General features: G+C 43.9%; 1 protein-coding gene and 1 long non-coding RNA gene across 2 annotated transcripts; one reads left to right on the forward strand and one right to left on the reverse strand.

Annotated features, from left to right (window-relative positions):
• Nucleotides 1–7,796: 7,796 nt before the first annotated feature.
• On the reverse strand, nucleotides 7,797–97,446 carry LOC142743373 (4-hydroxyphenylpyruvate dioxygenase). The gene is made up of 14 exons (XM_075854096.1): nucleotides 97,367–97,446; nucleotides 75,557–75,583; nucleotides 70,075–70,137; nucleotides 68,814–68,918; nucleotides 66,443–66,485; nucleotides 56,932–57,014; nucleotides 33,199–33,288; nucleotides 32,781–32,887; nucleotides 30,960–31,037; nucleotides 25,910–26,072; nucleotides 23,145–23,216; nucleotides 21,550–21,672; nucleotides 17,404–17,520; nucleotides 7,797–8,849 (listed from the first exon to the last, which is right to left on the reverse strand). The coding sequence occupies exons 1-14, from the start codon at nucleotides 97,367–97,369 to the stop codon at nucleotides 8,736–8,738; spliced, it is 1,188 nt and encodes a 395-aa protein (XP_075710211.1). The 5' UTR covers nucleotides 97,370–97,446; the 3' UTR covers nucleotides 7,797–8,735.
• On the forward strand, nucleotides 17,438–33,307 carry LOC142743374 (uncharacterized). Its single transcript, XR_012881551.1, has 3 exons — nucleotides 17,438–18,393; nucleotides 31,159–31,247; nucleotides 32,750–33,307. It is a non-coding gene; the product is annotated as an uncharacterized LOC142743374 (long non-coding RNA).
• Nucleotides 97,447–144,179: the final 46,733 nt, after the last annotated feature.

The raw sequence follows: 144,179 nt of genomic DNA on the forward strand, positions 1-144,179 counted from the left end.
CAAGGCAACGGCCGGGAAGTTCTCGGTAAGTAGGAACTTTATCTTTTTTTTTACATGTTTTTCGCTGTTGTGTTCGGCATTCACTGTCGAGGGTGCTGAAAGATTTAGCTCTTTCAGCACCTTGGACAGTGACGGGCATCGACAAGCCTCATCTCTATGATGCCGGCTGCGCGAAAATCACGCAGCCGCGCATCAGACACGCATGACACACGCAGCTGTCAAATGGTTTTTGCGCTCGCAAAACGCCGCGTTGTTTGCGTGCGCAAAAACGCAACGTTCGTGTGAATCTGCCCTAAGCCTGAATCACCGCTACTGCCTACATTGCCTCAGGTACACATTCTGGACTATAGACATTGTATTATACCTGCTTGGCCAGCTGCCTATCCGCTATGCGGTACGGCCCAGTGGGTCCACACCCCGCACCGTGACACCTATTAGTTGGTTAATTTTTGGTGACGGTGTCATATTTTTAAGCCAACCCCCTTTCTACTAGACCACAAACCCTTTCCCAATAAGCCACACCACCTTCTCGACCATAATAAAAAAGTGACTAAAACCGTTAACAAATGCGGCGCACAGCATATACACCAGAATTCTGGCTCAATTTAAATGGCAAATCTGCCCCACTATGTCCAATGGTGGTTAGTATTCCAGTTATAATGTGTTGTGTGAACCCCCTCTTTGATCCCACATAGGTTAACCTTATTGGGATGTTCAGTCTGTGACAGATTTATTAGGATCGGTGTTTCATATACCAGTCTAAAAAGAAAGTGCGTTGGATTAAACGCCTCGAAATACGCCTGAAAAAACGGTAGCTAAACACCTACAAACATCTGCCCATTGAATTCAATGGGAAAAGCGCAGTTTCGTTCAGATGGGGCGTTTTTTATGCCACCGTTTTAAAAAAAATGACGCATAAAAAACGGCGCATAAAAGGAGCATATCATTGCTTGAGCCGTTTTTGGAGCTGTTTTTCATAGTGTCAATAGAAAAACAGATCCAAAAACGTCTAGAAAAACGCCTCTAAAAAAGTTTTCCATTTAAAAAACGGCTGAAAATCAGAGGCTGTTTTTTTTTTTTTTTAAAACAGTTCCGTAATTTTCAGCAAACATTCACCTGCCCTTTGCTCTTGATTGACAGCTCTGCTTGTCTTCATTGTCACACAAGCAGAGCCGTCAATCAACTGCAGAGGGGAGTGTCTCCGCCAGACACTTCTGGTTTGGCTGCCACAAAACCTAATTTGCTTACCCTAAATCTTTCACACTGGTAGGTCCCTCTTCCTTTAACCCTATCGCTAATCAGCGGTGTCAACCTTTTTTTAGCCTCAAATATTATGACAGACTCCTTTTAATGTACTGCATTGTTGTGGTTTTTGTATCAGGGGTTTTGTATGTGCTATAATATTTGATTGGTCATCCCTGTGCATTTATTAGGGGAACCTGTGGATTGTAGGTGTAAAGGAAAGCATTGGTAGTAGTATGGGGCGTACTGAAGAGCTCAGTGACTTTAAATGAAGCACTGTACTAGATCACTACCTATTCCGGAAGTCAGTTTGTGAAATTTTTGATCTGTCCAAGTCTGCAAGTGCTAGTATTGGGACGTGAAAGCGTCTAGTAATTATAAAAAATATATGCAATGGGGCTGCACGCTGTAAAGTCCGGATAAAAATGCAACAAATTAAGGCCAGATTCAGACGAACGTGAGCTTTTTGCACATTCAAAAACCGCGGCGTTTTGCGTGCGCAAAAGGCACTTGACAGCTCCGTGGGTCCTGTTCATATGGATGCGCGGCTGCGTGATTTTCGCACAGCCGGCATCTTTATGACACTCCGTTTGGATGTTTGTAAACAGAAAAGCATGTGGTGCTTTTCTGTTTACATTCATTCTTTTACTGTTATTGCGCGAATAACGCTTGTCCCACGGAAGTGTTTCCGTGGGGCATGCGTAATTTTCACACACCCATTGACTTCCATGGGTGCGTGTCGCGAGTTTTACGCAGCGGACTAACGCTGCGCAAAACTCACGGACTGTCTGCACTGCCCCATAGACTTGTATTGGTCCGCGCAAGCCGCGTGAAAACCACGCGGGCTGCACGGACGCAAATCACGGTCGTCTGAATCTGGCCTAACTCCAGGAACAGTTCCTCACCATCCCGAACATCAAGGAGGTTAGATGTGGTAGATGTGATATTGGGGATGGTGAGAAACTCTTCCTGTGGTCAGTGTGTTGAATTTTTATCCGGACTATTCAGTGTGTGGCCCCATTGCATATCATTTTTATATATGTATTTCTGAGTGCATTGCTGGATTTTATTTTAACTTCACAAAATGGGTTTCCATGGTCGAGCAGCTGCACACAACTCTAAGATCACCATGTACAATGCCAAGCATCAGCTGGAGTAGCGTAATGCAAGCCTTACATCAGCAAAAAGCAAAATGTAGAATAGAGTGGTGTAAAGCAAGCCACCACTGGACTCCAGAGCCGTGCATACATGTTTTCTGGAATGATGAACCATGTTTCACTTTCTGGCAGTCCAATGGAGGAATCTGAGTTAAGTGGATGCCAGAAGAACGCTACTTACCAGAGTGCAGAGTGCCTACTGTAAAATTTGGTGGAAGAGGAATAATGGCTATTTTTCTGGGTTTTGTCTAGGCCCCTTATTCCCAGCAAAAGGGTACTTTTGCTGGAAGACGCAGCTCTATTGGGTCTTAAAAGGGTTTTCCCATCTTAGACTTTTATGGCATATCCTGTGGATATGCCATAATTGTCCAATAGATGCGGGTCGAACCTCTGGGACCCGCACCTATCTCTAGAACTGTACCCCCTAAACCTAGCTTACTCGGCTCTTGCTGCCTCCAGACCACTTCCTGGTCCAGTGGTTGGGAGTTACGGAAACAGACGAGCTCACTGAGCTCACACTCCCATCACCATTTTCACGGCCGTTTCCCACGGATCCGTGTCCGTTATGGTATCCATGTGGTTTCCGTGTGTACTTTGTGTCCGTTCCGTGTTTCTGTTTCCAACAGACGTTGTGCTTCCGTTTGGCTTCCGTGTTTCCATTAAAAAAACGGAAGGTATTGAACTTTATTTGAACTTGTCACGTGTCCCAGTCTGTGAACTTTGGCACGCCCTGCGTTGCTAGGGCAACGGATCCGTCAAAAACGAACGGCTCACGGAAGCCGTCTGTGGGCCATTCGTTTTTTTGATGGGCCCATTGACTTCCATGGGCCCCACGGTCACGGAATCACTGACCAAAGTAGGACATTCTCTACTTTTGATGGAACGAAACAACGGATCCGTCAAAATAACGGAAGTGTGCATGGGCCCATTGAAATGAATGGGTTCAGGGTGCTATCAGTGACAAAAACGGATAGCACCCTGAAGGAAAAAACTGAAGTGGGCATGAGGCCTAACTCCCATAGAAGTGAATGGGAGTTACGGACAAAGCGTAGCATTACCGTGCGTGTATCTTTTAAGTACGCAGGTTTTTTTTGGTTTTTTTCATCACTGCGTTCCGAGGGCCTTAACTTATTAATTTTTCTGTCCATGTAGCCGTATGAATGCTTGTTTTTTGTGGGACGAGTTGTATTTTTGAATGGAACCATTGTGGGTTACATATTAACTAGTTTTTTTTGAGGGGGGGGCATGGAAGAAAATTTTTATGGCGTTTACTGTACGGTAAAATTACATGTTAACTTTACTCTGCCGTTACAATTACAGCGATACCAAATTTATATATTTTTTTAAGGTATAGCTAAACGTTTGACAAGCTTCTGACATGTCATAGTGACATGTCAGAAGTTTGGATTGGTGGGGGTCTGAGCACTGAGACCCCCACCAATCGCTATAACGAAGCAGCTGAAGCGCTCGGGTGATCGCTCAGCCGCTTTGTGTCTGGTCGGTTTTTTCCAGAAATAAATTTATATCGGTGTACGGACTCAATAGAAAGTCTATGAGTCCGTACTCTGATACATCGGCTTTCCGGAAAAATCCGATCAGACACGAAGCGGCTGAGCGCTTACCTGAGCGCTTCAGCTGCTTCGTTATAGCAATTGGTGGGGGTCTCAGTGTTCGGACCCCCACCAATCCAAACTTCTGACATGTCACTATGAAATGTCAGAAGTTTGTCAAATGTTTAGCTACCCTTTAAGGGTATGTTCACAGACAGCGTCCGTAACGGCTGAAATTACGGGGATGTTTTCAGGAGAAAACATCCCCGTAATCTCAGCCGTAACGGCATGTGCAGGCGCTTGAACGCCGCATCCATTACGGACGTAATTGGCGCTGCTTTTCATTGAAGTCCATGAATAACGTCTCCAATTACGCCCCAAGAAGTGACAGGTCACTTCTTTGACGCGGGCGTCTATTTACGCGCCTTCATTTGACAGCAGCGCGTAAATATACGCCTCGTGTGAACAGACAAACGTCAGCCCATTGCTTTCAATGGGCAGATGTTTGTCAACGCTTTCAAGCCGCATTTTTCGGACGTAATTCGGGGCAAAAACGCCCGAATTACGTCCGTAATTAGTGTGTGTGAACATACCCTAAGTGTTACTACTTTTTGCACATTAAAAACCCTTTTAAAAAAAAAATATATATAAATTGTGAGGGCTATAACTTTTTCTTTTTATTACCCTCAATGGAGCCTGTTTTTTGCTGAATGAGTTGCATTTTGAAATGGCACCATTACACTAACATATAACAATAAAACAGCAATTCAACCATAGTTTTTTGCTTCTTAAATTTACGCCATTAACTATGCGGCATAAATAACATGTTACCTTTATACTATGAGTCAGTACGATTATGGCAATACCAAATATGTATATATATTTTTTTTATGTTTTACTACATTTCATGGAAACAAAATTGTTTTTATGTTGCCGCATTCCAAGTATATAGTCCTTCTTTTTTTCTGGTATAAGCACTCCAACCATTTGGCCCAGGTGTTTTTAAATAGCAGGAAACTGCATAAGGTTTTCTACCTATTTGTTCTCAATTTGGCTACTGAGACTACAAGGAAAGGCGAGCTTTTTCCATCTGTTCACTTTTTTGTGGTGTTGTGATCTTTCTTGCTGTGGTTCTGTCTCTGTGGGGGGACGTGGCCCAGAGCCAAGGTAGATTAGACTGGCAGCATGGGTGTTGTTAGTCTCCTGGGTTGCTCCCTCTGCAGGTGCTGTGTTGCAGCAGCACTGGTTGCCATGCGATACTGCACTTGATAGTGTAGGGACCTGCTTAAATGAGTTTGCCGTGAAGTGGCAGGTGGGCTTATACAATTTGATCAAAATGCAAACTAAGAACCTCATGTTTGTACATTTTTACATTTTGCGGAGCTGCAATAGGTCAAGTATAGCAAAGTGAATGTGCAGGTCCAGGTTTTCTTCTCTCCGTTGTGCAAATTGTAATGACAAGTGTAAATTGCATGACCGTTAAATATTTAGTAGTGAGACTAGAGATCAGTGAATTTCCTGAAATTGGTTTCGGGTCTGATTTGGTCAAACCGGCCGTCAGATATGATTCGGTCCAAATAAATTTGTTGTGAATCGAAAGTGCCCTGATTGCCCTGAAAAGTTGTATATGACACTCTGAGGTCTTCTAGGACTGTATCCAAACTCTTTAAAGCTCTTCAGCGCCAAAACAGCATTAGTAATGACAAAGTGACAACAACATATATGGCTATGGGTTTAAAGGATGGTAGCCTGTTAAAAACACTGCACTGTTGGATTTTGAATGTTTTTTTTTTAAAATTTAAACACATTTCTTGGATACAAACTGATGTATAACAGTGTTGTATAAATGCTTGATGCAGAACAATACGCCAATTTTTGGTGGCACTACTAGATATATAAAAAACGGCAGTGACATCTATATCAGCAGGTAGCAGCATGCTATCAGCACTAGGATTCAAATTAAAATCTTATTTATCTAAAAACTTATTTGGAAAAATATTGTCACTTGGACACAGACTGAAGTACAATACTTCAATTTTTGGTGGTACTATTAGATATATGAGGGAGATCACAACTGATGTCCGTTTCAAAAGGCAGCGGCACGGTATCAACATCAGGATATTATAAGAATGTTATTGAAGATTTGTGAATGATGTGATGAAGATTGATGATTTACAAATCAATGTAAGACTTGTATAGCTGCAGCAGCACTCACTCACAGCAACGGCTGCCTGTCCAACCAATAAACAAACAATGACTGACTCCTGTATCTCAAAAATCTGTCTATATAAATTATTGTAAGGCCTCATGCACATGACGTATTTTTGTCCTCCCGTAAATACTGCTGTAAATACGGGTCCTTGATCACACGTATTCGACCCGTATTCCACCCGTATTTACGGTCACGTTTTTGCTGCAAAATTACACTGCAGCCCTTCTCTCTATCAGTGCAGGATAGAGAGAAGGGACAGCCCTTTCCGCAGAAAAAGTAAAAGAAATTCATACTCACCCGGCCGTTGTCTTGGTGACGCGTCCCTCTCTTGACATCTAGTCCGACCTCCCTGGATGACGTGACAGTCCATGTGACTGCTGTAGCCTGTGATTGGCCTGTGATTGGCTGCAGCGATCACATGGGCTGAAACGTCTTCCCAGGAGGCCGGACTGGAGGAAGAAGCAGGAAGTTCTCGGCAAGTATGAACGTCCTTTTTTTTTTTTTTTTTTACAGCTTTATCTATATTGTGATCGGAAGTCACTGTCCAGGGTGCTGAAACAGTTACTACCGATCGTTTAATTCTTTCAGCACCCTGGACAGTGACTATACACGGACGTCGCCTAGCAACGCTCCCGTAATGACGGGTGCACACACGTAATCACCCGTAATTACAGGAGCCCCATAGACTTCTATGGGCCTGCCCGTTCCGTAATTACGGCCTGAAATAGGACATGTTCTATATTTTTCAACAGCACGGGCACCTTCACATAAGCATACGGGGAGCTACCCGTGGCCAATAGAAGTCCATGGGCCCGTAAAAACGTGCGATGATTACGGCCCGTAATTACGGGCGTTTTTACGTTCGTGTGCATGGGGCCCAAATCTAACTATTCTCTTCTCAATATGAAACCTACTCACTGACACTAATCCACTATATCTGCAGCAGCATTTTCTGGTTGGGCTGTTTATAGTGGCTATGACTCATGTGACTCACACCTATACCTCTTATGATTGGCTGTACTAGAGGGAGGTCATGTGATCCTTCTCTGTCTTCTAAGTCCTCATGCACACGTCAGTATTCTGGTCAGTATTTTGCTTGAGTATTTGGAAGCCAAAATCAGAAGTGGGTCCAAAACACGGAAGAGGTGCAAATCTTTCCATTATAGATTTTCTCTGTTTATGTTCTACTACTGGTTTTGGCTTCCAAATATTGAAGCAAAATACTGACCTGAATACTGGGTGCATGAGTGCATGAGGCATTACTTCTGATCTGTAAAATGGCAGCCACCAGTTTGAGCGATTCGTGCAGGACGAATCCTAAAAGTTTCGGATTTGCGACATGAAAAAGTGTGACAGACACATTAGACAGAAATCAATAGAAAAGTCGATCTATGTTTTCAGTGGTTGCCGGGTTGCTGGCATCCTTGGAAAGTTACATGCTCAAATAGATTCTCTCATTTTTATTAAAAGCTAAATTATTTAATATCATTTAATTAGTTACTGTTTTAGCACATATATGACTTTGCTTGTTGTGAATACTTCAATATTTAGGAAATGTACGGCACTCCGATGAAAGGTGGTGCTCAGGTAGGGTTCCACTCCTTAGTAATGTAATGCAAGAACTTGGCACTCAGGTTTACCGTGAAGTAAATATATTTTATTATGCAATCCACTCATATTATGAAGGTTTCAGCCACATTAGGCCTTCATCAGATAATTTGGATTGCTTCAAACCATCAAAAGGAGACTGCACATAATATACTTCTAGATTTTATATGGTACTTTATTGTGAACTGATTGTTATAATGCATTATGTTTATGTCATACAGTAAATTGGTTAATTATATATCAAATGTCACTAAGAAACTAAAATGTTTACAGATACCATGGATCACATCATTTAAAATTAATAAAAAATAAAAAAAAATCTAATTTTTCAAACTATTTAGTCAGGTAAGTAACTCACATGCTAATAGACACTTTAGAACATTGTTTTTATTTAGTATACCTATAATCTTGAGCAACTTTTCTACTCATTTTGAGTTACATCCAGAGCTGTATTCATACTTGTGTTAGTTTCCTGTTAGATATCCAGTTACAGAAATGCACGTCTCATTGTAGCCCTCTGTTGGTAAAGTGTCCGCACAGATCATGCTGTAGTTTAGTGCCTTGTGGGAGATGTGAATCGGGAAAACACGACATGATGAATCTCAAAGTCAATACAAGATTAAAAGGGAACTACCAGAACTACAAGCCTGCCAATAGAAACACTTCTTTGCCTATGTCCCCATGATAATGCTTCCTCTTTTTTTGTGCTTCGTGTTGTCATAAGGTAGCAATTTATCACATAACAACCAATCCGAACAAAGTTTTAGTTTTTTTCTGTGCATAAGATTTTGTTTGTTACTATTGGACCTACTATCTCTGATAACAATGAGCTGCCAGAGTCCAGGATTACAAAGTGATGTCATGGGGACATTGGCATAGAAGGCCACTACAATCTCTGATAACTAAGGTGTAACATTTAAAAAAAAAAATTTGCTTTATTTTTATCTATTTTATTCATTGTTTCTTTCAATAAAACACCTGAGCATCTCCATTTTCAGTATAGATTGTGAGATTTCCCCTGGCATCTTGATCCTCTTCTATTGCTTCAAACAAAGACTTGAAGTTACCAGCTCCAAAGCCCTGCAAAACAAATAGATTGATCACTACTGCTGACTTTATGTATTTAAATGATCTAATGTTTGTGCTTGGAAGGTCTATCTATCTATCTATCTATCTATCTATCTATCTATCTATCTATCTATCTATCTATCTATCTATCTATCTATCTATCTAGTGCTGTCGTTTTAGGCAGTTGTGGAAAAATGCTGCAAAGTTAGAATGCTTTAATAATAGAAGTGTTAATAGTTTTTTTGTTTTTTTTTATCAATTAACAAAATGCAAAGTGAATGAACAGAAAATACATCTAAATCAAAATTTGGTATGACCACCTTTTGCCTTCAAAACAGCCTCAATTACTCTAGGTACACTTTCATACAGTTTTTGAAGGAACTCGGCGGGGAGGTTGTTCCAAACATCTTGGAGAACTAACTACAGATCTTCTGTCTCTTCATGTAATCTCAGACAGACTTGATGATGTTGAGATCAGAGTTCTGTGGGGCCATATTATCACTTCCAGGGACCCTTCTTATTTACGTTGAAGATGGTTCTTAATGCGACATTGGCTGTATGTTTGCGGTTGTTGTCCTGCTACAGAATACCTTTGTAGCCAATCAGACATCTCCCTGATGGTATTGCATGATGGAAAAGTATCTGCCTGTATTTCTCAGCATTAAGAACATCATTAATCCTGACCAAATCCACAACTCCATTTGCTGAAATGCAGCCCCAAACTTGCAAGGAACTTCCAGCATGGTTCACTGTTGTCTGCAGACACTCATTATTGTATCGCTCTCCAGCCCTTCAGCGAACAAACTGCCTTCTGTTACAGCCAAATATTTCAAATTTTGACTCATCAGTCCAGAGCACCTACTGCTATTTTTTTGCACCCCATTTCTTATGTTTTTCTGCATAGTTGAGTCGCCTGGCCTTGTTTCCACCTCAAAGGTATGGCTTTTTGGGCGCAACTTTTTCATGAAGACCACTTCTTGCAAGACTTCCCAGAACAGTAGATGGGTTTACTTGGGTCCCACTGGTTTCTGCCAGGTCTGAGTTGATGGCACTGCTGGACATCTTCCGATTTCAAAGGGAAGTAATCATGATTTGCCTATGATTTGCGGCACTGTTCTTGGACTACCACTGCATTTACGGTTCTCCACGGTCCCCGTTTCTTTGTGCTACTTCAAAAGAGCTTGAACAGCACTTCTTGAATGAAACCCCAGTCTGCTTTGAAGTATTTGCCTGAGAGAGACCTTGCTGATGCAGTATATCTACCTTGTGTCTTGTTGCTGTGCTCAGTAATGCCATGGAGGACCTGTGACATGGAACGTTCTTCCAAAACCTCACCTTTGTAGCAGAGGTGTGCTGTTCCTCACCCAGTTTTAAGCCTCCTACGCAGCTGCTTTTGTTACAGTTAAAGGTGCTTTCCCATCGGGGACATTTATGACATATCCACAGGATATGTCTTAAATGTCAGATAGATGCGGGTCCCATCTCTGGGACCCGCACCTATATCAAGAATGGTGCTCCCTAAACACCATTCTACCGCTCTGTGTTCCCACTTACACGTTTAATTCCCGAACATGTAAGAAGAAAACAGCGTTTCCGAAACTCCCATAGTAGTGAATGGCAGTTATGGAAACGGCATAGCATGCGAGCTACGCCTTTTCCGTAACTGCCATTCACTTCTATGGGACTTACGGAAACCGCGTAGCTCAGCGAGCTACACTGTTTTCATCTTACATGGTTGGAAATCACACGCGTCAGCTGGAACACAGCAGTAGAATGGAGTTTAGGAGGCCCTGTTCTAGAGATAGGTGCGGGTCCCAGAAGTTGGACCCGCATCTATCTGAAATTTATGAAATATTCTGTGGATATGTCATAAATGTTCCTGATAGTAAAACCCCTTTAATGACTGTATTTCAACCTACGTATGAAAATTATGATCATTATCACCTGTTTGGTATAATTGGTTAATCATACATCTGACTATAAAGGGGGCTTTACACTGGCCGATTATTGTCCAGCTTAGCGTTCGTTCGATTATCTTCTGATCGTATCGTTTTAAAAAAGTGAAATATTATCATTGTCAGCAGCGCGTTTCCCTGTGTAAACACTGAGATGCGCTGCCGACATGATGATAATGTATGGGGACGAGTGATTGGAGTAACGACCGCTCGTCCCCATCCATAGCTACTTGTGACAGGAGCAAACGAGCGCCCATCTACGATGTTTCGCTGATCGGCGTTCGCTGCATCGGCCGATTGTCGGCCGGTGTAAAAGGCCCTTAATCCTACAAAATCCATGACTTTGTGCATGTGTACCTAGAAGAATTGAAGCTGCTTTGAAGGCAACGGGTGGTCACACCAAATATTGATTTGATTTTGATTTCTCTTCTGTTTATTCACTTTTTTATTTTGTTAATTGATTAAGAAAAACTATTAACACTTCTGTTTTTTAAAGCATTCTTACTTTGCGCTTACATTTGAATTTTCAGTTTTCTAGAATAAGCAGGAAAATTAAATCTGGGACCTGATTAGTTGCTGTTGGCAACCCTGGCATTTCATGTTAAAATGCTTTGTATGCATGAATTCTAGTGTGTCTTCCTAAGGGATATTGCATTCATAATATCAATGGTGCTCCCAAGAAGCACTGTTGTCTCGGAAATACTGAGTTACCGGAATCGGCTTTGAACAGCCTTAGGGCTTGTGCACACGTAACAGAATTCCTACAGAAAATTTCTGCAGCTATTACGCAGAAACTAGCAGAATTTCCGCTTTGGAAAAAACGCACCATTTCTTGCTTTTTTTTACTGCAGAAAATGGTGCATATTTTGCTGCATTTTTTTCTATGCTGGGAGATGGTGACATCTGAAAAACGCAGCAATTCTGTCCACTTTCCACACCAGGAATTGACATGCTGCGGTACGAAAAATACGCACGGCAGGTGACTTTTTGCACGGAAATTTTACGCAGCGGGTGGATGAGATTTGTTAAATCTCACCCACTTTTCTGCTACTGTATTCTGCTGTGTATTCTCCGTCCGCAGTTTCCGGACAGAATATACACAGCAATATACACAGCAATTCCGCTACGTGTGGACAAGCCCGTAAAGCATTGCGGTGCCCAACCTGTCAGGGAGGGTACCAGCTCATAGACCTCACATATGTTGTCTTCTGACATATCTCAACTAAAAGTGGGGTCCCCTTTTAAACCACTTAAAAGGGGTTGTCACGCAAAGACAACCCATATTCATGCAATTGCACATTTTCGTATAGGTGATAGCAACTTTAGTCACAGCGGCTTCAATCTGAAAAGGAGTGCAAACATACAGAAGTCTCATGTGAATTCTTGTTACCCCTAATCCATAATGAGCCTAAAACTGTCAATACCGTAATAATTCAGCCCCTCAGCGGAGATCTCATCTCCGCTGTGGGCACCTGCGTAATAAAATAGAAACTCCAGTAACTTTTTTTACATACTCAAAATTTCTTCATGAATATCTTTGAAGCCGTATTGTAGATTGGCCATCTAAGGCTCTGTTCACACTGAGTTTTTTGCTGCGGCAAAAAAAACGGCCAGAATTGCCTCATCGATTTGAAGGCGTTTTTTTTCCCACAAGCAAAAAAAAAGCGCTTGCGGGAAAAAGAAGCGGCATGCCCTATCTTGAGGCGTTTTCCGCCTCAAAAACTCATTGAAATCAATGGGAGATGGAAATAAACGCTTTTTTTTGCCGCGATTTTTAAAGCGTTTTTTGACGCGCTTTTAATTAAAAAACGCTCGCTGTTTTGATTGTTGAAGAAATAGGAAAAAAAATGCAGCAAATCGCGTGTGATGCAAAACCACTTCAAAGAAACCGGAACTGATTTTTCCAGGCAGTACTGCCTGCAAAAAACTCTGTGTGAACATACCCTTATCCAGACAAGAGTATTTTATCTCAATATGAGAAGAATACAGAAATTAAAGTACATGATTATTATGGTAGTGGAGAACGAGCATATATAGGCATATTTTCACATGCCAACAGTAATTTCAAATATGCAACATGCCCTATCGGATGCCATATTACAGACATTTGTTCCAAAAGAAGTCAATGAAAAATATACAGGTGATTATTCACATCTGTATGTGTTCTACATGGGAACCGTATTTTCCATTTAAGTAGGATTTAGAGCAGGAAGTTGGTTTACAGCCAGACCCCAATAAAATATGGAACAAATGTCATTCTGTATTTTAAGTCTTTAATTGTATTTTTATTATTACTGCTGTTTGAAGGAGAGGGGATAGGCAAGGACATTTTTCAGTTCCCGTCTGAGTTTTTTGTTATTAATAAGTATATTAACATATTTTTAGTTCCAAAACAGAATTGTAGTTTTTGTGTAATCCTCTTTTAAAATAACATTTCCGTACACACTTGTATGACATCAGCAAATCCCCTGAAAATATAAGGTGTAGTCCAGTGCAATATTGAACGAGGGTATGCCTTCCCAGTTTACTGTTCTGACAACGACTGCGTAAAATCTGTTAACAAATATCTATTTTGTTAGTTTTAATTTTAATTCCTAAAACGTCATGGAACGTTGTCAAGACAAGCAAACAATATAAAATAAAGCTACTTCTCAGGTGACTTTTTAGAATAAACGGTCATATGTGTATACAGGAGGAATAACACTATTTCTGCCCATTATATGACTTGTATTCTGATTTTTTTTTAAGCAGTTTTCCCCTCTGCAGGCTCTCTCTATTTCTCAGTTTTCCCTGAGCTGATCTAATGGGTGGAGCCTAACTGCCATCATGTCTTCTATACACTGCACACATAGAGCAGAGAACATCTTGACCCACTTTCTCCCTGTACTTCACCCTTAGAAGCAGAAGCAGCATGGACGACATCGTACAGAAGTACTGAGCAGTGTAGCTGAGAATCCTACTCTTGTCTTTGTCTCTCCCTCTCTGCTGCTTCCACCCCCACCTGTCTCCAAAGACTTTTATGGGCAGGCTGGGGAGACACTGGAGTGTGCATTGGCAAAGACTCCCCTACTTCCTGCAGTCCGCCTCCTGTTCTCTGTAACTAGAGATGGATTTTGCTTGACAAGAGGGGGTGGACAGCAGATTACAGGAAGGGAGACACCTAGTGGCAGTAACTTCACACAGAATTTGTTGTCCATTTAACAAAACAATCTCTTATATGTACTGACTATAAGAATTACTCCATTTACTAGTAGAAATGGTCTCATAATAGAACAATACAGCAAGTTAAATTCCCTAACATTGCCTGACAAATCCATCATCAGAATGAGGTGGCCTGCATAGTGTTAGGAAACGTCCGTCACTTTTAGGTTGTCATGACTACTAGCCAAGCTTCTGGGTGGCCCTGGTTTGAGATGCAGAGCCAATCTTATTTCTCTATCTGCAACCTATCAGGGCCAAGGGTGGAGTATTTGAGTCTGTTCAGTTTTTTGATTGTTGCTTGTGATTTTCTTGTGAATGCATGTGTCTGTTCAAGCTCCTGGTTACACCCTGAATTACCTAGAATACTTGGACTCTTTGAACTGGACTTCGGTTGTGTCTTTGTAGTTACCATCTGCTCACTGATTTGGATATTCTGCTCACAGCTGGTTTCGACCTCTGCAACTCCTGGTATTCTTCTGTTTTGCAATTGGGACTTTTAGTCTCTCCTGGTTTGAACTCTGCTTGTTGATCACCCCTCTGGCTTTTTGGTTATTTGTTCTGGTATTGCCTGCAAGTGCACCTCCTGTCCAACACCTTATTCTGTAAAAGCAACCTGGGTTCTATGCGGTTAAAACCAACCTGCCTTGCGGCGGGCTCTGGTGAAGACCCTAGAGAAGCCTTAGGCCGTATTCACATGAGCATGTTTGGTCCGTGATATACGGCCCGTATGGCAGCCGCATTTCCCGGACCGAACACACTGCAGGGAGCCGGGCTCCTAGCATCATCGTTATCTATGACGCTAGGTGTTACTGCCTCTCCGTTGAACTACTGTCCCGTACTGAAAACATGATTACAGTACGGGGCCGTTGTCTCGCAGCGAGGCAGTGACACCTAGCGTCATAGATAACTATGATGCTAGGAGCCAGGCTCCCTGCAGTGTGTTCAGTCCGGGAAATGCGGCCGACATACGGACCGTATATCACGGACCAAACACTCTCGTGTGTGGGAGGCCTTAGACTCTGCTAACCATAGTGGTGACGGACTTGAGCTAGCTGATTAACTTGTATGCTTGATCCAGACAGTGTCGGCTGCTTTTGGGAAATTGCTCGTATAGCAATTCCATAAGCTTTCACTCTGGGGAATTATTCAAGTAGTGATTCCTTGACACAGTTTCCTTGTTATATTATTGTAGTTCTCTTGATTGTAAAGTAATCAATTCTGATATTACAAGAATATTAGGAAATTACTGTATAGGCAATTTCAAGTATATACGTAAACTTTTATATTTAAAGCGCAACTGTCAGGGCAATCATGTGAGAACAGCATTTAATAGATAGAGAACGGCTTAGAAGATTAATATGTAAATATATTTTAAGCTATGTATTATAAACATGTGATTGCTTATATAAATCCTTGCTACCGGACTTGCTTATCTCTATCGAGTCTAGTGAGCAGCCTCCCGTGCCCACCACAATGATTGAAAGCTCCTCTGTTTGCACATTCAGGGCCGGCTCCAGGTTTATTTGGGCCCTTGGGCAACACAGACTTAGTGGGACCCTTTGCGGGGGAACTCACTTAAAGCTGCAGTAAAACTGCAGTTTGTGCCCCATATAGAAGTTAGGCCTCAGTTTGTGCACACATATAAAAGTTGGGCCCGCAGTTTGTGCCTCAATATATACAGTATAGATAATGGCACACCCCCTTGTAGATAATGGCACACACCCCTGTAGATAATGGCACCCCCCCTGTAGATAATGGCACACACACCCCCTGTACATAATGGCACCCCCCTTTAGATAATGGCACACACACCCCCTGTACATAATGGCACACACAGCCCCCTGTGGACAATGGCACACACATCTCCTGTAGATAATGGCACACAGCCCCCTGTGTTTAATGCCACACACAGCCCCATGTAGATGTTACCACATACTGCCCCCTGTAGATAGTGCCACCCCCCTCTGTTGCCAAACGCTCTGGCCGGAGATTTCGGTCCCAGAGGAGCACATGATGTCACAGTCCATATATGGGCAGTTATGTCAGGGGCTCCTCCAGGAGCGGAATCCCCAGCCAAAGCATAAGGAATCACCCGGCGGCCAAGTGATCCCACCCAAAGGGCAGCGGGTGCTGATGCTGGCCCTGGGTCTGAGCATCTGACTAAGGGCTCTATGAGGAAGAAGAATACTGCAAGTGTGACTCTGCAAGTCAGACCCTGACCGCTGAGGGTACTGAGCAGTCATAGATGCTCAGACACCCCCCTTGCAGATAATGCCCACTTCATAGAGCTCTTTGCAATCAGTCGAGATGCTTAGACCCGCCCCTTTCAACAGCCAAAATCCCCCCTTTGCAAACAGCCAAAATCCCCCCTTTGCAAACAGCCAAATTCCCCCCTTTGCAAACACCCAAAATCCCCCCCTATTCCCTCGTGTCGGCCGGCGATGACTTTTTAAAGTTAATAAGGGGCAGGAGGCTGGGTGCAGTGAGCGGCGCTCCGTTGTTTTAAGACTGTGCTTACCTCAGTCTCAGCCCGGCTGCCTCTCCTCGGTGTCTTCTCTCTGGCGCTCATGCACTACTCTGGCAGTGCGGGCAGCATCAGGGAAGAGGAGGGGCATGTTCTAGCAGACGTGCCTATCGCCACAGATAAGGGATATTAAAGGAATAGCGTGGCCGCGGCGGGGGGAGAACGGCCCTAAGAAATTTACTGGGGGAGCGGCCCTGCACTCCCCAGGAAAGCCAGGATGGCAGCCATGGGGAGAGCCATGACTGCAGCGTCAGCGGGCGAGTGGGCCCCGGCACTTGCCCGGGTTCGCCGGGTGCTGACGCCGGCACTGTGCACATTTATACAGGGAAAGCTGTCAGTCACTGCATGGAAACATGGGGGCCCATCTTCTGGACTTGATAGAGCTGAGAAGTGAGGCCCCTAACTTTATACTGTATAGTTTTCAATATATAACATATCTATATTCTCAATGCTTCTTATCACATGTTGCTCCTAGATATAGCAGTATGATTGACTATGGCAGGTCCATGTTAAAGTTTGGTCATATATACAGTTTTAAACATATTAATCTAGTTGAAGGTTACTAATCAGCTGTCATATTTTTATCTGCAATGCCTGAGATTTAAAGCCATTCCCTGACTGGTTTCTATGGTTCTTTTTGGTCATATTTATACCTTTTGAGCAGTGTTAGTAAATAATTTTCATGTTGATTAGAAACATTCTTCAAAAGGTGCAATTATGCACTAAAACCATAGTAGTCAATTACCCTTTAGCTTTCATCTACTTTATGCAGCTTAGGCAATGAATGCAAATGCTTTACTACTTGCTGAGGTTAGAATTGGTGTAGAATTGCATCCTTCTACATTGTTGTAAATACATCCTGATCTCATTTTGTAAAGTGACTCACATAATGGTTATATCTCTGTATAACTTCTAGGAACAGGGTCGGTCTGTCCTGCATTGGCTTGGTGAAGATTTGAAGAAGATATCCTTTGTCATCATAATCAACCAAAATCTTTAACTCCTGAAATAATTAAGTCAGCATTAGTCAGTGTTTTTTTTAAATATATGTTGACATTTGGTTTTTGAGCCGCTATGCTAGTCTGTCCTCTCAAACGATATCCAGACAGACAAGGTTTTAATACATGGAAATGGATCCAAATGTATTGGTATAAGGCCTCATGCACACGACCGTAGCCATGTGCACGGCCGTGATTTTCAGGTCGGCCGGCCGCGGAGTGTCACCCACGAGCTGCCCGCAAATAGCGAGCCGTGTTCATGGCCGCATCCATTATTTTCTATGAGCCTGGACCACAGTACACGGCCGTAATAAGACACGTTCTTTCTGCAGTCCAGTCTCTTTGCGGCCGCAAAAGCACATTTGTGTGCATGGGGCCTAAGTTTGCACAGAATCCGTCAGTTTCTTTAAAAAACTGTGTTCTAGAGCGTGATATAAACATAGACTACATCGTCTGTCTCACATTATTGTTAAACCTGCTCATACACATTAAATCAGTCTTGGTGTATGGGGGCCTCCTGGCAGTCCCCTAGTTGCATATGGAGGAAACAATCAGGTATGTAGGATTTCTTCACGCAAGATTTGTTTTATTGCGTTATAAGACTTGTTTTCTTCTCTCTATTGAAATAATCAGCATGTTTGGTCATTACCTATCTAATGTGTCCAGCTTAAAATAAATCTCCACCTTTTAACACCATGTTTCTAGGTCCAAAATTACGCACTGCTAATTTTCCTAATATACAGAAGCTATAATGTTCGGAGCACCTTTTTTCAGATACAGAGTTCTAAGGGAATGTTCACACGGCTTATTTTCAGCATAGAATCTGGTTTGTAGGGGGAAAGCTGGCGCCGTTTAGGTGAAGACCGACCGCACTGCAGGTAAGGTGTGTGTGTGTGTTTTCTACATATTTGGGGGGTTTGTGTGTGGCGCGGTTGCATGTTTGGGGGGGTTGTGTGTGTGTGTGTGGGGGGGTGCTCGTGCGCCACTGATCCTTCATAGCCGCCTATCAGCGGTTTTAAAGGAACAGTGGCGAACAACGCTACTCCTCCGTTTCTTGCTCCAACTGTGAATCGCCCTGTAGCGGTGGTTCACAGTATTACAGCCTTCCCCTATTCACTTGAATGGGAGAAGGCTGTAATACTGTGAACCACTGCTACATGGTTCACAGTTTTACAACGCCGCTGATCCTTCAAAATAGCTGATCGGCGACTTTGAAGGATCAACAGCGCTCATCGGCCGCTACTCCTTCATTTCTTGCACCTACTGTGAATCGCCGTGTAACTACATGGTGATTCACAGTAAGAGCAAGGCAGTAAGAAGCAGCAGCATATCACTAACTTTATTTTTTTTTGTTTTGCAGGTTTCACTGGATCGTTTGGACTACATCGTAGATTCGTTGGACTCCTTCGATCCACTTTTTTTTTTTACTTTCACCATTTTATTAAAAAAAAGGGTTGTGTGGGCCCCGATTTTATTTCCATAAAAAAATATTTTATTATGTCACTGTGTTTTTAAATACTTTATTATTTAATGACGTCCATTGCTAAGGTGGGGAGCTAGCACTAACCCCCCCATTATTACCCCGGTACCCACAGCCACCAGGGGTATCGGGAAGAGCCGGGTACTATCCAGTACCAGACCATCTGTAGTGATGGTCGGACGCTGGGGCGGCCGTAGGCTGGTATTAGGATGGGAAGGAAGGAATTCTGAGGCAGATTTGAACAGGGCCTAAGGATGTATTCAAACAGTGTATATCAAAAAACGTTTTTACCACAATTTTTTAGATGTGGTTTTTGGCTGTGTGGCGAGAACGCGGCAAAACCGCACAGTGTAAATACACCCTAAGAAAATATTTTTTTATTCAAACACAAACTCCCCCACACAACCCATGTTAACAATTTTTTTTTTTTTTAAAACGTAGGTCATCGAAGTAGTCTAAACGGTCGAGCAGAACCTGCAAAACAAAAAAATAGAGTTAGGCCTCATGCACACGACCGTAAAAACTCCCGTTATTACGGGTTGTAATTACGACCCGTAATAACGGGCTCATAGACTTCTATTGGCCACGGGTACCTTCCCGTTTTCTTACGGGAAGGTGCCCGTGCCGTTGAAAAAGATAGAACATGTGCTATTTCAGGCCGTAATAACATCACGGACAGTCCATAGAAGTCTATGGAGCTCCCGTAATGACGGGTGGCTACATGTGTGCACCCGTCATTACGGCAGCGTTGCTAAGCGACGTCAGTAAATAGTCACTGTCCAGAGAGCTGAAAGAGTTAACTGATCGGCAGTAACTCTTTCAGCACCCTGGACAGTGACTACCGATCAGAATAAAGAGCAACCTGTAAAAAATAAAAGACGTTCATACTTACCGAGGACTTCCTGCTTCCTCCAGTCCGGTCTCCCGGCCGTTGCCTTGGTGACGCGTCCCTCTCGACATCCAGCCCGACGTCCTGGCCCGTCCCTGGATGACGTTTCAGCCCATGTGACCGCTGCAGCCAATCACAGGTCAATCACAGGCTGCAGCGGTCACATGGACTGCCGCGTCATCCAGGGATGTCGGGCTGGATGTGAAGAGAGGGACGCGTCACCAAGACAACGGCCGGGTAAGTATGAATTTCTTTAACTTTTATTACAGAAAGGGCTGTCCCTTCTCTCTATCAGTGCAGGATAGAGAGAAGGGGCTGCCGATTAGTGCAGTGCTATTTTGCTTTGCCTGATTCACCTCGCTGTAATTCTGGGAAGTATTCCCTCTGGTTGCCAACATAGGAAAACACGTCAAATTATTTAATTTTTAATACTTCCTGCCTTGTGGAAGAAAGCAAAAAAACATAAAAAATATAATAAAAATAAGTAACTAAAAATGTTTTTTTAAATTTGCGACACATTCCCTTTAACAATATTCTGTAAGCTCCCTCTAGTGGCAGCTGCAGGTAGCCAGCATGTAATGTTTTAAATCTATGTATATGCAGTGGATTTAGCTCACAACAACTATAAAGATATATTAAGAAAATAATGAGCACAAAAAATACAAAATGGTATTCAAGGGTGGAAATTCACTTTTGAGCATAGGTCAGCAGGGTAGGGAATGACTAAGCAGAGAGCTAGCTAGGCAGGGGCTGACTTTAGTAGTTGTCTGTGGAATTTAGTCAAGAGCCACATGGTGATGTGTATTGCTTTCAGCTCTGCTGCCACCTCCACTGCAGTATTAGATTCTCCAATAGCTGACCCATGATTGCTCCACCTACATTACTAAAGGAGATTGAAACAAGGCTATAAGGTACCATCCTACTGGGATGTATTTTTTATAATGTTCCAACATGTCACAACCATATTGCACCTCATCTGTTTGCAGGACGATATGATGCAATGCTATAGAATGTGATGTTCCTGAAATAAACTTAGTTTCTACTAAGCAACTTTAGTTTCATTGTGGCCCTTTCAAGTAATACAATCTAATAATGTGGCCATAAAAAATAATCTTGTCTTAGGTCTAAATAAATTTTTGGGTCTGGGGTTTGAATTAACTTTGGGTCTGGTCTGGAGTCTGAATTAATTTGGGGGTCTAAAGTCTAAATTAATGCAGGGGTTGAAGTTAATTTTGGAGTCTGGTCTAGGGTCATATGAATTTTTGGATCTTGTGTCTGAATTAATCTTTGGTTCTGGGCTGGGGTCTTATCTGCATAGTAGATTGGTCACATATGGAAACTTAGTATTTCTCTTGGGGTACATATGGCAGCACATGTGTATCACAGTATATCTCAAAGACACAGTTGTCTTATGATCATCAATTGTCAGACCATGCAGGAGTTATACTATTTTTGAACTGCAAATTGTCCGGAAAGTGTGCCTTCACCCTAACTTTCACATGGAGCTGGTTAATGCTCGACGGGGCCCAGCATTTTCTATTTACTCCCTGTTTAGAACTTTTATCTGGTCATAGCCAAATCTTTGTGTCTATGGCTAAATATTGCATTGTGTCTTTGGTCTCCTTTATTTGTAATACATTGACATTTTGTATTACAAAAATATACCTGTAGCACACCAATATCCTCCTTCACGGTGATCTTGGCACTTTTTAATTTTTTTCTCAGGTCATCATAATAGGTGTCCGGTGCTGAAAGAAACTGCATTCCACGAGATTTCAGATTCTTCACCTTTAGAAATGTAAAAATCATAATTGTGATACAATTTCATAAGAAAACATTTATAATTCAAGTGGATGGAACAAGCTGCTGTACCAGGCACAGCCACAATAAGGAAAAGCAGCTATACCTGTGTAAACAGTGAAGAGGCTCCTTCATTGTGCTAATTGGCGGGGGTTCTGGTGGTCGGACCATCACCAATCAAACATTGATTATTGTTACAGATGAACTAGATGACAAAATGTCATCTATTTCTGAGAAGACGACCAGTATGACTACACTTTCTGTACTTAATTTTACAAATGGTTGACGCAACAAAACTCAAAAAATTTCAATATCTCTAAGAAAAAAAACAGAACCAAACTGGCTCACTCTCTAACTTCTGAATTAGTTAGGCCTCATGCACACGTCTGTGCCCGTAATCACGGCCTGCGACTTCAGGAATGGCGGGCCGCTGCCCGCATTCTCGGCCCGTCCTCCCATACAACGTATGGGAGCACGGCCTGTAAAACGCAAAATATAGGACATGTCTTATCTTTTGCGGTACACTTCTATGGCACGGACACCTATCCGTAGCGATACGGAAAGGTATCCGCGGCCAATAGATGTGGATGGGTCCGCAATTACAGAGAATTTTTACGGTCTTGTGCATGGGGCCTTAAATGGGGTTTCCTGGATTTAAAAATGGATTTCCAATAGCCTAAAATGCAAAAATAATAAACCTTGCAATATGCTCACCCTCCTGATTCTCATCTATTCCCGTGGCACTACATTACAATCTAGCCTGATGGCGCCTCATCCATATGGCGATACATTACGTAGCTGCTGTAGGCAATCACCATGAGCGAAACATCACCTGGGCAGCTTTTAAATCACATGACGTGTCATCTATAGTGACAGCAGAGGACATCCATAGTACCTGCAGCGGGCAATCGCTATGGACGAAACATCAACACAGTAGACAGCCATTATGTAAGACATGTCATCACCCCTAAGTGTCAACAAGGAGCCACACAGGACTGGTGCTGCGGCAATGGGTAAGAATTGCTAAGGTGATTACATCATTTTTGTACTTTAGACCATTAGAAAACTATTTTTACAACCCCTTTTTTAGGGTCCTGTGACCAGACAGAAGTTTTTACATTACAGCATCTCTTCTGCATTATGCCAGTGGGTGCCATAGCATGTAATGACTTTATACTTACTTTTATGCACTAATAAATTATGGATGTTGTAAGCATATTTTCAGAATTTATACATATGTCATCACACGCACATTCATTAATATTAAATTCGTCATAACAAAAAGAAGACGATATATACATAACAACATTCATGTTTCAAAACATATGCAGGTATTCATGCACAGACTCGCATATATAAACACACCACCCTCTTAGTCAAACAGCAAGGAGATCAAAGCGGAGGACTTGCCCCTCCCTCGGTTGCCTTCTCTTTTGTACCTATCTGTCTGAATTACTCACTGCTTTGATGATGTCGGAAGTGTTAAGAGCAATGTGCTGCACACCAGCTCCACCATAGTAGTCTACATATTCCTGAAAGAAAGTGAAAATTACTCATTACTTTTAATTTTCAATTATGTAGGAATCATGGCTTTATAATGAATAGTTGCAAAATAAACAAGTGGTTCACCTTTCATGTATAAAAGTCGGTCCCACACTTAAGGTCTTGGGAACACAATGTACACAATATATATGAACACAATGTGTTTATACATACACATTCATACATTCAACTTTAATAGACCCACAGCATACTCTAGATTTTGTCTATGGAAACTACACAAAACCGCACAAAAAAGTGATATAATCCCGCAGATCTGTCTCAATGTACTAAGTTAATGTGCGGTGCTCAGTATATCAAATATCAAAATCACAAAAAAATGGGATCATAACAAGACTCAGACCGATATCATGTAAAAAGATATAGGGGCAGGCTTACTAAGACTAACATTTTATATGCTAGTCTTAGCTTTCAGCTCCGCTGGAGTAGGATACGACATTGTGGTCGCATTGGCATGCCATCCCTTCCACCTCACCGATTGGACAGAAAAAAAGAACTTGCAGCTTCGCTACTCTCCCTGGATCGTCTCTCAGCTCACCGCCCCGCTTATCCTCCTCCGGATCTTCTAAGGCTTTCATAAACATACTGCAGCGCATACAAGAGTGCAGCACACAACGTCCAGCGCAAGGAGGACATATATGAGGCACTCCAAACAAACCATATGGTAGCACGGCAGCAGACCAGGTTCGGCGTCAGCACCCGGTGAGCCCGGGCAAGTGGCTGATGCTGCCATCATGGCTTTTCCAGGACTGAAGTCCCTAACTAGGGTGTTGCAGACAGGATTCTGCTTCTAGAAGGAGCCCGTCTAGGAAGCGGTGTAACTACCGCTGTAGCGGCTGCTATGAGGCCCCCCCATGCCCAGTGGCCCCACTAGCAGCCGCTATTGCTGCTACAGCTGTAGCGAGACCACATTCAATAGTATCTGCATCCATAAATGGACAGTGATGTCAGGAGCAAAGCAGTGTCCCAGGCAGAGTGCTAGCAGTGCTCTGCCTGGGACTTTGGCTCTGGTATTGCCCCTGACATCACTATCCATATATGGACAGTGATGTCAGGGGCTTCGCTGGAGCAGAGCCTTTGCTAGCACTCTGCCCGGGAATTCAGCTCTGCTCTGGACATCACTATCCATATATGGACAGTGATGTCAGGAGCAGAGCAGGAGTCCCAGGTAGAGTGCTAGTAGCACTCTGCCCGGGACATCACTGTCCATATATGGACAGTGACATCAGGGGCTCTCCTGAAGTGGAATCCCCAGCCAGAGCATCGACAATTCTCTGGTTGGGGATTCCACGCCTACAGGGAGCCCCAAAGGCCTACCTACAGGGAGGTGGGTTGTGTGGCACTACCAGGGAGGGGGTGAGTGTGCACTACTTGGGAGGAGGGGCTGTGTGGCACTACCTGGTAGGGGGCTGTGTGGCACTACCCAAGAGGGGGGGATGTGTGGCACTACCTGGGAGGGCGGCTGTGGGCACTAAATTTATGGGGGTAGAAACTGGGGGCCTAACTCCTTCATGAGGGTATAAACAGGGCCCAACTTCTATATGGGGGCACAAAGTGACGTTTTCTGCCATTCTACTACCGCCGTGAGTTCCCCTGCAAGGGGGCCCACTAAGTCTGTCGCCCAAGGGCCCACATAAACCTGGAGCTGGCCCTGAATGGGAAGGCCTTCATTCGCAATATATCCAAAATAGTAGTGGAGGCAACAGCATCCAATTCAATAGTGAAAAATGTATTGTGCCCAAATAGTCACACAGAAGAAAAGCAAGAACGTTTCAATCCGTTTGCCCGCCGTCAGTACCTTGTATCCGCCACGGCCTGATGGGGGAGCCTAAAAATATCCGGGGGGAGAAGTGGAGCGGTGAGGTGAGTAATCTTTTTTATTTTAATATCCGATCATGGGGGGAGAGGCGATACGGGGCCTACCCTGTTATGTCCCTGGCCACAGAGTGAAATCTACACCATGTAAGAACTGGCGCAGATTTCTGCTATAATTTACGCCAGCTTCTTGCGTAAATTATAATACATTTGTTAAACTGCGGATGGCCCTGCCCCTTTACTAAGTGAATTGCGACTTTTAAGCCATTTCCAACATTTCTAGGCCAGAAAACTGCCGTAGAAGATTTGATAAATTCCCCCCATATTGTTTATCATTAAATGCTAAAATTTATCATAGAAACGTCATAAATTCTGTGCACATGCTTCGCAAACCTACCCGAGGCAGATAATACAAGTTAACCAGAACAAGCAATAATTAGAAGTAGCGTAATTGATTATAGAGACTGCTGGTTGGACATGCATGTGTAAACAGCGTCCTGGCCCTGGAAGTATCCAGAATGTAGAGACCAGTAGCACATCACAGTTACTAAAATATGGAAAATTGTTCCTCAGATAGTGTATGCACGGTGCACGCAGTGTCGAGCTTCAGTCAGTCCAGCTCCACCATACCGAGAGAAATTGGAAAAAAACAGCAGTCATTTCTGATCCTAAGAAAGCTGGGTAGCTTTATTCACCAAAACATTGCAACGTTTCGACCCTAGAGTAAGTCTTTCTCAAGCAGTTAAACATCAGTGCAATATCCCCTTTAAATATCCTTAGAAGAGGCCAGCAATGTTAACGTCCCAGAGAATCCCTTTAAAAAAATGTTTTTAGTGGAGCCACTTTTTACCTGTATTTGTGACTTTTTCTTCCCAGGAGCTGGTTCATTTATTGGCATCTTTATAGTCTCCTCATAATTTGTCACCACAATTGAGCGCAACGCACTGTACTGTGTATGAATCTGTTTATCATCTACAGACCAGAATCTATGGAAGAGCAGGCACTTTTGATACCTAATGGTTGATAGAAATAATGAAAACTGTGTCATTATAAATTACAAATAATGTGCCATTACTTTAAAGTGTACCTCCACTTGTAATCTCCCATCCGACCTGATATTAGGCGTTGAGAGATACTCCTGCACGCTGGGCGGTACATTTGGCGTGGTAAAGACACGACGCCAAACTAGAGTTAAACCTGTGCACGATACTGTCCAGATGTTGTATGGTTACCACAAATGTACCCGCCATTGTGCAGGAGAGTCTTTCCATGTCCGAGGTCAGGTCGGGCGGTAGATCACAAGTGGAGGTACACTTTATAGGAGTATTCATTTTCAGTAAATAAAGTGTATTCATTCTGTAATGAAAAGTGATGTCATTTTCCAGTATATTTTCTTTAGTGTCTTTATTTGCAGTCATTGAATTGGAGGCTTCATTCTTTACTACCAGGGGATGAAGAGCCGTCCTGGTCATGTGATGATTACACAACCGCAGGACTGATTATAGTTACAGTTCAGTTCTCAGAGATGTGTCTAGTAACAAGCTGTGCACCTATGTGATCAAATGACCAACTGGGCTGTGTTAATAACTGAAGAAACAATGCAGTGCCGATCCATTGCATGACGGAGACCAACGGTGCCCGACGGACTCCATTGACCTACAACGTGGTTTGTCGAGTTCCACCGAGGTGTCTGTCATTTTGATGTGAAAATTATCGGCGTGGGCAAATTTGACCAAATCTACAACGGTAGCTCTAAGAACAGATGTGAACATAGCCTTATATTTATTTATTATTTGTATGGATATAATATGTTGAGCACAATATGAGTGTTTGCTGTAATCATTAGGCTTTGTTCACATCTGCATTGGGGTCCCGTTCCGTCAGAGCTTTCCATCAGCACGGGACCCTGAACAGACACTAACTGACACAAATGGAAACCAGAGGTTTTCCGTTTCCATCACCATTGATTTCAATATTGACCTGATCTGGTGCCCATGGTTTCCGTTTGTCTCTATTGTGCACCAGATCTGTAGTTTTGCCGGAAGTAATAGCGTAGTCGATGTATATATAATGCTGCACCTGCTGAAAATACCCAAACATGGGCACCTCTGCCACAGTAAAACCACTACACAGTAATTTGTTCTTTGTTATTTGCATTATAACAACCTATCATTTTAGACTAGAACTAGGTGGAACAGATTGTCCTTCCCAGGCATGGACTTTAGGCTTGTTAATGAATACATCGCAACTGGTGTTTTCCTTTATTTTCCTTTTGTGCTTTTGAATAATGTGATGTTATTGATCTCTACCCATGTGAAGGGGTGAGTGAGCAAGCAGTGACAGGTCCTTCATGGTGCTCAAATAGACAAAGTCCAGATAAAACAAACTAGTAAACTCTACTTTCTTATGTGAGTCTATTCACTAGCTTACATATGTGATACAACCTGTAACAAGCTGTCACAATGTTAATATGTTCTAACTGGTCGAAGTCTGTTTGGAAAATTTATCAGACATGCTTAAAATATATCCCCTTCAGATGATTGTTCATTTTAAGGCACTTTTTACAATAGTGTTGTAGATCCGTTATGATGGGTCATGATGGGTTAAGGGATTTTTTTTTTCTCCCGTGGACTTATAATTGGACTGTCAAGTTTCCGTTAGGTATCCATTTATTTTACTAGATAGAATAGCGCAGCATACTATGCTATTCTGACCCTCAAAAAAAGAAAGCATAACGTTACAGAATAGTAGTAACAAGTGTGAACAGAGCCTCAAACCCTTCAGGACTAAGACATTTTTTGCTTTTTCATTTTCAGTTTTTACTCCCCGCCTTCCAAGAGCCATAACTTCCTGTTTTTCCATCAATGGAGTGGTGTGGGGGCTTATTTTTTGTGGGAGGAGTTGGCACTATTTAAAGTACTATATAATGTACCGGGAAACGGAAAAGAAAAATCTTTGTGGGGTGGAATTGGAAAAAAACTGCTATTCCTCCTTTGTTTTTTGGGTTTTGTTTTTATGGATTTTCACGTGCGGTAAAAATAACAACGATTGAGCGGTGTGGGGGCTTTTTTTTTTTTTTGCAGGACAAGCTGTAGTTTTTAGGTACATACAACTTTTTGATCACTTTTTAGAAAACATTTTTGAGGGCTAAGTTGACCAATAAACAGCGATTTTGATGTTATAATTTTTTTTATGGCGTTCATCATGCAATTTTTTTGTTTTTACATTTTTTACATTACTTCAGAGCAAAAATGGGAAACGTTTTTTTTTTACTTTTAAGATTTTATTATTTTTTTTCACTACTAAAACCTTTATTAAACTTTTTTGACACGTTTTATTAGTCTCCCTAGGGGACTTGAACCAGCAATCATTATATCGCTGGTACAATACATGTATTGCAGTCTATTTCCATTTTTCCGGGCTTGTGTTGAGCCCTGCGACTTAACAGAGGCAGAAAGAAGGCAGACCTGGGGGCCTTCATTAGGCCCCTGGGCTGCCATGACCACCATTGGCAGCCCACGATCGCTTCGCAGGGGGGGCGGATGTGCTGTCTGAGGGGGCTGCCCCCTCTTTCTACCGGCTTAGATGCCGCAGTCGCTATCGTGCTATTCTTGGCCGTTAGTCCAGGGTGTCAGCTGCAATACACAGCTGACACCCTCAGCGTATGGAGCGGGCTCAGCGTGTGAGCCTGCTCCATACATCACCCCCCACACCAGGACGTGCTATTATGTTGTGCACGACGGGGTTAAACAGGAAAATTAGAATCAGGATGATAATTCAATATGAGTGTAATACAAATGTTCTAATGTAGCATTTCTACTTGTGATTCTAGAGTAGGATAATATTCTTATTGGAATTATGTACAGTATTGTGCAATGGTTTGTTGTGGAATGATGCAAAGTAAGAATGCTTTCAAAAATCGAAGGTAGTTATACTGCAAGAACAAGGTCTCTCCCAGGCAAAGATTTCAAAGCAGACTGGGGTCTCAAGATGTGCTGTTCAAGCTCTTTTAAAGAAGCACAAAGAAAGGGGCAAACTTGAGCACTGTAGCTGCAGTGGTCGGCCAAGTGGGACCCAGGTACACCCATCTAATGTTTGGAGAAGTATGGCCAGAAGTGGTCTTCATGGAAGAATTGCGCCCAAAAAGCCATACCTTTGATGTGTAAACATAGGAACTGGGATGCAGAAAAATGGCAGCAGATGCTCTGGACCAATGAGTCAAAATCTGAAATATTTGGTTGTAAGTAGCATAAGGCAGTTTGTTCGCTGAAGGGCCGGAGAGCGGTACAATAATGAGTGTCTGCAGGCAACAGTGAAGCATGGTGGAGGTTCCTTGCAAGTTTGGGGTTTCATTTCAGCAAATGGAGTTGAGGATTTGGTCAGAATTAATGGTGTCTTCAATGCTGAGAAATACAGGCAGATACATATCCATCTTGCAATACCCTCATGGAGGCTCCTGATTGTCTCCAAATTTATTCTGCAGCAGGACAACAACCCCAAACATACTGACATTGTCATTAAGAACTATCTTCAGTGTAAAGAAGAACAAGGAGCCCTGGAAGTGATGATATGGCCCCTGATCTCAACATCATCGAGCCTGTCTGGGATAACAGGAAGAGACAGACGTATTTGAGGAAGCCTACATCCACAGAAGATCTGTGGTTAGTTCTCTAAGATGTTTAAAAGAACCTCCCTGCCGATTACCTTCAAAAACTGTGTTCAAGTGTACCTAGAAGAATTTATGCTGTTTTAAAGGCAAAGGGTGGTCACACCAAATATTGATTTAATTTCGATTTCTATTCATTTACTTAGCATTTTGTTAATTGATAAAACCAACAAGTATTAACACTTCTATTTTTGAAAGCATTCTCACTTTGCAGCATTCTTCCACTGCTGCCTAAAACTTTTTCACAGTTCTGTGTTTCTTTATATATCTACTAATCTACAATCTTTCCAATACCTAGTGATCTAGTGGGACCAGCGTAACTGCCTGTGGTCCAGATATATAGATTTAACTTTTTCAAACTATCTATGGGAATAGTGGAGTTTATATTCTTTAAGAATTTCTGATTGCTTTTAAATATAATGGTATCCAAAAGCAATATCCAGTTTTATTATGTATATTTAAAGTGTAGAGGAAAACATATGATCGGAGGGTCGTGGAAGGCTGTGCACATGGAGTCCCTATGAATATGTATGACAGACCTGCCGGTACTCCATGTGTCGCCAAATGGAGCCGTTGTGAGGCATCGAAATTCCTACACAAGCAATCATTCTAGGGTGCATACCTCTGTGGTACAGCAGGCAGCGCTCCATGGCATAATTTTTATAAAATATAATATACTAAGTAAACGGAAATACAGTAAATGGTCTACACTACCAATCCATACAATACAATGGTGGTTGTATATGTGAATGTTATCACCTCACCAACTATCTTTAACTTTTTACTGCACACTGTACTGTACTTAGTACCGCGTGGGTAGTGCCACACTACGCCGTACTATTATAGCGCAGGTTTAGAAGCTGTGCCCGTGCCATCTGCAGCGTAGGGGTCAGCTGCATACGACACATTTAAAAACCGTCGAGTGAGGTTTAAAAGGGTCTAAAACACATAATAAATTTGTGTGTTTGTTACAATTTGAGACAGAAGTCTGGAACATTTTGGTTTGTAAATTTCCAACATTTTCTTTTCGAAGAAGGGATCATCTGTAGTAAAATGCCATTTAAAATAAGTGCTAATAATTAGAATTGTAGGTCTTTATAATGTATTTAAGGTGGATTTTTGTTGTAAAGTTACACTACATAAATAAGCAATGCCATTATTCTGCAGAATGAAGCTACATAAGTGGGTGGCAGTATGAACAGACCTATGTAGTGTGTCTACACTTATAGATTACCAGTTCACAACGGGCTCCATTGCATCATCAGGCTGGTTTCCTACAATGTGATCAATGAAGTTCAGGCAACCGGATGGCCTGTGAGAAGGAGAATGAAGAATTATTGTGCATTAATGTGGTACACAAAGTTTCGGATATATTGTGGCTTGTAAAGCTTTTTTAGTAGCTATAGAAATAATGTCTTTCCATTTTTTAACAGTGTCGGTGTAATTCCATCACGTGAATAAAATAATACTGCAGTCAAAATGGAGTTGTATCATGATAAATGATAGTAACAGTGTGCCGCGGGTATGGACATAAATGTTATTTTCTCTTTTATTCAGTTTATCTTATTTATAAAAAAAAATTCGTATAGGTTTTACAAATCATAATAATTGTGAAAGAAATTAGTGACACATTTAAAATTACTGGAGGGGGTTAGGGAATTTTATTGGTACCATGCATTTAGTAATTTAAAGGCTATGTACACCTTTGAAATCCTTTTTATTTTTATTTATTTTTTTAAATAAAAATGACTGTGTTTTGTGCAAATTTCTAAATACTTTTTATTAAAAATTATTTTAACTTTTTGAGATACAGCTGCTTTGTATTCTGTATACAGAGCAGCTATATCTAGCGCTAAATCCTATATCCGTCAGGTCAGCGTGTCCCGCATGTCTCTGACATTTTTATTTTAAAAAAAACAAAACGATTTCAAAGGTTTACATAGCCTTTAAGGAGAAGATTATACTTTTTGGCAGGTAGTGTTGTGGTTATCAAGGACAATTTCCTGTGAGCTATCTGTTCAGCAGCATTACAGCTCCAAACAACCCCCTGACTAAATAACAGGGAACCTGTCATCAGCTTTGACAAACCTAAACCACTCTAAAATCGCTATATATAGACACATTTTAGAACATATTCATGTATAGCAGCAGTAATAATGTATACTTTAAAAACTGAGTTTTAACAACTTAGTTGCCATCAGTTTAACTAGATCACTACTGTGCAGTATTTGTTGTAATTTTTTTACATTACAAATATGCTGGTATGGAACTTTTAGTGATTCTGATTTTTTTTATCTACCCTTCTGGACAAAATAATTCATTCTTAAGGTGGATCTGTCATCAGACTATGCTGCCCCAAGTAAGGGCAGTTTAGTATAGGAACAGGTCTGCCCTACTCTTCCCCAAAATGGCACAAAAAAAAATATTGTGCCGTTTGGCTAATAGAAGTGTTATGAGTCCGATGAATTAATGAGGGAAGTAGTCCTCCCCCGCCCCTCTCAGGTATGATTAACGGATGGCTTCTGTGTATCTGCATACACAGAAGCCCGGAAATCACTGTGAGGAGGATCGGTGATTGCTCTCCTCATGAATACACCAGGCTCATAACTTTGAGTCTGGTGTATTCTTTGAACACTCCTATTAACCAAATGGCACCATATTTTTTGTGCGTTTTGGCTAATTGGAGAACGGATCTGTCGCTATAATAGGCTTCCCTTACCTACGGCGGCCTTTTCAGTTGACAGATCTGCTTTTTTTAATCAACATAACAGAAAATAAGATATCGGTATAATGAATACATTCGCTAGGATTTTATTTTTATATTATTATTTTTATAATTATTAGTTTTAGCATTATAGACAGGCATAAGCATTTGATCATTTGTGTACAACATAGAAAAAAAAGCTTATAGATCTTCGATAGACGTCTACAGAATGTATAAAAACCTAGGGAAATGCGTGATTCTCCATTTATTGTGTATACAGACAAATCTTTTCAATCTTTTTTTTTATTACATTTATTCAGTTCCTTTATACGTTACTGCAGTCTTACTCACAATGAAGTTAACATTGGGTCACCGTACAGAGGCTTTTTGAAACCTGGGAGGAAGACACCTTGATATGGCCCCAGGTATTCAACGAGCGAATGTGTAGTATCTCCATACTGCAAAAGAAAAAAAGTGAATGTGAATGTGTATTCAACAGCTACCAGTTCTATCATTACTACTAGAAAGAATTCGCTCCAGGCAAATAGCCTAGGAAGTGAAATGAAGTCCCCCCCTCCCCTCCCAGTCACTGTCAGAAGGGAAAACTGGCTCATCAGAGAGAAGTCAGTGATCAAAGCGAAATAGTTTAATCAGTGGACAAAGCAGAGCCTGAGGGAATAGAGAAACAAATAGAAGCTCTCAATAAGAATATCTGGTGTCAGAGGAGAAACGGATAATTCAAGCAACTCTAAAGAGAGTCAAAACCTACCGTCTGTAGGACTGCATATTTTACTCTGCCACCTTCATCCTCTTCAATCCAAGGCTCCTTTACAGCTACAGCGCCACGTTCCTTGGCTTTCTTTAAATAAACATTTCTGTCAGTAGTTAGATAATAGCGGGAATATATGTCTGCATGGCGCATAATATAACAGTTCATGAAAAAGTCAATCTACATGAAAGAAGTGAAAATACAGTTTTGGCTGGAGATTGAACCCAATATTTTGGAGATTACATTTTTTTATGCACAGTCAGGTCTCCTAGAGCTAAAATTAAGGTATCAGACCAGGGCACCACTGCCCAGTAATGCTGGAACGGCTGGCATATATGGATCTTCACCTACATCAAAGAAATTAGGGACCTTAGCAAGAAAGACTTGGTGATGAGGTTTGGGATTTCTAGTCTCCAACAAAAACGTTAGTTATTGGCTGAAAATTTCCTGTTTGCCTTCTTTAATTATTGACACAAATAAGGCTTTGCAATATGTCACTCAGAATGTTTTTTTTGCAAGTGTGATCAGAGCCTGGCAGATCATTTAGTAGCTCACGCTAAGAAACGTTTAAGTGTTTTTTTTAAGCAAACATATAACGGGTCCATGTAGATTATTGGCACAGATGTGTCCAGGATTCACTTTACTCACTGTATGTATGTAAGGGTATGTTCACACGGCCTATTTTCGTCCGTTTTTCGGGCCGTAAACGCCAGAAAAACAGCCAAATAAGGGTATGTTCACACGCAGTGACCAAAAACGTCTGAAAATACGGAGGTGTTTTCAGGCGAAAACAACTCCTGATTTTCAGACGTTTTTGTAGCAATTCGCATTTTTCGCGGCGTATTTTACGGACGTTTTTGGAGCTGTTTTTCAATGGAGTCAATGAAAAACGGCTACAAAAACGTCCCAAGAAGTGACATGCACTTCTTTTTCGCGGGTGTCTTTTTATGCGCTGTATTTTGAGAGCGACGCGTAAAATTATACCTCGTGGGAACAGAACACCGTAATTCCCATTGCAAGCAAAGGGCAGATGTTTGTTGTCGTATTAGGGGCGTTTTTTCAGGTGTAATTCGAGGCGTAAAATGCCCGAATTACGCCTGAAAACACTGCGTGTGAACATACCCTAATCAGAAGTAGAACGCCACCAAACATCTGCCCATTGATTTCAATGGGAAAAACATAGTTCTGTTCCAAGGGGCCATTTTTTTACGACGGCCGCGTAAAACAACGGCCACGAAAAAGAAGTGCAGGTCACTTCTTGGGACGTTTTTGGAGCCGTTTTTCATAGACTCTATTTAAAACAGCTTCAAAAACGGCTGTTAAAAACGCAGCGAAAATCGCGAGTGGCTTAAAAAACTTCTGAAAATCTGAAATAAGTATAATGCTAGGAGCCTGGCTCCCTGCACTGTGTTCGGTCCGGTACTTGCGGCCGAAATACGTCCGTCAATTACGGACGTAATTAGTGTGTGTGCACATACCCTTACACCCTGCTGTAACGGCTGGGAATGGAGATAGCTCCGATCCCTGCCATTAACCCCTTAGATGCCGCGATCCAGAGCGATCGCGGTATCTTAGTGGTTTGTAGCGATCGGCATCAACACGATGTGATCAGAGGTGCAGGCCTTCAAGTCCCCTAGTGGGACAAAAAAAATTGTTGAATAAAAGTGTAAAAATAAAAGTTTCCAGTTAATAAAAACAATAACCGCCTTTTTTCCTATAGTAAGTATTTTATTATAGGAAAAACATTAAGTATCGCCGCGTCCGTAACGACCCAAACGATAAGCAATAATAATGTTATTTTTCCTGAGCGGTGAACACTGCAAGAAAAACAATGCCAGAATCGCTTTTTTTTTATCACCACCCCTCCCAAAAACTGGAATAAAAAGTGATAAAAAAGTCGCATGTAAAACAGTACCAATAAAAACTACAACCGGTCCTTCAAAAAACAAGCCCTTACACAGCTTTTTTGGCTGAAAAATAAAAAAGTTATGGCTCTCAGAATATGGTGACACAAAAAATAAATTATTTTTAAAAAAAAAGTGATTTTATTGCGCAAACGCTGCCAAACTTATAAAACGATATACATTTGGTATCGCCTTAATCGTATCGACCCGCAGAATAAAGTAAAATTGGCATTTATAGCCCACGGTGAACACTGTAAAAAAAAATAACTAAAAAAAATTGTCAGAATTGATGGTTTTTGGTCACCTTGCTTGCCAAAAAAATGTATTAAAAAGTAAACAAAAAACCGTGTGTCCCCCAAATTGGTACCAATGAAAACTACAGATTGTCCTGCAAAAAATAAGCCCTCACACAGCTCCGTCGGCGAAAAATAGTTCTGGCTCTCAGAATACGGCGACGCAAAATCTGCAGAGTGTTCCAAAAGCAAATAAGATCTTCCACCATTTATCAGTGTGACATCGACCACATATCTATGAATTATTATTTATTTACTGCATTATTATACCCTCTTATTATGCCCTGATGTACCCCGCACAGCTTACATATGCCCCCACATTATAAACTGAAATACCAGCAAAACCCCAAACAGAACAACTGCCAAATTAAATCTGCACTCCAAAAGTCAAATGGCGCTCCCTCCCTTCTGAGCCCTCAAGTGTGCCCAAATACCAGTTTACGTCCACATATATGGCGTCCCAATACCCGGGAGAACCCGCTTAACATTTTATGAGGTATTTGTCTTCAATGGGCCAAACTGGGCACACCATATTGTGCATTAAAACGACATATCAGTGGAAAATTGCAATTTTCATTTTGCACCATCCGCTGCGCATTCATTTCTAATGAAAAAACACCTGTGGGGTCAAAATTCTCACTACACCCCTTAAAATGCCTTAAGGGGTGTAGTTTCCAAAATAGGGGTCACTACTTGGGGGTTTGTTTTACTATTTGACCTCAGAGCTCGGCCATTGTGGGTCATTGCTGTGAAAATCACCTAAATAGGCCTATTGCTCTTCACTTCTGAGCCCCGTCATATGTCCAGGCAAATGATAAATGCCTTGAGGAATGTAGTTTCTAAAATGGGGTCACTTCTTAGGGGCTTTCACTGTACTCTGGTACCTCTCCATTTTGCCAATGCGACATGGCGCCCAAAAACCAATCAACTAAAATCTGCATGTCAAATAGCGCTCCTGCCTTTATGAGCCCATATGGGTTATTGCCGTAATCGGGAGAAATTTTTCAAATGTTGGGGTGCTTTTTCTCCTTTATTCCTTGTAAAAATTTAAAATTTCTATGTTTTGTCAGAAAAAATTTAATTTGCCATTTCTCAGCATAATTCCACTAAATTCAGCAAGCCTGTGGGGGTCAAAATGCTCACTATACCCCTCGATAAATTCCTTCAGGGGTGTAGTTTCCCAAATGGGGTAACGTTTTTGGGGTTTCCACTGATTTGGTCCCGCATGGGGTTTTGCAAATGCGACATGGCACCCAAAAACCATTCCAGCAAAATCTGCATGCCAAGTAACGCTCCTGCCCTTCTGAGCCCTGCCGTGTAACCAAACAGCAGTTTATGACCACATGTGGGGTATTACTGTAATCGGGAGAAATTGCTTTTCAAATGTTGGGGTGCTTTTTCTCCTTTTTTCTTGTAAATTTGGAAATTTCCACATTTTATCAGAAAAAAATGTATTTTTCAATTTCACAGCATAATTCCACGAAATTCAGCAAAAAACTTTAGAGTCAAAATGCTCATTATACACCTCGATAAATTCCTTCATCGGTGTAACTTCCAAAATAGGGTCACTTTTGGGTGTTTTCCATTGACTTGGTCCCGCAGGGGCTTTGCAAATGTGACATGGCGTCACAAACCATTCCAGCAAAATTTGAGCTCCAAAAGCCAAATGATGCTCCTTCCCTTCTAAGCCCTGCCGTGCTTCAAAACAGAAGTTTATCACCACATATGGGGTATTGCCGTGCTCAAAAGAGAAAGATCTGAGCTAAAACTACATTTTATTAGAAAACAAACGCAGGTTTTCTTTTTCTGAGCCTAATTCCACTTAATTTCTCCCAAAAACCTGTGGGGTCAAAATGCTCACTATATGCTCGATAAACTCATTCAGGGGTGTAGTTTCCCAAATGAGGTCAGTTTTGGGTGGGTGGTTTCCACTGATTTTGTCCCGCAGGGGGTTTGCAAATGTGACATGGCACCCGAAAACCATTCTAGCAAACCTTGAGCTCCAAAAGCCAAATAGCGCTCCTTCCATTCTGAGCCCTGCCTTGGGTCCAAACAGCAGTTTATTACCACATATGGGGTATCGCTGTAATCGGAAGAAATTGCTTTTTAAATGTTGGGCTGCTTTTTATCCTTTATGCATTGTAAATATTGAAGATTTCTACATTTTATTGGAAAACAATAATTCATTTTTACATCCTAATTCCACTAAATACAGCAAAAAACCTGTGGTATTAAAATGCTCACTATATCCCTTGATAAATTCCATGAGGGTTGTAGTTTCCAAATGATGTCTTTTGGGGGGGGGGGGGGGTTTCCACTGTTTTGGTACCACAAATCCACTTCAAACCTGACATGGTGCCTAAAATATATTCTAATAAAATGGAGGCCCCAAAATCCACGAGGTGCTTCTTTGCTTCTGAGGCCTGTGTTTCAGTGCATTAGCACACTAGGGCCACATGTGGGATATTTCTAAAAACTGCAGAATCTGGCCAATAAATATTGAGTTGCGCTTCTCTGGTAAAACCTTCTGTCTCACAGAACACATGAATTATAACAGATTTTCTGCAAAAAAAAATGTAATTTGTAAATTTCACCTCCAATTTGCTTTAATTCCTGTTAAACACCAAAAGGGTTAAGAAACATAAAGTAGACATATGGGATATATGAGTAACTATTTTGTGTCGTATTACTATTTGTTTTACAAGTAGATACATTTACATTTAGAAAAATGCTAATTTTTCAACATTTTTCTCTAAATTTAGTTTTTTTCCCCACAAATAAACACTGAATCTATCGACCAAAATTTACCACTAACTTAAAGTACAATGTGTCACGTGAAAACAATCTCAGAATCGTTTGAAAAAATAAACACATTCCAAAGTAGTTATGACATAAAGTGACACGTCGGATTTGAAAAAAAATGGCCTGCTCCATTAGACGAAAACAGGCTGTGTCCTTAAGGGGTTAATATCTTTCATTTTCTCGAATAATAGTTTTTGCCAACAGAAAACCAATAATTCTTGTCCATGTGACACACACTGACTCTTCTACTACAAACTCTTGGTCTGTACCCGCACAACATTGTATGCCATTTGGCGATTGTAGGCCCTGTTCACACAGAGTTTTTTGAGGCGGAAACCGCGCCAAAAAACTCCTCAAAAACCTCCCGAAAATGCCTCCCATTGATTTCAATGGGAGTTGGACGAGTTTTTTTACTGCGAGTAAAAAAAACGCGTCGCGGTAAAAAGAAGCGTCATGACCCATCTTGAGGCGGTTTCCGCCTCCATAACCCCATTTCAATCAGTCAGAAAGAGGGAAAAAAAACCTTGACGAGTGTTTTGACGAAACACGTTTTTGTCAAACCACTGTACAAAAACCTACTGGAGCAGTTTTTGCAGGAGGAATTTTCCTCCTGCAAAAAACTCTGTGTGAACACAGCCTTACACTCCCACTACAACTCCTATGTGTGATCTAGTGAAATGTTCCGAATGCATTGATGGTTGATACATTGCATTATCTTGCCATCTGGTGGACACACTAATGAATTGTTAGCAGTATTGAACACAATATTTTTTGATCGTGATAATATACAAATTCAAATCTCCCAAATCATATATTGTATTTACCTGTTCTGGTCTGATAGCCACAATAAAGCTTAAAGAGGTATATCCATCATGGACACATACGGCATATTGACAGTATATGCCATAAATGCTGATAGGTGGTGGTTCCAATTTTGGGACTCCCACTTACCAGAAAAACACAAAAACAGCCAAGCATTTTGCAACTCCCATAAACTACAATGAAGACATCAGCATGCATGTCCGACCAGCACTCCCCCTCTCTGGAATAAAGAACAGTGAATCACAGGATATGGCAAAAATCTATCAGATGGGAATACCTCTTTAAAGAATTGCTCTGGGTCAAATGAATGTATTGTGTTATGCCTGTTGCAGGCTCTTAGGGATCTCAGGTCTGTACTAGGCATATCACAGTAACGAATTTGCCTGGATTGCTCATTTAAAGGGAATGTGTCATGTATTTAAATTTAGATTTATTATTACATTTAAAGGCTATGTACAAATTTGAAAGGGATTTTTAAAAAAATTAAAAAGGCCAATCAGTAGTGAAAATTTATAATTAGTCTTTATTAAAAAATAATTTAAACTTTTTGAGATACAGCTGCTCTAATCTGCATACATAGCAGCTGTATAGTTTGCTAACACCTGAATCCCTCAGGTCCGCGGGACTGACGGATTCACTGTCAGCGGTCACGCAGGATCCACCTGTAATCTATCACATCTAAGTTATGAACTTAGATGTGATGGATAACTGGTGGATTCTGTGTGTCAAAGACTTGCAGGACCCGCTGTCACTGAACCCGTCAGTCCCGTGGACCTGACAGGAACAGGATTTAGTGAATGATACAGCTGGTGTGTATTGAGAATAAAGAGCAGCTGCATCTCAAAAAGTAAAAATAATTTTTAATAAAAACTAGTTATAAGGTTGCACCAATCACACTGACTGACCTTTTTATAAAAAAATAAAAAATCCCTTTCAAAGGTTTACATAGCCTTTAAGTATATAGATGATAACTAATGTGTTTGGTCTTTTTTAAAAATGTTGTAGCTATTTATTTTTATTTGTAAAACCTTTCTTGAAAGTGCGGCCATATTGGAGATACCACACACAAAGATCAATAAAGTTTATATATTTTGCACTGTCCTTATCCGTTCTGTACCCGATCTTTAGTGAATAATCTGCTTACCGCTTCTTTAGTGATACACATTACATGCTAAGCCACATCGATAACGATTATCACTAGAGAGGAATGTCTAATCCAGGGGTCTCAAACTCGGCCGGGTAAGTGGGCCGCATATAGAAAAAATGGGAAGTTGACGGGCCGCATTACTTTCAAATTTGATACAATACAAAATTATTGTTAATCAATTAGTTATTTGAACTACTATAACACTACATTACTATAATAATACCGCTAGGTTTAAAATTTGAGATATTTCTCCACGTGCTTATTTCAACAATCCAGCTTTCCAGTTTAAGTGTCGCTAAATGCAGATGCTGCCGCAGAGTCCTCCGTAGATGCTGCCACAGAGCCCTCCGCAGATGCTGCCGCAGAGCCCTCCGCAGTGTCCTCCGCAGATGCCGCCGCAGATGCTGCCGCAGAGTCCTCCGTAGATGCTGCCGCAGAGTCCTCCGTAGATGCTGCCGCAGTGTGCCCTCCGTAAATGCTGCCGCAGTGTGCCCTCCGTAGATGCTGCCGCAGTGTGCCCTCCGTAGATGCTGCCGCAGTGTGCCCTCGGTAGATGCTGCCGCAGTGTGCCCTCCGTAGATGCTGCCGCAGTGTGCCCTCCGTAGATGCTGCCGCAGTGTGCCCTCCGTAGATGCTGCCGCAGTGTGCCCTCCGTAGATGCTGCCGCGGTGTGCCCTCCGTTGATGCTGCCGCAGGGCCCTCCGCAGATGCTGCCACAGTGCCGTCAGGGGCTTGCCTAGAGCTGGCGTCCCGGAGCAGAGCCGCTTCTGGCACTCTGCCTGGGATTCCAGCTCTGCTCCTGACATCACTGTCCATATATAGACAGAGATGTCAGGGGCAACCCCAGAGCTGGAGTCCCGGGCAGAGCGCTAGTAGGCTCTTCCTGGGACTCCAGCTGGGCTCCTGACATCACTGGGACTCCTGCTCTGGGGAAGCCCCTGACATCATTGTCGATGTATGGACAGCGATGTCAGAGGCTTCCCCAGAGTCCCGGAGCAGAGCCGATAATAGAGCTCTGCCCGGGACTCCGTTCTGGTGAAGACCCTGACACACTGTCCACATATGGGCAGCGATGTCAGGGAATTCCACAGAGTCCCGGAGCAGAGCCGACACCAGCGCTCTGCTCGGGGCTCTGGGGAAGCCCCAGACATCACTGTTCATATGTGGACAGCGATGTCAGGGAATTCCACAGAGTCCCGGAGCAGAGCCGACACCAGCGCTCTGCTCGGGACTCTGGCTCTGGGGAATCCCCAGACATCGCTGTTCATATGTGGACAGCGATGTCAGGGAATTCCACAGAGTCCAGGAGCAGAGCCGACACCAGCGCTCTGCTCCGCTCTGGGGAAGACCCTGACACACTGTCCACATATGGGCAGCGATGTCAGGGAATTCCACAGAGTCCCGGAGCAGAGCTGACACCAGCGCTCTGCTCGGGACTCCGGCTCTGGGGAAGCCCCAGACATCGCTGTTCATATGTGGACAGCGATGTCAGGGAATTCCACAGAGTCCCGGAGCAGAGCCGACACCAGCGCTCTGCTCGGGACACCGGCTCTGGGGAAGCCCCAAACATCGCTGTTCATATGTGGACAGCGATATCAGGGAATTCCACAGAGTCCAGGAGCAGAGCCGACACCAGCGTTCTGCTCCGCTCTGGGGAAGACCCTGATACACTGTCTATATATGGGCAGCTATGTCAGGGAATTCCACAGAGTCCCGGAGCAGAGCCTGTACTAGCGCTCTGCCCGGGACTCCGGCTCTGGGGAAGCCCCAGACATCGCTGTTCATATGTGGACAGCGATGTCAGGGAATTCCAGAGTCTCGGAGCAGAGCCGATACTAGCGGCTCTGTGTCCCGCGGGCCGCAGATGACAGCCCCAGGGGCCGCATGCGGGCCGCGTGCTTGAGGCCCCTGGTCTAATCCATTCCTATTGGATGAATAAGATTTCCTTCAGTCAGAAAAGACATTTCATCCACTGACTGTTGCCATAAATTAGCGTTTTCAACTAGATCCACAAAAAAAAATCAGTATTAATTAACGCACCAGATAAAGTTTAGGGAATTGTTAGGCTGTGTTTACACATTGCAGTACATTTTTCACAGAATCATGGCAAAATTAAGCCATTTTTTAAAAATCGTGCCAAAAACCATGATTTTAGCACGACATGTGAACACAGCCTAGCAGTTTGTTTAGAGGGAAGAAAAAATAATATATCTGTATATTCCCCAATTTAATTTGCATGCAAAAATAGATTTGTGCGTTCCAGTGGTTTTGGCGTTCACCTGTGAACGTAGATATGTGTGGTTTGTATGAACTTCTCACATCTTACAGTTCTTTGCAGAGTACATTTTGTTTGCATAAGGGGTCTGTTTGTGTACGCATTTTAGTCACAATGTTGAATTTTCATGCAATATTTGCTTATAGTCAGTATTTGATGCAATGGTGCACGAAGGCGGTTGTGTTTATAATTTGTTTAGTTGTATTTTTATACACAGTGTGCTATGCGCTGTCAAATGTAGATATTGGTAGCATTTATATTGGTAGGAATATATATTTTTAACACATTTGCGATTGATGGCCAAATAGTGTGTGGCCTCTGTTTCAGCGTTTTTGAGAGCACAAGCTCCTGTTGATGAAGGCGTATATGGTATTTTCAGTATGATCTTTGCACACTTTCATCTATTATTTTTACATTGTTTTTATGTGTAAGGCTACATGCATACGTTGCGTATTTTGCTGCAGAAAATACACAGCAGAACCGCAGGAAACCGCAAGAAACTTGCAGGAAAAAAAACGCACCTAAGGTGCGATTTCTGATGTTGCTGCGTAAATTGCAAGGGTTTTCATGCTGCGGGTTTTGCTGCGTATTTCTATAGAACTACAGGGATAGAATTCACAAGCGGAATCGCGGGATGAATTGAAAATACGCACTGCAGGTCACTTTATGTCCCAAACAACACAGCAGCGTGGACATGAGATTCCCTGGATTCTCATTGTCTATGCTGGTACTGTATTACGCTGTGGTTTTGTCACACGCAAATACGCGTGGCCAAACCGCACGTAATACGCATCATGAGCATTCAGCCTTAGGGCATGACCACACGTGGCGGATTTCCTCCGCAACTGTCCGCATCAATGCCGCACAGAATCTGCGTTGCAGATTCTGCTGCGGATCTGCACAAAATGTGCAGAAAATTGATGCGGACTAGCTGCTGCGGACTGCGGGAAAAGTACTTCCCTTCTCTCTATCAGTGCAGGATAGAGAGAAGGGACAGCACTTTCCCTAGTGAAAGTAAACGAATTTCATACTTACCGGCCGTTGTCTTGGTGACGCGTCCCTCTTTCGGCATCCAGCCCGACCTCCCTGGATGATGCGCCAGTCCATGTGACCGCTGCAGCCTGTGCTTGGCCTGTGATTGGCTGCAGCCGTCACTTAGACTGAAACGTCATCCTGGGAGGCCGGACTGGAGACAGAAGCAGGGAGTTCTCGGTAAGTATGAACTTCTATTTTTTTGACAGGTTGCTCTATATTGTGATCGGTAGTCACTGTCCCGGGTGCAGAAACAGTTACTGACGATCGCTTAACTCTTTCAGCACCCTGGACAGTGACTATTTACAGACGTCTCCTAGCAACGCTCCCGTCATTACGGGAGCCCCATTGACATCCTCAGTCTGGCTGTAGACCTAGAAATACATAGGTCCAGCCAGAATGAAGAAATGTCAAGTTAAAAAAGCAAGACGCATCCGCAGCACACATAACATGTGCATGACAGCTGCGGACTTCATTGCGGAAATTAGAATCTCCATTGAAGTCAATGGAGAAATTCCGCCATGAGTCCGCCACTGCTCCGCAACAGACAGAGCATTCAATAAGACGTAGCTTTAGCTCAATATTTTTCATTTTCTCAATAAATAAAAGAAAAAAGAACAACAACGTTTGTAAAGCAATTTCTCCTGAGTACAGCAATACCCGATATGTGGTCATAAACTGCTGTTTGGGCACACAGTAGGGCTCAGAAGGGAAGGAGTGCCATTTGGCTTTTGGAGTACAGATTTTGCTGGATTGGTTTCTGGGCGTTATGTCGCATTTGCAAAGCCCCTGTGGGACTAAAACAGTGGAAACCCCCACAAGTGACCCCATTTTGGAAACTACACCCCTCAAGGTTTTCACCTAGGGGTGTAGCGAGCATTATAACCCCGCAGGTGTTTTGTAGAAATTAGCATGCACTCGATTTTGCAGAGTGAAAATTTTATTTTTTCCATAGATATGCCAACATGTGGTGCCCAGCTTCTGCCACCATAATAAGACAGCTCTCTAATTATTATGCTGTGTTTCCCGGTTTCAGAAACGCCCTACATGTGGCCCTAATCTTTTTCCTGGACTATCGACAGGGCTCAGGAGTGAGAGAGTACCATGCGAAATTGAGGCCTAATTTGGCAACTTACAAAGTATTGGTTCACAATTGCAGAGGCTCTGATGTGAAATAATAAAAGAAACCGCTGAGAAGTGCCCCCATTTTTGAAACTGAACCCATCAAGGCATTTATTAAGGGGTGTAGTGAGAATTTTCACCCCACAGGTCTTTTCCATAAATGATTGCGCTGCGGATGGTGCAAAGTAAAAATTTATATTTTTCCCTAGATATGACATTTCAGTGGGAAATATGCCATGCCTAGCTTGTGCCACACACACCAAAAATTGTTAAAAGGGTTCTCCCACGTATGGCTATGCCCTATATGTGGAAGTAAAGTGCTGTTTGGGCACGCTGTAGGGCTCAGAAGGGAAGGGGCACCATTTAGCTTTTGGAGCGTGGATTTTGCTTGGTAGTAGTTTTGTTTGGAGTTTTAGTGGTGTTTCAGTTTATAATGTGGGAGCATATGTAAGCTGTAAACTGGGCAAAGTATATTAGGGGCATAGTCAGGTGGTATCATAATGGGGTAAACAATAAAAAAATCCATAAATATTTGTTACGCTGTGAAGCAATCCTGTCGCACTGATAAATGGTGTCCTTACTTATCTCCCATTTGGTCCATACTCCGCACCTTTGCAGTTTGAGGAATTTTGCTGGGAAAGTGTTGTCCTGGTATAATACGGGCACCCTCGCTTCCAGCAGATATATTTGAGTCCTCCCTTTCCTGGTTCCCTAATTTTAGTGCCTTGATAAATCGCCTCTTGAAACAGAAGAAATGTGCCCCTGGGGCCGGCATAACTGCATATTTTTCTTTCCTGACTTATTGGAGCCTTAATGAAACTAAGATCAACCTGTACCAGAATGATGGGAGGAAGAAAGTATGGAGAAGGCTTGGAACGGCTCATGATACAAAGCACACCACATCCTCTGTAAAACATAGTGGGGGCAGTGTGATGACGTGGGCATGCATGGCTGCCAAAGGCACTGGGTCACTAGTGTTTATTGATGATGTGACTGAAGACAGAAGCAGCCGGATGAATTCTGAAGTGTTCAGGGATATACTTTCTGCTTAGATTCAAACCAAATGCAGCAAGGTTGATTGGACGTCGCTTCACAGTACAGATGGTCAATGACACAAAACATACTGCGAAAGAAACCCAGGAGTTTTTTAAGGCAAAGAAGTGGAATTTTCTGCAATGGCCAAGTCAATCACCAGATCTCAACCCGATCGAGACAAAACTTAAAGCAGAAAGACCCACAAACAAGCTGAAGACCGCTGCAGTAAAGGCCTGGCAAAGCATCGCAAAGGAGGAAACCCAGCATTTGTGATGTCCATGGATTCCAGACTTCAGGCCGTCATTGCCTGCAAAGGATTCTCTACAAAGTATTTAAAAAATAATAATTCTGGACCTAACTTTATGTGCATGTAGACATAGGCATAAATGGTATGTTTAAACTCTGCACATATTAAACATTTATTTTTAGGATGTGCATCTAATTTTCTGCTTGGGTCACACATTTAGCCACAAATCAACATTTTTATGCTGTGTTTATGAAAAATTGCACTTTAAGGGTATGTTCACACGCTTAGCAAAATACGTCTGAAAAGCGAAAACAGCTCCTGATTTTCAGACGTTTTTGTAACAACTCGCGTTTTTCATGGCGTATTTTACGGACGTTATTGGAGCTGTTTTTCAATGGAGTTAATGAAAAACGTAATTCACTGTATTTCTACGATATATATTAACTTGTGCTCCCACAAAGTATAGGAAATTGTAATTCACTGAAGTGATATATGAGTAAAACGTATACATTTTATTTCATAACTCTCTAAAAACAGGGGTATAGTCACCACTGTGAAAAGCCCCACCGTGTGCATTAAAAACGTATTAAACACATACTCCAAGTCCTGGTTCGTTTGTGAACCCTCTCTGACTGGGTATACTTGAAAGATGCAAATATGGGATCAACATTTCAACATTGGTGTAACAGTGGATTAGCCCCTAAAACACACCAGAGCCTGAAGTTACCGCTCCTAAATCTCCTGGTGCTAAGGTACACAACAGTGCCACTGTCCCCTACGCTATGATCCCTCACTAACTGGTCAGGTTATACTATACCCCTGTTTTTAGAGAGTTATGAAATAAAATTTATACGTTTTACTCATATATCACTTCAGTGAATTAGAGTTAATGAAAAACGCCTCCAAAAACGTCCCAAGAAGTGACATGCACTTCTTTTTCACGGGCGTCTTTTTACGCGCCGTATTTTGACAGCGACGCGTAAAATTAAGCATCGTGGGAACAGAACACCGTAAATCCCATTGCAAGCAATGGGCAGATGTTTGGAGGCGTAATGGTGCTGTTTTTTCAGGCATAATTCGAGGCATAAACGGCCGTGTGAACATACCCTAACACAAACTTGCATGATGGTGCCTGTGTGTATAAAATGCTGAGTGGCCTTTTGACAATGTGCCAGGTTTCTACTTTCTGAAAATATATAGGAATGGGGGTTTAGTATGATTTTTTTATTTTGTCATTTAAGTTTTATTTGAGCAGGTCAAATGTGTGAAAATTGTCCTAGCTTCCAGAGGTGCAAAAAAAAGAAGAAACAAAAACACCTGGCAGCGAAAGGGTTAAAACATCTACTGGCATTAAATTGTGAGTTTAAGAACATACTGGCCTACAAAAAAAAAATACTGGCTGCATTAATCTATGTAAGTGTCATTTGTAATTAGACAAATCTGTAGACTTTTTAGAGGGTTGAATACGTTTGCAAGGCACTGGAAAAAAGCACTAATATAATATTTTATTTTAAATGCATTAATATTATAGAAATGTCCTTCAAAATGATTAAAACCAGCACAGATACAGCCCACGTATAAAAACTAGTGCAGACAAAAAGTGGACAAATTGCACATAGCAACTGGTCAACTGTAATTTTGTAACCTACACTAATGAAAGATGAAATCCGAATGTACACTGTGAGTAGCTACTCTTTTCTGCTCCAGAGTAGCTCTACAAGGCTTTGTGTTTTTTTGTGGAACGAGTTGCACTTTCTTGAGGCACCATATTGGGGTACATATATGCAGGGGCCTTGCTAACATTTTAAAAATCAGGGGCAAAAGGCCAGAGGCATATCTTTTGCCAAAAAATATATATATATATATATATATACAGTGGATATAAAAAGTCTACACACCCCTGTTAAAATGCCAAGTTTGTGTCATGTTACAAAATCAGTACAAGATGAATCATTTCAGAACTTTTTACACCTTTAATGTCACCTATAATCTGTGCAATTGTATTGAAAAACAAACTGAAATCTTTTAAGGTGGAAAAATAAAAATAAAGAACAAAAATAATGTGGTTGCATAAATATGCACACCCTTAAATGAATAATTTGTTGAATTACCCTTTGTCTTTATGACAGCATTCTGTCTTTTTGGGTAGAAGTCTATCAGCATGGCACATCTTGACTTGGCAATTGTTGCCCACTCTTTCGTGCCAATACGCTCCAAATCTGTCAGATTGCGAGGGCATCCCCTGTGTACAGCCCTCTTCAGGTCACCCCACATATTTTCAATGGGATTCTTCTGGTGAAGTTATTCTTTTGTTGATTTGGAGGTATGCTTTGGGTGATTGTAGTGCTGAAAAGTGAAATTCCTCTTCATCTTCAGCTTTTAAGCAGAGGCTTGCAGGTTATGTGCCAATATTGACTGATATTTGAAACTGTTTATAATTCCCCCCACCTTGACTAAAGCCCCAGTTCCAGCTCAGAAAAACAGCCCCAAAGCCTAATGCTGCCTCCACCATGCTTCACTGTGGGTATGGTGTTCTTTTGGTGATGGGCAGTGTTGGCTTTGCGCCAAACCATCCTTCTGGAATTATGGCCAAAAAGTTCAACCTTCATCTCATCAGACCATAACACGTCTTCCCACATGCTTTTGGCAGACTTGATGTAGGTCTTTGCAAAACATAGCCGGGCTTGGATGTTTTTCTTTGTTAGAAAAGGCTTCCGTCTTGCCACCCTACCACACAGCCCAGGCATATGAAGAATATGGGAGATTGTTGTCACATGCACTACACAACCAATACCTGCCAGAATGTCCTGCAGCTCCTGTAATGTTGCTGTAGGCCTCTTGGTAGCCTCCTGGACCAATTTTCGTCTTGTCTTTTCATCAAGTTTTGAGGGACGTCCAGTTCTTGGTAATGTCACTGTTGTGCCAAATGTAATCCACTTCTTGATGACCGTCTTCACTGTGTTCCATGGTAAATCTAATGCCTTGGAAATTCTTTGGTACCCTTCTCCTGATTGATGCATTTCAACAATCAGATCTCTTTGATGTGTTATAAGCACTTTACGGACCATGGCTTTTGCTGTCACATGCAACAAAGAAAATGTCAGGAAAATCCTAATAGAACAGCTGAACTTTATATGGGGTTACTCGGAATCCCTTTAAATAATGGCAGCTGTGTACTGACTACTATTTAACATGAGTTTAAATGTGATTGGCTAATTCTGAACACAACCATATCTCCAATTATAAGAGGGTTTTCCCACTTATGCAACCATATTATTGTAGTTTTGTTATTTTTATTTTTCCCCTCTAAATGATTTCAGTTTGGTTTTCAATGGAATTGTACAGATTATGGGTCACATTAAAGGTGGAAAAAGTTCTGAAATTATTCATTTTGTACTGATTTTTTGACATGACAAAAACCTGCCATTTTAACAGGGGTGTGTAGACTTTTTATATAAACTGCATATTTCGAAGGCAGCATAGCGATAAGATAAAGCTTTTAACACATGATAGGCTTAGGCTGGGTTCACACGACCTATTTTCAGGCGTAAACGAGGCGTATTATGCCTCGATTTACGCCTGAAAATACGGCTCCAATACGTCGGCAAACATCTGCCCATTCATTTGAATGGGTTTGCCGACGTACTGTGCCGACGACCTGTAATTTACGCGTCGTCATTTGACAGCTGTCAAACGACGACGTGTAAAATGACTGCCTCGTCAAAGAAGTGCAGGACACTTCTTTGGATGTTTTTGGAGCCGTTTTCTCATAGACTCCAATGAAAACAGCTCCAAAAACGGACGTAAAAAACGCAGCGAAAAACGCGAGTTGCTCAAAAAACGTCTGAAAATCAGGGGCTGTTTTCCCTTGAAAATAGCTCCGTACTTTCAGACGTAATTGCAGTTATCGTGTGCACATACCCTTAGATAAACCACCTCAGCAGTACACTTTCCCTAGATATTACTGTATAATTAAATTCAGAGGTGTGAGACCTGGAACCTCTATTCATAAATGTTTGTCTCGTATTAGCCCTGCCCCCTAACAACTTGCCACTGTCATGAACACTTATCTATATAGGATTCATACAGTTACTAAATAATTTCAGCTACTATACAGGGACCATCACATGTATTAGAATATACTGAAGACACGCTCCCAGAGGAGGAATAAACATTTACATTCAGTGACTCACAGGTGAATTCTTCTCTGACTGGAGTCTTCTCTTTTATTTTTCCATTCACTCCAGACCGCCATGAGGACTTCTCCTGGGCATTTCTCTTCAGAGTTTGCCACCAGACATCTTTGGCTACTAGCTTTTCCAGTACATCCCCAGCTTCTTACACAGACTCTCAATCCTGCTGCCCCTTTTAATAGTGCCATCCTGGTGCTACCCCCAATAATGCACTGCAGAAATAAGTGCCATACAGATAGCCCCCCCTGAAAATACCAGACACAGATAGTACCCCTAAAAAAATTGTGCTAAGCAAATAGTGTCCCTGCAGTAAAAGAGCCACATAGTTGTTTCCAAAAATATTTGTGCCAAGCTGACAGTAATAATACCCACTAAGGGACTAGAAAAATATAATATTATGCCAATTCAATATAATATTGTACCAAGCAGAGCTCCCAACAGTAATAGAACTCTCCTACAGTGCCCCAAATGTAATTGTATCAGAGTGCCCTCAGTATTAGTGCTCCTCCAGAGTGCCCCAAAGGTAAAAGTACTTTCCCCAGACTTGTCCCATTAGTAGTAAAGCTCCCCCAGAATGCCACCATTAGTAATAGTACTTCCCTAGCATGCCCCATTAATAATAGTGCTTTTTCATTTACCCATTAGTAAAAAAAACAAAGGGGCTTCCGCAGATTGCCCCTATTAGAATTAACGTTTCCCCAAAGTCCCCCATTTGTAAGAAAGTTTCCCCAGAGTAAATCCATTAGTAATAAAACTCCCCCAGAGTGTCCGCATTAGTAATAAAGCTTCCCCAGAGTGCCCCCATTCATAATAAATCTCCCCTAGAGTGGCCCTATTAGTAATAGTGCTTACCCAGAGTGCCCCCTTTAAAAATGGTGCTTCCCCAGAGTGCCCCCATTAGTAATAAAGCTACCCAGTGTCCCATTAGTAATAAAGCTACCCCAGAGTGCCCCCAATGGTAACTAATATCTCCCAGAGTGCCCTATTAAAAATAAAGCACTCCAGTGCCCCATTAGCAATAAAGCTCCCCCAGTGCCACAATTAGCAATAAAGTTTCCACAGAGGGCCCCCATTGGAAATAGTGCTGCCAGAGTGCCCCATTAGAGATAAAGCTCCACCAGTGCCCCCATTAGTTATAAAGCTCCCCAGCGGGCCCCTTTAGAAATAGTGTTTCCCTAGAGTGCCCCCATTAGTAGTTAAGCTCCCCCTAATCCCTTCATTAGTTATAAAGACCCCACAGAGTGCCTCAAATTAATAAAACAGCTTACCAGAGTGCCCTTATTAACAATAAAGATTCCCCAGAGTGACCACATTAAAATAGTGCTTCCCCAGAGTGCCCCCATTAGAAATAGTGCTTCCCCAGAGTGCCCCCATTAGTAAGAAATCTTCCCCAGTGCCCCCATTAGTAATACAGGTCCCCCAGAGGGCCCCATTAGAAACAGTGCTTCCTCAGAGTGCCCCATTAGAAATAGTGCTTCCCCAGAGTGCCCCATTAAAAATAAAACTCCCTTAAGGCCTCATGCACACTTCCATCACCATTTTCACGGCCGTTTTTCACGGATCCGTGTGTCCGTGATTGGAACAGTGTGCTTCCTGTGTGTACTCCGTGTACACTTCCGTGTTTCAGTTTCGGAGAGGAAACTGAAACCCGTTCACACTATGTACACGATATTGTGAGTGCCGCACATGCTATTCCCTGTCCAGTGGTACTCACTGTCCAGGGTGCTGAAAGAGTTACTACCGATCAGTGCAGCCCTTTAACTCTTTCAGCAACCTGGACAGAGACTACCGCTAGACAGTGAGTACCATGTGCGGCGCTCACAATATAGATTAATGGTTCATTTAAAAAAAAAACTGCAACAAAAAAAAAGTTACTACTTACCCAGAAATCCCTGCTTGCCTGCTTCTGCCTCAAGTCCGGCCTCCTGAGATGACGTTTCAGACCATGTCACCGCTGCAGCCAATCACAGGCTGCAGTGGTCACATGGACTGCCGCGTCATCCAGGGAGGTCGGACTGGATGTCAGAAGAGTGGTGCGTCACCAAGACAACAGCCGGGGTACGTATGAACTTATTTTTCTTAATATCGCTGCGTTTCAGCACTGATCAGCAGCCTCTTCTCTCTATCAGTGCTGACAGAGAGAAGGGGCTGCCGATTAGTGCAGTGCAGTATCTGTCTATGTGTACCTCTGCCCGGTCCGGCCGCTAGGCAACGGCTCCGTCACACACGGACGGCACACGGATGCCGTCCGTGTGCCTTCAGTTTTTTTGACGGCCCCATTGACTTGCATGGGCCTCACGGTCACGGAATCTCGGACCAAAGTAGGACATGCTCTACTTTTGTCGGAACGGAGCAACGGGGCCGTCAAAAAACCTGTGCATGGCCCGATTGAAATGAATGGGTCAGGGTGCTAGCCGTCTGAAAAACGGCTAGCACCCCGAAGAAAAAGACTGAACTGGGCATGAAGCCTTAGTGCTCCCATTAGTAAAAAAAAAAAAGCATCCCCATAGTGCCCTCATTAGAAATAAAAAAAAACCACAAAAAAGGCCATACTTACTAAGTGGGTGGGTGAAAACCTGTTCCCAGTTAGGGACTCGCAAGGCACTGGGGACCCTTGACGTTGGGTTGCGAGCTTTGCGTATTTTGGCCAAAATAACAACTAATACCCCATGTTTCATGGATATTTTTACTATGTATACTTTTTTTCAGGACGCGGCCAGGTCTTATATGCTGGGAGGGCATGATGTGCTGGCGTTTGGTTTGGAATGCAGAGCAGCCCGCCTTAGCTAACAGTAGCGCCGTTACAAATAGGCTGTGATTCGGCAATATATGCTATGCCTGATGACCAGCACATTATCCCTCCACGTATTACACATAGTACTGACACCCCATGTACTATTCACAGCACTGACCCCTATTCATCACACATTTATTTTTTATTACATTAGCACACAGTTCTGATACTTCCATACAAACACTTTTCTTTTTTACCATACATTCACACCCTAGCACTACACTAAGGGTATGTTCACACGGCAGCGTCCGTAACGGCTGAAATTACGGGGCTGTTTTCAGGAGAAAACAGCTCCGTAATTTCAGCCGTCATGGCATGTTGAGGCGCTATTTCGCTGCGTCCTTTACGGACATTGCGCTGCCCTGTAAGATGACGTCATCGTGCCAGCCTGTGTCATTTATCCGCATTCCCATAGGCTATAGGCCTAAGTGGTCTATGATTTTGAATGGAGGGGCAGAGAGCCATAGGTTCCCATGCTCCGCTTCAAGTATTCAACTGTATTCTCGTCCTGAGGACGCAGATACAGTTGAATATGGCGCTCTCCTGGAGATTCGGGGCACCGGGCATAAAATCTGGGACATATGCCCCTGAAGTCCGGGCTGCATATATAGTTAGTTTTGATTTTTATTATTGGGGAAATGCACACCAGCCAAAGTTTTTTTATTTTTTATGCTAGCCACCAATCATCAAAAATAATGTTATACATTTTTTATGCTGGAGGCACCAAATATGTCTATATTATTTTGTGTCTTACAACATATTTACTAGAATCTAGTTATAAAAGAAAAAATAATTGGGCTTAGGTTTTTTTTCTAAACATTTTTTAATTATTTGCTTCACATATTTTTTCAATCTAATTAAAGGATTTTCATTATTGTTCTGTACTTTGGCATCGTACCTATGTAGGCCGCAAAAACTGGCAATATAAAAAACTGCTCTAGGGTTCTTCAATTGACCCCGGGCTGCCTGCCCATATAAGGCATGGGCACAGATCTCATGTCTGTGAAGCCGATTGCTGTATAGAAAAGGTTGAACAACGGAGATCTGATCTTTGCCATTAGAGCAGGAATGTGCCTATGATCTGAGCACTGTAACTATGTCTCTGGGCAGAAATTCAATCCTAATGGCAACATTCTATTATTGTGCTGTGCAGGAACAGGTTAAATGAAATGAATATGGGTGTTAGAGGACAATACAATGGGTACTGAGAAGCGGTCAGGGGCAAAGAGAGTGAAAGAATATAAAAAAGAGAAAGACATAGGATCACTGGAATATTACTGTAGAACACAATAGAATCTAAATTGAGAAATGCACTGGAAATGTATTAAACGCATTAAAAGGACAAAACTACAGGAAATACTAGTAGATCATTGCAGAGGAGAGACAGAGGAGACCTGGCATGGAGCAGCAGTCACTTGACACCTGAGCCACCCCTCCTTTATCCTGGTGAGGTCAGGTGCTGAGAAGTTGCCCGAGGCTCCTTCAGTGCTGCACATCATTAGCTCTGCATTGCCTTATGACAGCATTGTGATAGCCATGGTTGTCTGTCACTATGATACAGGTATAAGTCCTTTACCCCTGGCAATCTCAATCTCTCAGATACAATTACAGAAATCATAGCCACTTTTAATGTAATATATATTATAACAGCCTAATTTACAGTAGCACAGGCCAATATCTACCTATCCCCCCTCCCTCCGCCAGCCCTCTACATTCCAGAAGAGAGTTTTAAATGGATGATCAGAGTAAACAGAGTGATGCCTTCCAATGTATACCTCCGACGGAAGGCTCCAACATATTCCTTTGTATATGCATACAGTGGGATAAAATCGCCCATACAGCCCCTCCCCCTAAACACAGCCACGTGCATTACATTCTACCTAAACTGGCAATAGAGCTGCTTTGACTGGTTGAAGAGAGATCTGCTGAAGTCACAGGGGGTGGAGGGAAAGGTCACAGCCTCGCTGCCGACCTTCAAAGCAGCCACCTGGGATAGAGCATATGGGGACTCCACCTGCTCTTTATTTCCTCGTGGAGACGTTTACTGTCCGTATATGGCCAGTTACGTGATTGGACTGTGTATGTATATATATATATATATATATATATATATATATATATATATATATATATATACACTACCGTTCAAAAGTTTAGGGTCACTTAGAAATTTCCTTATTTTTGAAAGAAAAGCACAGGTTTTTTTCAATGAAGATAACATTAAATTAATCAGAAATACACTCTAGACATTGTTAATGTGCTAAATGACTATTCTAGCTGCAAACGTCTGGTTTTTAATGCAATATCTACATAGGTGTATAGAGGCCCATTTCCAGCAACCATCACTCCAGTGTTCTAATGGTACATTGTGTTTGCTAACTGTGTTAGAAGGCTAATGGATGATTAGAAAACACTTGAAAACCCTTGTGCAATTATGTTAGCACCGCTGTAAACAGTTTTGCTGTTTAGAGGAGCTATAAAACTGACCTTCCTTTGAGCTAGTTGAGAATCTGGAGCATTACATTTGTGGGTTCGATTAAACTCTCAAAATGGCTAGAAAAAGACAGCTTTCATGTGAAACTCGACAGTCTATTCTTTTTCTTAGAAATGAAGGCTATTCCATGTGAGAAATTGCCAAGAAACTGAAGATTTCCTACAACGGTGTGTACTACTCCCTTCAGAGTACAGCACACACAGGCTCTAACCAGAGTAGAAAGAGAAGTGTATATATATATACACACACACACACACACACACGCACACACACACACTTGGCGGTAAACTACAGTGAATCACTATGCTCGTTCCTATGGCTCTGCCAATCTCAATGTCTGATCTATACTGGCATTCGAATCTAGCAGAACCTAATTTAGGAGAATGAACAGCATTCCGCCTAGGGCTTTGCCATATAAGCATTCATTTTTTTCTTCTCTGTGCACATGGCCTTCTCCTCCTCATTCCATTAGCTTATTTGATTTGGCCCGTGATGTCACTGATCTCAGCACTTTGCTCACTCTTTTGCAAACAGCATTTTTTTTTTTAGATTAAACAAGCCAGACTTTCAAAGCACCGTATGTTTGTTCTTGCATTAAATACTAACCACAGTTCCTGTGTCTCACATTACAACCGCTTTTGTTATAGAGGTCACATGTTTAGATGATCTAATTGTAGCTCTAAATAGCGAATAGGAGCACTATCCACTAAATCTTTTTCGTTTTTTTGTTCTAGTTGTTATTACAGTTCCACAGTTTTAAAATGTATAGTCCTGGAGTCCGGAGCTTTAACATTAGAGTAATTTTAGAGATTAGGTAACTGCGTAAAATTTGCCGTTCCCTAATGTTTTGATCAGGATTGCTTCAAGTAGCTGTGGGACTGTTATGATAAAAATCTCCAATGATGCAGAGAATGTCATCTTCACTGCGTTTGGCCTGCAGACCTGTCACCAAAAACTTGGTTGTGGACCAATCGTATGGGCACAGGCTATGGGTGCTGACATTTATTTACACACATAACCCCTATAGATAAGAGTCAGCCTGAGACTATATCTAGAAGACGATCATAGTCACGGCTAAAGTCAAGTATGGACACAAACTCAGGCTATAAATGCCTAAGCAAAGCAAATCTGATATATGGTGTGTCATCACAACGCAACGGGTTATAGAGCAGGGTCAGTCCTGGAGCGTGTGAAGGTGAGCAACATGCCACATGATGTCATTGGGCAGCTTGTTACCAATGAAATAACCATGGGTGCTGGCAGGAGACAGGTGAGTAACAGCGAGTTCCAATTTACGGCAAGGTGTAACGTGTCAGTAAACTACAGAGTACAGGCTGTCGTAAAGTAGCCTGTAACTACTGACAGATTTTATTATAGTCTGTGTTACATAGTGAATGATAGAACAGGGACCTAACAGCCCCTACTCTACCATTGGAATCAACTGTATCTGCGTCCTGGGGAAATCCGGAAAAAAATAAATGCGCAAGATGATATCGGTTATCTGTGCTGAATTTCGGTTTCTTTCTTTTTTTTTTCAATTAATTGCCTATCCCTATAATAAAAATAAATTTACCTGAAACAAAAAGTCACAGTCTTCAACCTGAAAAGCTATGTCCTTTACACCATCTCCATGCTTGATTAAATGCTCGCCCATCTCTGAGGAAAAACAAAGATAACAATATGTTGGAACATTTGGTAGTTGTTCGTATAAATTACTAGTGGTTTGTTTATATAGTGTTTTATCTTTAACATGAACAGACCAGGATTCTACAAATCATGCACATAGAACAGGTCTGAACAAGCCCTTCTTTCATAACTAAATTGGAGGTCAGTTATTTTAGCATCTAGTCATTCGGTCTATCACTAGATGTTTTGCTTTACGATATACTAGAATGACTGCAGCTTTTAGGTAATACTTACCTAAAAGAGAGATTACTGGGAGGGAAATTCCTAAGTGAATGGATTTCTTGGAAACCATGATTTATGTTAAGGTTCTAAGGCTAGGTTCACATCACGTCTTAGCATCCTGTTCAAACGGGTTTTTTTTTATTTTTATGCTCAAACCCCCCCCCCCCCCAAAAAAAAAATAACAGACATCAAACAGGATGGTGCAACAAGCCATAGACTTGCATTGAAAAAAAACATCCATCGGGATCCTGATGCTCAACAGGAGAGAAAAACAAGATAGTCTCCATTTGGCTCTGCTCATATATGCGTCAAGGCTTTCCATCGTTCTGCTCCCCTATCCCCTACATAGGAGCATAACAATGAAAAACCGGAGCCAACTAACAGCGCCAAACGGAACCCATTTACTTTAATGGGTTCCGCTGGGTTTCCATCACGCTGTCCGTCGTTTCGCAGGACAAAATAGCTGCAGCCTGCTGCTTTATTTTGTTTGGCAATAGTGATGAAATCTGCGACAGTCGCCCCTAAGAGAGCCTCCGACCCAGATGTAGACAGAGCCTTTGTCTATTGAAAAAACCTGACAGAAACTTGACAAATGGACACTTTGTACCATGGCGGAAGCACCTATGGATACGTTTGAAAAGGGAAAAATAAATATCAAACACACGTTTGAAAAGTATAGCCAAGCATCATGTGAACAGGCCATAACTTTCAATAAATAGCAAATGTTTAATCTAACATGTTTGTCAAGTATTAGATATTTGATGTGCAGGTATTAACAGACATCGTTTCTACATATGTTAACTCATTGCCAGAAATTTGGGTACTGTTTTTGCTATTTTCCTATGCATCAGTTTAAGTATTATTTTAGCTTGCTCTGCTGTAAGTCCCACACAAACGTTACCGAAGTGTCGGGATTGTGAATAGACATCCCGTCCTGGCTGGAAGGAATGTCTATTCACTGTCAAGACACTTCAATAACGTTAATGTGTCAGCATAAGACAGCACATAGTGATCTAGCAGGATCCCTATGCGCTGAGTAAATAAATGGAGAGAAGTGTATGACGCTGATTGGTCAGCGTCATACACTTCTCTTTACAACGCCCACTTGGTCTAAAGTAAAAACACGCCCAGTTGGGCATTAAGAAACTAATTAGCATAAAGTGAAAATCGCTCATAATGTGATAAAAATAGTTTTTCTAAATAAAAAGCACTGCTGTCACCTACATTACAGCGCCGATCTCCTTATGTAGGAGATAGAGAACTTATAATGTGGTGACAGTGGATAAAAAGCTGACCTGGTCATATCGTGTGTAAGCACACAGGTGCACACCTTGTTACAGAACAGTTATCAGAGCTGTGTGATCACATGACTAGGACAGATTTTTATCCACTGGAAGTAATCAAGAAGGTTCCTATTGAATGGCTGCAAGCAGAGATCTTGAAAACCGTGAGGAATTGATAAAGAATTGGGAAAACTCCATAACTTTTCATTATACAAATATCAACCTTTATTTGCTGAAACTAGAATATCTCTTTTAACCCCTTCCCGACATTTGATGTATCCATACGCCAAAGTTGGGTAGGGGAAGTATGGAACGGGCTCACGGAGTGAACCCGCTCCATACGATGCCGGTGTCGGCTGTATGTTACAGCCAACACTTCAGAGTTTTGTCCTTTTCAGAATGATAATGATCATGATAATAACAACTCTTTCCTGACTCATTCCAACTCTCCTAAAATTGTCCTTAATTGTCAAATAGTGTTCTTAAAGAAATGTTGTGGTGACTACTCTACTCTCATGGTACAATGAAAATTTCGGACACTTCATGTAAATTGTTTTCTTATTTTTAACTACCGCAACGTTTGGACCAGCCACATCCACTGCAAACAGGAACATAAAACCAAGCACACAGACATACAATCTCCATAGACAAACATTGGTAGTATGGATTATACTGAAAAGCTCAATGACTTTAAAAATGGCAATGTCACAGGATGCCACCTTTGCCACAAATCAGTTAGTCATTTTCTGATCTGCCCTGGTTAACTGTCAGTGCTGTTATTGAGAAGTGGAACCATTTAGAAGGAACAACAGCTAAGCCACAAAGCGGTAGACCTGTAAAGGATCTGCCAGGCACAGCTTCAGGGTTAACTTCCTTAGGTAATCAGTCTTCACCTGAGTCTATCTCTCTGAGACTGACTCCAGCTTCCACCACTCAGGCTGGCAGGCTTAGGAGTGGGAGAGCCTATCGCAGCCTGGCCAGACTCAGCTAGCTCCCGCCCTCTGTCTATTTATACCTGCCTTTCCTTTTCCTCCTTGCTTGTGACTCTTTCCGTGTGGTTTCCTGGCCCAGCTACAGCTCCTAACAATTTGATCCTGCTCCATTCTGACCCTGGCTTTCTGACTACTCTTCTGCTCTGCGTTTGGTACCTCGTGCTCTCCTGGTTTGACTTGGCTCGTTCACCACTCTGTTGCTCACGGTGTTGCCGTGGGCAACTGCCCCTTTCCCTTTGCTTTATATTCCATTGTATGTTTTGTCTCGTGCACTTACTGAGCGTAGGGACCGCCGCCCAGTTGTACCCCGTCGCCTAGGGCGGGTCGTTGCAAGTAGGCAGGGACAGAGTGGCGGGTAGATTAGGGCTCACTTGTCCGTTTCCCTACCCCTATCATTACATAATCACAAGCCCATATACCTAGTCTACCCTGGTCCCTGACACTACTATGGACCCCCTTGAGACCCTGGCTCAGCAAATGCAGGGTCTCTCCCTACAGGTCCAGGCCCTGGCTCAGAAGGTCAACCAGCCTGAGGCTACCTTGGTGGTTCCCCTCACCTCAACTCCTGAACCCCACCTCAAGTTGCCCGACCGGTTCTCAGGGGACCGGAGGGCTTTTCTCTCCTTTCGGGAGAGTTGCAGGCTTTACTTTCGCTTAAAGCCACACTCCTCAGGTTCTTAGAGCCAGCGAGTGGGTATAATTATGTCCCGGCTCCAGGACGGGCCCCAAGAATGGGCCTTCTCCTTGGCTCCTGACGCCCCTGAACTTTCCTCCGTTGATCTTTTCTTTTCTGCTCTCGGACTCATTTATGACGAGACTGACAAGACTGCCTTTGCCGAGAGTCAGCTGGTGACCTTACGTCAGGGTAAGAGACCTGTTGAGGAGTATTGTTCTGACTTTAGGAAGTGGTGCGTAGCTTCTCGGTGGAATGACCCTGCCTTAAGGTGCCAGTTTAGGTTGGGTCTGTCGAATGCCCTGAAAGACCTGCTAGTTAGCTATCCCTCTTCTGACTCCCTAGACCAGGTTATGGCTTTAGCGGTACGACTTGACCGACGTCTCAGGGAACGACAACGCGAACGTTTATGTGTTTTCTCCTCCGACTCCCCCATGATGCCTCCCGAGGTTCCGTTGCTTCGTTTTTCCCCGGAAGACTCAGAGGTACCTATGCAACTCGGGGCCTTCGTGTCCCCCCAACAACGTAGAGATTTCCGCCTGGAAGAATGGTCTCTGCTTCTACTGTGGGGATGACAAGCATCAAGTGAACAACTGTCCTAAGCGTAAGAATGCAGCCGGAGAACTTCCGTGCCTAAGTGATCATCGGGGAGGTCACTTGGGTGCACAGGTATTTCCCGTAAATATGAAACGTAATAAGATCTTGCTTCCCTTTCAGGTCTCTTTTGGTGGTAGGTCTGCTACCGGCAGCGCCTTCGTGGATTCAGGTCCTCTGCTAATATCATGTCTGTGGAATTTGCTATGTCTCTTGCTATGCCTTTGATTGATTTGCCTAAACCTGTCCCGGTAGTGGGTATCGACTCCACTCCTCTTGCTAATGGTTATTTTACACAGCATACCCCTGTTTTTGAACTCCTTGTTGGCTCCATGCATTTGGAGCAGTGCTCTGTACTGTTGATGCAGGGATTATCGTCCGATTTGGTTTTAGGCCTTCCCTGGTTGCAGTTGCATAATCCCACGTTTGACTGGAATACTGGGGAGCTTACCAAATGGGTTAATGAATGTTTGACGTCATGTTTTTCTGTTAATTCTATTTCTCCCCCTGAGGAGGTGAACACGCTACCTGAGTTTGTTCGGGACTTCGCTGATGTTTTCTCTAAGGAGGCCTCCGAAGTGTTACCTCCTCATAGAGAATACGATTGCGCTATCGAATTGGTACCAGGAGCTAAGCTTCCTAAGGGTAGGATATTTAATCTTTCTTGTCCCGAACGTGAAGCCATGAGAGAGTATATCCAGGAATGCCTGGCCAAGGGTTACATTCGCCCCTCTACTTCTCCGGTAGGTGCTGGCTTCTTCTTCGTAGGGAAGAAGGATGGTGGTCTTAGGCCATGCATTGACTACCGTAACCTGAATAAGGTCACTGTAAGGAACTAGTATCCCCTTCCTTTGATTCCTGATCTCTTTAATCAGGTTCAGGGGTCCCAATGGTTGTCTAAGTTTGATCTACGGGGGGCGTATAACCTTATCCGCATCAAAGAGGGGGATGAGTGGAAGACTGCGTTTAACACGCCCGAAGGTCGTGTAATGCGCCGGCGGTCTTCCAGAATTTGATAAATGAGATTTTGAGAGATTACCTGGGGATATTTCTTGTAGTGTACCTTGATGACATACTGGTGTTTTCCAAGGACTGGCCCTCCCACATTGAGCATGTCAGGAAGGTGCTCCAGGTCCTTCGGGAAAACAAACTGTTTGCAAAAACCGAAAAATGTGTGTTTGGGGTACAGGAGATACCATTTTTGGGTCAAATCCTCACTCCTCATGAATTCCGCATGGACCCCACCAAGGTTCAGGCTGTGGCGGAATGGGTCCAACCTGCCTCCCTGAAGGCGTTACAGTGTTTTTTGGGGTTCGCTAATTATTACAGGAGATTCATTGCTAACTTCTCGGTCATCGCTAAGCCTCTTACGGACCTCACTCGCAAAGGTGCTGATCTCCTCCACTGGTCTCCAGAGGCTGTCCAGGCTTTTGAGGTCCTTAAGAAGTGCTTTATCTCGGCCCCGGTGCTGGTTCAGCCCAACCAAATGGAGCCATTTATCGTGGAAGTTGACGCATCCGAGGTGGGAGTGGGGACTGTCTTGTCCCAGGGTACCAGGTCCCTCACCCATCTCCGCCCCTGTGCCTACTTCTCCAGGAAGTTTTCGCCCACTGAGAGTAACTATGATATTGGCAACCGCGAACTCTTAGCCATTAAATGGGCATTTGAAGAGTGGCGCCACTTCCTGGAGGGGGCTAGGCACCAGGTAACGGTCCTTATCGACCACAAGAATCTAGTTTTCCTAGAATCTGCCCGGAGGCTAAACCCGAGACAAGCTCGATGGGCGCTATTTTTTACCAGATTCAACTCTTTGGTTACCTATAGGGCTGGGTCTAAAAATATTAAGGCCGATGCACTGTCGCGTAGCTTCATGGCCAGCCCTCCTTCGGAGGAAGATCCTGCTTGTATTTTGCCTCCCGGTATAATCATTTCTTCTATTGATTCCGATTTAGTCTCTGAAATTGCAGCTGATCAAGGTTCAGCCCCCGGGAACCTTCCTGAGGACAAGCTGTTTGTTCCCCTGCAATACCGGCTAAGGGTACTTAGGGAAAATCATGACTCCGCACTATCTGGTCATCCAGGCATCCTGGGTACCAAACACCTCATTGCCAGAAACTATTGGTGGCCTGGCTTGCCTAAAGACGTTAAGGCCTACGTCACCGCTTGTGAGGTTTGTGCTAGGTCCAAGACTCCCAGGTCCCGACCAGCGGGCTTACTACGTTCGTTGCCCATTCCCCAGAGACCTTGGACACATATCTCCATGGATTATATCACCGATTTGCCTCCATCCCAAGGCAAGTCGGTGGTGTGGGTGGTAGTAGACCGCTTCAGTAAGATGTGCCACTTTGTGCCCCTCAAGAAACTACCCAACGCCAAGACGTTAGCTACCTTGTTTGTCAAACACATCCTGCGTCTCCATGGGGTCCCTGTCAATATTGTTTCGGACAGAGGGGTACAATTTGTTTCTTTGTTTTGGAGAGCCTTCTGTAAGAAGTTGGAGATTGATCTGTCCTTTTCCTCTGCTTTCCATACTGAAACCAATGGCCAAACTGAGAGGACTAATCAATCTCTAGAACAATATTTAAGGTGTTTTATCTCTGACTGTCAATATGATTGGGTCTCATTCATTCCCCTCGCTGAATTTTCCCTTAATAACCGGGTCAGTAACTCGTCAGGGGTCTCCCCCTTTTTCTGTCATTTTGGGTTTAATCCACGGTTCTCCTCCGTTTCACCTGGTAGTTCCAACAATCCCGAGGTAGAGGTCGTTCATCGGGAACTGTGCACAGTCTGGGCCCAGGTTCAGAAGAACCTAGAGGCGTCCCAGAGCGTACAAAAAACTCAGGCTGATAGAAAACGTTCTGCTAACCCCTTGTTTATTGTCGGGGATCTGGTGTGGTTATCATCTAGGAACTTGCGTCTTAAGGTCCCGTCCAAGAAGTTTGCTCCCCGGTTTATTGGGCCGTATAAGGTCATTGAAGTCCTCAATCCTGTCTCCTTCCAGGTGGAGTTACCCCCATCTTTTCGTATACACGACGTGTTTCATGCCTCCCTCCTTAAACGCTTCTCCCCGTCCTTGGCTCCCTCGAGGAAACCTCCTGTTCCCGTTCTCACCCCTGAGGGGGTGGAATTCTAGGTGGCCAAGATTGTGGACAGCAAGATGGTCCAAGGCTCCCTCCAGTACCTGGTCCATTGGAGAGGATACGGGCCTGAGGAGAGGACTTGGGTACCCACCCGGGATGTTCACGCTGGGGTATTGGTCAGGAAGTTCCACCTTCGTTTCCCCAGTAAACCAGGTCCACTTAGAAAGGGTCCGGTGGCCCCTCATAAAAGGGGGGGGGGGTACTGTAAAGGATCTGCCAGGCACAGCTTCAGGATTAACTTCCTTAGGTAATCAGTCTTCACCTGAGTCTATCTCTCTGAGACTGACTCCAGCTTCCACCACTCAGGCTGGCAGGCTTAGGAGTGGGAGAGCCTATCGCAGCCTGGCCAGACTCAGCTAGCTCCCGCCCTCTGTCTATTTATACCTGCCTTTCCTTTTCCTCCTTGCTTGTGACTCTTTCCGTGTGGTTTCCTGGCCCAGCTACAGCTCCTAACAATTTGATCCTGCTCCATTCTGACCCTGGCTTTCTGACTACTCTTCTGCTCTGCGTTTGGTACCTCGTGCTCTCCTGGTTTGACTTGGCTCGTTCACCACTCTGTTGCTCACGGTGTTGCCGTGGGCAACTGCCCCTTTCCCTTTGCTTTATATTCCATTGTATGTTTTGTCTCGTGCACTTACTGAGCGTAGGGACCGCCGCCCAGTTGTACCCCGTCGCCTAGGGCGGGTCGTTGCAAGTAGGCAGGGACAGAGTGGCGGGTAGATTAGGGCTCACTTGTCCGTTTCCCTACCCCTATCATTACAAGACCAGACAAAACACACAGAGCGGGGCCACCAAGTGCTGAATTGTGTGGTGTGTAAAAATCGCCTATCCTCTTTTGCATCACTCACTACAGAGTTACAATCTACCTCTGCCAGTGACATCAGCACAAGAACTGTGTATCGGTATCAGTTGCTTCACAAAATGGGTTTCCGTGTACAGCAATATATCCCATTTTCCCTTCCAGTAAGCACAGCAGGACCTCCCTTCTAGTAGTCACAACGGTATCTCCTTTGCTCTCCACATATACTCTCCATCAGCACACTCCAGCGAACTGGCCACTGCTGACAGAAAGCTACATGTAAATCGCCTATTCCAGGCTTACAGATCCGGCATTGATCTTAGCTAATATGATTAAACAGCTACTGTCAGCTCTCACTGCCCACCAAGAGTGATTTCTGATTACCTCTGATGGGGCAGAGGCTAGCAGGGACAGAGGGCACGCTGCGGAGAGCATGTGCCGTTCAATCAGAATTGCCCATAGGCACATGCCTACGAGCCGAGGTAATCTGAGCATTAGGGATATGTGATCCAGACCATGCAACACAGCTCAACATTGGGGTTATTTACAGGACTGAGAAATAGATTGGATGTTTAAACTATACCGCGTTCAGGTGGCATATTTAAAGCCAGGGATTACACCCAATGTTTAAACTACAAGCAATGGATAGAACAATGATGTCATTTTTTATAACAAAATAAAATCTGAACTTAAGTGTTTTATGTATTTTTGGATGTTTTCACTCAGTATTAAATTGAGGCTGAAAAATCAGATGCTGAATCTGCCTCCAAAAAGCCGCAGAATCGGCATAAAATAAAAAAAAGCTGTGTGAACAAGGCCTTAGAGTTGCATACGAATAAGTTGTTTTTTAAAGAATCACTTTGAACTCTAGTATTTTCTCAGCTAGAGAAGTGATACTGTACATTATGCTCAACTGCTGCTGTACTAATACAGTGAGGGCAAAGCTTGCTTATCATTGTGGTAGAACTTTGCCCATAAGGCACAAATCATCCTCCCCACACCGTTAAAATAAATATAGACGCCACAGAAGCCACAATCTGAGTTGGGTTCTGGTTCTAATCTCTGTGGCAGCCAGGACTGAAGCTAGCCCTAAACATTGTATATATTGACTGAACCTGCCAATTTTTGGGGATAAACCGATAAACTCACTTCTATTGTAGAGAGTGCCCCTCTGCTGTTAAGGAAAATAATGATCGAACGGGTTTGATTTCAACGTGACAGGAGATAAGTGGAGTTAGGCGCTCTGCGCATATCCAGTCATGTATGTTTAAGGGGGAGTTGGGAAAGAACCTGTCTCCTGAAGAAAATATTCTTTGTGGATAACTACACTCTAACTACTGACTAGCCTCATTTATAACAGTTTGTAGTCTGTAGCTCGCCTGTAGACTGCTAATAATCATAAACTTTTGTGTTTAGTCGAAAGGGGCAGTGACACCACTAAAAATGAACATTTTCACAGCAGCCAAGTTGGCCCTTTAGGATTGCAGTGTACTTCTATTAGGAGCCCCAGTCACTCCTAATTCTAGCGATTGGTTTGTGTCCCAATTTATGGATACCTCGTAATGAGTTTTTGTAAATTTAAAAAAATTGGAAGTCTTATCAGCAAACTGATCCTTACGTAGAGGCAGACACAAACCTACTGTAGGTTCAATTATATACAAATACAATTAACCTAAACATCTTAAATAGACTTACCTTGATTTCCTGTATTCAGCGGGGATTGAAAAATAAAAAATATCTGTAGAAAAAAAGTACATTAAAATAAATGAATAAAGAGCAATGACAAGCCAATCGTACAATAATTGAAAGGATATGTCTACTTTCGCAACCAATTTATTTTTATTGTTTCAATACAAAATGAAAAATAAAACACATATTGCAGAAATATATTATTTTGTGTCTACAGCTTCAAACGTGTAGTCTGTGTACTGTTATAGTCATACTCCCTTACATCTGTCCCCTATTGGTAGGTTCGCAAGAAGTAGGTGAGAGATGGATGGCAATGACTGCAGGATTAGACTACACAGAGTTTGTTTGTAGTCTGTTACCATAGAGAAGTGGAGCAACACATTGGTTTAGTTTAGTTTTTGAAATGGTCATTTATTGTTCTGCAAAAAGTAATAAATATTTATTTTTATTTAAGAGTTTTTAATTTTAATTACGTCTGCAATCTTAGTTGACCACTGTTGACCTCATCCACATAATGATTGTATATATGCATGAAATGCTGTAATTGAGCCCTTAGTTTCCATGCACAGACCCTGTACAGTTCCTCTGTATGTAGCGTCACCACATGGTGCCTTTGTATGGCAACTGTTCTCCCCAAAGAAGCAATAGGGAGAATAGCTCCATAATTCACTATGCGCTGGAACATGGCACAATTTTTTTCTCAGAGAATAATAGGGGAATAAACGAATTTTCCTTCTATTTATTACAGATGCACAGTATGTGCCCACAGCTGGCTATAAACAAGCAACATAGAAAGACCCTGGTAGTTGGCGGGCATATGAACAATAACTAATAACTAAATGCCCGAAGGCATTTATACAGCCCCTAACTTTAGCTTTAGCCCTGGAAACCCCTGAAGACGCTACATGTGTAGCAAAACATGTTGAGGGGGGGGGGGGGGCTAACTTTTTAATACGGTGCAAAGCCGGTAGATTCAATTTAAAATTCACTAGATAGGGTATACTCAGCGTACTGCAGCCGCTGACTCCAATTCCTAGATATGGCTTAGATACAATTACGCCATTAACCGCTATCCTACAGGCATTGAGCCCAGGAGTTTTACTTCTAGCAGCGTGCACTATTTTAGTACTTGTCAATTTGCTTATTATAGCAGTAATAAAGTATTTTCTTATTTTTACTTTTATAGGTAGCTGGCAAGTTAGGGCTCCCTCTTGCCTTCGGGCATTTAGTAATTTGTATAATGGATCTGCACAACATGGATCCATGGACATGGTGCATATACACTGATCAGCCATAAAATGATAACCACCTGCCCATATTGTGTAGCTCCCCCTCATGCCACTAAAACAGCTCTGACCTCCTCGAGGCATGGACTCCAAGACCTCTGAAGGAGTCCTGTGATATCTGTCACCAAGATATTTGCAGCAGATCATGCCTCTGGCAGGGCTTCAAAGGAGACTGTTAGTATAGCGATATACTGCAATATATTAGTATTGCAGTATATCATACAAGCGATCCAACGTACGCTGGTTCAAGTCCCCTAGGGGGATTAATAAAAAACTGTTAAATAAAGTTTTGTTTTTAATGTTCCAAAAAAATAAAAGTATTAAAAGTTTAAAAAAAAACTCTTTTTCATTTTTTCCCTAAAGCAATGTTAAAAAAAAAAAAAATTAACATAACTGGTATTGCCGCCTCCATAGAAGTCCAAACTATTACAATATAGCATTAATTAACCCGCTCGTTGAACGCCGTAAAAAAAATATATAAAAACACCCAAATTGCTGTTTTTTGGTCACCTTAGCTCTCCAAATAAATGGAATAAAAAGTGTTCAAACAGTCGCATGTACGCAATGGTATCAATAAAAACTACAGGTCACCCCTCAAAAAAAAAGCCCTCACATCGCTCAATCGATGAAAAAAAATAAAATAAAAATAGGGCTATCAGGATATGGCGGCACAAAACAATTTTTTTTTTTTAACAAATAGTTTTCTTTTTAATAAAAATTGTAAAACATAAAGAAACATGAATTTGGTATCGCCGTAATCATATCAACCCATAGAATAAGGTGAACATGTCGTTTTTACCGCCTGATGGATGCCGTAGAATAAAAAGAAACCCCAAAAAATGTGCGTAATCAATGTTTTTTTGCCCATCTCATCCCACAAACGTTTTTTTTTTCCAGTTTCCCAGTACATTATGCAGTATAATAAATGGTGCCATGAAAAACTACAATTTGTCCTGCAAAAAAACAAGCCCTCATACGGTTATGTCAATGAAAAAATAAAAGTTATGGCTTTTGGAAGGCAGGGAGGAAAAAATAAAAATGAAAAACCTTAAGGGGTTATATGTTTTTTTTTAATGTATTTGACTACTTACATTGTTCTGCTTTACAACATGAGATACCACATCTCGACTGCGGGTCTCAAGTCCTTTATAGGCAAAAGGTTCAAATCCCATCTTATCACAGTAGAATGATGCAGCCTGCAATGAGATGTCGTTAGTAACTTTGTCACTGATTTTTAGTTATGAACACTCTAAGGCCTCATTTACACGAGCGTGTGCGTTTTGCGCACGCAAAAAACGCTGCGTTTTGCGCGCGCAAAAGGCACTTGGCAGCTCCGTGTGTCATCCGTGTATGATGCGCGGCTGCGTGATTTTCGCGCAGCCGCCATCATAGAGATGAGGCTAGTCGACGCCCGTCACTGTCCAAGGTGCTGAAAGAGCTAACTGATCGGCAGTAACTCTTTCAGCACCCTCGACAGTGAATGCCGAACACAATATACACCAACCTGTGAATAAAAAAAGACTTTCATACTTACCAAGAACTTCCTGCTTCCCCCAGTCCGGGCTCCCGGCCGTTGCCTTGGTGACGCGTCCCTCTCTTGTCATCCGGCCCCACCTCCCAGGATGACGCCGCAGTCCATGAGACCGCTGCAGCCTGTGATTGGCTGCAGCCTGTGCTTGGCCTGTGATTGGCTGCAGCTGTCACTTTGACTGAACTGTCATCCCGGGAGGTCGGACCGGAGTTATCGGTAAGTCAGAACGTCTTTTTTTTTTTACAGGTTCATGGATTTTCGGAGCGGAAGTCACTGTCCATGGTGATGAACCAGTTTAACGCTTTCAGCACCGTGGACAGTGACTGTCTCCTGACGTCGCGTACCCGAACATTTTTTACCGGTTTCGGTCAAAACGAGTTTGGCCGAACCCGGTGAAGTTCGGTGCGCTCATCTCGAATTTGACACTCCGTTTGGATGTTTGTAAACAGAAAAGCACGTGGTGCTTTTCTGTTTACATTCAAGAGTTTGACAGCTCTTGCGCGAATCACGCAGTTCGCACGGAAGTGCTTCCGTGCGGCATGCGTGGTTTTCACGCACCCATTGACTTCAATGGGTGCGTGAGTGCGCGAAAAACGCACGATTATAGAACATGTCGTGAGTTTTTTTCTGCGCACACGCGCTGAGCGCAATTCACGCATCGTCTAAACTGCCCCATTGACTAATATAGGTGCGTACGACATGCGTGCAAAGCACGCGCGTCGCACGCGCGTATAATACGCTCGTGTAAATGAGGCCTAAAGCAGGATATACGATTGCCGTATAATTTGTGTTTTTTTACACCATTGTGTTACAAAACATACCTGTTTGGCATTTCCAACCCAAAAGGTAAGATGATGGAAGCTGAGAAAGCGACCTTTTTCATGCTTGTAAAAAAAAGAAAGAAAAAAACATGACAATTTACCATTTAAATGACAAATAGGTTTATCCACTTTCAACAGAAAGTAATTGTGGAATGCTTTTTACCAGCTTAATGGCTTCCTACAGTAAATATACAGCTGGGGTCTTTCTGTGCAGCTTTCGTACATAGCTGGCTGTCCTGCTGCTTCTGACATAGATCCGACAGCATACTGCTTCAGTCCCTACTTTTAGTGTTAGGGTATGTTCACACGGCCTATTTACGGACGTAATTCGGGCGTTTTTGCCCCGAATTACGTCTGAAAATAGCGCCTCAATAGCGCTGACAAACATCTGCCCATTGAAAGCAATGGGCAGACGTTTGTCTGTTCACACGAGGCGTATATTTACGCGCCGCTGTCAAATGGCGGCGCGTAAATAGACGCCCGCGTAGAAGAAGTGACCTGTCACTTCTTTGGCCGTAATTAGAGCCGTTATTCATTGACTCCAATGAATAGCAGCGCTAATTACGGCCGTAATTGACGCGGCGTTCAAGCGCCTGCACATGCCGGTACGGCTGAAATTACGGGGATGTTTTCAGGCTGAAACATCCCCGTAATTTCAGCCGTTACGGACCCCCGCCGTGTGAACATACCCTTAAAGCGTTTATGTGGGGACCGCAAAGTATTAGCAGTGTACTCACTGCAGTATGTGAGTACGCTTGCTAATATACATTCCGCTACCCCGTCGCGCTGATTATGAATTTTTTTTTTTTTTTACAGCGTTCACTCTATGTGCAAGCAGTAGCAATAGTACAGCGATTACATAGAGTACAGCGGGGCCAGTCCCATGATGAAGAGTCGTGTTGTCATAAAGGAAGACTGTGCCACTGGTCTTCTGGTCCCCCGCCAGCGATAAAAATCGATTAAAATCTCATAATCAGCGCGACGGGGAACCAGAATGTCTATTAGCAGTGTACTCGCACTGCTAATACTTTTAGGTCCCCACATAACCCCTTTAAAGATACCAGCAGGGAGAGGAGGAAGTTGTACGCAGCAGAGCATGCCGTATTAGGAAGGACAGAACCACACAGACTGTACTGTATCACAGTAACAGAATCTGCAGGGGGAGAGATCACACACACAGGCAGCGTCAGTGTCTGTGTCAGCATAAAAGAGCGAAGATCACACGGGCTGTATAAGTGCTTATACATAAGAGCTCACATGCAAATTGTAATACGTCCACATGAACGAAGTCTAAAACTTGGAGCAGGTTGCAAACTGTATATCAGGGGGTCTAAAAATTAATAAAGGATTGACGATTGTAGTCTGAAACTTAGTACAACTTTAACTTCAGGTAAACACTGACTTATGTAAAAATATTTTTCCAAGTCAAAGCTCCATAGCCTATTTTAAGTCTATATTTAGGCTGAGTTCACACGGGGCGGATACGCTGCATTAAAGCAAGCAGCGTATCTGCCCTGTGCGCCGCAGGGAATTCCGGGCGAAAAACGGTACCAAACTGGTATGAGTTTTAGCCCAGGAGATCGCTGCAACCAATCACAGGGGGTCACATGGGATGAAGCATCATCCCAGGAGGCCGGCCCACTGATGTCATCCAGACCGGCCTCAGAAGGCCCGATGCACACGAACGTATTTTTGCGGCCGTAATTTACCCGCAAATATGCGTGTGAATTGCGGCCCTATTAATTTCAATGGGCCCATGCACACGACCGTGGTTCCCACGGTCCCTGCATGGTCCAGGAGCATGGACCGCAAAAAGAACGGACATGTCTTATTACGGCCCTGTTTTGCGGTCCAGTCTCATAGGAATTAATGCACGCGGCCATGTGCACGGCCTGGGATTTGCGGGCGGCCTGCAGGTAAAACTCTGCGGCCGTCTGACCAGAAAATCACGAGCGTGCACATGGCTACAGTTGTGTGCATGAGGCCTAAGGCTAAATGCACACGTTGTGGAATTTGGTGCAGAAAATCCGCAGGTATATGCAGGTAGTTCTGCAGGTAAAATCCACACCTAATAAGGGTATGTGCACACGATGAGAGGCTTTTACGGCTGAAATGACAGACTGTTTTCAGGAGAAAACAGCTGCCTCGTTTCAGCCGTAACAGCTCCTCCTCGCATTATGTGAGGCGTCTGTGACGCTCGTAAATCTTGAGCTGCTCTTCATTGAGTTCAATTAAGAACGGCTCAAATTACGTTGCAAAGAAGTGCCCTGCACTTCTTTGCCAAGGCAGTCAATTTACGCGTCGTCGTTTGACCGCTGTCAAACGACGACGCGTAAATTACAGGTCATCTGCACAGTACGTCGGCAAGCCCATTCAAATGAATGGGCAGATGTTTGCCAACGTATTGTAGCCCTATTTTCAGGCGTAAATCGAGGCATAATACGCCTCGTTTACGCCTGAAAATAGGTCGTGTGAACCCAGTCTAACGTTCTTTGATGCGTTTTTAGGTGTGATTTATACATTTTGATGCACAAATTTTTTATGCTGCGGATTTTGGTGTTTTTTTTAAAATCTAGTCAGATACAATTCGCATGCGGAAACGCAAGATAAATTGATATGCTGCAGATTTTAAAATACGCACTGCAGGTCAATTTACGTGCAGAAAAAAACCGCAATGTGTAGATGAGATTTCTTGAAATCTCATTTACTTTGGTGGTACTGTATTACGCAGCGGATTTGTGGCACAAAAATCCGTGCTGCAAATCCGCACGTAATATGCATCATGTGCATTTGGCCTAAGGGTATATGTAAAATTGTCAGATTTGTGCACTTATAGTTGTCCCGGGCAGACATTTGACCAAACTAAAGGGTAGCATGCTATCAATGTGATGATAGACAGCTTGGCTGTATGCTTGAAATTCTGCACCTGTTAGCAATGAGTTTGGCTTAAAGAGGCTCTGTCACCAGATTTTGCAACCCCTATCTGCTATTGCAGCAGACAGGCGCTGCAATGTAGATTACAGTAACGTTTTTATTTTTAAAAAACGAGCATTTTTGGCCAAGTTATGACCATTTTCGTATTTATGCAAATGAGGCTTGCAAAAGTACAACTGGGCGTGTTGAAAAGTAAAAGTACAACTGGGCGTGTATTATGTGTGTACATCGGGGCGTGTTTACTACTTTTACTAGCTGGGCTTTCTGAAGAGAAGTATCATCCACTTCTCTTCAGAACGCCCAGCTTCTGGCAGTGCAGATCTGTGACGTCACTCACAGGTCCTGCATCGTGTCGGCACCAGAGGCTACAGATGATTCTGCAGCAGCATCAGCGTTTGCAGGTAAGTATCGACTTACCTGCAAACGCCGATGCTGCTGCAGAATCATCTGTAGCCTCTGGCGACACGATGCAGGACCTGTGAGTGACGTCACAGATCTGCACTGCCAGAAGCTGGGCGTTCTGAAGAGAAGTGGATGATACTTCTCTTCAGAAAGCCCAGCTAGTAAAAGTTTGCAGGTAAGTATCGACTTACCTGCAAACGCCGATGCTGCTGCAGAATCATCTGTAGCCTCTGGTGCCGACACGATGCAGGACCTGTGAGTGACGTCACAGATCTGCACTGCCAGAAGCTGGGCGTTCTGAAGAGAAGTGGATGATACTTCTCTTCAGAAAGCCCAGCTAGTAAAAGTAGTAAACACGCCCCGATGTACGCACATAATACACGCCCAGTTGTACTTTTACTTTTCAACACGCCCAGTTGTACTTTTGCAAGCCTCATTTGCATAAATACGAAAATGGTCATAACTTGGCCAAAAATGCTCGTTTTTTAAAAATAAAAACGTTACTGTAATCTACATTGCAGCGCCGATCTGCTGCAATAGCAGATAGGGGTTGCACAATCTGGTGACAGAGCCTCTTTAAAAAGAATCTGTCACCAGATTTCACAATACAAACTGCCTACATTATTATATAGATCTCTTAGACCTGATAAAAATCCATGTAAATATAGCTGTATAATCCTTTCTTAAAGTTTTCCTGCCTGATACTAATATGAATATTTTATGAGTCCAAGTATATGCATGATGTAATCCCAATCATCTCCCACCTACAACTGACAAGCTCTTATCAGTGTCCCTCCTCCATTGCACATGCTCAGTACAAGTTTTAGTTTCCCTGGCTCTGCAGCGAGCGAGCTGTGGTGCTGCTACTGAGGAGGATAATCATCTTGGCACAGCTGGAGACTATGTCTGGTCCGTCGCTCCGGTGAAGGACCTGCGGGAGTAAGGGGCGTCAAAGCGTGATTTTGCGATTCTAGCTGAGATCACGCTGGGCTGTGAATGAAGCTGGGCTTTTGAAGGAAGCTGGGCTGGACTGAAGAGAAGTGTATGACGCTGATTGGTCAGCATAATGCACTTTTCTATACAACGACCACATGGTAAAAAGAAAACAAAAAACCGCCCATTTGGTCATTAAGAAAAATTTAGCATAAATCTAAAAATGATCATAACTTTGTAAATAATAAACATTGTTTTTTAATAAAAAACAACAAAAAAACACAGTAGTTATCAGCATCAAAGCGCCTATTAGATAAAATAGGAGATAGGTAAGTTATAAACTGGTGACAGAGCCTCTTTAAGTATGGAATTACAGTTTGTAACTCCATCTGCTGCTTTCTTTTACTGCAGAGCCAGGGAGGCTGAAGCTTGTACTTACTATGTGTGAGATTACAGCATTGTGTGAGGGAGGAGGGACACTGAGAGGAGCATGTCAGCTCTAGGTGGGAGGAGATTGAGATTACCTCGTGCATATACTTGGACTCAAAAAATACTAATTTTAATATCAGGCAGGAAAAGTTTGAGTAAGGATTATACAGCCATTGTTACATGGATTTTCAAAGTAAGTACACCAGCTTGATCAGGTCTAAGAGATCTATTTAATAATGCATGCAGATTGTAGTGTGAAATCTGGTGACAGATCCTCTTTAGGCTTCGTTCACATCTGCGCTAAGGCACCGTTCCGTTGGAGCTTTCCATCGGAACGGAGCCCTGACAGACACAAACTGAAACCATAGGTTTCCGTTTCCATTACCATTGATTTCAATGGTGATGGATCCGGTCCCAATGGTTTCCGTTCGTCTCAGTTGTGCAAGGGTTCCGTCGTTTTGACAGAATCAATAGCGTAGTCGACTACGCTATTCATTCTGTCAAAACGACGAAACCCTTGCACAACCGTCGGAACGGAGCCATAGCGCAGATGTGAACGAAGCCGTCTTTATCTTGACTTTTAACGCATTAAATACACAGTGGAAAGATCCTTTATCTTGGCTTTTTCAATGACTTTTCAATGGCTTTTGTTGTGTGATATCACGCTGCAGCAAGTTATCAGAGTCAAGCTAAAGATGGTTACATCCTTACCATCCCATGAATTAGAAGCTTTTAATGTCTGAATAATTAAACTTTTGAATTGTATTTTCATAAAGCGTATTACCTTTTCCCCTTTGTCGGTGTAAGAAGTCTGAAAAACAAAACAAAAACAAAAACTAAATGAAAAGATATAAGGTTATAATTGTTTTTTATGTAGTACTATTAAGTAAACTACAAACTCCTTCACACAATGAAGACAAATCTTTTTAAAGGGAAGGTGTCATGAATTTTTTATCATATTGCTTTTAGTAGGATATTAAAATAAATTTTATTTATTTGTGTTCTCATGTTCTACCTTTTACTTTTTTCTTATTTTTACTTCTCTATGGGGGCTGCCATTTTTTTTCATCTCTGTATGTGTCGTTAATCAAATACGGCACATCCAACCCCATAGAGAATGCGAAAGGGAGCCGTTCCATTCAATGCAGCGTACGCCGTTTGTGTGGGAACGGCGCATGCACCGCTCCCACACAGACCAAAACGGAGCACATTTGCAGAGCGAAATCCGGCACCATTTTCATGTGGACCGGAAGCCGCGGCCGGACAGTAAGATGACGACTTCCGGCCGCGGCTTCCGGCATTATGTTCAAGGAAGTGAAGGCGCAAGGAATAGGAGCGGTGGCGGCAGCGGCGGCAGGAGCAGGTAAGTTATGTTTGTGTATGTGAGGTGTGTATTATGTTCGTGTATGTTTGTGTTATACTGTGTGCTGTGAACTGTATCTAATCCTCCTACACTGTGCAGTCGCTCAGAAAATGGCGGCACACAGTGTAGGAGGTTTGACGATTCAAACCCCTCCTTCTCCTGGCACTAGCCAGAATAAGGGAGGGGGGATTGTGTGAGGACACTAGAGAGTGTGTGTGTCTACCACAAATTTGCAGCATAAAGCAATGAGGTTGCTTTACCACATTGACCATGCTGCAATTTTGGGAACTGCTCCCTCTAGTGCCCAGCACATGGAAATGTTATAAATTAGAATCTAATTTATAATATTTCCTGACTTGTGAAAAAATGCAAAAAATTAAAACAATGTGTAATCACTCAAATAATAATTGTTTAACTAAAAAAAAATAAAAAACATTTCTAGCAACACATTCCCTTTAAAGCAATTGATTATTTTAATACAGTGAAGTGATCTGTCCATTATAGCCAGAAATGTGTATAGTAATAAGAGATCTAGGTCTAAAATCACAAAACAGCAGTTACAGCGGGCCATAAAGTTTACAGCCTAAAGTTGGTGGGATCCACCAATAACCTCATGTCTATGGGTCACCTCTGACATCTGCTATTTGGGTAAAAAGCGATAATAAAATTTTGGATATCAAACCGTCTAATCCTATTGGTTTCCCTGAAAGGTTTATGGAGGATTAGTAATTGTTTAGCTAATAGCTCTCAGTTACCTCATGTCTATGGCCAACCCTCCTATAAACAGCTCTTTGCAGTTATCTGTAAGAACATGGGCTGAGAAATAGGGATTTCAGAGGTTTTATTCCCAAAGATGCCCTATGTATGAGATAGTACAGGATTGATATAAGTGAGCAATATTGACATTCAATGGCATATTATATTAACCCCTTCAGGACTGAGCCTGTTTTGGCCTTCAGGACGAAGCCGATTTTTCAAATCTGACATGTGTCACTTTATGTGGTAATAACTCCGGAATGCTTTTACCTATCCAAGTGATTCTGAGATTGTTTTCTTGTGACATATTGTACTTTATGTTAGGGAAAAAATTTGGTCGATAAATTTAATATTTATTTGTAAAAAAACACCAAGATTTAGAGAAAATTAGCAAAAATGTGCATTTTTCTAAATTTAAATGTATCTACTTGTAAAACAGATAGTAATACCACACAAAATACTTACTAGTTTACATTTCCCATATGTCTACTTTATGTTTGCATCGTTTTTTGAACATTCTTTTATTTTTCTAGGACGTTACAAGGCTTAGAACTTTAGCAGCAATTTCTCATATTTTCAAGAAAATGTGAAAAGCCTATTTTTTCAGGGACCAGTTCAGTTCTGAAGTGGCTTTGAGGGCCTTATATATTAGAAAATGCCCATAAATCACCCCAATTTGAAAACTGCACCCCTCAAAGTATTCAAAACAGCATTCAGAAAGTGTTTTAACCCTTTAGGCGTTTCACAGGAATTAAAGCAAAGTAGAGGTGAAATTTACAAATTTCATTTTATTTTTTTAAATTCATTTGTAATACATTTTTTTCTGTACCACAGAAGGTTTTACCCAAGAAATGCAACTCAATATTTACTGCCCAGATTCTGCAGTTTTTAGAAATATCCCACATGTGGCCCTAGTGCAGTAATGGACTGAAACACAGGTCTCCGAAGCGAAGGAGCACCTAGAGGATTTTGAGGCCTCCTTTTTTTAGAATATATTTTAGGCACCATGTTAGGTTTGAATAGGTGTTGTGGTACCAAAACAGTAAAGACCCCCCAAAAGTGACGCACGTCACACGGACCTATGCAAGTCAATGGGGCCATTCAGACATTCCGTATTTTTCATGCAGTGTGTGTCCGCTGCGTGAAACTTACTGCATGTCCTATACTTGTGGTTTTTTTGCGCATCACGCACCCATTGAAGTCAATCGGGTGTGTGAAAATCACGGACAGCACACGGACGCACATTCACGCAACAGTTGCTAAAAGAATGATTTTGAAAAAGAAAAACACCTCCTTCAGTTTATTTTGCTGACGTGAACCGCGTGACATACTGATGACATACACGCGTTAAAAACCCAGACACGCACCAAACACTGATGCCACACGGAACTGCAATGCAGGAAAAACACTGTTTTTTACTCGTGTGAATAAGGCCTTACAAGCAGATACATTTAAATTTCTAAAAATGCACATTTTTGCAATTTTTCTCAAAATGTTGGTGTTTTTCAAAAATAAATACTGAATTTACCGCCAAATTTTGCCAGTAACATAAAGTCCAATGTATCTTGGGAAAACCATCTTAGAATCACTTGGATAGGTAAAAGCATTCCAAAGTTATTACCACATAAAGTGAGACATGTCAGATTTGAACAATGAGGCTCTGTCAGGAAGGTCAAAAGTGGCTGCAGAGGGAAGGGGTTAAACTAGAGTCCCACATGCAGTTTTTTTAGTCAAACATAGAAGTGAATCCAAAATGAAAAATGTATATATGTATTTTGGGATATCTATTGGATAAAATACAACTTTTTTTTAATTTTTTTAGCTTTAATGCACTATCCTCCCCTGAAATAAACACATGACTTAGTGAAGTGACAGGTTTTTAAAATTGCATTGAAGGGTTTTTCCTAATTTGGACATTTATGGCATATCCACAGAATTTGCCATAAATGACCGAGAGATGTGCGTTCCCCCTAACCCCTGTCCTACTCCCGCTGCTCTCCGGCCACTGTCTGACGTGGTGGTCGGAAGTACAGAGACAGCCGAGCTTGCTGATCTACGCTGTTTGAATGGGCGAGTCTGGTAAGCAAAAATGGACCAGAATAGGGCATTCTGTGAGTTTCTCAGAACAGGCACACGTTCAGTGAAAAAAACCCAGATGTGTGAATAGCCTCATTGAGGTGCGTAGGTTAGTGTACTGTCTGTTGTTAAACGGAACAGCACTGATAAAAAATATGTTTGTGTGAATTAAGGCTACATTCACACGAGCATGTCTGTTTAACGTCTGCAAAACAAGTAGCGTTTTACACGCGTTTGTATCTCTGTACGTTCAGTTTGTCTGTCTTTAACGCGCGCATGTTATCCAAATTGTATCCGTATTTGATGCATGCAAAAAACAACGGAAGGTGGACTTTTGCCCAAATTTTTGGTCCTAACCCTCTGAAAATACCCACAGAAAGGTCACCTTTTCTATTGCTTTTACAGCACAACGAGCTGTCTGATTCCACTGCTTGGTCAGTTTGCTTTTTGACTATTTTTGGCTTGTGAACATGCTATTCAAATCCATGGACCATGTTCTGTTGTTGTGGTTTATCTCTCTGAGTTATGGAGAGCGATGCCAGATGCTAGAGGAAGAACCTAGGAAGAGGAGGCGGGCCACCAAAGGGCACTGCCACACCCTGTATGAGGACCTGCGGCTGCATCCGGCACAATTTCATTCTTTCTGCCAGATGTCCATCCCTACATTTGACCGTCTTCTGGAGGAACTGCGTCCTGGACTAACACTCCAGAACACTAACATGCAACACAGCATTTCACCTGTCTCTTTTTTACAAAAATACATGTTTTTTTCTGGATACAGCTAGCACTATGGTAAATGGCCTTACACAATTACCCAATATCAGCATGATATACCTATCAGTACAGTGAATGTCCCCTTTTACAACATTTGTTAGCTTGCTAATTTAACTATTATTGTCATGGCCACAAAGCCGATATCCAATACATAGTAATGTCATTGCTATTTTTAAATGCACTGTGGGTAACCCCACAGAGCAAGGTGAAGAGGCCTATAAACAGGGCAGTAATATTGATAGTTTATGTAATTAATCTTTTTTTTTCTATTATTTCTGCAGATTCCTTGCGACTGGAAATTCTTTTGGGTCCCTTCATTTTGAATTTCTACTAGGGACGTCAACCATTTCGGGGATTATCCGGTCTGCCTCTGAGGTCATCTGGCAAAGACTGAAGTAGAGGGTGATGCCTCGACCCACTGCAGAACATTGGATGCGCCTTACGGATGGGTTCATGGACACTGCTCAGTTTCCAAACTGCATCAGCGCGCTGGACGGGAAACAGATCCGTGTCAAGAAGCCGTTACACTCAGGGTCCCGATTCTACAATTACAAGCAGTATTTCTCGGTAGTGTTGTTGGCCATAGCTGACAGTAATTACTAGGTTTGTGATTGTAGACATCTGTTCCTATGGTAGCACTGCTAATGCTGGCATCTTTAGGGCTCCCAGAATGGGTCAGCAGCTCGTTAACAACCAGCTACCCCTCCCAGAACCCGCATACTGCCCGAATCTTCTGTACCCCCGGCCCCATTTGTCATAGTGGCAGATTAGGCCTTTGGGCTCTCCACGCATGTTATGCGCCACTTTCCCAGGTGTGGTTTGGACGACAGGAGGCGCATATTCAACTATTGGCTCACCAACACTCGTCGGTTTGTTGAGTGCGCCTTTGATAGTCTAGGCAATAAATGGAGGGTCTTTATGTCCACAAGTAAGATGGATCCGGATAATGTGATCCACGTTATAAAAGCCTGTGTCATCCTTTACAATTTACCCGGATGTATTATTCAGCAATTGATGGTGACGTGGAGCAACTCAAGCCAACTGGATTATTTACAATTGATGAGACACCGTTAGGAAGACCAGGAACATCTGAACTCAGAATCTGGGAATTTTTTGCAGATTTTTTTGTGGGCCCTGACTGAGTAATGCCCTGGCAGCAGGACTCTATCCGCTAGAGATGCCATGTGTCCAGTTTGAATTTTTGTTTATGCTTATAGTTTTGCAGTTAGTGTACATTGTTTTAGTTTTGCTTGGTTAGTGTAGGGACTTGCAAGACAACGAGGACCCTTGATGCAGGTTGCGAGCTTTAATATTTAGGTCAAAATCTTAAACATGTTTTTTTCTTTATGTGCTATAACAATGCTTGCATCATATTCTAGGTGTAATTCAAACATTGTGATATTTTTACCTAAATATTAACTAATACCTCGTTTTTTATCTTCTAGGTAAGTATATATTTTTTATCTTTAACCCCTTAAGGACGCAGCCTTGTTTTGGCCTTAAGGCTCAGAGCCCATTTTTCAAATCTGACATGTTTCACTTTATGTGGTAATAACGTCGGAATGCTTAAACCTATCCAAGCGATTCTGAGATTGTTTTGTCGAGACACATTGGGCTTTATGTTAGTGGTAAAATGTGGACAATATATTCAGTGTTTATTGGTGAGAAATTGCAAAATTTAGAGCAAATTTATAAAAAATAGCATTTTTCAGAATTGAATTTAAATGCATCTGCTTGTAAAACAGACGGTTATACCACCCAAAATAGTTACTAGTTCACATTTGTCTACTTTAGATTGGCATCATTTTTTGAACATTCTTTTATTTTTCTTGGACGTTACAAGGCTTAGAACATAAACAGCAATTTCTCATATTTTTAAGAAAATTTCAAAAGCCTTTTTTTTAAGGTACCTGTTCAGTTCTGAAGTGGCTTTGAGGGGCCTATGTATTATAAACCCCCATAAAACACCCCATTTTGAAAACTAGACCCCTCAAAGTATTCAAAACAGCATTTAGAAAGTTTATTTAACCCTTCAGGCATTTCACAGAAATTAAAGCAAAGTAGAGGTGAAATTTTTCTTCCTGAATTTCAATTGTATTCAATTTCTTTATGTAACACAGAAGGTTTTACCAGAGAAACACTACTAAATATGTATTTTCCAGATTCTGCAGTTTTTAGAAATGTCCAACATGTGGCTCTAGTGTGCTCGTGGACTAAAACACAAGCCCCAGAAGCAAAGAAGGACCTAGTACATTTTGAGGCCTCTTTTTTTATTAGAATATACTTTAGGCAGCATGCCAGGTTTGAAGAGGTGTTGAGGTGCCAAAACAGTAGGAATCCCCCAAAAGTGACCCCATTTCGGAAACGACACCCCTCAAGGAATTAATTTATGGTTGTTGTTACCATTTTGACCCCACAGTTTTTACACAGCACGTATTTGAATTGGGCTGTGAAATGAAAAAAAAAATTACATTTTTTCCAATAAGATGTCATTTTTGATCAAATTTCTTATTTTCACAGGGAAAAAAATACCACATTTTGTTGCCCAATTTCTCCTGAGTGCAGCAATACCCCATTTGTGGCTATTAACTGCCGTTTGGGCCCATGGGAGGCCTCAGAAAGGAAGGAGCGCTGTGTGTTCTTTGGAGTGCAGATTTTGCTGGATTGGTTTTTGGGTGCCATGTCGCATTTGCAGAGCCCCAGAGGTATCAAAGCAATGGAAATTCACCAGAAGTGACCCCATTTTGGAAACTAAACCCCTCAAGGAATTAATTTATGGTTGTTGTTACCATTTTGACCCCATAGTTTTTTCACATAACTTATTTGAATTGGGCTGGGAATTCAAACAAAATAAATTTTTTCCAATAATATGTCGTTTTGGCTGAAAATTTCTTATTTTCACAAGAAGTAAAATATCCCATTTTGTTGCCAAATTTGTCCTGAGTGCGGCAATGCCCAATGTGTGGTGATAAACTGAGGTTTGGGCCCATGGGAGGGCTCAGAAGGAAAGGACCACCATTTGGCCTACTGGAGATTTTCTGGTGCGAAGTCATGTATGCAGAAGCCCCTGACAGTGGCGTAACTACCGCCGTAGCAGCCGTAGCGGCCGCTACGGGGCCCGCGGCATGAGGGGGCCCGTGTCGCCCGCCGGCACGGGCCCCCACCATGGCCGGAGGCTCTGCTAGCAGCCACTATGGCTGCTACAGCACGACGCCACTGAACACGACTACAGCAGAGCAGGGAGGTATCTACCCGCTTTGCCATTAAACAAAAGACATGTATCCCCTATCCACAGGACAGGGGATACATGTGTGATCGCTGGCAGCGATAGGGAGAACGGGGGACTGAAAGTCCCCTGAAGTTCTCCATCACAAACCTCGGACTTCCGGGGTTTGTGCCGGAAGCTCCGTAGAAATGAATGGAGCACCGGTCGCGCTTGTGCGCATGCGTGCCCAGCACTCCTTTCATTTTTATTGAGCTGCGCAGACGCCGGAAGTCAGAGGTTAGTCATGGAGAACTTCGGGGGACTTTCGGTCCCCCATTATCCCTATCGCTGTCAGCGATCACACATGTATCCCCTATCCTGTGGATAGGGGATATATGTCTTTTGTAGGACACACTGTAGGTTGGCTTTTTTTGGGAGGGGGGACGCTGTATGGTGTTCCCTACTGGGGGGGGGGGCTGTATGGCGTTCTCTACAGGAGGGCTGTATGGCGTTCTCTACAGGGGGGCTGTATGGCGTTCTCTACAGGGGGGGCTGTATGGCGTTCTCTACAGGGGGGGCTGTATGGCCCTCTCTGTAGATAACGCCATACAGCCCCCACTGTAGAGAACGCCATACAGTCCCCACTGTAGATAATGCCATACAGCCCCCACTGTAGAGAACACCATACAGCCCCCCCTGTAGGGAACGCCATACAGACTCCCCCTGTAGATGACGCCATACAGACCCCCCCTGTAGATAACGCCATACAGACCCCCCCTGTAGATAACGCCATACAGACCCCTCTCTGTAGATAACGCCATACAGCCCCCAATGTAGATAACGCCATACAGCCCCCACTGTAGAGAACGCCATACAGCCCCCTCTGTAGATAACGCCATACAGCCCCCTCTGTAGATAACGCCATGCAGCCCCCACTGTAGATAAGACCATACAGCCCCCACTGTAGATAACGCCATACAGCCCCCACTGTAGAGAATGCCATACAGTCCCCACTGTAGAGAACGCCATACAGCCCCCCTGTAGATAACGGCATACAGAGTCCCCCCTGTAGATAACGCCATACAGCCCCCACTGTAGATTTCGCCATACAGCCCCCACTGTAGAGAACGCCATACAGCCCCCCCCCTGTAGATAACGGCATACAGAGTCCCCCCTGTAGATAACGCCATACAGCCCCCTTTGTAGATAACGCCATACAGCCCACTCTGTAGATATCTACAAAGGGGGTTGTATGGCGTTATCTACAGGGGGGCTGTATGGCGTTATCTACAGGGGGATGTATGGCGTTATCTACAGGGGGATGTATGGCGTTATCTACAGAGGGGGCTGTATGGCGTGATCTACAGGGGGGCTGTTAAAAAGGCACTATCTACAAGGGGGGGTTGTGTGACACCCAGGGGAGGGGGGGGCCCTAGTCAAAAGTTTGCTATGGGGCCCAGTCTTTCCTAGTTACGCCCCTGGCCCCTGAGGTACCAGTACAGTTGAAACCCCCAAGAAGTGACCCCGTTTTAAAAACTACACCCCTTAAGGCATTCATCTAGAGGTGTAGTGAGCATTTTGACCGGAGACATACACCCCATAAACTGTAATGTGGGTTCTCACGGGTATGGCAATACCCTCAATGTGGCTGTTATCAACTGCCTGGGCACGCAGCAGGGCTCAGAAGGGAAAGATAAGGGGGATAAGCTGTGTAGAGTGCATCAGGGTAAGTAAAACTGGGGTAGATTAAAAATCAAGGGATGTAAGATAAATTTTGAAGCACTCTTTCATACGGAGCCTTAGTTTTTCGGGACACATGTCACATTGATATATTGTGTCCTCCCTTATCCCCCTCTTATAGCAGACTTTGTACCTCTTTTGACTTTTTCCTTTCTTGCCAGTTTGGGGAACTTCTCCTGGAAAGTGTTGCCCTGGTACGATGCGTTTGGCCTCGCTTCCAGAAGTACTGGGTGCCCCCCCTTATTGGTCCCTAAAAATTAGTTTCTTGATAGCCACCTCTTGAAATTCCAGGAAAGTTCCCGTCTGGTCTGAACATCGACGTAGCACGTACGCATTGTACAATGCCATCTGTATGATGTGCACAGCCAGCTTCTTATACCACACACTCGATTTCCGCATGGCGCTGTAGGCCTTCAGGACTTGATCTGACAAGTCCACCCCTCCCATGTACCTACTGTAGTCCAGGATGCAGTCTGGTTTGGGGGTCTCTGTACTGGTACCTCGTACAGGTACATGGGTACTGGTGTGGCATCTCTCTTGTCCTTGTACGTGACACGCAATATGTTGCTGCTAGAATGTGCCGTGCTCTCACCCCTTCTTGTTTGCCCTGCAGAGTCTTAGGGAGGCCTCTCAGATTTCTTCTAGCAATGCCGCATGCCGTAGGACTTCTGGAAGCGAGGCACTTGAAGAGTGGGACACTGGTATAAAAATTCTCCAGGTAGAGGTGGTGACCTTGGTCCAGCAGTGGGTGCACCAAATCCCACACAATTTTTGCATTAACTCCCAGTAAGGGGGGCATTCTGGGGGCTGAGCACTGGTGTCCTTCCCTTCATACATCCTAAACTTGTAGGTATACCCTGATGCACTCTCGCACAGCTTATACATCTTTTTTTTTTCTTTATCAAAGATTTTTATTTTGAAAATATAACAATACATAAACATTTCACGGTTTGTGCAAAAAAATAGAAATTTGCACGCAGTGCAATACATTTAAATGAAGTATCGTAGTATAACAACAGTATGTATACATATACATGTATAAGAACAACAGTAGAAGGTAGCCTCCCACCTATCAGAATTGAGTGATAAGAGAGATATAACGGCAATAACTGTACCATGTTCGCATCAAATCAGTGCAATAGTCAGGGAGACCGCCCCCCCAGTAAAGTGAGAAGTGACACATATAAGAGCACTTTTGAATATATGGACACACAACACATAACACCAGACAACAAAGGGAAAACACATACAGACAAAGCGCCTCAGGTAGGTAATATGATTTGTTCAGAACATTCCATCCAGCCAGAGAGGTAGATCAGCACCATCCCAGAATCCAGACCACACCATCCAAGTTTGGACGAAGAGCCCTGATTTGCCCCTATCAGCGGACAGCAACTCCTCCATCCTCATAATCCCGTTCACCTCCGTTACCCATTCCGCCAGGGACGGTACAGTATGCGACTTCCAGTGACGAGGTATCACCGTTCTCGCTGCGGTCAAGAAATGCCTTTTTGAGGTGTGGGAGTGATCCAGGAACCATAGAAAGCAAGCCTATGGAAGCCGAGGTCGGAACCTCAGTATGGAAAAGCTTGTTGCCTAGATCAAAAATCTTTCCCCAAAAGGGACGTAGCATGGGACAGTCCCACCAAATATGCAACATAGTTCCAGGAGCCCCCCCACACCTCCAACAATCAGCAAACACATCAGGGTATAGCCTATGTAACAAGGTCGGACAACGGTACCACCTGGTGAGTATTTTGTAATTCTTTTCCTGGGCAAAACAAGACATCGGTAACTTATGGGCTAAAAAGAAGGCGGTGCTCCACTCCTCTTCAGAGTGTCTAACCCCCATTTCCTCGTCCCATGCGGCAGTGAAGGATAATTGAGAAAAAGAAAATTTTGGCAGAAGGATCCCATGTAGGTGGGACAACACATGAGAAGGGGCTGTGGGCAGGGACAAGTAGCGTTCCAGAGGAGTCTTATCCTGTAGTAATACCAGACAGTCACCCATGGAAGAGAGATAGGACCGCAACTGCAAATAGAACCACCAAGTTGACCGCCTCCCCGGGCAGGCAGCAGATACATCAGTCATTGGCAACATGGCACCGTCTGGAGTAAGGGTCTCAGACAAACATCCACCATTTCCTCTCTCCCAACAGAGGAATGTATCAACACCCTCCGCCGGAGGGAAAGAAGGATTATATATCCTAAACTTGTAGGTATACCCTGATGCACTCTCGCACAGCTTATACATCTTCACACCATACCTTGCCCTCTTACCCGGCAGGTACTGGCGGAATTGAAGCCTCCCTTTAAAATGTACCAAGGACTCATCAATAGAAATACACGTCTCGGTGGTGTATGCTTGGGAAAACCGGGCACTGAAACGGTCTAATAGGGGTCTCCGTTTATACAAACGGTCAAAACTGGGGTTATCTTGGAGTAGGCAATACTTATTAGGAGAAGCGAAGTATTGCCTCATTTTTTTTTTTTTTTAGGTTCTAGTTCAGTTCTGAAGTTGCTTTGAGGGGCCTATATATTAGACACCCCTATGAAACACCCCATTTTAGAAACTAGACCCCTCAAAGTATTCACAACAGCATTTAGAAAGTTTTTGAACTCTTTAGGTGTTTCACGGGAATTTAGAGCAAAGTAGAGGTGAAATTTCCATATATTTAATTTTGTCAGAAAATCCTTTAAATACCATTTTTTTCTATAACACAAAAGGTTTTAACAGAGAAACGCAACTTAATACTTATTGCCCAGATTCTGCAGTTTTGAGAAATATCCCACATGTGGCCCTAGTGTGGTAATGGACTGAAGCACCGGCCTCCGAAGCAAAGGAGCACCTAGTGGATTTTGAGGCCTCCTTTTTATTAGGCACCATGTCCGGTTTGAAGAGGTCTTGTGGTGCCAAAACAGTGGAAACCCCCCAAAAGTGACCCCATTTTGGAAATTAGACCCCTTGAGGAATTCATTGTAGTTTTCTTGGGGTGCATGCAGCTTTTTGATCAGTTTTTATTCTATTTTTAGGTGGAATGGTGACTAAAAAACAGCAATTCTACTATTGTTTTTTTATTCTATTTTTTTTACAGCGTTCACCGTGCGCTATAAATGACATATTCACTTTATTCTGTGGGGCGATACGATTACGTCGATACCATTTGTTTATAGTTTTTTTTATGTCTTATGGCGTTTGCACAATAAAATAAGTTTTGTAAAAAATCATTCACTTTTTGTGTTACCTTATTCTAAGAGCCAGAACTTTTTTATTTTTCCATCAAGAAAGCCGTGCGAGGACTTATTTTTTGCGTAATGAACTGTAGTTTCAATCATTTCCATTTTTAGGTACATGCGACTTTTTGATCTCTTTTTATTCAATTTTTTATGAGGTGAAGTGACCAAACAATTGTGATTGTGGTACGGTTTATTATTATTTTCTTTTACGGCGTTCACCGCGCGGGATAAATCACAAAATAATTTTGTAGTTCAGGCCGTTACGGACGCGGCAATACCAATTATGTATAGTTTATTTGTTTATTTATCTGTTTTTATTAATAATAAAAGGACTGATAAGGGAAAAAGGGGGATTTTTACTTTTATTACTTTTAAAACTTTTATTTTCTTATTTTTACACATCTTTTTTTTTACCTTTTTTAAACTTTATTACTTTGTCCCACTAGGTGACTTGGGGGCAGGAGGCCCTGATCGCTATTCTAATACACTGCACTACATGCATAGTGCAGTGTATTAGAGCTGTCAGCTACTCACTCACAGCAAGCATAGTGGGTCCTGACTTTGTCAGGACCCACTAGGCTTCCGTAGATGGCATAGCCGGACGCCATTGTTTGGTGTCCGGTTGCCATAGTCACCATCGCCGGCCGCTATCGTGTAGCAGGCCGGCGATTGGAGCTTAAACCCTAAAAAGCCGCAATCCCTATTGAACGCGGCTTTTAAGGGGTTAATCAGCTGTAGGAGCTGCGGCAACTGCTGTACGAGACAGCAGCTGTCACAGCTCCTGTATGTGTCGGGAGGACGGCCGAAATGGCCGTTACTCCCATGACGTACTATTAGGTCATGGAGGGCGAACAATACAGCTACCATGACCTAATAGTACGTCCAGGAGCGGGAAGGGGTTAATAAAGATATTAAAAAATCAAAGTGTTCTAGAGTGGCTTTTTTTTTTTTTGTTTTTTTTAACTTTTAATTCAAATTAATCTCCAAAACTGTAATGACGGGGTAGGGAGACAGACAGGTGAGCCCTAATCTACCCGCCACTCAGTCCCTGCCTACTTGCACGACCCGTCCTAGGCGACAGCGTACAACTGGGTGACGGTCCCTACGCTCAGTAGGTGCATGACAGACAAACAGACAAGGGTACACAAAAGCTAAGGGAAATGGGGCAGTTGCCCACGGCAACACTGTGAGCAACAAGAGTAGTGAACGAGCCGAGTCAAACCAGGAGTGTATGTGGTACCAAACGCAGAGCAGGAGCGTAGTCAATAAAGCCAGGGTCAATAAGAAGCAGAGGTCAATAGTAATAGTGTAATGACGGGGGTGGGGAGACAGACAAGTGAGCCCTAATCTACCCGCCACTCAGTCCCTGCCTACTAGCAACGACCCGCCCTAGGCGACGGGGTACAACTGGGTGACGGTCCCTACGCTCAATAAGCGCATGACAGACAAACAGACAAGGGTACACAGAGCTAGGGGGAGAAAGGGGCAGTTGCCCACGGCAACACCGTGATCAACAAGAGAAGTGAACAAGCCGAGTCAAACCAGGAGAGTACGAGGTGCCAAACGCAGAGCAGGAGCGTAGTCAGTAAAGCCAGGGTCAATAAGAAGCAGAGGTCAATAGTAATAGTGTAATGACTGGGGTGGGGAGACAGACAAGTGAGCCCTAATCTACCCACCACTCAGTCCCTGCCTACTTGCAACGACCCGCCCTAGGCGATGGGGTACAACTGGGAGACGGTCCCTACGCTCAATAAGTGCACGACAGACAAACAGACAAGGGTACACAGAGCTAGGGGGAGAAAGGGGCAGTTGCCCACGGCAACACCGTGAGCAACAAGAGAAGTGAACAAGCCGAGTCAAACCAGGAGAGTACGAGGTGCCAAACGCAGAGCAGGAGAGTAGTGAACAAGCAGAGTCAAACCAGGAGTGTACGAGGTACCAAACGCAGAGCAGGAGAGTAGTCAGCAAGCCGGGGTCAATATGAAGCAAGGACAATGTACAAGAAGCTGCAGCAGGGCCAGGAAACCAAACGAGAAGAGTCACAAGCAAAGGAGGAACAGGAAAGGCAGGTATAAATAGACAGAGGGCGGGAGCTAGCTCCGTCTGGCCAGGCTGTGATAGGTTCTCCCACTCCTAAGCCTGCCACCCTGAGTGGTGGAAGATGGAGTCAGTCTCACATACATAGAAGCAGGTGCAGACTGATTATCTATGGGCGTTAACCCCGAAGCTGTGCCTGGCAGATCCTTTACAAATAGCTGGAACAGCAGAGCCAGGAAACAAGAGAGAATCACAGGCAAAGACAAGAAGCAAATGAAGGTATACATAGACCGAGGGCTGGAGCTAGAACCGTCTGGCCAGGCTGTGATAGGTTCTCCCACTCCTCAGCCTACCAGCCTGAGTGGTAGCAGATCGAGTCCCTCTATCAGACCTAGGAGCAGATGCAGAGTGATTAACCACGGGCGTCGACACAGAAGCTGTGTCTGGCAGATCCTTTACAAAAACACTATTTAATATGCTAAACAATCTGCTGCTTGGCCTTTTCATGTGTACCAAATGATATAAATGTCTACAGTACATCTACATGTGATCTGCTACAGACAATGACAACTGTTTCAAGAAAAAATCTTTTGTTTGTCACCAAACAGTTCTATGATTTATCCATAGAGGCAAAATTCTTGTTTGAAAAACAAACAAAAAACAACACAATTATTTAGATCTCACATATACATTTATTTTATATTTATTTATTTTAATAGAAAAAGTGCAAAACTGCAGCACTAAAATGTAGCTGTACATAAATTAAATATTTACATATTTGAACAGAAAAATATAAATTATAAAGGAGAGGATGGTGGTCTACTTGCTGGAGTGAACTCTGACCTCTCTGAAGGCGTTTGGCCTGAAGATTGCCAAAGAGGTGGATTACCATAGTAATATGCCTCCAGTGGGCTATAGTACGAGCCCCTATGAGCATTTGCCCGGGATAAAAAGACGATGAGTTGGCAGTGGTGGAGGTGGGGATGTATGTGTGGGTGGTAGTAATGTGGGGAAGTGCGTCCAAATAGGCGCCAGTTCTGTAAAGCACTCCCTGGTGTCATGGGGGGGGGGGGGGGGGGTGTTGCAGCCTTTAATAAAATTAAAATAGCTGCCTGTGCACTGAGGTGACGCTCCTGTGGAATGAGACGCAAATAGGGAGTAATTGTACAGGTGAAATTGTCCACCTTATTCTTAGGTTTGCTCCAATTTAGGTACTCCAAGACCCTGGAGTCAACCTGGCTAGAAGCAGAGGGTTGCACTATTTTCCTCTTGCTAGCGGTCCGTGAAGGCGCAGTATTTTCTGCAGGGGGAGGGCTACAGATACTGTGGCCAGATGAATTCTCTGGATTGGCTGAATAATCCTGGTTGATCCTGGGCTGGGGTATCCCAGGTGCTCTCCTCCACCTCTCTACTTTCCCTATCCTCCTCTGGGTTGTCCTCCGAGCTAAGTACGGAAAAACAGAATTATATTTGCAGCATATTACACGTTTTTAAAACAAATGGGTACAGTAAAACCTGCTCTACAAGGCCAACAAGCCATGAATGCATTAGAGGGGTGATTTTTAGGGTGACACCAGCTCTATCTGGGGCACATGGCGTAAAGAGCTAAAATATTTGTTACTCCTAATACTTGCTCTACCAGGGTTACATGACAGGAATCTATAAAGTGGCCATTTATGGTGACACAAGCTCTATCAGGGCCACATAGCAGTAATGGGCAAAATAATATTTTACGGCAAAACCTGCTCTATCTTCGGCCCATGACAGGGATGCATAAAGGGGGCATTTATATAACATTTTCTAAAGATAGGGGTACCACTATGGTTGCACTTACCAATTTTAGATTTTTCTGCAGGGCTCGCACTTGACCACTCTTGCAGGAACATGCTTTTTGCTATGGCCTCCCATGCTACATCTTTCCGGATGTGGCCATGATATGCATCCAACCTGGTGTCCCATAACTCTGGCCTCACTTGCACAAAAGTTATGAGTTTTTTCACATCAATGGACCTTGGCATGGCTTTCTGGGTTGTACAATCTGCCTCTAACTTATCCACAAGCATATCCACGCTGGTCTGCAAGCACCTCTTGATTTGAATTTTTTTCCCCCATTTCATTAGCAACTGCGTGAAAAACGCACAGCACATGGATGTCGTCTGTGTGCTGTCCGTTTTATTTCACGCAATCATTGACTTAAACTGGAGAGTTTGATCCGCAAACACGGACAAAACTAGGACATTCAGTGAGTTTTGCGCAACGGAAATCACGGGTATGTGAATAGCTTCATTGGATCGCATGGGTCAGTGTGCTGTCCATTGTTAAAACGGACAGCACACGGATGTGGAACACGCTCGTGTGCATGTATCGTTAGTCCTTATAATGCTATATGATTGTGCCTAGCTGTTATTGGGTGTTGAATAAATATAACACTCTTTATCTATTGAACAGGTTCTATAACAAGCACAAATTCACCTGCCCTGCAGCAAAATTACCGTGTAAACCCTTGTTAAATAACGGCAAGTAGCCACTTCTACAGGCTATAGTGTCAAGGTAAGGTGTTCATGGAACAGGTTTAGGAATGGTCAGGTCTAAAGGATTATATCCGGTAACAATGGTAACTTTATTTCCAGGTTTTGATTCTAATAGATTAGAATTAAAGAAAAATAAATACAAAAAACACACTTTAGATGGCAACTTTACGTACACTGAAAATCTGCAAAATAAATCAGCTAGGACTGTCAACTGCTTTCTGACTATCCAACATGATGTTATCAGGAAGACATTTACTGCTGGCAAATAATGGGGCACTGACCTTTACAAACTGTTTGGAATTGCTTTTAAAGCTTTAAAATGTAGTTGTTTTAAAAGGTGCTATGAACTTAAAGGGCTATTAGCACAATAAGATAATCAGACATGTCATAACATGTATGTGCTCCAGTAGGTGCTGGGACCACTGCTGAAGTTGTCCAGCGGAGAGATTGTGGCAAACACAGTCGAGGTATAACCTAAAGCTCCTGGGCACTGATGCAAAATCTGTAAAGGCCCCCAACCATCACATGCCATTCATAGCACTTATGTGCCTGGTGGACTATTGGGTCCTCTCTGGCACCAGGTCCTGCATGTGACTGCAACCTCTGCACCTCCTATAGTTACAGCAATGGATGTGTGTATTCCATAGGCCTCATGCATTAATTTGTTCTAATAAAAGATGGATCTGTTGCCTATAGCAACCAATCAGATCTCAGCGGCCTTCATCTCAAGGCCTCTGTGCAAGTAATCGGATTTGTTGCTATAGGCAATGTGACTTACTCGTAAGTTGTTTTCATGAGCTGTTCTTCCTCGCCCGATCTGTAACACGTACTCCGGAATATTGGAGCTCTGTAATGGACTTCTACGAGCTATTACTTGTATTGCGTGTAAAGGCCTATGTTGGGGACTGCTACCACAGACTACTCCAAAAATTAAGGGCTGGCTTTGTGATAAAGAACCGTGTACGGTAGAACCAGGAACCACACCTTTGCAGGAACTTTGATGGCGCACATCAAATAACTGGCAGAGACAGCGAGCCAAATGCAACGGATCTTTATTGGTCCTCAGTAAATATAAAGTTTAACGGTGTCATAATTATATATATATATATATATATATATATATATATATATATATATATATATATATATGAGTTCACAAGCTTGTTGGTTACAGTCTCTCAACAGATGTGGACAAACACCGGGTGGTTGGTGGCTGCATAAGAGTCGGTAGTCTTGTTACAGAGTCCCTTACACACACTCCCAGGTCTCCTTTTTTTTTTGTCTCAGTCCTGTGCACGGTCTACATCTTCCTCTTGCAGTGAAACTCCTCTCCATCCACTTCTCAGACTCAATGGTTCTTTGCGGCGCCTTGCAGTTGTTGCAACTGCAGTCCTTCCTGGCTCCACAGCCTCCCGCTAGAGCTGGTCGTCTCTCTTACGGGGAAGGTGCATTTAGCAAAGGTGTACGCCAGACAGCAGCTCCGGCACCAGCTAACCCTCCAACAGGACTCTGTCTATACTCTCTGAGAACTGCATGGATACCTTCCTGCAGTGCTTGCTGCTTACTCCTTGGACACTCCGGACAGGAGGACGCAGAGCACTGGAAAACCGGTACTTTTTTCAAACACTTGGCTCCTCCCCATGATGTCATGATTCTCAAGTAGTGTCAGACATCACCAAGCGGGCTCCCGTTACCAGCCCCTCTGCTACTCTCTCTCTCTACTTCTAAGGGCCTGCACAGCAAGGTCACATGACCTAAAGCACTTACTGCAATGCAAGCTCCACCCTTTTATAGCATCATCATACAATGTATAAACACAGCATGGTCAGAACAGATGCTCATTACTGAACATACGCAGCACAAGGTATACATAAGGCACAATAGATCAAGTATAGCAAGTGGATGTGCAGTCCAGGTTTACTTCTCTCCCTTGTGGATGTACAGTGAAGGAAATAAGTATTTGATCCCTTGCTGATTTTGTAAGTTTGCCCACTGTCAAAGACATGAACAGTCTAGAATTTTTAGGCTAGGTTAATTTTACCAGTGAGAAATAGATTATATAGAAAAAAAAAACAGAAAATCACATTGTCAAAATTATATATATTTTTTTGCATTGTGCACAGAGAAATAAGTATTTGATCCCCTACCAACCATTAAGAGTTCAGACTCCTCCAGACCAGTTACACGCTCCAAATCAACTTGGTGCCTGCATTAAAGACAGCTGTCTTACATGGTCACCTGTATAAAAGACTCCTGTCCACAGACTCAATTAATCAGTCTGACTCTAACCTCTACAACATGGGCAAGACCAAAGAGTTTCTAAGGATATCAGGGACAAGATCATAGACCTGCACAAGGCTGGAATGGGCTACAAAACCATAAGTAAGACGCTGGGTGAGAAGTAGACAACTGTTGGTGCAATAGTAAGAAAATGGAAGACATACAAAATGACTGTCAATCGACATCGATCTGGGGCTCCATGCAAAATCTCACCTCGTGGGGTATCCTTGATCCTGAGGAAGGTGAGAGCTCAGTCGAAAACTACACGGGGGGAAATTGTTAATGATCTCAAGGCAGCTGAGACCACAGTCACCAAGAAAACCATTGGTAACACATTACGCCGTAATGGATTAAAATCCTGCAGTGCCCGCAAGGTCCCCCTGCTCAAGAAGGCACATGTACAGGCCCATCTGAAGTTTAAAAATGAACATCTGGATGATTCTGAGAGTGATTGGGAGAAGGTGCTGTGGTCAGATGAGACTAAAATTGAGCTCTTTGGCATTAATTCAACTCGCCGTGTTTGGAGGAAGAGAAATGCTGCCTATGACCCAAAGAACACCGTTCCCACTGTCAAGCATGGAGGTGGAAACATTATGCTTTGTGGGTGTTTCTCTGCTAAGGGCACAGGACTGCTTCACCGCATCAATGGGAGAATGGATGGAGCCATGTACCGTCAAATCCTGAGTGACAACCTCCTTCCCTCCACCAGGACATTAAAAATGGCTCGTGGCTGGGTCTTCCAGCACGACAATGACCCGAAACATACAGCCAAGGCAACAAAGGAGTGGCTCAAAAAGAAGCACATTAAGGTCATGGAGTGGCCTAGCCAGTCTCCAGACCTTAATCCCATCGAAAACTTATGGAGGGAGCTGAAGATCCGAGTTGCCAAGCGACAGCCTCGAAATCTTAATGATTTACAGATGATCTGCAAAGAGGAGTGGGCCAAAATTCCACCTAACATGTGTGCAAACCTCATCATCAACTACAAAAAAACGTCTGACTGCTGTGCTATCCAACAAGGGTTTTGCCACCAAGTATTAAGTCTTGTTTGCCAAAGGGATCAAATACTTATTTCTCTGTGCACAATGCAAATGCATATATATAATTTTGACAATGTGATTTTCTGTTTTTCTTTTTATATAATCTATCTCTCACTGGTAAAATTAACCTAGCCTAAAAATTCTAGACTGTTCATGTCTTTGACAGTGGGCAAACTTACAAAATCAGCAAGGGATCAAATACTTATTTCCTTCACTGTATATAGTCCTTTTTTTTTCTGGTATAAGCACTCCACCCCATTTGGCCCAGGTGTTTTTAAATAGCAGGAGACTGCATAAGGGTGTAGCAAAGTGGATGTGCAGGTCCAGGTTTTCTTCTCTCTCTCGTGGATTTACATAAGGCACATCATGCAATTTAAAAATACAGAATTAAATCATACACATCATATATATGCAGAGGCCTCTTATTTTAAAAGCATTAAATGTAGTAAATATAAAACCATTCCCAAAAGGCAATAATATAGAAGAGGCCCAACTTGTCCTGACAAACAAAGTAACCTAATAAAATAGGCACTGCCACTATGTATGGTCCACATGATTATTAAGGTGGTTATATGCCACGGTCACGTGATACACCACATAAGTGTCATCTCCATCATTGTACCAAAATTTCTTACACGCTCCCAACGTCCTACAGCACCTGCCACAGGTCGCATGGGGGAAACACAACTTATGAGAAATAGCTATTCCTCCCAACTGCACCATAAACATGCAAGCTCGGCTGAGCACTGTATAAATAAGGCACCCTAGAAATAGAGCTTGTACTGTATAAATAAAAAAAAACGATACAATTAACAGCTATGTGAAATGTTTCAAATTTGGCTTCATTAAGACGACCATAAGCCGCGTGACCCAAACTCCCTGTGGTTTAATTCAACCAAACGTAAAAATTATCATAGACTCCTGTGGTGATCTAAGTTGAGCTTGTTCTAACCGTGGGGGATCGTGGTCTTGTGGTCGTAAGATGAAAACTAAAATGCGGTTACTTTATGGACATCTGAATGAGGCATTATTATGATACCCACATGGACCTATAAGCAATGCATTTCAAGATCTCTAATTTAACAGCTACCTGATGTCTGCTATATGCATATTATTTTCAATTTTTTTTTTACAATACTGGAAAGTTTTGTGTCCTATTTTCTAGTACAACAATATAACACACATAATTTTTTCTCCTATATATATATATATATATATATATATATATATATATATACATATATATTAGAAAGCAGCACCGCTTCAGTAGTTGGTGCAATTCCTCCAAGGCTCAAGGCTTATTCACCCCATGAATAAACACCTTCCTTTTTTACTACCTTGGAGTGCTGCCACAAATCCATATATATATATATATATATATATATATATATATATATATATATATATATTTAAAAAATATATATATATATATATATATAAATAAAAATAAACATCTCCAGCTGCATAGATTTGCATTATATGTTAGGCCTTTTACATGTTGTGTGTTTACTAAGTAGAATTTAAGGTACAGCAAGATGATAGCTTTAGTACTTACCATTGTGGAGGATGTTCCAACTGTGCACTGGATTATCTCCCACTGATAGTTTGCAGGTAACTACAGTTTGTAGTTTTTCCAAGGTTTATACATGAACTATCTCCATCAGTGATTGGGCAGCTAAAAAACACCCTCTGACCCTAAATAAATAAGTTTTGTGTGTTACTTTAACCTGTCCATGGTCCCTCACCTTTCCCTCATAGGGAATATTGTGCAATTGAATTTAACCACATTATTACCATCCTTAAAGGGGGTTTTCCCACTAAGAACATTTATCACCCATCCACAGGATAGGGGATAAATGTATGATAGCTGGGGGGCAGTGACATGGGCCCTGGGCTGTTGACACAACTTGGGCCCCCTCCTTCCCCCTCACACGCAATTCAACCCCCCCAACCCGCTGACACTGTACCCGTCAGTGCCACTGACCTGATGGATACAGGTTTTAGCACTAGATACAGCTGCTCTGTATACAGGATATAAAGCAGCTGTATCTCAAAAAGTTAAAATCATTTTGAATAAAAAGGATTTAGAAAGTTGCACCAAATACATGAATACACTGTTTTATTAAATAAAAAATAAAATAAAAAATATAATAATAATAAAAACTTGTAACACCTTTCTTTAAATTGTAACTAAACTTGTAAAAAACGTTTGACATGTCATAGTGATATGTCAGAACATTTAATCGGTGGGGGTCTAAGCACTGAGATCCCCACCGATCACTAAAGTGAAGCAGCAGAAGCGCTCGGTTGAATTCTGCACCGCTTCGTTTCTGATCGGCATTCCTCAGAGTGGTGTACGTCCGGACGTACACCACTTGCTCGGCTTTCCGAGAAAAGCAGATCAGAAGCGAAGCGGCACAGCGGTCACCTGAGCGCTTCTGCCAGTTTGTTTTAGCAATCAGTGGGGATCTCAGTGCTCGGTCCCACACTGATCAAAACTTCTGACATATCACTATGACATGTCTGAAGTTTTTTTTAGAAGATTAGTTACACTTTAAAGGGATTTTTCCATGAGGCACATTTATGACATATCCACAGGATATATCATAAATGTTAGATAGATGCGAGTCCCACCTCTGGGACCTGCACCTATCTCTAGAGCGGTACCCCCTAAACCGCGTTCTACCTCTTTCTGCTCTCGCTGCCTCCCAGCCACTTCCTTACTTCATGGTCGGGAGTTACGAAAACAGCGTTTCCGTATCTCTCATAGTAGTGAATGGCAGTTACGGAAGCAGTGTAGCATGCGAGTTACACTGTTTCCATAACTACCATTAAGTTCTATGGGACTTACGGAAATAGCGTAGCTCAGCGAGCTACGCTGTTTTCGGAACTCCCGACCATGAAGTCAGGAAGTGGCCGGGAGGCAGTGAGAGCAGAAAGGGGTAGAACGGGGTTTAGAGGGTCCCGTTCTAGAGATAGGTGGGACCCGCATCTATCTGACATTTATGACATATCCTGTGGTAAAACCTCTAAGGCTGGGTTCACACGACCTATTTTCAGACGTAAACGAGGCGTATTATGCCTCGATTTACGCCTGAAAATAGGGCTACAATACGTCGGCAAACATCTGCCCATTCATTTGAATGGGTTTGCCGACGTATTGTGCAGACGACCTGTAATTTACGCGTCGTCATTTGACAGCTGTCAAACGACGACGCGTAAATTGACTGCCTCGGCAAAGAAGTGCAGGGCACTTCTTTGCAACGTAATTTGAGCCGTTCTTCATTGAACTCAATGAAGAGCAGCTCAAGATTTACGAGCGTCACAGGCGCCTCGCATAATACGAGGAGGAGCATTTACGTGTGAAACGAGGCAGCTGTTTTCTCTTGAAAACAGTCTGTCTTTTCACACGTAAATGCCTGCTATCGTGTGAACATACCCTTAAGTAGTCAGACACCCCTCCCCTAAAATAACTACTGAGGACTGTATGGGGGGATTATACTGCAAGCGGAGGTCAGATTGTCTGACTGACTGCTGGGGGCTCTATAAGGGGTCTGAGCAGTGGCATAACTACCGCTATAGCAGCCGTAGCGGCTGCTACGGGGCCCGCAGCTTGAGGGGGCCTGTGCCACCCGCCGGCACGGGCCCCCCCCCCATGGCCGGAGGCTCCGCTAGCAGCTGCTATGGCTGCTACAGCGCGACGCCACTGAAGGGGTTGTTCCTACAAAATACATGTATTCCCTATCCACAGGTGTGATCGCTGGCAGCGATAAGGGGAACGGGGGACCGAAAGTCCCCCGAAGTTCTCCATGACAAACCTCAGACTTCCGGGGTCTGTCTGCAGCTCCATAGAAATGACTTTTGCACCGGTCACGCTTGTGCGCATGCGTGACCAGCGCTACTTTCATTTTTATTGAACTACGCAGACGCCGGAAGTCCGAGGTTTCTCATGGAGAACTTCGGGGGACTTTCGGTCCCCCGTTCTCCTTATAGCTGCCAGCGATCACACATGTATCCCCTCTCCTGTGGGATACATCTCTTTTGTAGGACAAACTATAGGCCTTTTTTTGGGGGGGGGGGGCTTTATGGCCTTATCTACAGGGGGGTCTGCATGGTGTTATCTATAGGGGGTCTGTATGGCGTTATCTACAGGGGGGTCTGTATGGCGTTATTTACAGGGGGGACCCTGTATGGCGTTATCTACAGGGGGTGGGTCTGTATGGCGTTATCTGCAGGGGGGTCTGTATGGCGTTATCTACAGGGGGGTCTGTATGGCGTTATCTACAGTGGGGATTTGGGGCTGTAAGACGTTATCTACAGGGGGGCTGTAAAACGTTATCTACAGGAGGCTGTAAGGCGTTATCTACAGGGGGCTGTGTATGGCGCTATCTACAGGGGGCTGTGTATGGCGCTATCTACAGGGAGCTGTGTATGGCACTATCTACAGGGGGCTGTGTATGGCACTATCTACAGGGGGCTGTGTATGGTGCTATCTACAGGGGGCTGTGTATGGTGCTATCTATAGGGGGCGCTGTGTGGTGGAATCTATAGGGAGGCACTATCTACAAGGGGGGGTTGTGTCATACCCAGCGGAGGGGGGGCTACAGTCAAAAGTTTGCTATGGGGTCCAGTCTTTCCTAGTTACGCCCCTGGGTCTGAGTGTCTGACTCTGATGTCTCTGTGGGGGGGGGGGGGGGGTGGATATTCCTCCCATAGAGACCTCAGCTATCCCTTCCCCAGTGCCGATTCTAGCTTTTCTGCTGCCTGAGGCGTTATCTACAGGGGGGTCTGTATGGTGTTATCTATAGGGGGGTCTGTATAGCGTTATCTACAGGGGGTGTCTGTATGGTGTTATCTACAGGGGGGTCTGTATGGCGTTATCTACAGGGGGGTCTGTATGGCGTTATCTACAGGGGGGATTTGGGGCTGTAATACGTTATCTACAGGGGGGGCTGTAAAACGTTATCTACAGGGGGCTGTAAGGCGTTATCTACAGGGGGCTGTGTATGGCGCTATCTACAGGGGGCTGTGTATGGTGCTATCTACAGGGGGCTGTGTATGGCACTATCTACAGGGGGCTGTGTATGGTGCTATCTACAGGGGGCTGTGTATGGTGCTATCTATAGGGGGCGCAGTGTGGTGGAATCTATAGGGAGGCACTATCTACAAGGGGGGTTGTGTCATACCCAGCAGAGGGGAGCCCCAGTCAAAAGTTTGCTATGGGGCCCAGTCTTTCCTAGTTATGCCCCTGGGTCTGAGTGTCTGACTCTGATGTCTCTGTGGGGGGGTGGTGGAATATTCCTCCCATAGAGACCTCAGCTGTCCCTTCCCCAGTGCCGATTCTAGCTTTTCTGCTGCCTGAGGCAAAACTTGAAATGGCGCCCTCCAGATTTTGATTGACATCCCCCTGGCTATTCTACATCACTAGCAGCCTCCTCCAACACTTGCAGATGTGCCGTTGCCTTGTACTGGCATGCGCGGTGCAGCCGAGCAGAGTACACCTCGCTGCACGGTGTATGCCCAAGTAGTACAAGGCAATGGCGCATCCGATAAAGTTGGAGAACACTGGTAGTGATGTATAACAGCTAGAGGGATGTCAATCAAACATGGAAAGGTGGGTTTGGAGGCAGGACTATGTGACTCTTCAGGATAACGGCACCGCCCCATTTCCCTTTAATGAGTAATTAGCATATAGTGTGCGCCGATTTAATAGTTGATTTGATAGATTTTGTTGTATCTGAAAAAAACATAAAGGGGAATGTTTGGAAATGTTGTCAGGTCATGTATTACAGCATGGTGGGGGTACAAGAGATTAAAACTACCTAACAGGTTCCCATTAAATATACAATTAATTGAAAACATTTCCCTCTGCCCTGCAATTTTGTTATTATAAATATATCCTACATAATTACAGCATCAGAACCCAGCTCTGACATATACGGCTCCAGAACCAAGCCAAATACGTATATACAGCAGCAGAACAAAGCTCAGTACATATATACAACACCAGAACAAAGCGCTAAACATATATACAGCACCAGAACAAAGCTCATATATATATATATATATATATATATATATATATGTATATATATATATATATATATATACATATACAGCACCAGAACCAAGCTCAGTACATATATACAACACCAAAACCAAGCGCAGTACATATATACAGCCCCAGAACAAAGCTCATACATATATACAGCAGCAGAACCAACCTCAGTACATATTTACAGCCCCAGAACCAAGCCCATACATATATACATCACCAGAACAAAGCTCAGTAAAAATATACACCAGAACAAAGCTCATACATATATACAGCACCAGACCAAAACTCAGTACATAAATACTGCACCAGAACCAAGCACAGTAAATAAATACAGCGATAGAACCAAGCCCAGTACATATATACAACACCAGAACAAAACTTAGTACATATATACAGCTCCAGAACCAAGCTTAGTACATATATACAGCACCAGAACAAAGCTCAGTATATATATACAGCACTAGAACAAAGCTCAGTACATATATATATATATATACACACCAGAACCAAGCTCAGCACATAAATACATCACCAGAACCAAGGTCAGCACATAAATACAACACCAGCACAAATACAGCTCAATTTAGTGCCGTATGGATTTGTACAGCGTAAAACTACAGCTCCCAGCATTACCCGAACAATGGTAAGGATATGCTGGGAGTTGCTGTTTCCCCCCCCCAAAAAAAAATCATACCACCCATCATCTCGCTGCAGATCAAACTGTGACTACAGTACTGATTAGAAGCAGAATAAACATTTACATTAAGGACATTAAGTGACTCATCGGTGGCGTCTTTTCAGATTCTAGTCCTTTTTCTCTTTTCTTCTCCATCCGCTCCAGACCTCTATTAAGACTTCTCCTGGCCACAATGCATTTCTACAGTTTGCCGCTCAAATGTCTTTAGCTTCTTACTTTTCAAACATTTCTGCACCTATAAATGAAGATAAAATGTCCATGGTGCTGCACAGTGTACCCCTAAATATAATAGCACAATACACTGTGTCACTGATTATAATAGCACCATACACTGTGTCCCACCCACACATACAGTGCTCCCTGTAGATAGTGCCCCCATAGAGCCCCCTGTAGATAGTGCCCTTATAGAGCCCCCTGTAGATAGTGCCCCCTGTAGATAGTGCCCCCCATAGAGCCCCCTGTAGATAATTCCCTTATAGAGACCCCTGAAGATAATGCTCCCCATAGAGCCTTCTGTAGATAGTGCCCTACATAGATCCCCCAGTAGATAGTGCCACACATACTTCTTCCTGTAGATAGTGCCCCACATACAGCACCCTGTAGATAGTGCCCCACATATAGCCCCCTTGTAGATAGTGCACCATATATAGCCCCCCTGTAGATAGCGCTCTACATATAGCCCCCTTTAGATAGCGCTCTACATATAGCGTGACTTGCGTCGTTGAAAGGCGCTGTATGACAGGGCAGTATGACTTGCCCCGTCAATCAGCGCCCTTCAACAATGGAAGCGGCACGATGACGTCATCGTGCCGCTAGCGTAGTTGATTGGCAGGGCAGAATGACGTGCCCTGCCAATCAACGCCTTTCAACAAAGGAAGCGGCACAATGACGTCATCGCGCTGATAGCGTCGCTGAAAGGTGCTGATTGGTGGGACAAGTCATTCTGCCCTACCAATCAGCGTTAGTGCAGGAGCGGGTGGTGGCGGCTGGTTTTAGTTGCGCCGCCGCCCCCTCAGAGAGGCAGCAGGCCGGATGGTGCGGCTCTACCCTCCCCATCAGCAGCAGCCCTTTCTCCCTCCGAGCCCACCCCTGCTATTGCTCTCCCTGCCCCTCCTCCCCATTAGCAGCGCTAGCACAGTGCAATACTGATTTTTTAAAATCATGTGCGGTTCAGGCAGCCATGGGCCCCCTGGGAGCCTTGGGCCCATGGTGGCCGCCCATACCGCCCACATGATGATCCGCCACTGGTGACTGTAATGGGGGAGAGGAAGAGACTGGAGAAAAAGTACTGACATACCTTCTTTTTGCTGTATGGAAAGGTATAGTAGACTACGCTATTCCATGCAGAGGTATACAGGGAAAAAAAACTTATTTACTTTTTACTGTGGGACCGCCCGCCATATACTTTTGACAGAAGGCATTAACTAAGTGTGAACAGAGCCTTAGCTCTAATGTAGACAAGCCACTATGCACCGCTATAATGAACATGTGTTTTAGTGTATTATGCTGACATCTAGTGGTGGAGAGTAGTAATGACAATTCAGGGATCTTGTACAAAAAACAATCATTGGCGCACAATCTCATAAAATCTGTATGTCCGGGCATCCATTATTCAGTATAACTGGATGACAACCTCTATGGGAGCTGTTATGGCAGATGTATTAGTTGCCACTAAGCTTTACCATAGATACATATGTCTGAATATAATTTTAGGGCTATATGATATTTAAGCATTGCATTAAACAAAAAGTCTAACTGGGACTAATAAGACAGATAATGAGCATTTAGACATCTATCCAGACAATAGGCAGCCTTGCATATAAGACATGTTAAAAACAACAGAGTGTAGCAAAAGGGTGGAGGACACAGCAGTTAGCAAAAAATATATACAGTTGCATGTAAAAGGAATCTAATTCCCAATACAGTGAAGACCGACACTGCTTAAAAATACACAACAATATGCCTATTGTATATAAGTAGAATACAATTTCAGGTGCAGTAATTACTGTCACCACTTAAAGAGGCTCTGTCACCAGATTTTGCAGCCCCTATCTGCTATTGCAGCAGATAGGCGCTGCAATGTAGATTACAGTAACGTTTTTATTTTTAAAAAACGAGCATTTTTGGCCAAGTTATGACCATTTTCGTATTTATGCAAATGAGGCTTGCAAAAGTACAACTGGGCGTGTTGAAAAGTAAAAGTACAACTGGGCGTGTATTATGTGCGTACATCGGGGCGTGTTTACTACTTTTACTAGCTGCTCCAGAAGCGACATCATAAGGGACACACTAGGCGGATATGCTGAGTAAAACTACACAGCTTATCCGCCCCGGTAGCCGCAGGGAATTCCGCCAGCAAAACCGCACCAAATAGTGGCGCAGGTTTCGTGAGGCGTGTCCGCTGCGGGAATCCTGCAGGGAAAAAAAAGTTTCGACTTGCCCCGGCCGTAGTTTAGGTGACGCATTTCTCTCTTCTGAACGTAGCCCCGCCTCCTGGGATGACGCTGTAGACCATGTGACCGCTGCAGCAGTCACATGGGATGAAACGTCATGACAGGAGGCCGGGCTGCGCTAAGAATAGAGGATCGCGTCGCCTAAACTACGGCCGGGGTAAGTATAAACTTTTTTATAAATTTAAAAAAGTGCCTTTTTTTTTTTCTCATGTGTGCTTTTTGCGGCAGAACCGCAGCATTTCCGCAACAGAGGAGCAGCGATTCCACAGAATACATTGACACGCTGCGGCTTAAAAAGCCACACTGCAGGTCCATTTTTTTTGCAGCGTGTGGATGAGATTTGTTCAAATCTCATCCACTCTGCTGCGACTGTAATACGCTGCGGATTTTCCACAATAAAATGTGTTGCATAAAATCCGCAGTGTTCATGCCTAGTGTGTTCCTACCCTAAGGCCGGATTCACACAAGCGTGTGCTTTTTGTGTGCGCAAAAATGTGGCGTTTTGCGCATGCAAAAGGTCCATAACAGCTCCGTGTGTCAGCAGCGTATGATGCGTGGCTGCGTGATTTTCGCGCAGCCGCCATCATTATGACACTCTGTTTGTATGTTTGTAGCACGTGGTGCTTTTCTGTTTTCATTCATAGTTTATACTGCTGCAGAAGTGCTGGCCGTGATTTTCACGCACCCATTGACTTCAATGGGTGCGTGATGCGCGAACAATGCACAAATATCGGACATGTCGTGAGTTTTACGCAGCGGACACACGCTGCATGAAAATCACTGACAGTCTGAACGGCCCCATAGAGTAACATAGGTCCGTGCGAGGCGCGTGAAAATCACGCGCGTTGCACGGATGTATTACACGTTCGTCTGAATAAGCCCTAACAATAAGGCCCAGTTCACAGAGTTTTTGGGCCTTGATATTGACTCGGACACTGCGTCAGAATCAGCACCAAAAAACTTCCAAAACCGCCTCCCATTGATTTAATCTGAAATCAATGGGAGCCAGTCGCGGAAAAAAGAAAAAGCAGCACGTCCTTTCTTGCCGCGGTTCTGCCTCTGACCTCCCATCTAAATCAATGGGAGGCAGAAAATGCATTTTTCCCTGCGTTTTTTGTCTGCTGTCCTCAATCGCCGCGGGCAAAAAACGCGGCAAGATAGTGTGGGCAGGTCAAAATCTGCCTCAAAATTCGGTGCGCGGTTCCAGGCGGTCGCGGGTGCGCATGCGCGGGAGTTTGCGGGTGCGCGCGATCGGTCGCACGGACGGCAGTGTTTGACGGCCCCCATGCTACCCAGGGCCGCCATCAGGGGGGGTATTATGGGTACTGATGTGAGAGGCCCGGCCAAACCTAATTGAAAGGGGGGCCCGCAGCTCACGACATTCTTTTGGTGAAAAAAACGGGCCCCATTGCAGGGGCCTGTTTTTTTTCTACCAAAGGCAAGTCGCGGCAGTTGCCGGGCCCCCCTTTCAATTAGGTTTGGCCGGGCCTCTCACATCAGTACCCCTAATACCCCCCCTGATGGCGGCCCTGGGTACCATGATATAGTACTGGACGGAGTATCGTTAACAGGCGGTGCCACGGTAGGGGGGCCCAGAAAATTTAGCTGTAGGGGGCCCTGAAATTCCTGATGGCGGCCCTGCATACCATACTTCTACGCTGGCACTTTCAAGACAGCAAGACTACTTTCTTCTGAAAGTGACATGTGGAGGTATGGTAGGAACCACAGAAGTCTGGGGTGCACACTATACTTCTATACGCAACTTGTAGACAAAATTTGTCTTGTCACCTGGAACAGCCTGTTCCTCCTGGAAATGTATGAATAAATTAAAAACCTGGTGTTAGCATTATCCCTGTGAATAGGGTGTGTCTCTACACTGTCTAATATTGCCAGGGCGCCGGCTGCCATGCTGTAAGGGGGGCGCCAGTGGGTATGAGCAGAAGAGAGGAGAAATGTTCCTCCCTCTGCACTGCTGCGTGAAGTGAGCGCTGATTGGAGGAGCAGCAGCAGGTGCTTCTGTCTGCTCCACCAATCGGCACAGCCTGTACTGCAGTGTCACACACACTCAGCACCTCACGCAGCTCCTTCCTGCTGTGCTTGCTGCCCCAGTGAAGACTCCTCCACGGAGCTCCAGAGTCAGGTAAGTGCAGCAGCTTTAGATTAATCTATGTCTATTTATGTGCTGTGTGAGGGAGGAGGAGAGAGGGGGCTTTATGTGCTGTGTGAGGGAGGGGGAGAGAGGGGGCTTTATGTGATGTGTAACAGGATGTTTTTTTTGGAAAGATCGATTTTGTGGGGGAGGGGAGACTAGGTTAGAGGTGATTTGAGTGTATTTTTTACAGATCGATTTTGAGGGTGAGGGGAAATTGCCCTAAATGCTATAGGAGTGTGGGGGATTCTTTATAAATGTATTTTGTGGGGAGGGGGACTTCTGTATAGTTTATTTTGTGGTGTAGGAGCTTATTATGAATCATGGGGGAGGGGAACTTAGCGTTATGTATGGGGAGAAAGGATTCTTTAGGGTACGGCCACACGGAGCGGCCCTCACACTGTCGCAACGCAGCCAACAACCGCGCTGGCACTATGTAGGAGCGGCTGTCCAATACCTCGTTAAGGGGTATTCCGGTTACATTCGCATGCGCACTGCCGCTCCATTCATTCTCTATGGGAGCGCCGGAGATAGCCGAGTGCAGTGTTCTGCTTTTTCCGGCGCTCCCATAGAGAATGAATAGGGGGTAAGTTGTTGTAATTTTCAAAATCGTGCGGCCATAAAGGGTGTATTAATTCATGGCCGCACGTTAACGCGGGTAAACCGTCCCTTTATCTGCAAAATCGTGCGGCCATGAATTAATACACCCTTTATGGCCGCACGATTTTGAAAATTACAACAACTTACCCCCTATTCATTCTCTATGGGAGCGCCGGAAAAAGCAGAACACTGCACTCGGCTATCTCCGGCGCTCCCATAGAGAATGAATGGAGCGGCAGTGCGCGTGCGCGTGTAACTGGAATACGTGCGGCCATTAACAGGCTGTTTGACAGCCGCACCGAACATGGTGCCGGCGTGGTTGTTAGCTGCGTTGCGACCGTGTCAGGGCCACTCTGTGTGGCCTTACCCTTAGGCTGGATTCACACGAGCGTGTGCCTTTTGCGCACGCAAAAAACGCTGCGTTTTGCCTGCGCAAAATGCATTTGACAGCTGCGTGTGTCAGCCCCGTATGATGCGCGGCTGTGTGCTTTTTGCGCAGCCGCCATCATTATGACACTCCATTTGGATGTTTGTAAACAGAAAAGCACGTGGTGCTTTTCTGTTTTCATTCATCCTTTTCACTGCTGTTGCGCGAATCACGCTGTTCGCATGGAAGTGCTTCCGTGTGGCATGCGTGGTTTTCACGCACCCATTGACTTCAATGGGTGCGTGATGCGCAAAAAACCCTCAAAGAACGGACATGTCATGACTTTTACGCAGCGGACTCACGCAGCGTAAAAATCACACACATGTCTGCACGGCCCCATAGACTAATATAGGTCCGTGCAACGCGCATGAAAATCACGCACGTTGCACGGACGTAATTCCCGTTCGTCTGAATAAGCCCTTAGAGATAATATTTGTGGGGAGAGCAACTTGATTATAAGGGTAGGAACACACAGGGCGGATACGTAAAACTACACAGTGTATACGTCCTGAGAACCGCAGGGAATTTCAGCTGAAAAACTGCACCAAATTTTGGTGTCGTTTTTTGGGCGGAAAGACTGCAGAAATAAATTTAAGAAAAAGCTATTACTCCCGGCCGTAGTCCCTCTCTCTCTCTGAGCGTAGCCCGGCCTCCTGCGATGACGCTGTAGTCCATGTGACCGCTGCAGCCTTTGATTGGCTGCAGCTGTCACATGGGATGCATCGTCATCCCTGGAGGCCGGGCTACGCTCAGAACAGAATACGCATCGCTATGACTACGGCCGGGTGTACTACCCTTTTTTTTTCTCATTAGAGATTAACGATAAGCAAAGTTTTTATCATTGATCTTCCCCTTTGTTAACACTGACCAAATATCATTATAATTGGTCAGAAACTGGCGAATCATGAAGATAATTGGCTAAACTAAATAGGCCTTTAATGGGGGTATATTCAGGCTTAGTGCCTAGGGCAGCGTGAGTTGTAAATACGGCCCTGCTAAAGACGCAGATACTATTGAACACTATAGCAGAGCAGGGAGGTATCTCACTGCTCTGTGATCTACTAGGCTGGTGGTTCCCAACATGAGGTTCCCATGAGAATCCTCCAGGGGTGCCGCGACACTCCTCTGGACAACTGCCGCGGACGTGCTTTCTCTCCTCCTCATAGCGCAAAGTGGATGTGAGGAGGAGGAGATTTTTTTGCAGAACCCCTGTAGATGGCACCCCCCGACTAAATGGACAGAGACGTCAGTGGCTTCTCCTGGAGTGGAATCCCCGGTCACAGCGTCGGCAACGCTGAGGACAGGGATTCCGCTTCAGGAGTTAGTTGCCCGATGTCACTGTTCATATATGGACAGAGACATCAATCGCTCCGTCAAGGAGCAGAATCCCCAGCCACAGGGAGCTACAGTGGCGCTATCTACAGGAAGGGAGTGCTACCTACATGGGGGCTGTGTGGCACTACCTACAAGGGTGTGTGTGGCACTACAAGGGATCTGTGTGGCACTACCTACAAGGGGGCTGTGCGGCAAGGGGGGGATTTGTGGCACTACTTACTAGGGATGCACAATGCATCGAAACGTCAATACTGTGCATCCCCAAATGGTTCGAGCCACACAGCTAAGTATAGTAATACATGATGAATGAGAGCGGGGCTGCGGCTGTGTAATACAGTCATTGCGCCGCTCCTGAGTCCTGACAAGAGCGCGCAGCGAGGATGATGCGATGCGGCCAGCGCTGCACTAATGAGCGGCGCCACTGAAGACAGAACATGGCGGCTGCACTGCAAAACACCCCCATGTTCTGTCTTCGGTGTCTGCGCCGCCGCTCATTAGTGCAGCGCCATCCGCATTACCTCATGCTGACCGCGCACGCACTTCTGTCAGGAGCGGGGCAATGACTGTATTACACAGCCGCAGCCCCGCTCTATAACGGCGGAGATCAGAGAAACCGCTCATCTCCGCCGCTATTCTCCTCAATGCTGCGATCAAAGCTGACTGCAGCATTCAGGGGAAAGTGAGGAGGGGGGATTACCCTTGGATCGCGTCACAGGGAATTCCTGTGACGCGATTGAGGGCCATACCATATATGGGCAGACAGCCCAGGGTCCATTGAAGGACCCCAGGGCCGTCTTACCATATTTCCTGTTGTTAGGGCATACTTAGGTATGTCCTAACAACTGCCTGTGTGCTATACAAACACAGGCTAATATACTGGCATATATCTGATAAAGTAAAAACATAAAGTAATGTTAAATTATTTTTAAAAATACACATACGCCTTTTTTACAATAAGCATTAAAATAAGTCTCAACACCTAAAACATACACATTCAGTATTGGCGCGGCCGTAATAACCTGCACAACAAATTTTTTGTGTCATTTATGATGTGTACGCTGTAAAAAAAACAATAAAAAAAAACTGCTTTCACTTATTAATGTGGGGCACGAGGTGTGATGATGAATTTAACCTCCATGTGCCTCAAATTAATAGTAATTAACCCCATCATGTACCTCACACATTAACCCATTATGACTGAGAAACATGATGGGGTTAATTACTATTCATTTGAGGCACGTGCAGGTTAAATTCATCATCACACCTCACGCCTCACATCTGAAAATGGAAGAAATTTTTTTTATTACTGTTGGCAAAGTATCGTTTTGGTATCGAAATTGCAATACTACACAAAGTATCGAAGTCCAAATTCAGGTATCGTGACATCCCTACTACCTACAAAGGGGCTGTGTTGCACGACCTACAGGGGGCTGTGTGGCACGACCTACAAGAGGGCTGTGTGGCACTACCTACAGGGGGCTGTGCAGCAAGGGGGCTGTGTGGCACGACCTACAAGGGCTGTGTGGCACGACCTACAAGGGGGCTGTGTGGCACTACCTACAATGGGCTGTGTGGTACTATCTACAGGGGGCATCTGTGAGTGGCAGGCTGATGGTCATTTTACTGTGAGTGGCAGGCTGATGGTCATTTTACTGTGAGTGGGGGCTGATGGTAGTTTCACTGTGAGTGGGGGGCTGATGGTCATTTTACTGTGAGTGGGGGACTAATGGTCGTTTTACTGTGAGTGGGGGGCTAATGGTAGTTTTACTGTGAGTGGACGGGCTTATGGTCATTTTAGGGTATGTTCACACGGCAGCGTCTGTTACGGCTGAAATTACGGAGCTGTTTTCAGGAGAAAACGGCTCCGGAATTTTAGACGTAATGGCATGTGCAGGCGCTTTTCGCTGCGTCCATTACGGACGTAATTGGAGCTGTTTTTCCATGGAGTTTCCAATTACGTCTCAAGAAGTGACAGGCTTTTCTTTGACGCGGGCGTCTCTTTTACGCGCCGTCTTTTGACAGCGGCGCATAAAAAAATGACCGTCGGCACAGAATATCGTAAGACCCATTCAAATGAATGGGCAGATGTTTGCCGACGCTTTTGAGCCGCATTTTTCGGACGTAAATAGTGTGTGTGAACCCAGCCTTACTGTGGGTGGAGGGGCTGATGGTCATTTTACTGTGAGTGGGGGGCTGATGGTCATTTTACTGTGAGTGGAGGGGCTGATGGTCATTTTACTGTGAGTCCCCCACAGGTGGTTTCCACCTCTGACCTCCAATTGAAATTAATAGTAGGAAGAAAATAGCTGTGGCGCTCGTTTGGAGCTTTTTTTGCTGCGTCTTTTGCATTCGCTTCAACGGCTTAAAAAAAAACGCTAAAAAAAAACCATCAAATAACGCTGTCAATTCAAAAGCAGATTTTTTCTGCCTTACAAAAAACGCTGTGTGAACATACCCTAAGAATGTAGTGCTTATTTTTATCTATTTTCTGTCTTTCTCTAAACAATTTTTGGTAGGGGGGCCCTGAGGATTTTTTTTTTTCCAGGGGTGGCTCAAGTCCGAAAAGGTTGGGAAATTCTGTAGCAGGCTACAGCGGCGCCTGCAGCCTATGAGGCGCAGGGACAGGATACCTGCGCGGTCGGCGTGATGACATCTCTGGATCAAGCCGGCCTACGCAAGGATCCTGTCAGGTGGAGGTGGGGGGCGTATGGCACTGTCTACAAGGGGGAGGTGGGGGCTGTATGTCACTTTCTACAATGGGGAGGTGGGTGCTGTATGACACTGTCTACAAGGGGGCGGTGGGGGGCACTGTGTACAAGAGGGAGGTGGGGCTGTATGACACTACAAGGGGCAGATGGGGGGCTGTATGGCACTACAAGGGGTAGATGGGGGGCTGTATGGCACTACAAGGGGCAGATGGGGGCTGTATGACACTACAAGGGGCAGATGGGGGCTGTATGGCACTGTCTACAAGGAGGAGGTGGGGGATTATGGCACTGTCTACAGGGAGGCTGTACGGCACAATCTACAGGGGGCACTTTCTACTAGGGGGGCTGTGGGTGCATTATACTCTGTGGAGGACATCATACTGTGTAGGGGCACTACAGGGGGCAATATAATGTGTGTGGCACTTAGGGGGCATAACACTGTGTGGGCACAATTAGAGGACAAAATACTGTGTCCTTGAAGGCGTTATAACATATTACATTATTAAATATTATTATTATACTGTGTGTGGGGCACTAAAGGGGCATTACACTGTGTGGGGCACTAAAGGGGCATTACACTGTTTGGGGGCACTATATAGGGCATTATACTGTGGGGAGGAATTATGCTTTTTTATGGGGCATTTTTTATAATGGCGTGGGGCGCCAAAAGATAATTTCGCACGGGGCGCCATCTACCCTAAGGCCGGCCCTGTTCACTATACCTGTCAGTGGTTTTACTGTTATGGCTGATCGGTGTATATACAGTATCTGTCCAATAATCCAGAAAATTGATAATCCAGCATTTATCAGGTCCAATGATGCCAGGTTCAATTCACTTTTTGCGGTCTCTTTCTCTATAAACTAAATATATAATATATTATTAGATAATAACAAAAAATACAGTTAGGTCCAGAATTATTGGTCAGTGACACAATCTTCATGATTTGGGCTCTGCTGCCACCACATTGAATTTGAAATAAAACAACTGAGATGCAATTGAAGTGTAGACTTTCAGGTTTAATTCACGGTGTTGAACAAAAATATCCTGTGAAACGTTTAGGAATTGCAACCATTTTTCTACACAGCCTCCTCATATCAGGGCTCAAAAGTAATTGGACAAATTAACATTACCATAAATAAAATGTTGTTTTATTAATACTTTGTAGAGAATCCTTTGCAGGCAATGACGGCCTGAAGTCTGGGACCCATGGACATCACCAAACGCTGGGTTTCCTCCTTTGTGATGCTTTGCCCGGCCTTTACTGCAGCCATCTTCAGTTGTTGCTTGTTTGTGGGTCTTTCTGCCTTAAGTTTTGTCTTAAGCAAGTGAAATGCAGCTCGATCGGGTTGAGATCTGGTGATTGACTTGGCCATTGCAGAATATTCCACTTCTTTGCCTTAAAAAACTCCTGGGTTGCTTTCGCAGTATGTTTTGAGTCATTGGACGTCGCTTCACAGTACAGATGGTCAATCAACCTTGCTGCATTTGGTTGAATTTGAGCAGAAAGTATATCCCTGAACACTTCAGAATTCATCCGGCTGCTTCTGTCTTCAGTCACATCCTCAATAAACACTAGTGACCCAGTGCCTTTGGCAGCCATGCATGCCCATGCCATCACACTGCCCCCACCATGTTTTACAGAGGATGTGGTGTGCTTTGGATCATGGGCCGTTCCAAGCCTTCTCCATACTTTCTTCCTCCCATCATTCTGGTACAGGTTGATCTTAATTCACTGTATTTCAAAGATATATTCAATTGTGCTCCCACAACATAACAATTTTAAAGGATTCACTGGTGTAAATATATGAGTAAAATATAACATTTATTTATAACTCTCTAAAAACAGGGGTACAATCACCACTGTGAAAAAGCCCCACCGTGTGTATAAAAACGTATTAAATAATAAACACTGAGTTCTAATTCAATTGTGAACCTACTATAGCTCAGTGTTCAACAAGAATATCAATACGGAATCAGCATTTGAAAAATGGGCATAACAATAGTCTTGACCCTAATTCACACTAGAGTCCGTGATAACCGCACCGGAAGCTCCTAGTGTTAAGGTATACAAACAATGCTAGTGTTCCCAATGCTAAAAAATTCCTATTCACAACCGACCCTACGCGTTTCAATACTCATCATCAGGGGTCTGTAGCTTGGTCACTCTGGCCGGGATGCCAGCGATATTTAGTTCAGCAGCAGGTATTCTGCTGTACTCCACAGAAGCATGCTCGCATAGATGTCAGCGGCATGCTTCATTCTGGGACTCTAAGTTATTTAAAGCATCTGACTCCTCCCCCTGTCCTCGGCACCGCCAATCGAAACAGCCAATCACACTCACCAATCGAATTCGTGACACCTGTCCATGTGACTCCCGGCCATCAGCTGACAGCCAGGAACCAACATCGACCGCATCAAAAGCCGAACGCGCAGGCGCAGTAGAGGCCACAATCGAGTCGCCCATGCTGCCAGGAACTCACCACTGCAAAGAAGGAGTATATCGATATTTAAAGTTTGGGTAAGTGTTGCGGATCAGCTCAAAACCCGCAGCTGGACTGCCATTGATAAACAACTACACTGATAATACATATTGTGTAGATAAATGAATGTCTACCCCGCTATAAAGTGTCATTTGAACACCTACTGAATAAGGAACCATAGCCAGACTGCCCACATGATGATCATTGATAATTAAGAGACCACCTGTCATGACGACCATGTGGGTTTCTTGCTATCCTGAAGGGATAACTGGCCATGGAAATGCATGTTTAAATGAATGTTTAAATAAAACATGCATAGTTTGTCTGCTCATTTAAACCCCCTGGTTGTGTGCACGCCAATCTATAGATCCACTGGGCTTCCTTTCGTAGTATGAGGTTATCCCAGTCACCTCCCCGTTTGGGAGGCCTAATGAGTTCAATTGCTTGAAATTTAAGACATTCTGCACGACCCTGATGTGTAGCGTGTACATGTTTGGATATAGGAGTATCTCTAGAATTCGCAATGTCGCCAACATGTTCTCTGATCCGGCGCCGAAACTGCCGCACCGTTTTTCCCACATAATTCAGTGGACATGGACATGTTATCAGATATACCACCCCTGCTGTTTTACAATTGACAAAATCACGAATGTCATATTCCAATTGCGTAACGACACTCCTAAACTTGTCACCTTTTTGAATAAAATCACAAGCCTTGCACCTACCACATCTATGTGTGCCTGGTATTTGTCTGTCCAGCCATGTTCCTTTAGGTGCAATGGGATCAAAACAACTATGCATAACTCTGTCCCTGATGTTTTTCCCTCTCCGGAATGTGACTGAAGGCCATTGCGTAATCTGATCTATCAAATCTGCATCAGTACTAAGAATACGCCAATACCTCTTCAGGATCTGCATAATTTCACATTGTTTAGAATCATAAGTGCCTATAAGTCTTGTAACTCTCTCTTCCCTTCGTTGTCTAGGAACAAGAAGACTCTGCCTGTCCGCATCTCTCGCTCCCACATAGGCCTTTCTGATTACTCCCTTAGGGAAACCTCTATCCTTCAATCTGGTTGTAAGTTCCTGAGCCTGTCTCTCGAAGTCGTCCATGGAGCTGCAATTCCGGCGTACTCTCATGAACTGACCCTTGGGAATACCGCGTTTGAGGGGATAAGGATGACAACTATTCCATTGCAGGAAACTGTTGGTTGCGGTTTCTTTACGATGTACTTGAGTACGGATTGTACCATCTGATGTTTTTGTAATTTTAAGGTCTAAGAAAGACAGTTCCTGATTGCTGATTTCACATGTGAACCTTAGCCCTAGATCGTTCTGGTTAAGGGCAGCCACAAAACTATTGAATTCTTCCACTGTTGAATTCCAGAACAGCAGCACGTCATCAATATATCTGATCCAGATCCCTATTGACGAAGTCCACTTGGAGAAATTCTCCCCAAAGTGATACCTTCAATTTGTTTCAAAACATCCATGGTATCACGTACATATGATGTTAAACCCAGTACAAACGGACGCAGCACCTGATCAATATAAGTGCTTACATTTTGAGTTAGATTGTTTATGCCTGAAACAATGGGTCTACCACGTAAGGGGGGGTACCCTTTGTGGATTTTGGGCAGGCTATAAAAACATGCCATGATGGGAAATTGTGGAAATAGGAAATTAAATTCACTAGCACTGATCAAGGACCTGCTTTTTGCATCACCCAAAATGCCCAAAAGCTCCTTTTTGAACAGTGCTGTGGGATTATCCTTTAACCCCTTAACGCACCATGACGTAACTGTACGTCATGGTGAGCAGTAAGTTCGCGCACCTTGACGTACAGTTACGGCAGTGCTTTGACAGTTAACCGCCGCGCGGCGCTACACCGCAGCGGCGGTTAACTGTGCAGGGTGTCAGCCCTGCTCTCCCCGTTGCCGATCAGCGGCCTGTCGCCGCTGATATCGGCAGTTAACCCCTTAATTGCGGCGCTCGATTTTGAACGCCACAATTAAGGTCTTTAGCGCCGATCGGCAGCCCCCATGTGAAATCACGGGGGCTGGCGATGGTACCCATGGCAACCGGACGCCAGACAATGGCTTCCGGGTTGCCATGTACAGAAGCCTATGAGGACCACCCCGAGGGTGGTCGTCGTAGGCTTCCTGTCAGTGTGACTGTCTCGTCACAATGACAGTTGAAATGCATTACACTACGTGTGTAGTGTAATGTATTCCAGCAGCGATCAGAGCTGCAAGTCTAAGTGTCCCCTAGTGGGACATGTGAAAAAAGTAAAAAAAAGAATAAAAATGTTTTAAAAAAAGTGTAAAAATAAAAGTTATAAGTGACATAAACAAGAACTGCTTTTTTTCCTATAATAAGTCTTTCATTATAGGAAAAAAAATGAACACGTAAAAAAAAAGTACACATATTTGGTATCACCGCGTTCGTAACGACCCCAACTATAAAACTATAATATTATTTTTCCCGCACAGTGAACGCCGCAAAAAAAATAAACGAAAAACAATACCAGAATCACTTTTTTGGTCACCACCCCTCACAAAATATGTAATAAAAAGTGATCAAAAAGTCGCATGTACGCCAAAATAGTACCCATACAAACTACAACCCGTCCCGCAAAAAACAAGCCCTTACACAGCTTTTTTGACTGAAAAATAAAAAAGTTATGGCTCTCAGAATACGGTGACACAGAAAATACATTATTTTCTAAATAAGTTATTTTATTGCTCAAACGCTGCAAAACATAAAAAAACGTATATACAAATAGTATCGCCGTAATCGTACCGACCCGCAGAATAAAGTATAATAGTCATTTATAGCCCAGGGTAAACGCCGTCAAAAATAAATAAAAATCATTGTCAGAATTGATGGTTTTTGGTCACCTGGCTTGCCGAAAAATTGAATAAAAAGTGATCAACAAAATCGCATGTACCCCAAAATGGTACCAATGAAAATTACAGATTGTCCCGCAACAAATAAGCCGTCACACGGCTCCGGTGGTGAAAAAATAAAAAAAGTTCCGGCTCCCAGATTATGGCGATGCAAAATGTGCAGAGCGTTCCAAAAGTGGATAAGATCGGGCACCATTTATCAGTGCGACACCGGCCACATATCTGTGGATTATTATTTATTTACCCCATTATTATACCCTCTTATTATGCCCCTGATGTACTCTGCCCAGCCTACATGTGCCCCAACATTATAAACTGAAATACCAGCAAAACGCCAGAGCTACTACCAAGCAAAATATGCGCTCCAAAAGCCAAATGGCGTCCCTCCCTTCTGAGCCCTACAGCGTGCCCAAACAGCCGTTTATGTCCACCGATATGGCATCGTACCAAAAAATGGTACCAATAAAAACAGCTCGTCCCGCAAAAAATAAGCCCCCACACCGCTCTATTGACAGAAAAATAAAAAAGTAGTGGCTCTTGGAAAGCGGGGAGGAAAAACGAAAAAGCAAAACATGAATCAGTTCGTAAAGGGTTAATTACTTTCTAATGAAAAAACATTTATGACCACATGTGGGGTATTGCCGTACTCGGGAGAAATTGCTTTACAAACGTTGGGGTGCATTTTCTCGTTTATCCTTTGTGAAATTGAAAAAATTCAACATTTTAGTGGAAATAATGTTGATATTAATTTTCACGGCCTAATTCTAATAAATTCTGCAAAAGACGTGTGGGGCCTAAATGCTCACTATACCCCTAGATAGATTCCTTAAGTGGTGTAGTTTCCCAAATGGGGTTACTTTTGGGGGGCTTCCACTGTTTCTGTCTCTCAGGGGCTTTGCAAATTCGACATGACACCCAAAAACATTCCAGCAAAATTTGAGCTCCAAAAGCCAAATAGCGCTCCTTCCCTTCTAAGCCCCGGTGTGGGTCCAAACAGTAGTTTATTACCACATATGGGGTATTTACGTAATCAGGAGAAATTGTTTTACAAATGTTGGGGCGCTTTTTCTCCTTTATTCCTTGTAAAAATTAAAAATGGCTACCTTTTTTCAGAAAAAAAGTAGATTTTCATCTTCACATACTAATTCAAACAAATTTAGCAAAAAAACTGTGGGTTCAAAATGCTAACTATACCCATAGATAAATTCCTTGAGGGGTATAGTTTCCAAAATGGGGTCACTATTGGGGGGTTTCCACGGTTTTCTTCCCTCCAGTGCATTGCAAACGCGACACGGCACTGAAAACTATTCCAGCAAAATCAGAAATCCAAAATCCAAATGGTGCTCCTTCTCTTCTGAGGCCTGCTGTGGGTCCAAACAGGAATTTATTACCACATATGGGGCATTGCTATAATCGGAAGACATTGCTTTACATATGTTGGGGTGTTTTTTCTACTTTATTCCTTGTAAAAATTTAACATTTCCTAATTTTTTCACAAAAAAAGTAGATTTTCACCTTCACATACTAATTCAAATAAATTTAGCAAAAAAACTGTGGGTTCAAAATGGTAACTATACCCATAGATAAATTCCTTGAGGGGTATAGTTTCCAAAATGGGGTCACTTTTGGGGTGTTTCCACTGTTTTGGCAGCACAAGGCCTCCTCACACCTGACATGGTACCTAAAATATATTCTAATAAAATAGAGGCCCAAAATCCACTAGGTGCTCCTTTGCTTCTGAGGCCTGTGTTTCAGTCCATGACCGCGCTAGGGCCACATGTGGGGTATTTCTAAAAACTGCAGAATCTGGGCAATAAATATTGAGTTGCATTTCTTGGGTAAAACCTTCTGTGGTACAGAAAAAATTTATTAGAAATGAATTTTTGAAGAAAAAAAATGAAATTTGTACATTTCACCTCTACTTTGCTTTAATTCCTGTGAAACGCCTAAAGGGCTAAAATACTTTGTGAATGCTGTTTTGAATACTTTGATGGGTGCAGTTTTCAAAATGGGGTGATTTATGGGGACTTTCTAATATATAAGGCCCTCAAAGCCATTTCAGAACTGAACTGCCCCCTGTAAAAATAGCCTTTTGAAATTTTCTTGAAAATATGAGAAATTGCTGCTAAAGTTCTAAGCGTTGTAACGTCCTAGAAAAATAAAAGAATGTTCAAAAAACGACGCAAACATAAAGTAGACATATGGGAAATATAAACTAGTATGTATTTTGTGTGGTATTACTATCTGTTTTACAAGTAAATACATTAAAATTTAGAAAAATGCTAATTTTTGCTAATTTTCTCTAAATTTTGGCGTTTCTTACAAATAAATATTGAATTTAATGACAACATTTTTTCAGTATCATAAAGTACAACATGTCACGAGAAAACAATCCCAGAATCGCTTGGATAGGTAAAAGCATTCTGGAGTTATTACCACATAAAGTGACACATGTCAGATTTGCAAAAATGGGGCTGGTCCTGAAGGCCAAAACAGGCTTAGACACTAAGGGGTTAAAATGGTATAACAGGATTGAGCAAAATGTCCTCACACATTTTTTTATAGTCTTCCCTGCTCATAACCACGATGTTCCCACCCTTATCGGATGCTTTCAGAACAATGTTTTGTTTTTCTCCAATGTGGTTAGGGCTAGCCGTTCAGACCTAGACAAATTGTTGTCAATACCCCTCATATCCTGACTCAATAGTTTAATCTCCTCTCCCACCATGTCAACAAATAAGTCTACATTAGTGAAATCTCCTATTGGTGGCAGCTTCCTACTCTTAGTCTTTAAATTAGTAAACGGGCCTTGTCCTGGGGCTCTACTTGACTCCTCCAATAGCCCCTCCAAGGCCTCAAGGCCTTCCAGGTCGAATATTTCTAAACCCATCTCCATACATTTTTTTCTATTATGATGTTTAAAATTTTTTATCCATTTGAGTTTACGAGCAAACAAATTTAAGTCCTTTATCCAGGTGAATGAATCAAACCTCACTGTGGGGACGAATGAAAGCCCCTTCTCTAATAACATAGTCTCGGATGCGCTAAGATTATACTCCGATAAATTGATGATTTGTAACTTATCTGTATCTATTCCCTTCACTAATCCTTTTGTCCCCTCAGCATGTAGCGGGAAATGGGGGGATTGTTGGCTAAAAAATTATTGCCACTATTGGAAGAGGCTCTGGCCCTACCTCTACTCCTGCCTCTAGCACCACCCCTGAAAATCTGTCTACCACCACCCGTCCCAAAGAAAGGACCCACTCTTTCAGAGTCTGTTGTCTCACTCTCAGATGTAGATGGGTCAGTCTCTTGGTCCCCTATTGGGTTGTCGGTGTTGTTGTTGCTGTTCGTTGACAAAATCGTAAGCTTTTTTCTCCCTAAATTCCTGCAAATCTCTCTGGAACTGGAAGTGCTTACTCTCTTTTAAATGATTAGTGAACCTCTCTAGAGTTTGTTGTAGGATTTTATCTTTTTTCTCAAAGCCAGGGGTATCGACCAGAGTCTTAGCCGTCTCAATTTCTTTTTTAAGGTCAGCACTAATGTGATCAAACTGGATTTTCTCTTCCTCAACCAAAATTTGCATTAGTCTCAGTGAACTCAGTGAACTTCTTTATATAGTACATTTCATCTGGGTATGGCAGCCTTTGCACTCTCTGATTTGAGTACAGAGGGATGGATGAGTGAAGCAAAAAGTGTCTTCTCTGAGTGTGAACTGGTGTATACAACGCAGGGTGTGTCCCTGAAATCCTCCTTTAAAAACCTGACTAGACTACACAAGGATTATACAAGGAGTTGGTGGGAGATCCAGAGTCTGGAGAACTATCTCAAGAATAAAATAGTACCTAGAGGCCTAAGAATACCTATTGCCCCTGCTTCCAGATTAAAAACATCTAATATAAAAGAGAGGTGGGAACAGGAGATCACAGGGAGTTCACTGAGACTAATGCAAATTTTGGTTGAGGAAGAGAAAATCCAGTTTGATCACATTAGTGCTGACCTTAAAAAAGAAATTGAGACGGCTAAGACTCTGGTCGATACCCCTGGCTTTGAGAAAAAAGATAAAATCCTACAACAAACTCTAGAGAGGTTCACTAATCATTTAAAAGAGAGTAAGCACTTCCAGTTCCAGAGAGATTTGCAGGAATTTAGGGAGAAAAAAGCTTACGATTTTGTCAACGAACAGCAACAACAACACCGACAACCCAATAGGGGACCAAGAGACTGACCCATCTACATCTGAGAGTGAGACAACAGACTCTGAAAGAGTGGGTCCTTTCTTTGGGACGGGTGGTGGTAGACAGATTTTCAGGGGTGGTGCTAGAGGCAGGAGTAGAGGTAGGGCCAGAGCCTCTTCCAATAGTGGCAATAATTTTTTAGCCAACAATCCCCCCATTTCCCGCTACATGCTGAGGGGACAAAAGGATTAGTGAAGGGAATAGATACAGATAAGTTACAAATCATCAATTTATCGGAGTATAATCTTAGCGCATCCGAGACTATGTTATTAGAGAAGGGGCTTTCATTCGTCCCCACAGTGAGGTTTGATTCATTCACCTGGATAAAGGACTTAAATTTGTTTGCTCGTAAACTCAAATGGATAAAAAAATTTAAACATCATAATAGAAAAAAATGTATGGAGATGGGTTTAGAAATATTCGACCTGGAAGGCCTTGAGGCCTTGGAGGGGCTATTGGAGGAGTCAAGTAGAGCCCCAGGACAAGGCCCGTTTACTAATTTAAAGACTAAGAGTAGGAAGCTGCCACCAATAGGAGATTTCACTAATGTAGACTTATTTGTTGACATGGTGGGAGAGGAGATTAAACTATTGAGTCAGGATATGAGGGGTATTGACAACAATTTGTCTAGGTCTGAACGGCTAGCCCTAACCACATTGGAGAAAAACAAAACATTGTTCTGAAAGCATCCGATAAGGGTGGGAACATCGTGGTTATGAGCAGGGAAGACTATAAAAAAATGTGTGAGGACATTTTGCTCAATCCTGACTGTTATACCATTTTAAAGGATAATCCCACAGCACTGTTCAAAAAGGAGCTTTTGGGCATTTTGGGTGATGCAAAAAGCAGGTCCTTAATCAGTGCTAGTGAATTTAATTTCCTATTTCCACAATTTCCCATAATGGCATGTTTTTATAGCCTGCCCAAAATCCACAAAGGGTACCCCCCCTTACGTGGTAGACCCATTGTTTCAGGCATAAACAATCTAACTCAAAATGTAAGCACTTATATTGATCAGGTGCTGCGTCCGTTTGTACTGGGTTTAACATCATATGTACGTGATACCATGGATGTTTTGAAACAAATTGAAGGTATCACTTTGGGGAGAATTTCTCCAAGTGGACTTCGTCAATAGGGATCTGGATCAGATATATTGATGACGTGCTGCTGTTCTGGAATTCAACAGTGGAAGAATTCAATAGTTTTGTGGCTGCCCTTAACCAGAACGATCTAGGGCTAAGGTTCACATGTGAAATCAGCAATCAGGAACTGTCTTTCTTAGACCTTAAAATTACAAAAACATCAGATGGTACAATCCGTACTCAAGTACATCGTAAAGAAACCGCAACCAACAGTTTCCTGCAATGGAATAGTTGTCATCCTTATCCCCTCAAACGCGGTATTCCCAAGGGTCAGTTCATGAGAGTACGCCGGAATTGCAGCTCCATGGACGACTTCGAGAGACAGGCTCAGGAACTTACAACCAGATTGAAGGATAGAGGTTTCCCTAAGGGAGTAATCAGAAAGGCCTATGTGGGAGCGAGAGATGCGGACAGGCAGTCTTCTTGTTCCTAGACAACGAAGGGAAGAGAGAGTTACGAGACTTATAGGCACTTATGATTCTAAACAATGTGAAATTATGCAGATCCTGAAGAGGTATTGGCGTATTCTTAGTACTGATGCAGATTTGATAGATCAGATTACGCAATGGCCTTCAGTCACATTCCGGAGAGGGAAAAACATCAGGGACAGAGTTATGCATAGTTGTTTTGATCCCATTGCACCTAAAGGAACATGGCTGGACAGACAAATACCAGGCACACATAGATGTGGTAGGTGCAAGGCTTGTGATTTTATTCAAAAAGGTGACAAGTTTAGGAGTGTCGTTACGCAATTGGAATATGACATTCGTGATTTTGTCAATTGTAAAACAGCAGGGGTGGTATATCTGATAACATGTCCATGTCCACTGAATTATGTGGGAAAAACGGTGCGGCAGTTTCGGCGCCGGATCAGAGAACATGTTGGCGACATTGCGAATTCTAGAAATACTCCTATATCCAAACATGTACACGCTACAAATCAGGGTCGTGCAGAATGTCTTAAATTTCAAGCAATTGAACTCATTAGGCCTCCCAAACGGGGAGGTGACTGGGATAACCTCATACTACGAAAGGAAGCCCAGTGGATCTATAGATTGGCGTGCACACAACCAGGGGGTTTAAATGAGCAGACAAACTATGCATGTTTTATTTAAACATTCATTTAAACATGCATTTCCATGGCCAGTTATCCCTTCAGGATAGCAAGAAACCCACATGGTCGTCATGACAGGTGGTCTCTTAATTATCAATGATCATCATGTGGGCAGTCTGGCTATGGTTCCTTATTCAGTAGGTGTTCAAATGACACTTTATAGTGGGGTAGACATTCATTTATCTACACAATATGTATTATCAGTGTAGTTGTTTATCAATGGCAGTCCAGCTGCGGGTTTTGAGCTGATCCGCAACACTTACCCAAACTTTAAATATCGATATACTCCTTCTTTGCAGTGGTGAGTTCCTGGCAGCATGGGCGACTCGATTGTGGCCTCTACTGCGCCTGCGCGTTCGGCCTTTGATGCGGTCGATGTTGGTTCCTGGCTGTCAGCTGATGGCCGGGAGTCTCATGGACAGGTGTCACGAATTCGATTGGTGAGTGTGATTGGCTGTTTCGATTGGCGGTGCCGAGGACAGGGGGAGGAGTCAGATGCTTTAAATAACTTAGAGTCCCAGAATGAAGCATGCCGCTGACATCTATGCGAGCATGCTTCTGTGGAGTACAGCAGAATACCTGCTGCTGAACTAAATATCGCTGGCATCCCGGCCAGAGTGACCAAGCTACAGACCCCTGATGATGAGTATTGAAACGCGTAGGGTCGGTTGTGAATAGGAATTTTTTAGCATTGGGAACACTAGCATTGTTTGTATACCTTAACACTAGGAGCTTCCGGTGCGGTTATCACGGACTCTAGTGTGAATTAGGGTCAAGACTATTGTTATGCCCATTTTTCAAATGCTGATTCCGTATTGATATTCTTGTTGAACACTGAGCTATAGTAGGTTCACAATTGAATTAGAACTCAGTGTTTATTATTTAATACGTTTTTATACACACGGTGGGGCTTTTTCACAGTGGTGATTGTACCCCTGTTCCTACAGGTTGATCTTAGTTTCATCTGTCCAAAGAATGCAGTTTCAGAACTGGGCGGCTACTCTAGATGTTGTTTGGCAAAGTCTAATCTGGCCTTTGTATTTTTGAGGCTGATTAATGGTTTGTGGTGAACCCTCTGTATTTGCTCTCATGAAGTCTTCTCTTTATGGTAGACTTAGATACTGATACACCTACTTCCAGGAGAGCGTTCTTCACTTGGGTAGATATTGTGAAGGGGTTTTTCTTCACCATGGAACTGATTCTGTGATCATCCACCACTGTTGTCCTCCGTGTCCAGGCCTTTTGGAGTTCACGAGATAACCAGTGCACTCTTTTTTTTTTTTTTTCAAGAATGTACCAGACTGTTGATTTGGCCACTCCTAATATTTGTGCTATCTCTCTGATTCATTTCTTAATTTTTTTCAGCCTAACGATGGTCTGATTAACTTGCATTGAGAGCTCCTTTGACCTCATGTTGTGGGTTCACAGCAACAGCTTCCAAATGCAAATGCCACACCTGGAATCAACTCCAGAGCTTTTGCCTGCTTAATTGATGATGGATTAACAAGGGAATAGCCCATGCAGCCAATTAAATAGCTTTTGAGATAATTGTCCAATTACCTTTGGTCCCTTGAAAAAGGGGCAGCTACATATAAAAGAGCTGTAATTCCTAAACCCTTCCTCAAATTAGGATGTGAATCCCCTAAAATTAAAGCTGAGGGTCTGCACTTTAGGCCCATATTGATTACCGTATTTTTCAGACTATAAGACGCACCTGACCATAAGACGCACCCAGGTTTTAGACAACAGAATAGGAAAAAAATTATTTGTTAAAAAATCATTTATTCTGTTTCACCACATTCTGAGAGCCACATTTTTTTTTATAATTTTTCATCGATTGAGCGGTGTGAGGGCTTACTTTTTGCGGGACAAGCTGTTGTTTTATTGGCACCATTTTTTGGTACATACGATTTTTTTGATCACTTTTTTTTTATTTAATAATAACTAAGGTGACCAAAAAACTATTTTGATGTTTTACATTTTTAAACTCACCGTGCGAGTTAAATAATGGTATATTGTAATAGATCAGTCTTTTACGGACACAGCGATACCAAATTATTTTATTTTTTACATTGTGCTTGGGGAAAAATGGGAAAAGGTTTGTTTTTTAACTTATAATATTTTTTTTTACAGTCCTGAAAATGTATCTAACATTTTGTTTTTTTTACACATTTTATTAGTTTCCCTAGGGGACTTGAACCGTGGCCACTTGGCTACATGTGTAGCTACTGAAACAGCGTAATTACGCTGTTTCCCTAACTCCCATAGTAGTGAATGGCAGTTACGGAAGCAGCGTAGCATATGAGCTACGCTGTTTCTGTAACTACTGTTCAGTTCTATGGGAGTTACGGAAACAGCGTAGCTCCGCGAGTTATGCTGTTTCAGTAACTCCACATGTAATCAAGTGGCCGGGAGAGCACAGAAAGCTATAACGGGGTTTAGGGGGCCCTGTTCTAGAGTTAGGTGCGGGACCCAAAGGTGGGACCTGCATCTACCTGACATTTATGACATATCCTGTGGATATCCAATAAATAAAGTGTTTGAAGCAGCAGATATCCCGATATCAGGAGCGGTGATACGCTGAAAGATCAGACAAACCCAGTCTGACGTAATGTAATCCTCAGAAAAATCATGCTTGAACAGCAGCACACGTCTCCCAATTTTCAATCAATATGGTCTTTTATTGGTCAAACATCCAATAAAAAATGGCAACGTTTCAACACGTGACAAGTGGAGGGTCTTTCTCAAGACTAGGCTTGAGAAAGACCCTCCACTTGTAATGGCGGAAGGAGGTGAAGGGAACAAGTGAGCCCTAATCTACCCACCGCCCTGTCCCTGCCTACTTGCAACGACCCGCCCTAGGCGACGGGGTACAACTGGGCGGCGGTCCCTACGCTGTCTAAGTGCAAGGGGGTACAAACAGGGAACACGCAAGGGAATACAGTAGCCCACGGAACGCCGCGAGGAAACGGAGCGGGAAAGAGCCAGTCAGGATCAGGAAGTAGTGGAGTATACAAACGGGAGCACGGAGCAGAAGCAAGCCAGGGGCAGAGCAACGCAGGATAAACGGAACTGAAGCAAGGCAGAAGCACGGCAGAAGCAGGCTGGAGCAAGGCAGCAGTGGGGCCAGGAATCCAAGAGAATAACAAGCAAGGAGGAAGAGAAAACGGCAGGTATAAATGGACAGGGGGCGGAGCTAACTCTGACTGACCAGGCCGCGATAGGCTCTCCCACTCCTGAGCCTGCCACCCTGATTGGTGGGAGCAGGTGTCAGTCTCAGAGGTCTGGCCTCAGGTGTCGACTGATTAATCCTGGGAGTATACCCAGACATAGTGCCTGGCAGATCCTTTACAGTACTCCCCCCTTTATGAGGGGCCACCGGACCCTTACTAAGAGGACCCGGTTTAGTGGGGAAGAGAAGGTGGAACCTCCTGATCAATACCCCAGCGTGAACATCTCGAGCAGGAACCCAAGTCCTCTCCTCCGGCCCGTATCCTCTCCAATGGACCAGGTACTGGAGGGAGCCCTGGATCATCCTACTGTCCACAATCTTGGCCACCTCGAATTCCACCCCCTCAGGGGTGAGAACGGGAACAGGAGGTTTCCTCGAGGGGGACCAGGACGGGGAGCAGCGTTTCAGGAGGGAGGCATGGAAGACGTCGTGTATACGAAAGGATGGGGGCAGCTCCAGACGGAAGGATGCAGGGTTGAGGACTTCAATGACCTTATAAGGTCCAATAAATCGGGGAGCAAACTTCCTGGACGGGACCTTAAGGCGCAAGTTCCTCGACGACAACCACACAAGATCCCCGACGACAAACCGGGGGTTAGCAGAACGTCTACAATCAGCCTGAATCTTTTGTACGCTCTGGGACGCCTCTAGGTTCTTCTGAACCTGGGCCCAGACTGTGCACAGTTCCCGATGAACGTCCTCTACCTCGGGATTATTGGAACCACCAGGGGAAACGGAGGAGAACCTAGGATTAAACCCGAAATTACAGAAAAACGGGGAGACCCCTGACGAGTTACTGACCCGGTTATTCAGGGAAAATTCGGCGAGGGGAAGGAATGAGACCCAATCAAATTGACAGTCAGAAATGAAACACCTTAAATATTGTTCCAGGGATTGGTTAGTCCTTTCCGTTTGGCCATTAGTTTCGGGATGGAAGGCGGAGGAGAAGGACAGATCAATCTCCAATTTTTTACAAAAAGCTCTCCAAAATAAGGAAACAAATTGTACCCCTCTGTCCGAAACGATATTGACTGGGGCCCCATGGAGACGCAAAATGTGTTTCACAAACAAAGAAGCTAACGTCTTGGCGTTAGGTAGTTTCTTAAGGGGCACAAAGTGGCACATCTTGCTGAAGCGGTCTACTACCACCCACACCACCGACTTGCCCTGAGATGGAGGCAAATCGGTGATAAAATCCATGGAGATATGGGTCCAAGGTCTCTGGGGAATGGGCAAGGAACGTAGTAAGCCCGCAGGTCGGGACCTAGGGGTCTTGGACCTAGCACAGACCTCACAAGCGGCGACGTAAGCCCTAACGTCTTTAGGCAACCCAGGCCACCAATAGTTTCTGGTAATGAGGAGTTTGGTACCCAAGATGCCAGGATGACCAGATAGAGTGGAGTCATGGTTTTCCCTGAGCACCCTTAGCCGGTATTGCAGGGGGACAAACAGTTTGTCCCCAGGGAGGTTCCCGGGAGCTGAACCTTGATCAGCCGCGATGTCAGAGGCTAAGTCAGAATCAGTGGCAGAAACAATTATACCAGGGGGTAAAATACAAGCAGGATCCTTCTCAGAAGGAGGATTAGCCATGAAACTACGTGACAGTGCATCAGCCTTAATATTTTTGGACCCAGCCCTATAGGTAACCAAGAAATTAAATCTGGTAAAGAATAGTGCCCAACGAGCTTGTCTAGGATTAAGCCTCCGGGCAGATTCTAGGAAAACCAGATTCTTGTGGTCAGTAAGGACCGTTACCTGGTGTCTGGCCCCCTCCAAGAAGTGACGCCACTCTTCAAAAGCCCATTTAATGGCTAAAAGTTCGCGGTTGCCAATATCATAGTTACACTCCGTGGACGAAAACTTCCTAGAGAAGTAAGCACAGGGGCGGAGATGGGTGAGGGAGCTGGTACCCTGGGACAAGACGGCCCCCACTCCCACCTCGGACGCGTCAACCTCCACAATAAATGGCTCCCTTTGGTTGGGCTGAACCAGCACGGGGGCCGAGATAAAGCACTTCTTGAGGGTCTCAAAAGCCTGGACGGCCTCAGGGGGCCAATGGAGGACATCAGCACCCTTGCGAGTGAGGTCCGTAAGAGGCTTAGCGACGACCGAGAAGTTGGCAATAAATCTCCTGTAATAGTTAGCGAATCCCAAAAAACACTGTAGCGCCTTCAGGGAGGCAGGTTGGACCCATTCCGCCACAGCCTGAACCTTGGCAGGGTCCATGCGGAATTCATGAGGAGTGAGGATTTGACCTAAAAATGGTATTTCCTGTACCCCAAACACACATTTTTCGGTCTTCGCAAACAGATTTTCCCGAAGGACCTGGAGGACCTTCCTGACATGCTCCACGTGCGAGGACCAGTCCTTGGAAAACACCAGTATGTCATCAAGGTACACTACAAGAAAATTACCCAGGTAATCTCTCAGGATTTCATTAATAAAATTCTGGAAGACGGCAGGGGCATTACACAACCCAAAGGGCATGACTAGGTATTCGAAATGACCTTCGGGCGTGTTGAACGCAGTTTTCCACTCATCCCCCTCTTTGATGCGGATAAGGTTATACGCCCCCCGTAGATCGAACTTAGAGAACCATTGGGCCCCCTGAACCTGATTAAAAAGATCCGGAATCAAAGGCAGGGGATACTGGTTCCTTACTGTGACCTTATTCAAGTTCCGATAATCAATGCACGGCCTAAGACCACCATCCTTCTTCCCCACGAAGAAGAAGCCAGCACCTACAGGAGAAGTCGAGGGGCGAATGAAACCCTTGGCCAGGCATTCTTGGATATACTCCCTCATAGCTTTACGTTCAGGACATGAAAGATTAAATATCCTCCCCTTGGAAGCTTGGCATCAGGCACCAAATCGATGGCGCAATCGTAATCTCTATGAGGGGGCAACACCTCGGAGGCCTCCTTAGAAAACACATCAGCGAAGTCCTGAACAAACTCAGGAAGCGTGTTTACCTCCTCCCGGGGAGAAATAGAGTTAACCGAAAGACATGACATCAGGCATTCACTACCCCATTTGGTGAGATCCCCAGTATTCCAATCAAACGTGGGATTATGCAGCTGCAACCAGGGAAGACCTAATACCAGATCGGACGATAATCCCTGCATCACCAGTACAGAGCACTGCTCCAAATGCATGGAGCCAACACGGAGTTCAAAAACAGGAGTATGCTGAGTAAAATAACCATTAGCAAGAGGACTGGAGTCGATACCCACTACGGGGATAGGATAAGGTAAATCAATAAAAGGCATCTCTAGAGACATAGCAAATTCCACAGACATGATATTAGCAGATGAGCCCGAATCCACGAAGGCACTGCCAGTGGCAGACCGGCCAGCAAACGAGACCTGAAAGGGAAGCAAAATCTTATTGCGTTTAGTATTAACGGGAAATACCTGTGCGCCCAAGTGACCTCCCCGATGATCACTTAGGCGCGGAAGTTTTCCGGCTGCTTATTCTTGCGCCTGGGACAGGTGTTCAGTAGATGCTTGTCGTCCCCACAATAGAAGCATAGACCATTCTTCCTGCGAAACTCTCTACGTTGTCGAGGGGACATGGAGGCCCCGAGTTGCATAGGTACCTCCGAGTCCTCCGTGGAAGAGCGAGGAGACGGGACCTCGGGGGGAATCGCAGGGCAGTCAGAGGGGAAAACATTGAAACGTTCAAGCTGACGTTCCCTGAGACGTCGGTCAAGTCGTACTGCTAGGGCCATAATCTGGTCTAGGGAGTCAGAAGAGGGGTAGCTAACCAGCAGATCCTTCAGGGCGTCAGATAATCCTAACCTAAACTGGCACTTTAGGGCCGGGTCGTTCCACCGGGAAGCTACGCACCACTTTCTAAAATCAGCACAGTATTCCTCAACAGGTCTCCTACCCTGACGTAAGGTCACCAGCTGACTCTCGGCTAAGGCAGTCCTGTCAGTCTCGTCGTAAATGAGACCGAGGGCAGAGAAAAACCCGAATAACGGAGGAAAGTCCAGGGGCGTCAGGAGCCAAGGAGAAGGCCCACTCTTGGGGCCCTTCCTGGAGTCGGGATATAATGATACCCACCCGCTGGTTCTCGGAACCTGAGGAGTGAGGTCTTAGGCGGAAATAAAGTCTGCAACTCTCCCGGAAGGAGAGAAAAGTCTTACGGTCCCCTGAGAACCGGTCAGGTAACTGGAGGTTGGGTTCTAAAGGTGAGGTGAGGGGTACTACAAAGGCAGCGTCAGACTGATTGACCCTCTGAGCCAGGGCCTGGACCTGTAGGGAGAGGCCCTGCATCTGCTGGGTTAGGGTCTCAAGGGGGTCCATTATAGCGTCAGCGTAGAAGAAATGGTAGACTAGGTAAGGGCTTGTTATTATGTAATGGCGGAAGGAGGTGAAGGGAACAAGTGAGCCCTAATCTACCCACCGCCCTGTCCCTGCCTACTTGCAACGACCCGCCCTAGGCGACGGGGTACAACTGGGCGGCGGTCCCTACGCTGTCTAAGTGCAAGGGGGTACAAACAGGGAACACGCAAGGGAATACAGTAGCCCACGGAACGCCGCGAGGAAACGGAGCGGGAAAGAGCCAGTCAGGATCAGGAAGTAGTGGAGTATACAAACGGGAGCACGGAGCAGAAGCAAGCCAGGGGCAGAGCAACGCAGGATAAACGGAACTGAAGCAAGGCAGAAGCACGGCAGAAGCAGGCTGGAGCAAGGCAGCAGTGGGGCCAGGAATCCAAGAGAATAACAAGCAAGGAGGAAGAGAAAACGGCAGGTATAAATGGACAGGGGGCGGAGCTAACTCTGACTGACCAGGCCGCGATAGGCTCTCCCACTCCTGAGCCTGCCACCCTGATTGGTGGGAGCAGGTGTCAGTCTCAGAGGTCTGGCCTCAGGTGTCGACTGATTAATCCTGGGAGTATACCCAGACATAGTGCCTGGCAGATCCTTTACACCACTTGTCACGGGTCGAAACGTTGCCATTTTTTACTGGATGTTTGACCACTAAAAGAACATGTTGATTGAAATTTTGGAGACGTGTGCTGCTGTTCAACCATGCTTTTTCTGAGGATATCCTGTGGATATGTCAAATGTCCTTCATAGAAAAAACCCTATAAATGCCGCAGTCGCTATTGACCACGGCATTTAACTAGTTAAAGGGGTTTGCCATAAAACACATTTATCTCCTATCCACAGGATAGGGGCTACATGTGAGATCGCTGATAAGGAGAACAGGGGACCGAAAGTCACCCAGAGCGCTACATGAGAAGCCTGGACTTCCGGGTTCTGTGTCTGACTTATCTGTTCCGCAGCTCCATAGAGATCAATGGAGAGCCGCTCGCGCATGCGCAGAAGAATCCCATTGATCTCTATGAAGCTGCCGTATACAGAACGCGGAAGTCACAACTTCTCATGCAGCGCTCTTGGTAACTTTCAGTCCCCGTTCCCCTTATCGATCACACATATATCCCCTATCCTGTGGATAGGGGATACATGTGTTTTATGGCACAACCCCTTTAAACTGCCAGGAACAGCGAAATTGCTCTTCCTGGCCGTTAGAGCAGCGTGTCAGAAGCCGACACCTGCAGTGAATGGAGCAGGCTCAGTGCGTCAGCCCGCTCCATACATCATTCCCCTCCAGCTCCATGATGTGCCGGCACGTCATGGGTCGAGAAAGGGTTAAGTAATGAAGCGGTCATGGTGCCTGGCGATGCCGGGTCCCTTGACTGCAGACTATAAGGCGCAGGGACTTTTTAGCAAGATTTATTCATGCTAAAAACTGCGTCTTATAGTCTGAAAAATACGGTATATAACTGTATATTCAATATGTTTTGGTAAACAGCTAAACTGCCAAAACTTGTGTCACTGTCAAAATAATCCTGGACCTAACTGTATTTTGTGACAATTAGGGCTTATTCAGACAAACTTATAATACGTCCGTGCTACGCGCATGGTTTTCACGCGCGTCGCACGGACCTATGTTAGTCAATGGAGCCGTTAAGACTGTCAGTGATTTTCACGCAGCGTATGTCCGCTGCGTAAAACTCACGACATGTCCTATATTTGGCCGTTTTTGCACATCACGCACCCATTGATGTCAATGGGTGCGTGAAAACCGCGCACGGCACACGGATGCACTTCCGTGTGCCGCGCGCTACAGTAGTCAAAACTATGAATGCAAACAGAAAAGCACCACGTGCTTTTCTGTTTACAAACATAAAACAGAGTGTCATAATGATGGCGGCTGCGCAAAAATCACGCAGCCACGCACCATATACTGATGACACACGGAGCTTTTGAGGACCTTTTGCGCGTGCAAAACGCCGCGTTTTTTGCGCACGCAAAACGCACACGCTCGTGTGAATCCGGCCTTAATAAAACAAAAAAACATGCTGACATTCAAACAATATATATATATATATATATATATATATATATATAAAATCTCTATCTGTTCTGCATTTTATTATGACCTGTTTTGCTACTGATCCCGGTCATCGACTAAAGCTACATTCAGGCGAACCTAGCCAACCTCGAACGTGAAAAGCTACAGTTTTTCACATCCGAGGTGCACATATGCTGCACCATTGCGGGATGCGTTATCACGCATCCGCCATAGACTAGAGTCTATGGAGAGATGCGTGAAGAGCAAAAAAACTAGGACATGTCCTACTTTTTCACGCACCCTTCACACAGGGGCGTAGCTAGAGGGGGCAGGCGGGGCATGTGCCCCGGGCGCAGCCTGGAGGATACTGATAGGGGGGCGCCGAAGAGCAGCTGATCGCTGCTGACAGGCGCCCCGTATGTAGGACACCTGCAGCAGCTTAGGAAGAGCCAGGACATTACGGCGTTCTGACTGGGGTCTGTGACGGCCAGGGAGTGGACCAGTCCAGTCACCTGACCTCACGTCAGTGACATGAGGTCAGATGACTCAGGTCAGGGGACAGGTCCACTCCCGTGCTGCAGCCTTCCTTCATCTGCCTGTGCTCTGTGCTCTGCAGAGAAGCAGAAGAGGAAGCTCCGCCCACACACAGTCCGTCCTGACCTGTCAGCAAGGAGACATGGCGAGTGTCTGTGTGTAATGTGTGTCTCTGTGTTTGTATGTGTATATGTTACAGTGTGTGTGTGTCTCTGTTTGTCTGTGTCTCTGCATGTGTTTGTCTCTTACATCTACTACATTATCTGTACTCAGAGAGATATGACTGTTATCTGTGATGTTACATAGGACTGCAGGGAACATCTACTACATTATCTGTACTGTGTGCTAAATTACAATCTCAGCTCTGCTACACAGTACAGATAATATAGTAGCTGTTACCTGCAGTCCTGTGTAACACCACAGATAACACAGTCATATCTCTCTGAGTACAGATAATGTAGTAGTGTTACCTGCAGTCCTATGTAACACCACAGATAACACAGTGATAACTCTGATTACAGATAATGTAGTAGCTGTTGCCTGCAGTCCTATGTAACACCACAGATAACACATAGTGCTAAATTACAATCTCAGCTCTGCTACAATGTGTTATCTGTGGTGTTACATAGGACTGCAGGCAACAGCTACTACATTATCTGTACTCAGAGAGTTATCACTGTGTTGTCTGTGTTGTTACATAGGACTGCAGGTAACACTACTATCTGTATTTAGAGAGTATTCACTGTGTTATCTGTGTTGTTACATAGGACTGCAGGTAACATCTACTACATTATCTGTGCTGTGTACATATGTGCCTGTGTGCGTATATATGGGTCTGTTTGTGAATGTGTCTTTGTGCTTGTATATTTGTGCCTTTTATGTATTTGTATGTGTTCCTGTCTGTGTATTTATCTGCCGTGTGTGTGTGTGTGTGTGTGTGTGTGCGTATATGTGTCTGTACGTCTCTATATTTACCTCTATGTATATATTCCAGAATGTGTGTATGTATAGTTGCCTGTATGTCTAAATATCTATCTTTATGTATGTACAGTAAATATTTTCCAGCGTGTCTATATATGTGGTTAATTTTTTGTTTGTGTAGGGGCGGCAATAGAGCGTTCCGCACAGGGCGCCATCCAAGCGAAGGCCGGCCCTGGCTGTCACCAACCCTAGTCAGAAGGAACTCCGCCGCTGCCTGCGCCGAATGACCTCCTCGGCTCCTCTGGTAAGTCACACCAGAGCAGAGCGGAGAGTGGTATCGGTAGGCTACCGCTCACCGGTCTGTTCACAGTGTGGCGCTATTTAAAAGGGGGGGGGGGGGGAGTGTGGCACTATTTACAAAGAGGCAGCAGGACGCTACCCCTTTGTAAATGGGCACTATCTGTTTGTAAAGTGGCACTATCTACAAGGGGGGCTGTGTGTGGCACTATTTACTGGGGGCTGTGTGTGGCACTATCTACATGGGGCTGTGTGTGGCACTATCTACAAGAGGGGGGCTGTGTGGCGCTATCTACAGGGGGCTGTGTGTGGCACTATCTACATGGGGCTGTGTGTGGCACTATCTACAAGAGGGGGGCTGTGTGTGGCGCTATCTACAGGGGGCTGTGTGTGGCCTCTAATTTATTTTCTTTTAATTTATTTTTATGTTAATTACATTATAAAACTTGTAAAATGTAGAAATGCTTTTATACTCAAGTTATATTAAAAAAATTGTGAACAAAAAATTACATCTCATTGATTGGTAGGGAAAGAAAACATGGCGAGGGGGAAGGAGATGTCGGGAAATAAGTTGGGGGGGGGCGCCAATCTGAATCTTTGCCCCGGGTGCTGGAGAGCCTAGCTACGCCTCTGCCTTCACACGATCCGTTAAAACGTGTGAGTGGCCCCATTGAAGTACATGAGTCTGTGTGACGGCCATTGTATTTAACGGCTGTCACACAGACTACATATATGCTCGTATGAATGAGCCCCAACTCTGAGAGAACATTACATTCTTTACACATTGATTTTCTGATCCCTCCACTGATTTCTGTCATTACCTGAGATGAATGGTGATAAAATCACTGGTTGTATAAAACATAAGGGGCACAACGGACAGAGACTTGGGTTTCTGTGCCTGGAAAGTTATTGAAATAAAATTAGATTTATGTTAGTGTAATATTACATTATAATCTCAGAGTTCAATGAAAGTCCAAATCTTACTGAATTCTGAACATATTACATTTTAGTAAATAAAATAATGTGAATGTAAATATTCCCAAGTCAATACAAACATAATATACAGTCCAGGAAAGTCAATTTATAGAGACCATAATATTACACCCACTAAACGGCTCCTGAAGGGCTGAACTGAAGGGGACACACAAAATAGATCTGTGGCTGCAATCTATAGGGGCCTTATGGAATAGTGATTTAATGTGGTTGTATCAGGAGGATATTCCTCTTCTATATGTACTATTAGGGTAAGTTTACACGTGTAAATACTGCAGATTTTCCACGACTAATTTTGTTGCGGAAAATCCACAGCATAATACAGTAGCAGCCGAGTGGATGAGATTTGAACAAATCTCCTCCACACTCTGCGTAAATGATAAACTGAAAAAACGCTCAGAAATTACCTGCCGTGCAGTTTTTAAACCGCAGCATGTCAATTGCATTTGCGTAATCGCTTTTTTTGTTGTTGCAGGTTTTCCCCATTGAATTCAATGGGAGGTAAATCCCGCAAAATAGCAGACGTTATGTTTTTTTTGCAGCGGAAAAGCAGCGATTCCACCGCATAAATCGCAATTCAGGAAAAAAACTCCTATACTTTCCCAGAATTCTGTGTTTCTTCATCCAGGCCGGCCTCCTGGGATAACGTTTCATCCCTTGTGACCGCTGCAGCAAAGCATAGGCTGCAACGGTGACATGGGATGAAACGTCATCCCAGAAGGCCGGGCTGCAGTGGGACGCATCGCAATAGCTACGTAAGCATGTATATTTTTTTTGGGGGGGGGGGGCAATTTACCACAGCAGACATTCCGGTTGAAAAACTGCACCACAATTTGGTGTGGTTTTTCGTCCAGAATTTCCTGCGGCCCACAGGGCGGATACGCTGTGTGCTTTTCCCTGTTTGAACATACCCTTAGGAAAGGAAGATTTCATAGTGGAGCATCTCCTGCGCAGGAACCTCCCCTAAAAGGTCTATTTTAAAACATTGGTGGTCCCAGTGCAAAGGCTTCATGAGTGCCCCCCTCTTAATTATGTTACAATGTCTACACATTCAATGAAACATCATAAGAACAATTCTATTGATTTAGAGGCGATTTGTTAGACACATTAATGGGAAAGGTTTGGACTCACAGGTAACGTCTTCTATGATTGGAGTCATTCTCTTTCCCTTTTCCTCTCTATCCGTCCTAGACTGCCATGATGATTTCTTCTAGCCACGACTCAATACTGCCCCTAAAAACAATAGTGCCAGATAGTGACCCCAACAGTTATAATGGCTAAGGCGGTAATAATGTCTTGCAAAAGAGAAACTTGACCCTTATATAATATGAAATTGACATTTCTCTTATTAATCCTGAGTTCCATAGTGATGTTTTTTTTCCAAACAATCTGTAGGTAAAAATTACCAAATAACAGTGTACATGATGTCACCTTAGATCAGATTTCCAGAAGATTTACAAAAATTCAACAAAAATCAGTCAGGAAAATACTAGAATAGCAGTTACCGAGATACCAAAGAGGAATAGCATGGGGTAAGTATGTTGTCAGCATCTTCAAAATACCATCTGGGAGAAACATATATTGTCATACCCCTAGGGGTTACTTAAACAGGAACACCTCTCTATGTAATTGTCTCTCAAGCAATTACCGAAGCTTAATATAAATGACTGAATACTCTGCCCCTCACACTATTGCAGCGTGCCCCAAAGCATTCCAGTATGTTTATTGTATGTAATTGCTTGATGAGGAATTGTCCATATATCATGCTAATAACTGTGACTAACATGCTGCAATACACAATGTGCTGCAATTGTATGCTGTACTAGAAGACCCTATATACCAGGTATGATGAGGGCATTATATAATGCCAGATGTAGCAGGTGTCAATATACATAAGAAATACAGAGATCAGGAGAGACAATGCCATGCCAATATGAAATATGTAGTTATCCAATACCAGCATAATGACGGAGAACTATGTTGAAAAACTATAAATCTCAGAGCATGCTGAGTCACAGGTTGGGAACCACTGGTTTAGACACGGGCTATGCCTATTCATCAGAGGTTGTAAGAGAACATACCTTTCTAGGCTTTATCTGGTCTTGTAGATCGTATAGTTTAATTCCCTCGCAGATTATTCCCAGCCACCAGGGGATTTCCTTGCTTGTCCTGGTAAGAATGGGAAAAAAAGTTTTGTCAAATGTATCAAACTATTAGTTGTTTTTGGAAATAAAGCAAATACACATTGGTTTGTCAGGGTAAGGGTCATTATAGGGATGTCTTATCACTACAACCCCTGTCCATACTCCGTATTAAGGCATATGGATGTCATAGAGGAATATCCTGCTTTTTTGACCACCTCCACCCCCCCCCCCCCCCCCACACACACACAATTAGCCAGAGAGCAGCGGCTCTTGTTTTGGCGGACTGGTCTGAACATGTATGACATGGATGAATAGCTGACATGTGTTACTACATTTCCCCTGCAGTGGGCGCTGTATGTGTATTGCGAGTTAGAGCTTCCCTTGGTGATAATAGGTGATGGTGTGGTCGCTCAAATAAAAAGGTGGATCACTGCTGCTGGATTCAGCTGACTCTGATGTGACTCCAACCACATTCTCAGACCTGTAGAGTTTATCACCACTCCACCCACACATAGCAGCAGTAAGCCCATTGTCATCCATCGCAGTAGCATATAGCTGGTTGCCATTAGGAACAATGCACACATCACATGCAACAGTCTTGTTATTGTGAACCATGACCTCTAGGGGCACACTTGAGCTATTAGTAACCTGTTTTACATCACATGTAATATCAGTGACAGAAGCATACACTATAGTAGCATCCACTGAACATGGTTTGAATTCTAACTCCTGTGCTTCCCCTATCCCCATGGAATGAGTGAGTGTTACATCAGTCTCAGTTTCTACAGCATAAGAATGACCTGTAGGGGGCAACATTTCTAAAGGCGCTGCAGTCACATCTATTGAACCACACACATTTTCATCCCCATCATTAGGTATGGCAGGGCTGTACTCCAGGTTACCTCCATCAACAATCCCAACCCCTAGGGAAATCTCAGATACACCTGGCACATCTGTTTCCAAGGACACATCCTCTGGGTTACCATTAGTAACAGTACGCACATCACATGTGACACTCTCGACTTTCTCAACTACGGCCTCAAGGGTCACACTTGAACTAATCCGCTCTTCTGTCTCGGCAGCGGTTTCTTTAACAGCCTGTTCACACAATGCATTAACCTGCTCAGGCTGTGTGACATACTCACGGGTATTGACAATTTTTGACATTTCACTAGTGTCATCACATAAACGCTGTGCATCAAATACATGTGCATAATTTTTAGCAACTGGTGCATTTTCCCTTTTTGGCAGTGGAGCAGCACACCCTGCAGAGGACTTTTCCCTGTAATAGCTACAATGCTTATCGGAGATATTGCCTTTCTCCCACAACTGACAAAAATGAGGGAAGTCCCTTCCCAGCACAAACTCCTCATCAAGTTCCTGACATTTTATAAGTCTGTGCTGCACATTCCTAAAACCAGTTTCAAAGTCAATCAGAACGGTCTCACCCAACACGAACAGCAAAATGTCCGGATGCACCCTCGAGAACTCTTGTCGAAGATCCAGACTGACCAGTAGTGGAATCCCACCAACCAACACTTCACATGTTTTCTCTTGCGCTCTCTCTGGCCTCCTGACCAGAGAACAATCAGGTGCACATCAATCTGCTTGATGGCATCTCCAACAGCTCTCCTTATGCTGAACAACAGCCACCACATGCTGTCAAGGTTGGTTGCTCCTAGCAACCACATCTGGGCGATTCAGCACACTTGGCTTTTGAACAGCTGCCCAACATTGCTTGGGAACACCTTTTCCATTCACACAATAGTCCGCTTGCAAACATTCCCACCATGAGTCCGGGTGATTGCCCTTAGCAACAGTCCTCACAGCTTGTATCACAGGTACGCACGCTCCGTGCTCTTCTCTGCGAACTGTCTGTAACACTTCCGGAGTACCCGGCATCAATGCAGCTGGCGTTGAAAAGCATCCACTTGGCTTGGAAGGCTGCATATCCATGGACAGCACTTGTGCACTTAAAGCCTCTCGATTTGCTTCCAACTGTGCCAGGAACCTTTGGTTATCCTCCCTCTGCTTGGCATTTGCTTCCTGCAGCTCCGCATTCGTTTGCACTATCTTTTTGAGGAGTTCCTCTGTAAGACCCATTGCAACGGAAAAACAGTCTCTTTAATTGGGCTTCTGGCCCTTTAAATTTCACTGCACACTTCTTGTGCCATTTTATTGCCCAAAGCAATTCTCCGCCATATGTGAAATCTTGGGAACCACTTAGCTCACAGGATCGCCATCTCCAGGGTGAGATGGTTGGCACACTTATAAAGTTCACTCCAACTCATGGAATAAAAGTTTATACCAGCCGCAGCTAGCTTTATTGTCTTCACCACAGCAAGCAATGTTACAACAAAAAACCATACAAAATAAACCCTAGGCCATCCAGCCTCTAACTAAACATTAGTTGTCCCTCACTAAGAGACCCTGACCTTGTGCCCAGTGCCTCAAAACATAGGCAGTTTTACCTTACACGGTGGTGACTCTCACAGGCTAGCATGCCTGTCTTCCCCAGACTGAGAGCCCTGTGTGAACTGCACACACCTGAATTAAAGAGCCATCTCAGGTGACACCTAACTAGGCTCATCAGACAGCTCAAGACACGGACTGTCTGTATGGAGTCGAAGCCCACCCTTCTCCTTCACACTCCAGCAAACCAGGCCCTATTCCGGGCTTTACACCCAAGCAACAGCAGAGAAAACCCTCTCTTCTGTACATGTTCCCTCGTTGTTTTAAACCTGACAGTTTCTGCACTGTCCAGTAGCTGCACTGCTACAATACGAAAATCCTACTCCCCGGCCGGAGCCGGGTTCTTCTTCATTAAAAAAAAAAAAGACTGCTCTCTTTGACCCTGCATTGACTACAGTGGTCTCAACCAGATCACGGTCAAGAATAAGTACCTGTTGCTACTAATACTCTATTTGACTGTATACGAGGAGCCAAGAATTTCTCTAAACTAGACTGGTGTGGGGCTTACAATTTGATATGAATCCGTCAAGGTGACGAGTGGAAAACGGCATTCAACACTCGAGAAGGGCACTACGAATACCTTGTGATGCCCTTCGGTCTGTGTAACGCTCTCACGGTCTTCCAGGAATTTGTCAATGATATCTTTCGAGATCTCCTCTATGTCTCTGTTGTGGTCTATCTCGATGATATTTTGATCTCTCCAGATCTGACGACTCATCAGAGGCATGTCTATCAAGTTCCGCTGCAATTAAGGGAGAATCTGGATCCACTTCCGCTCTGCTCTGCTGTGTCCCGTAGGGTGCGCGCACTAGTGCCTGGCCTTAAAGGGCCACGCACGCACATGCATAATATTACTAATTAGCCCATGATCACCCTGAACTATAAAATAGGCACAGCCCTTTCACTCCTTGCCTGAGCGTTGTTGTGTATTCCCATTTTAGTCTTAGCAAATTGTCCCTTAGTGTTATCCTGTTCCTGTTGTTCCCATACGCTGGTACCTGTATCCCATGCCGTGTTTGTTCCTGAGCCTTAGAGTGTTGGAGTCGTGTTGTGCCACCTGTCACGTCTGCTGTTATACACCACGTCTGGTGTCATCTGCCACGCCTGATATCATCCACCACGTGTGGCGTCATCTACCTTTGAAGCTTCATCTGTGCCTATGCCTCTGCTACTGTCTGGACTATCAAGGTACTCTTGTACGAGGACTTTGTATAGACTGTTGTTTGGCCAGCTGCTACTCCCCTACGGTGGTATTATCAGACACACCTGGTTAAATAGAATACTATTAACTTATTTATATGTATTGAACTATTTGTTACGCCATCATAGAGATGAGGCTAGTCGATGTTAGTAAATAGTCACTGTCCAGGGTGCTGAAAGAGTTAACTGATCAGCAGTAACTCTTTCAGCACCCTCGACAGTGAATTCCGAGCACAATATCAAGCAACCTGTTAAAAAAAAAAAAAAAGACGTTCGTACTTACCGAAAACTTCCCTCCCGGCCGTTGCCTTGGTGACGCGTTCCTCTCTTGACATCCGGCCCCACCTCCCTGGATGATGCGGCAGTCCATGTGACCGCTGCAGCCTGTGCTTGGCCTGTGATTGGCTGGAGCTGTCACTTGGACTGAATTGTCATCCCGGGAGGTCAGACTGGAGGAAGAAGCAGGGAGTTATCGGTAAGTCAGAACTTCTTTTTTTTTTTACACGTTCATGTATATTGTGATCGGAAGTCACTGTCCAGGGTGCTGAAACAGTTTAACTCTTTCAGCACCCTGGACAGTGACTATCTCCTGACGTCGCGTACCAGAATTTTTTTTGCCGGGTTCGGTCAAAACGAGTTCGGCCGAACCCGGTGAAGTTCGGTTCGGTTGTCCGGGTTCGCTCATCTCAAAGACACTCCGTTTGGATGTTTGTAAACAGAAAAGCACGTGGTGCTTTTCTGTTTACATTCAGAGTTTGACAGCTCTTGCGCGAATCACGCAGTTCGCACGGAAGTGCTTCCGTGCGGCATGCGTGGTTTTCACGCACCCATTGACTTCAATGGGTGCGTGATGCGCGAAAAACGGCGAAAAAACGGACATGTCGTGACTTTTTTTCAGCGGACTCACGCTGAGGAAAAATCACGGACATGTCAGCACGGCCCCATAGACAAATATAGGTCCGTGCAACGCGCGTGCAAATCACGCGCGTTGCACGGACGTTTTTCCCGTTCGCCTGAATAAAGCCTTAGTGGGCCCCTTTGCGTGGGAACTCACAGCAGCAGTGAAATGGCAAAAATCATCACTTTGTGCCCCCATATAGACGTTAGGCCCTGTTTATGCCCTCATATAGAAGTTAGGCACCCAGTTTGTACCCCCATATATTTAGTGCCCTCTGTAGATACTGCCACACAGCCCTCCTCCCACATAGTGCCACACAGCCCCCTCCTCCCAGTAATGCCCACCATAGCTCCCCCATACCGTATAATGCCCCCCATAGCTGCACCATACAGTATAATGCCCCCATAGCTGCACCATACAGTATAATGCCCCCCATAGCTGCACCATACAGTATAATGCCCGCCCATAGCTGCACCATACAGTATAATGCCCCCCATAGCTGCACCATACAGTATAATACCCCCCATAGCTGCACCATACAGTATAATGCCCCCATAGCTGCACCATACAGTATAATGCCCCCCATAGCTGCCTCATACCGTATAATGCCCCACATAGCTGCACCATACAGTATAATGCCCCCCATAGCTGCCCATATATTTAGTGCCCTCTGTAGATACTGCCACACAGCCCTCCTCCCACATAGTGCCACACAGCCCCCTCCTCCCAGTAATGCCCACCATAGCTCCCCCATACCGTATAATGCCCCCCATAGCTGCACCATACAGTATAATGCCCCCATAGCTGCACCATACAGTATAATGCCCCCCATAGCTGCACCATACAGTATAATGCCCGCCCATAGCTGCACCATACAGTATAATGCCCCCCATAGCTGCACCATACAGTATAATACCCCCCATAGCTGCACCATACAGTATAATGCCCCCATAGCTGCACCATACAGTATAATGCCCCCCATAGCTGCCTCATACCG

The sequence above is a fragment of the Rhinoderma darwinii genome, chromosome 2 (assembly GCF_050947455.1).
Source record: "Rhinoderma darwinii isolate aRhiDar2 chromosome 2, aRhiDar2.hap1, whole genome shotgun sequence".
Taxonomy (NCBI): domain Eukaryota; kingdom Metazoa; phylum Chordata; class Amphibia; order Anura; family Rhinodermatidae; genus Rhinoderma; species Rhinoderma darwinii.

What these genes read in the sequence shown, in the direction of transcription:
- LOC142743373 (XM_075854096.1), bottom strand. An exon ending in AATATGCAGTCCTACAGACG is followed by an intron (nt 32,888 to 33,198) that starts GTAGGTTTTGAC and finishes TTTCTTTTGCAG; the next exon opens with TATGGAGATACTACACATTC. An exon ending in AGGATATTGGTGTGCTACAG is followed by an intron (nt 17,521 to 21,549) that starts GTATATTTTTGT and finishes TAATTATTTCAG; the next exon opens with GAGTTAAAGATTTTGGTTGA.